General features: G+C 31.3%; 4 protein-coding genes and 2 pseudogenes across 7 annotated transcripts; 1 reads left to right on the forward strand and 5 right to left on the reverse strand.

The window, feature by feature from the left end:
- Window positions 1–11,142: 11,142 nt before the first annotated feature.
- LOC114195897 (uncharacterized) lies at window positions 11,143–14,486 on the reverse strand. 3 transcript variants are annotated; one of them, XM_028086344.2, is made up of 10 exons: window positions 14,311–14,486; window positions 13,788–13,952; window positions 13,495–13,699; window positions 13,317–13,407; window positions 13,097–13,242; window positions 12,685–12,928; window positions 12,480–12,584; window positions 12,194–12,376; window positions 11,881–12,085; window positions 11,143–11,773 (listed from the first exon to the last, which is right to left on the reverse strand). In XM_028086344.2, the coding sequence occupies exons 2-10, from the start codon at window positions 13,930–13,932 to the stop codon at window positions 11,277–11,279; spliced, it is 1,821 nt and encodes a 606-aa protein (XP_027942145.1). In that variant the 5' UTR covers window positions 13,933–13,952; window positions 14,311–14,486; the 3' UTR covers window positions 11,143–11,276. The 3 variants fall into 3 exon arrangements, with proteins under 3 accessions (XP_027942145.1, XP_027942154.1, XP_027942135.1); XM_028086353.2 differs by having other exon boundaries at window positions 13,788–13,937; window positions 14,311–14,436; XM_028086334.2 differs by lacking the exon at window positions 14,311–14,486 and having other exon boundaries at window positions 13,788–14,203.
- Window positions 14,487–30,084: 15,598 nt separating this feature from the next.
- LOC146888845 (uncharacterized) lies at window positions 30,085–31,500 on the forward strand. Its single transcript, XM_085666505.1, has 3 exons — window positions 30,085–30,258; window positions 30,321–30,578; window positions 30,768–31,500. The coding sequence occupies exons 1-3, from the start codon at window positions 30,089–30,091 to the stop codon at window positions 31,498–31,500; spliced, it is 1,161 nt and encodes a 386-aa protein (XP_085522631.1). The 5' UTR covers window positions 30,085–30,088.
- A 293-nt stretch (window positions 31,501–31,793) lies between these two features.
- On the reverse strand, window positions 31,794–50,075 carry LOC114190140 (receptor-like protein EIX2; annotated as a pseudogene).
- An 8,562-nt stretch (window positions 50,076–58,637) lies between these two features.
- LOC114193650 (uncharacterized) lies at window positions 58,638–76,536 on the reverse strand (annotated as a pseudogene). The gene is made up of 2 exons (XR_014993680.1): window positions 76,261–76,536; window positions 58,638–75,711 (listed from the first exon to the last, which is right to left on the reverse strand). The product of XR_014993680.1 is annotated as an uncharacterized LOC114193650 (transcript).
- Window positions 76,537–86,602: 10,066 nt separating this feature from the next.
- On the reverse strand, window positions 86,603–89,269 carry LOC114192014 (receptor-like protein EIX2). Its single transcript, XM_085666516.1, has 2 exons — window positions 88,195–89,269; window positions 86,603–88,122 (listed from the first exon to the last, which is right to left on the reverse strand). Exons 1-2 carry the CDS (start codon window positions 89,267–89,269, stop codon window positions 86,603–86,605), a joined length of 2,595 nt encoding a protein of 864 aa, XP_085522642.1.
- A 6,707-nt stretch (window positions 89,270–95,976) lies between these two features.
- Window positions 95,977–99,755, reverse strand: LOC114178376 (uncharacterized). Its single transcript, XM_028064242.2, has 11 exons — window positions 99,617–99,755; window positions 99,386–99,427; window positions 98,895–99,137; window positions 98,599–98,803; window positions 98,134–98,224; window positions 97,914–98,059; window positions 97,436–97,679; window positions 97,234–97,338; window positions 96,962–97,144; window positions 96,666–96,870; window positions 95,977–96,583 (listed from the first exon to the last, which is right to left on the reverse strand). Exons 3-11 carry the CDS (start codon window positions 99,112–99,114, stop codon window positions 96,087–96,089), a joined length of 1,896 nt encoding a protein of 631 aa, XP_027920043.2. The 5' UTR covers window positions 99,115–99,137; window positions 99,386–99,427; window positions 99,617–99,755; the 3' UTR covers window positions 95,977–96,086.
- Between the last annotated feature and the right edge of the window lie 44,424 nt (window positions 99,756–144,179).

Here is a 144,179-nt window from a genome sequence, read left to right on the forward strand (position 1 = left end):
AATTGCGGGATAATAGTTGAAATAATTCTTTATGTTTGTAATGGAAAGTTATTTCTTACAAAGAACAATATTATGGACAAGATTGATTTTTTTTAAGGAGAATAGACAACCTAGAAATCAATTAAATTCACCTTATTAGAAGCTTTGTATCTTGTTTATTGTGTTACACCTTTGAGGTTTTAATTAAACTTCGTTGTTGTTACCACCTTCCATCATCTAAAAAAACATGGAAGGTAATGATTATTGGTTATGTATCTTGATTTCTTTGTGGGATTTTGTTGCAAACCTATTAACGGAGATTTAGAATAAGGTTTCATAAATTTTGTAGGTGATTTGGATGGGAAACAAAGTCGTGTGCTAATGTTGGAAGAAGGTAGGTGGAGTTTTTTTCTTTTCTTGGAGAAACACATAAGGAGCATCAACACTTTCATCTATGAATTTGAATTTGTTTTTAAGAGAAAAACATGTTTATTATTTTTACTCTATGAACTTTATGTTGCTACCGATTATTATTGTGTCATGTCTTGTAATAATTAGCAGACTTTAAAACTTGAATGAAAAGCCTTAATTTAGTTTATAAAGTTGCATTGCTTGAATTTTACATATGAATGAATGAAAAGTGGATCAAAATGTTCTTGAACCGCTGGTCAACATCTTGTTCATCAAGAACTTATTTCATTGATATTGATCATTGTAAGCAAATCTAACATCAATCTCTAATATTCTAGACTTGGTCATCCTCTTGATAAAAGTTTTAATCATATTTGTAAATCTTTTCCTAACTTTTACACTGTAATAATATGGTGTGTGATGTATGCAACTTAGCAAAATAACACATGCTTTCTTTTCCACGTAGTGACTATCTTTCTTTATGTAAACTTCATTTGCACAAGGGCTCATTTAAGATCTTTCAAGTTAGAACCTTGTAGGAAATTTGGAAAAAATAGTGAAAAGGTGGATTGAAAAGTTGCTGAAATTTCAGGTTGGGCAGTATTTAAGAAACATTGATATCTCGAGCTATAGAACTCCAATTGAGGTGATTCTAAAACAAGATGAAAGTTCATGTTCTGAACTTTAATTCAGGGGAGTAGAATGAGAGATATGAATACGAGATAAATATGGATAGAAGTGAGTTTATGAATTCAGGTGAAGGAAGAAGAAAAGCTGAATATGAAAAAGTGGAAGGAAATAATCACTCTTTTCAATGGAGGCATCACACAAAGAATGGGAAATTCCTTTGATACATCCAAGGGTTCTTGAACCACTTAAGAACTTAGGAGAATCACTCTCACTAAGATAAAAGAGATAAACTCTAATATTTTTGAATAAAACTCAACTTATCTCATTGATAAAAATGGCTAAGCTTTTATAGAAGCTTTAGCCATCAAAATTACAAAAGATCCATTAATTCAATTACATCTCACTTAAGCTAATAATGATCCAACTTAACCTAACAATGATCTCATTACTTAATGGCAAATTGTAACTGAATTTGTGAAACCAAAAGTCATCCAAAAGCATTCAACTATGCATCCCCTTGGTATCCTAAAGACTTATGCCTAAGTTGCCAATTGGCCCTTTAATGGATTAACCAAAACATAATTTGGTCAACCAATTTTAAAAAAGATTGCGCCTTTATTTACAAACAAACTAATCACTTAAAAGCTAAAGTAAAGTGGCACGTTAGTCCTCCTCCATTTAAGTCATGATGTAATTCACATCATACCCTAATTCTTTAGAAGATTTGTCCCTATTAAGGCTTTATTTTCCTATTAGTTTTAATAAAAGTTTATCATGTCCTTCTAAATGACTTTATTTTTCCACAACCTAAAACTAATTCTCGCTCTCCAGAATCAAATACAACTTGAATAAATTTAATTTTGTTTCTTTCCAATAGTTGCAATATGTGGAACACCTATCTTGCCAACACCCCCTCACCTTCATATGTAACAACAAATAAGTCCATGTGTTGTGTTTCATTATCCTTAAGACTTTGATTTTTTTATCAGCAGATTGGATGCATAATAAAGGACTAGGAACAAGCTTCATTTTCAAACATGGAAGTTGGTGTTTTTAATTCACATGCCCATCCTTTTATTTCTCTAAAATGACATCACAAACAATAGCAGAAAAATCATTGACAAATAAATTTTTGTGCTCTTTTTCTCTAGTACTTTTTCTTTTTATTCATTTTCTCTTCTTGCTTTTTCTCTCATTTTTTCTTCACTCTCTATTTTTTTTATATTCTTTATTTTCTATTTTTTCCTTCAACCTATGTTGATCCTTACTTACTTGTCTTGGTATCATAAATGTCAACTTAATCTTATGTCCCTCATGCCTCAAATAAAGTGAGCATTCATCAAGATTGAGTGTTTTAAAATAAAGCCATGACCATCCTAAAAGAAGATGACAAGAGTCCATGAGAGCGATATCACATAATACTTCTTTCACACACTGCCCAATAGTGAATTTGATCCATGATAAAGCCTTTTTGTCACTTAAAAGACTTAGTCAAATCCAATTTCCCCTTAAAAATGCAAGATAGGGAGAAACTTGGGAATCAATCTGTGGACATGGCTAAAATCAAATGCAATGTTTGTACTTGAATTGTGGTAGAAAAATTTATTCAAAATCTACACTTAAAAATAGAAAACTCAAAATCATCAAATACAAGAAATGTTATGAACTATGCATGAATGCATGACATGTAATGAACAAAATGGTAGAGAATGATGAATTAGCTAATCCTAAATGCTCAAAAAAGGTTTAATGATCAAAACTAGGGTAATGCGATGGTTAAATTGGTTCAAATTCATCAAACTCGAAATCTACCCAAAATCAAGAACATGTTCACGAACAAAGTGCATGGTAGCCTCATATTGGAATCTTTTGATGATACAATTGAAAATGTAATGATGCAGAGTGATGATAAATGATCTCAATTGAATCTAGAAACTGGAATTACTCGATTTGGTGAACTACACACAAAGTTTCCAATTTCATGAACCCTAATTCCCAAATTTGAACAGAAACACGATTTTGATCAATTCGACCAATTCGTGCAATAAAAATGCAATTAAATGTGTAGATAGCTTTGTCATGATGCAGAGAATAAAACCCCCAAATCAATTTACATCAACAGTCAATAAAATCACATAACCACAAAATTATGCAACAACGAAAAACGGGAAGTGAAGTGCGATTTGAACTAGGTAATTTGTGGATGGAATCGTAAAATTGTTGATCCCAATAGTTTGTGGAGTATAAAGAGGAGCTAAAAAAACCACAAGTTGGATCAAAACACGAAAACAAAGCTAAATTCAAATGGAATAGTAACATGGATGTGTTATAAGTACGAAATTATGCAGAAGAATGCAAATTGATGAAATGGTGATGAAAATGATTGTGTGATTTCAAATAGCTTTGGAATCATCCTAGGAGTGTGCACGAATTTACGGAACTCAAAATGATTAAGAAACGAGTGAGAAATTAAATGGAATAGTAACTAGTGATGTGTTGAACGTAAAAAAGGTGCAGAATTGGGGTTTTGGTGATTTGTTGATGAAAACTCAAAATTAAACTTGCAAACAGTTAAAAGAACTTAAAAGTAATGTGTGTGAAGTGGTGGAATAAGAAGAAACTCGAAATTGTAGCAAAAGTGCAATGAAATGGAGAAATATGAGTGAAATGAGCTTGGCTACTACCATTAGTCTTGAATCCAATCCATTCATCTTGTTTTATCCAAAACAATGATGTATAGAGGTCTTTTTGACACACCAATTCATAAGCATGGTTCGAAAACCTAGATTTGGTAAGGTAGGGTGGAGTTCAAGCATAAAAAGTGCTAGCCAAGGTGGTGGTTTAGTGGAAAATGATGATGATCATTATGAAACCATAGACCAAATGAGCAGTACTGAAAATTTCATTCATTGAGGTTCAAATCCAAATTATAATACTAAAAATGAGTACAAGGAGTTTCCCCAACCTTCCTGTCACCAAGGCTTGAGCTATTCAAGCTTCTAAAAACAAAAATGGAGTGAAAATGGGTGTTTTTAGATGGAATTTCGGGTCTGCTGCATGAGGTGGTATGGTACTGTCCAAATCTGGTTTTCCATGATCCAAGGAATGTGCAGAAAACTTGTTGGAAGGCTGCTAAGTTATGTCCCTATGCCACCTCACCAAATCTACCCTAAAACCTACCCTACACTAAGCCACCTCTCACCAATTGAACCTAAACTCCAATGTGTAGCCCCCTCTCAATTTTTTGGCAATCCCAAGGCCCAAACCAGTCACATTTAGTGTCCTAAATTGATCCAAATGATTGGCTCTTGATTTAGGGTCCAAATAACAAAAGTCAACTTTAAGGTCAACCATACCACTTTTGCACTCTTTATGCTTTGCCAGCAACTTGACCTTGCTACTATTGGAACTTCTAGGCCTTCAAATCTTCAATTAAACCTTGCCTAAGGATAGAGAACCTGAAAATTGATAAAAAAAAACTCAAATGGAAGGATTAACTCTACCTAGACACTACTTGAACAACTAAGCTAAAATGACAAAAAATGTGAAAACTAATAACTTTGCTCAATTGGCCCTAAACCTCAAATTTTGGTGTTTAACCACTTCCAAAAAGTGTAATTAGGCATTTATAATGATTCTACAAGGTCAAATCACTCAATTTGAAAGAATTTCAAAAACTCAACTCTAAAGTCAACTATGTCATGGTTTAAAGGCTAAATGAGAAAAGGTTTAATTACTCGGATGATACCCACTTTGGTACATGTGTGTCAATCTGGTACCCGCTTTTAAAAAAGTGTCAATTGAATCCCAACTTTTGAAAAAATGCTTCAATTAGGTTCCTTTCAGACGGAGTTGACTAACACCGTTAGTCAACGTGCCACGTGTCAGTCTGTAGTTTTTTTATTTTTTTAAAATTTTTTTAAAAATTTTTTGAAATTTTTTTAATTTTTTTTAATTTGAAAAAAAATTAAAAATGCCATGTGTCAGGTCCTTGTGTGTGACATGTGGCATTGTCAGTGCCACGTGACATTATCAGTGCCACGTGACATTGCAATGCCACGTGTCAGTGTCACTGTCAGATGTCATTGTGTTGATTTCGATTTAGTCCTTATATATGTCTTTTTGTTTCAATTTGGTACCCACCTATGTATATTTAATTCAATTTTATCCCAATTTTTTTAATAAGTAAAATATTTTTGTATATTTTTACAAAATTAAGTACTAATATTTATATTATTTCTCTCAATTTTAGACCAAATTTATTATTTGTATAAAATGTTTTACTAATATTTTTTATTAAAAATGACTTTTTAACATATTAATTTATTAATTACTTTTTTATTAAGTACTCATGTTTTGTTAATTATTATTTTTTTAACCCAAAATAGAACAATATTGTCTCTTAATAATTTTAAACCAAAATTTCTATTTGTATGAATGTTATACTAATTTTTTATTAAAAATGACTTTACCACTAAATTTTAATATAAATATCAAATACTTAATTTTTGTAAAATTTTTATACTTAACTACTTTTAATTTTATAAAAAAATGGATTTTAATTATTAAAAAAAAATAGGTCAAGATTAAATCACATACACATAAGTAGGTACTAAATTGAAACAAAAAGACATATATGGGGACTAAATCGAAATCAACACAATGACATCTGATAATGACATTGACACGTGGCATTACAATGCCACGTGGCACTAACAATGCCACATGTCACACACAGAGACTTGACACGTGGCACTTTTTTTATCTTTTTTCAAAAAAATTTTAATTTTTTTTAAATTAAAAAAAAAATTTTAAAAATTTTAAAAAATTTTAAAAAATAAAAATAAAAAATAAAAAAACCATAGACTAACACATGGCACGTTGACTAACGACGTTAGTCAACTCCGTTTAAAAGTGACCTAATTGAAGTACTTTTTTAAAAGTTGGGATGCAATTGACACTTTTTTAAAAGCGGATACCAGATTGACACACTTATACCAAAGTGAGTACCATCCGAGTAATTAAACCATGAGAAAAAAATGACTCTTAACACTAGGTTTGACTAACCTAAGACCCTAAGACTCAAAAAATGATGCAACCAAACTCAAATGATGTTTAAAAACACTCTACAAACACTAATTCTATGAAAAAACGAAAATGATCCTAAGTGAGGAATCTAACCTAATGATGAGAAGCCTCGAGCCAAGGGACCTACAACAAGAGCCATGGCTAGGAGAATACAAGAGGAATGGGCCTTAAATGCGCATGTAAGGCCCAAGATGAACTTCACATGGGCCAAGGAAGATGTGAAGACCTAGCCTAGGACATTTTTCTTGTAAATACTAGATTAGGATTTTATTTTGGGCTTTGTATTTTGGGCCCAGTAGAATAGGATTTTCTTTGGGCCATGTATTGGGCCTTAGAGGAAATTGGGCTTTAGAAGTAATTTTGGACCAAAAAGGGGAATTGGGCCAAATGGGCCAAGAGTAGTGTGTCTACTCTAGAAAAGCCTAGAAGCTTCTCAAACTTGCTCTCCAAGGATGAGAGTTAGCTTCCCATGGCAAGACAAGTGTGACTTGCTTAAGTGGCAAGTCACACCTTCCACATGCTCCTTTTTGGCTCCAAAATTCAACTTTCTAGACTCCTTTTTCCCTCCACTTTTTGGAGACCCCTTGGTCTCATTTTAGCCTATAAATAGAAGGCTTAGGAGATGTATTTTTCAGCTTAAAATTGAGTAATAAATTGCTGCCCAAATTTGTGCACAAATCTCTTTTGAGCTCACCTTAGAGTAAACTCTTCTCTAGTTTACTCTAGTCTTCTTCCTTAGGAGTTGGCCTCACCTCTCTTAAGAATCCTTTCACCTACACCAAACCAAATACCTTAAGCTTCTTTCCTTCATGCTTCCGCATCCAACACCATCCATGGAGCCTCCATTCTTCATGCAAGCTTCAATGGAGACAAGAAGAAGCCATCACCTAATATGCTCAAATTAGTTATTCTAGTAGGGAAAAGTGAACACTTTGACTAATGAAAACTAACAAAAATCAAGATACATCAATACACGCTTGATTCAAATGAGAGTTTGTTGGTAATAGAGTTTTGCCACCAATCTTTGGCTCACAACATTGTTGTCGCTTCTATAATTGTATGCAACTAAACATGGGTGGTCTTTCACTAAACACCTTGTATTGTAAATTTTCGTCGCCATTCCAAACCCAGGACCAAAGCTCTGATACCAAATGATGTAAGGCCCATTTGTAGAAGGACTAACTTAGGATCTTTAAAGTTAGAACATTGTAGGAATTTTGAAAAATTAGTGAAAGGTGGATTGAAAATTGGCTAAAATTCCAAGTTGGACGGTATTTTAGAATGATATCTCGAGCTATAAAACTCTAAGTGAGGTGATTCTAAAATGAGGTGAAAGTTCACGTTCTGAACTTCAATTTTGGCTCGTGAATCACTTAATTTGGGCAAGTAGAACGAGAGTTCTAACCATGAGACAATTTTGGACGGAAGTGAGTTTTTGAATTTCGGGTGAAGGAAGAAAAAAAGTTGAATATGAAAGGTGGAAGGAAAGAATCACTTTTTTCAAGGGAGACAACACACAAAGGATGGAAAGTCCTTTGATAGCGCCAATGGGTTCTTGAATCACTCAAGAACTTAGGAGAACCACTCTCACTAAAATAAAAGAGATAAACCTTAATTTTCTGAATAAAACATAACTTGTCTCATTAATTGCAATTACATCCAACTTATTCTAATAATAAACCCATTTAAACTAATAACAATCTCACTTAAGGTAATGATGATCCCATTGCTTAATGACTGATTGTAATTGAATTTATGGGTGGCAACACAGGTCGGCCCAACCCGTTTAAGCCTACCCCACACGTGGCCCGCAAAATGTGAACCGAGCTGGCCCGCCCCGCATTTCCAATGAAGGCTGAAAATTCTAGCCTGTCTCGTAAAAGTGTGGGCCGCAAGCCCGGGGGCCAGCCCGCCTACTTTTTTTTAACAAAAGCTTTTTATGATAAAACTTTCAATGTTCAACAAAATGGGAAACTTTAACAAGTTCACAAAATTAAGCAAAGACTTTGGAAAGTTGGATGACAAATTGATAATTCAACATTTTCATCATATTCATATTCGTATGTTGACATACTAATAATGTCCATTTTTACCTCTTTGTGTGTTTATTGTCATGAATAAATCAACTCTTTCCTAGCTTTTATCTTGTTATATCCTCAAGTTTAGTGTGTTTTGTATTGTTTTGTGTTTTAGTTATTTTATGCTTGTTTTGCCTCTAATCTCTCTTCTAAGTGTGTTAAATAAGTTAATAGGAAGAATTTGTGGTGGAGGAAAACAAGCAAGAACTCAAGGGAGCATGATTGGACAAGAAAAGATTGATTTTGAAGCAAATACTCGCATCGAGCGCCACTAAAATCATGCCTAGTGCTTTAAATACAAAATGTTGTCAAACTGCGCAAGGTTGAGCGGTGGAAAATTGGGGTTGAGCGGTGGAAATTGGGTCGAGCGCCATTCAATTCGTAAAACTTGGCGTTGAGCGCTATTGAGACAAGGTTGAGCGGTGACGTCGTTGACATGCCAAAAAAATTGGTTTTAAATCTTGTTTCTTGCGAGGGTTTGGACCATTCCTCATTTTGCACGATAGAGAAACACTTTTGGGTGCTTGGAGAGTTTCTTGGAGGTTGCTAGGCATGTTGGGAAACTCTCCCACTCCTCCTTGGGTCTTCTCCTCCATTCATGGTGGGTTTTCCCCCTTTTGGGGTTAAAGAGGAATATGAGTTGTGAATTGGAGATGGAGATGCGAATGAGAGGCGCAATTGGAGCATGAAGCAGTTGCCAAGAACCTTGGGAGAGGGCTTGCATCCTCTCTTTGATTTCCATTTCTTCCCTATCTCTTCAATTTGTTAAACCTAAGTTCTCCACCATGGAGAGCTAAACCTATTTGTTGAGATTAAATGTAATGAACTGAATTCTTGTGTATTGTGTGATGTTAATCCATATGCTTTTCCATTTATGTTAGTATTTGATTTCCATACTTAATGCTTGCTTTGGTTTGGCCCACCATGCATGATTTGTGGTTCTTGAGGTGTTATATGTTAGGTCTAAGGATGGAGTATCACTGGGGATAACAAACAACAATGAGACCTGAGCCCAACCACATAAGGCATTGACACCACTCTTAACCCAAAACCTTAAGGCAATGAGTTTATGGATCTTTATCCTTATATAGTGTTCCACTTTCTCATTTCTAGCCAATGTGGGAGTTAGACTCACACTTGGATTCTTAACAATCTCCCCCTCAAGGGTGAGTCTCTTCAACCACATTGGTCCACTCCCCCTCCAGCGAAAGCATTCCCAACCATGAGTACCCCTTCTCGTATCGTCGTTCATCTTAACGGGACACGCTTACCTGGAACCCTTGCTAGGAAGACTTTTGATACATGGACCTGCACTCGTCTGAACCGGTTTTAACCATTGACTTTGATATCATTGTTGGGTATCAGAGTACTAGCACAAGTACTCACAACTAAAATAAAAGATGAAAATAAAGGAACAAAAAATAGATAATAGGCAACAAATATAATTTATTCAAGGAAAGGAAAAATTACATATCATTCTCTCTAACACTAAGGAGAAAACAATGACAAGTCCTCTCTTAGAAATAGGAAAAACTACAAGGAGAACCTTAAAGGAGAAACAAATATTCTCTCTTAATTCTTCTCTCACTTACTAAAGCAAATAAAAAGAAAGGAAAAACTTTGGGATGCATACTAAAGAAACAATAAGCTCCTTTTTATAACATGAAAAGTAAATCCCAAACTAAGTTCCCACCGATGTGGGACTTCTATTCTCACATTATAAAATGTCTTTTGAACCTAGATTTGAATTTGAATACCTAATGGAGCTTGTATCTAGGGATAAAACATGATTCATTAGTAATCTTAAGACTCCTGAACTGAATGCATGATTTCACTTGTTGAGGATTCAAGAAATTGGAACTTGATGAGTTATTATAGACTCAAAGTCGCTAGGAATAGGATTTGAGTATTCTTGTGAGTTGATTTTGACATGAAATTGGAATTGAGATGTTTGTGAATGCATGAGAATAAAGTGAATGAAATCTAGTCTTGACAATTGTATAATCTACGTTAAATTTCTGTTGCACACCAACTATTTGATAAAATACCAAAAAGAGTTTCTTTATGTTTTTGTGAGCTTTGTTGTCTATTTGAGTTGTGAATTGTGCGATTTGTCATGTGTTGCACAAGTCCTTGTGGAGAGAACGATATATTTATTACTTGCTACGTGCAACCGGTGCAATTGTCGTTTTTCACATAACACACAATGTATTATTCAAATTTAGCACATTCAAAAATACATCATACTTGTTGTTTCTACTCATACAAGAATTTGAAACGTTCATGCAAAAGTCTAGAAGGAAAGTAACTGATATACACAAGTGCAAATTTTTTTTATACGACCAGCGGATCGACCCACTCCGTGTTTTTTTGGTGGGCCTACGGACCGGCCTGCCACGCCAGACCCATATTGCCACCCTTAATTGAATTTGTGGCAACCAAAAGTCACTCAAAAACATTCAATTATGCATCCTCTTTGTCTACCAAAGGTTGATGCCTAAGTTTTCAATTAGACCCTTATTACAATTTGAAATAAAACTAAACTAAAGTCCATTAATTGATTAACTAAAACATAATTTGGTCAGCCAATTTTACAAAGGATTGAACCATTATTTTTAAACAAACTAATCACTTAAAAACTGAAGCAAAGTGGTGTGTTAATCCTCCTTCATTTGAGCCATGATGAAATTCACATAATTTCTTCTAATGCTTTTGATTTAATTCATGCTGATATATGGAGTCCTCTTTCTTATTCTTCCATTCATGGACATAAATACCTTTTATTAACTGATATATTGATCATGCTAGGCGTACATGGTTGTTTCTCATTAAAGGTAAGGAATGCACTCTCATGCTTGTTGTCTGGCTACATTTTATTATGCAGTTAGTGTGATACTTTTTGGGTAGTTTTTATATTTAGATAGTTTGGTGAGAGAAATGTAACCAATGTGCGAGGTTAGAACATAATACTGGGATCATTAGCACTGTCAGCTTAAGAGAAAAGAAAACCAAAAAAAATGTAGGTCCAGAACAGATACAACCTTTAAAACTGATGCAGATAAAAAGTATACATACAAATGAAGATGAAAACTACTCAGAGAAGAAGGCCTTAGTAGGTTCGGTAGTAAGGCCAAACCCAAATGGGAAGAGTGGATCATAGTGAGGATCTCCAACATTCATTGGAAGTTGATCAACAGATTTGAACCATGTTCTTGGAAGCTTTCCAGTGAAACCATAGTCACCATATAGAACATCAGCCACACCTTGGCCCTCACTACCTGGAAGCCATGCAGCAACAAGTGCATCTATCATTCCGACATATGGTTCAATCACCAAAGGACGACCAGAAATTACGATAACCACACATTTTGTCACTCCACACACGTTTCTAATGATCTCAGGACCAGGGTCTGGGATTTCCAACTTCATGTTGTCACCATGCGTTTCTGCATAAGGAGGCTCTCCTACTACAACAATGGCGTAGGAAAATTCATTGGATTTAACAAATTCTGCATCAGGGTTCTCCTTGTAGATCACTGTGGTTTCAGGATCAACAGTGTTTTTCACAGCATTCAGAATCGTAGTCCCTGGTCATACAAAGGTTCGCAAGAATAATAAGAAACAAAAGTTGCATTATATAATTGATAGTAAGGATATAACTAAAAAAGAACAAACAAAATACATATATCTTAACCTTCGAGAAGATTGTTCCCACTGACCCCTTGCCATTGTATAGTCCAGCCACCACACTGATATCCTAGATTATCTGCATGGATTCCAGCAACAAGTATTTTTGGTGCCTTTTTAGGAAGAGGCAATAAAGGCTTATCAACAGATTCACCATTTTTCAGAAGGACCATTGATTTTCTCACAGCTTCTCTGGCCAAATTTCTGTGCTCCTGTCCAGAATTTTGGTAAACATTGAACATTTACAACGTGATCCCTATATGTATTTGTGAACTTGGTGATGTAAAAGGAAGTGCTTGAGGAAAACAAAAATAGTTCACCTGGATTCCCAAATATTTGGTCATACTGTAATCTGCAAAAGGGTTCTCAAATATACCCATCATGAACTTAACCCACAGAATTCTTCTCACCGCATCATCAATTCGACTCATGGGAATGCGCTCACTTTTCACCAACATGGATAGACCATCTATGAATTCTGTGTAAAGCTTTGGAAACATGAACTGCAGAACCAAGCATAGTGTGCAACAATATTAAACGTGTTCTCATTGGTACCAAATAAACCAGTTAAAGTTATATCATGTACTTTTGTCCTAAATAAACTACCATGTCAATGCCAGCAGAAACTCCTGCTTCGATTGAATAATTGATGTTTGCACGATGTGGAGTTGTGATCCTATCAATACCCTCAAAATCTGAAATGACAAAGCCCTGATGTAATCCAAGAAAAGGCAAGGGGTTATATAAAAAATGTGCACATTCGATGATAAACAGGTTTCAAGTAATGTTAATTCAACAAAAATCGTTTTACCTTGAAATGGAGAGTATTCTTGAGGAAGGAAGTAATAAGATCATGGTGAGCATGCATTTTGACACCATTCCAACTGGAATAAGAGACCATTATGCTTGCCACACCTTTATTGATTGAGGTCAAGTAAGGTGGCATGTGAATTTTCATCAGTCCATCTCTATCTATAACAGTGTTGTGCTCATTAATCCCATCCACTGTTCCACCATCACCCACATAGTGCTTAGCACTACCTATGACTTTTTCTCTGTTTACAGCAATATATGAGTATTTCAGAAACTAAAACAATAACTCCAAAATCAGCACATTGCTTTCACCATGTGGAGCAAGAACATCAACTACTATAAGGTTCACAACTAACTGATACTGAAGCAATCATATAAAAATTAAGTTATTTTGTTCTTAAAATTCTTACTTTCCAGAGATAAAAGGAACACCCTTTGGTAAATTATCAGGGATATCTCCTTGCAATCCTGGTATGATTTCGGTCATAGCTTGAACTAGTTCAGGATCTTCACTGTAGCTCTCATAACATCGACCCCATCTTGGATCTCTACACACCTACACAGAGTATAAGTGTGTGCTAAAAGATCTCTACAGGTTGAGAGCATAAAAATTTTATTGTAGTTACTTACTGCTATACAAGGTGCATAAGCATATTGAATTCCTGTTGCTCTAACTTCAAGGGCAGTTGCAGCTCCAATTCTCTTAACTAGTTCAGAGTCCCTAACCAGCAAAATCAAAATATCCACAATGATCACTAGTAACAATAAATAAGAATAAAATAATTGTGCTTGGTATATATCAAAAAACCTGGTAGCTCCAAGACCAATATTGTGAGGAAAAATAGTTGCATTGTAAACAGTGTTGTGGCCGTGAACAGCATCAACACCATAAAACACTGGAATTCCAAGGCGGGTTGACAAAGCACCCTTCTGAAATTCATTCACCATGTCAACCCAGCTTTCAGCAGATGCCTGTGGAGCCGGCATACTCCCTCCCTCACTCATCACACTCCCTACTCAAAACACCAAAGAAATTGAGTGAATATAGCACAGAGAAAAATGGGAAACAAAGAAGAAAGAAAAGGTAAAGTAGTCAGTTACCAATAAAATGCTTGTTGACCAAATCAGCAGATGTATGCTTGCGCTCAACCTGCAACATTTGACCAATCTTCTCCTCAAGAGTCATCCTGCTAAGAAGATCCTCAACCCGAGCATCTATTGACTGGTTAGGGTCCTTGTACTTCATTGGATCTACACTCAACAACCCTGTCCAGTTAAGTAGTAGCCAAAGCACCACCAACAACAAGGAGATTTTAGCCATTGCATCCAGATCCATAGTAAGTACTAACAGAAATTCAGCAGGATATGTAAAACTCAGTCTCCATAAAAACTAAGTCCTCTTTTCACATAACTCAAATGTGCCATATTAACCCTTCAATGATCAAGAACACAGTCTCTAGCACAGAAAATATGTGGTGCTCACTGTTCATTAAAGCTAAATAAAGAACGACAGCAATTATTACACAGAGCATCAGAGTGAAAGGCTTATAGAACGAGCAACATGTAAAAGATAAAGTATTGTATAGCTAAGTTAACAGAGAAACATTCTTTAGCTGTGTCGTACCTCTTTGTGTTTACGGAGGATTCTCTCAGATGATGTTTGTCACTGCAGAAAACGAAGCATAATCCGTAACTGTGAATGGTGGCATATATTGTGAAAACAGGGAAAAGGGTGTCACCAGAAATTAATAATAAAAAATGTTTGGTTTGGTAGCATCATTGGATTGGATCTACTTTACATAATATTATAATGCGAGATGGTGAGATGTAGTCTGCGAGGGAGTTTCTAACTATTTTAAGCGTAATTATTCAAAAGGTATTTTAGAAATATATATTCAAAATGTGTACTTAAATATAGCAATTAAAATATTAATTTAATCTTTCAGCTTTAACACCAGGTAAAGTGACTTTAGACAAATATTTATACGATTAAATGTGTAGAAAAAACGGACTTTAAGTTGAAGTAATTTTAAATAATTTTTACATCAGGTAAAAATATACCTAGATATCTTATACTGCTTGTCTTTAGTGTAAAAATATTTAAACATAATTCAGAAAGTATTATTAACTTTAAACTAAATGTAAATAAAATCCAATTTATAAAAGAGAAAATCTTTGAACAGATAGCCCCACGTGACATGGGAATCTGAAAAGGACAAACATACAAGAATATGCACGTGAGCATGGTGTACACGCATGTAATAAAATTAACTCAAACAGTATTTATTGAAATAGACATTTAAGCTAATGCTGTAATTACGACATATTTATTATATGGGGTAGTGTTAATTTATATGTGAATTGAAATTTATCTTTTAAGAAGAATTACGACATATTTATATAGAAGAATGCAATCAAGAAATTTCCTTTTTTTATTTTTCTTAAAGTATTTGCAAAAATATTTTAGTGAAATATATGGTGACATGAATAACGACTTTTTTGTACAATCTAAAATTAAATTATCCATACAAATGCAATTTAAATTTATGTATACTCAAATATACATAAATATAAACTAAGGTTCTATTAAAATATAATAGTTTTTTTACATGTAATGATTACTTTTAAGACAAACATTCCAAAGTTCAAATGGGAAGATCACTCAAAACTCAGGGACATAGAACAAATATTCGAATGTAATAGAAATTCAATATATAATAAAACAAGTTAAAATAATTACTTTTTTTCAGTTGACCCTACTGATATTACTAACAAAAGTCATACAAAAGGGAAAAGAAAAATTTATAAGTAAACAAAAGCTGGAATGATGGATTAAAAATGTTTTCTACATCTTCAACTACGATAATGTGTGATCACGTTTTAAAATAAATGAAACATCGAGAAAATGTTTAAAAAAGAAGAGAGAAGATATTTTGAGAGAAATGACGAAAAGGATAAAAAAAAATAAGGGAGAGAGTGAGAGTGGGGGGTGGGGACAGGGGGTTTTACAACTTTTAAATTCCCAAGTTTACAATATTATTATAAAATTAATATAATAATTTGAATAGTTAAAATTACATTTAATGATAATGTGTAGACGAGAACTTAGGATGTGTTGATGAATCCATGTAATGCATAATAGATTGCGGTTTTTAAAAAGAAATAAAGTTTGTTGTGAAATTGTTTTAAAACTATTAGATTAAACTACTCTTTTGGTCTCTTTATTTGTCATGAAATTTTATTATGGTCTTCAAATTTTTCGTTGTCTCAATTTGGTCATCATTTTCTTAAAAATAATTCAATTTGATCCTCACCGTTAACTTTGACCAAATAATTTTAAAGTCAACGTCACGTGTCAATTTCTGATTTTTTTAATTTTTTTTAATTTTTTATTTTTGACATGTGTCACTTCATAATTGTGTCAAGTGTCAAAAGTGACCCAATTGGTGATGATTCACTAAAATTCAGTAGAGAGGGAGAACTACGTACATACCACTGTATAATAAATTAGCACAGATTGAATCTATTGCATTCACTATTTTTAATATACGATGAAGATAAAGTTTAAAATCTCCACCATCTCTTCTATTTTTAATGAATATAATATTAATTATAAAAAATTATGATATTGTTATTTCTATCATATATTTTATCTAAATATAATACTAATTATAATATCATCATTGTCTATAATTTGTTACATGACATTTTTTTTTAACTTGAGCATTACAATGTGGTTCAGATGTGTATTTTTATTGAACCGTTGCTCATATTATAAAAGACTATGGAGTTCTATTTTCATCACAATCCATAGTTTGGTTTATAAAATTTAAAGGTTTCACCTAATCAACAACTCATCTAAAGATACTTCAGTAGGTAAGAATATTTTAGTATTCATTGAAGACTTGAACCTAAAATCAGAAGGTTAAAAACATTAATATTTAGTTAATGTATGATGTCTTGGTAAAACATAATGCCATGTTTATAAGCATAAAATAAATAATCACTTAATATGTTTATGTAGTAATTCAAACTAAAGCTCAACTTAAGATGGTCAATAAAATAAAATATTTAAAATCAAACCAAAGAATTTAAAACACACACAAAAAAAGAAGAAGGTTAAACTAAAGAAAATAAAGATATTGTAAAAAAAAGATACGCTAAGTTGTTTCTATCACATCGAGTATTTTAATATACGACGAGTGGGTAATAATGAAGATAAAGTTTAAAATCTCCACTATCATCTCTTCTTTTCAATGAATATAATATTAATTATGACAAATAATATAATATATTCATTTATATTATGTATTTTATATATTAGACCGGAGAGCTAAGTTTATGCAATCCCTTCATTCACCATAAAATGTAAAAGAAAAATTCATATTGTCTATAATATTTTCCATTACATTTTTTATTATTTTGTTTTTTACTTGAGCATTAAAATGTGATTGAGACATGGAATTTTATTCAACCTTTGGAAATATTCTAAAAGTTAGAGTTCTCTTTCAATCACAATCCAGATTTTGGTTTATAAAATTTAAAGGTTTCACCTTATCAACAAGTCGTAAAGATATTTGAGTTTTAGGTAAGAATATTTTAGGATTAATTGAGGACTTGAACTTAAAGCCACAAGGTTATGAATTTTTAATATTTAGTTAATGTATGACGTCTTGGTAAAGCGTAATGGTATGTTTAGAAGCATAAAATAAATCACTACTTAATATGTTCATGTACTATTCAAACCAAAACTCAACTCAAGGAGGTTAATAAAATGAAAATTTGAACACCAAATCAAAGAACATACTTTTTAATGTAATCCATGTTTATTTGTATTTTGGCACCAAATGAGATTCATTTACATGAACAAGTTTGATTGGCATAAAATAATATTCATTTACATAAACAAATGGTTAGGATCATATTTGTACCAAATTTTCAGATTTTTTAATTAATGTTTTTAACTCATTTTGATAAGATATGGGGTTCCACCTCATGTGACAAATAGACTTTTAGGATGTTAAATCCAATAAGAAAAACTTCCAGAAAAATCGTCCAAACACTAAATAAAAGTCTGCATGAGAAAAACTTTTTAAAACTTGCTAATAATTAATATAGTAAGAGTTTAGTAAACCAGAAGAGTGGATATTGATAATAATTAAAATCTTTTTTATTTTTAACTGTTATGTTTTAAAAAAAATTATACATATTTTATTTTTCAAATGTTACATTTAAAAACTATTTTAATAATTAATTATATATTTTTTATTCATCTTAACTTAAATTTTTATAAAAATTAAGAAAATGCGAAAACATATACATATATATTAAAGAAAATAAAAGTTAAGTTTTTAAAAACATTTATAAAGTTAACATAGGACGTGGACTTTTCCAGAAATGAGAAAGATAAACAAAGGAGAAAAATCTAAATAGAGATCACATTAGAAATTATTTGAGCAGAATAAGTAAGATATGGTTGAACCATTGGAAATTTAATGAAGGGAATAGGCATGTTTATTTTTCCAAGAATCTTCTTTCACGCGTCACTTTTTTTCATCCTTTCTTCTAACAGAAATGATACAAAATCATGTTTTAACTTTTTTTGTTGTTAAATCAATCAATGGGCGACCGTGACGATCACATCTAAAAATGAAAAAGAAGACGACGACTTTAGATGGGTGAATGGCAGAAAAAACAACTAAATATTAGTGTGAAATCATTTTAGTGGTAACAAAGTTTTCCAAATCAATCCAAATAAATGTATCTAATTAAAATTGTAAAACGTGGGATCCATTTTAATCTTTCTTTTTAGAATTAAGTAATTCAATTCAGTTTGTAGTTTGACATTTTGGAATCCACCAAAATCCAATTAAAATTAATTATTGAAATATTATATATTACTTTTTACATATAAGAGTTGTATGTATAAGAGGAAGAAAAATTAATTTATCTAATTTGATTCTTCTCAATAAATTTGTGACAAGAGAGTAACTTAATATGAAGGTTATTACGACAAGAGTAATTGGTCATAAATAATAGGAATAAAATTTGTTATTAGTGAACATATCACTTATACATGATATATGATACTTTTAAGGATATTGTTTATTGTATTTTACCACTTTTAATTTTTATTTATTTTTTATTTCAAAGGTCTATGTATGTTACTACAACAAATGCTTTTAATTTTTGATATTTTAGGTTTTTTTACGTATTATAATTTGGATGCTAATGTGGGTGACAAATTTAAAATTGAAAATTGTAGTGGTACGCCCAATATTATTGGATTCTAATTAGTAAAAGATCAACTTAATAAGTATTTGTAGAGAGTTACCCACAAGAAGATGTGAATAACTGAAGAATAAAAGTTGGAGAGTAAATATGAGGCATTTTTGTATTTGAGGGTTTTTTTCTACTCGAATTTGTATAAATAGATCCGTTGAATTTTTTTTTTTGTAAAATAAGGACAAGTCGTCAGGGTGGAGGACGACATTACAGGTGGAGTCGTCCTCCACCCTACCGATTTCTTTTTTAAAAATTAAAAAATAAAGTCGTCATCTATAAGACCAGTTTCTATTAGTTTAAAAAGTGAAGTGTCCTAGTAAATGACGACTTCACTTTTATTTTTATTGTTTTTTATGTTGCAGTTATAATTTGTTTTTATAAGATCTGCACTTAGTCCTGATTACTTCTAAACTTCCACGGGAGGTGCTTCACATGAATCACCAAGTGCTCATCAATCCTTATCTCCATCTTTGGTTGAACCCCACTAAGAGACTCCCCATTATTATTTCCCTTGTTCTTGCATTTGATTGAAATCTCGTGCCACCTACCCTTTTCATGAAAGTTGGCTCTTGTGGAGAACTTTTTCTTCCCAAAAATATTCTCTTTCTTCGAAACCAAAATAAAAATAAAAGTGAAGTCGTCATGTACGAGGACAACTTCACTTTTTAAATTAATAGAAACCGGCTTCTCACATGACGATTTTTCTTTTTTTATAAAAAAAAAGAAACTGGTAGGGTGGAGAACGACTTCACATTTAATGTCGTCCTCCACCATGACGACTTGTCCCTATTTTACACTGACCCATTCTTACAAATTCGAGTTAAAAAAGACCCTCAAATACAAAAAAACCTAAATAGTATGATGTACTTTTATACCTCTCAGATTGAGTATGCTTTATTTTTTGGATTTGCATAGTTGTTCTTTCGTTTTCTATCATGAGGTTGTGATTAGTCCCTAATTTTTCAACTTTTTCTTATCTATTTGCATTGTTTTGGGTTGGTTAGAGTTTTTTTAATTCTTAGTTTTTCACTTAGATTTAGTTTGGCTTGAATATATATTTGGTCTCTATTTTTGTTATTTTTATTCGATTTGGTCCCCATTTCCTGTGTTCAATTAGGTCCTCATTTTCGTCAAATTTTAGTCAATTTAGTACTTTTCGCTAATAGTGTTTAAATAGTTAACGTTTTTGAATAGTAATTGCCACGTGTCAGCTCTTGGTTTTTTTAATTTTTTTTAATTTAAAAAAAATTAAATTTTTTTAATTTCAAAAAATTTGTCTACGTGTCAATGCTAGTGCCACGAGTCAGTTTGTGATTGTATTATTTTTTTTTGCTCAATTTAGTCTTGATATTCATTATTTTTGTTCAATTCAGTCCCTATATTCGTTATTTTTATTTGGTTTAGTCCCAAAATTTGTTAAAATGGAACAATTTAATTTTTAAAATTGACATTATTATTAGTTATTTTTGAAATTCAATTATATATTATAATATTTAATTATAAATTGAATAAAATTCTTAGATTTAATTGTTAAATAAAATATAATTATTTAAATATTATTAAAATATAATTATTAAAATTTTAAAAATATATATTAACATTTGTAAAATTGAAATTGAAATATAAAATATTTAATATTTTTATTGCATTTTAGATATTAAAATTTAAAATATTTTATATTTAAATGTTAATTTTACAAATATTAGTTTACTTTTCTAAAATATTTTTAAATATCAATTTTAAAAGTATTTTAAAATATAAATATTAGAAAAAAATTTAATAATTATATTCTTATAATATTTTAAATAATTATATTGTATTTAGCAATTAAATATAAGAATTTTATTCAATTTATAATTAAATTTAATAATTTATAATTGAATTTAAAAGATATAAATTCAAATGTCAATTTTTGAAAAAATATTAATATAATTTGTATAAAAGATATTAATTTTAGTGTCAATTGGAAAGGGACAAAATTGCTTTATTTTAACAAAAAATGGTACTAAATTGAACAAAAATAACGAATATAAGGATTAAATTGAACAAAAAATAATAACACTACCACAAACTGACACATGGAACTAGCATGGACACGTGACACAATTGTGACTTATACGTGGACAATTTTTTTGAAATTAAAAAAATTAAAAAAGAAATTAAAAAAGTTAAAAAAATTAAAAAAAATTAAAAACAAACATTTAAAAAAATTAAAAAACATAAAAAAAAACAAAAAAATCAAGAGCTGACACGTGACATGTACTGTTGAAAAACGTTAACTATTTAAACACCGTTAGTAAAAAGGACCAAATTAACCAAAATTTGACGAAAATAAGGACCTAATTGAATATAAAACGAAAATGGGAACCAAATTGAATAAAAACAATAAAAATAGAGACCAAATGTATATTTAAACCATTTAATTTAGGTCTTCTTAATTTGTGTTAATTAACTCTTTTTAAGTAATTTTTAGTGTAAGTTTTAATTAATTTTAGTTAATAGTAGTTTAGTCTAGTTATTAGTTTGTTTACCTTCATTAACCTAGAGTAGAATAATGTAGTCTAGTGTAGTGTAGGTCATAACATTTACTAATTTCAGCATCATACTTCTATAATCAATTTGAGTAGCTAGTTAATCTTAGTTTCTAATTTCTGTTTTGTTAGATCTGTAATTATGCATTAATAGGATAATTATAGTATTTTTACAGGTATAATTACTGATTTGGTAGCTCAACTTTTTTGTTAAGTTCAATTTGGTACCCATACTTTTAGTTTGTTCAATTTAGTACCCTAATTATTTAAAGAGATTCAATTTGGTCCTCTTCGTTAAGTTGGAGTTAACACTGTGTCCGTACAGGACACGTATCAAGTCATGAAATTTTTAATTTTTTAAAAAAAAAAAATTTCTTTTTTCAAAAAATTTTATTTTTTTTTCAAAAAATTTAAAAACTGCCACGTGTTAGTTTATCATCGTGCCACGTGGCAACTTACAATCATGACATGTGGCAGTGATAATAGTTATTTTCAATTTAGTACCCCAATTTAAATTTTTGGTTCAATTTAGTACCCCAATTTTTTAAAATGATCCAATTTCGTCATTTCCAATCTGAGATCAAATTAGTAACTAAGTTTAATTATAACTTATATATACATGTTAAAATAATTGTTTTGAATTTATACATCAAATCACTACACCTAAATATTCAAATTATTTTACTTTTTACAAGTATAAAAATTTTCATGTGTAAAAAATTACAAAGGTTAAAATGTAAAAAATAAAATAATTTAAGTATTTAGGTGAAATGATTTGATGTATATATTAAAAAAAGTTATTGTAACATGTATATATAAGTTGTAATTAAGCTTATTTACTAATTTGGTCTCAAATTGGAAAGGACGAAATTTGATTATTTTAAAAAATTTGGGTACTAAATTGAATCAAAAATTTAAATTGGGGTACTAAATTGAAAACAACTATTATCACTATTACGTGTCATGATTGTAAGCTACCACGTGACACGATGATAAACTGACACGTGACAGTTTTTAAATTTTTTGAAAAAAAATAATTTTTTTTGAATTTTTTTTTAAAATTAAAAAATAAAATAAAAATTTCATGACTTGACACGTGTCCTATACGGACACGATGTTAACTCCAACTTAACGGCGGAGATGACCAAATTGAATCTCTTTAGATAATTAGGATATTAAATTGAACAAACCAAAAATATAGGTACCAAATTGAACTTAACCAAAAAGTTTGGGTACCAAATCAGTAATTATACCTATTTTTACATCTAGTTAGCTTAAGTCCTTTAGTTTAGACTAAGGATACTTTGTATGCATTTGGATAGTTTTATTGGATAATAAATTTGGTTGAATAGGTAAATTGTAGGTGCAGACCTGGTTTGTAGTTTTTAGGAAATTTAGTCTAGTTAGTGACCTAGCTTAGTCTAGTTTGAGTAATTTTGAATAAATAGTATTTGTAACTTTTGTGGATTAGTGCAATAAATGGAATATAGGCAAGTGCTTTAAAGTTGATACAAGATTGATAATCTAAGAGAACAAAGTGAAACCAGTTAGCAAAGAGGTGACATCTGCACTAGTTTTGACAAAAATCTATGATAGTATTTTTTTCTAATATTCTTTTGATAATGTAATTTTTATGGTTGTTGTAAAGATTTAAAAGAATTTAAAATCTTGTAATATTCAAAAATTTTGACCAATATTATCCTTTGATATTTATTTATATACTTAAATAAAATAATTATTTAAAAATATCAAATAAAATATATAAAGATATATTGTACCAAATTATCTTTTACCATAAAAATATATCAATTATCACAGTCTTTTTGTAAAAAAATAGAAAAAAACGTATGATCATGTTCTTATATGTAATGCTTGTTTTGAATTTTGTGATTTTGATTATTTATTATTCATGGATTTATTTTTAAGATGTCATAAAGTTCTAATCAATTTATTTTCACATTTCTATTAACTTAACTTAAATGCAACTACACTAAAAATCCTCAAAATATCCAAAAAATATTTATTAATAAAAAGTTACTTTTAACGTATTTTTGTATCTTACTAACAATAAATCTAATTATAACAAATTTTAATTAAAATAACCTTTTAAAGCAAAAAAAACTAGTTACAAATCCAGAAGTCAAAAATTAAAGACTAAGTGAGGACATAAGGAGATAAATATGCACCCAATATATGATTTAATAACCCCAATTGAAAGCTGCCAGGAAATGAAAAGAAGATTTTTAAGGAGATTCTTTCAAGCAACACGAATATCTATCTTAAGAAGAGAGATTAAGAATATCGTACAGCTTGAGGAGGAAAATCCGACAAATTATTGGAACAGATTCATCAGTCTCTACTGGTAGTGTTCGAACCACCAAATCCCTCTGAACCACTACCAATATAATACTTTTATGAAGGGCTGCAACATTATGATAGATTGATGATTGATATAACAACTGGAGGATCATTGATGAATGAAACACCAAATGAGGCAAGAACTTTAATTGTTGCTATTGCTGATAACCTGTATCAATACAACTTTGCTAACAATAATGAAGGGCAGAATATGAACTCTGCGAAAACTACTTTCATTGATTTGAGAGAACAATTATCTGAGTTGACAATGATGTCGAGAAAGTATGACATGATATGAAGCAAGAGAATTTAGGATGAAGGGAAGAATATTTCTGAAGCGCAACAAAACAGTGGAATCTATAAATTAAGTGAATCAGTGGCACTAGGTTCTTTGAATCTTCAGCCAGTTGATATTTCTTCCACCAATAATGTTAAAGCAGAGACAGGTCAAATTGATCCAGTAAGCTCTCATGGAAGTACTTATTTATCAGCAAAATGGAACTTTGACAATGGAATTTGGAGATAGCAAACTGAAAATTTGCATTTTCGATGCAATGAAGCAGCCTGGGGAGGGAGATTCTATATTAAATAACCATTCTGTATTTGAATGTGATTTGATGAAATGTGAAAAGATGCTTTGGCTTATTTGCCTGTGAATAATGAGTTAACATAAGATGGAATGGAAGTAATGCTTGCTGAATTATTTGGGTTGTTCTTTCAAAAGAATAAACCAATACCACACAATTCAAGAGTTGATGCGTCAATTGAAGAGCTCTGTTTTGACAGTAATAAATCTTTGAGTTGTTACCATATTGAAGAGACAGTGAATGGAGAATCTGCAGAAAAATTCTTTGAACAGCCGCCTAAGTTGGAGCTGAAACCTCTTCCTGCACATTTGAAGTATGCTTTTCTGGATGAGTAAGGCGTAAGATGAAGTAAAATTACTTTTGAAGGCTAGAATGATATATTCTATTTGAGATAGTATGTGTCTTTAGGGCAAGTTGTGCCAAAAACGTCTGGAATAACCATTATGCGAAATAAAAATAATGAGATGGTACCAACTAGAGTGATAAATAAATGGAGAGTGCATTGATTATCGGAAATTTAACTAGGCCACCAGAAAATATCATTTTCGATTGCCTTTCACAGATCAAGTAGCGGAGAAATTAGCTGGAAAACCATTTTACTTTTTCCTTGATGGCTTCTTGGGATACATGCAAATCCATATTTCTTTTGAAGATTAACATAAGACCACGTTCACATGTCCATTTGGCACATTTGCGTATACTTGAATGCCTTTCAAATTATGTAATGCACGGACCACATTTCAAAGGTGCATGATTAGCATTTTTTCTGAACTAACAGAGGATTGGATGGAAGTATTCATGGACGATTTTGTTAGGTAAACCTAAATGGAAGAAAATTAAATGAGTTGTTTTATGGGTAGTTAATTTGTTTAGGAGTTTTGTGTGTTTTAGAGTGCAAGGTTCATGGGTTTACTGCATTGGTTAATAGGTAATAATTGTGTCTTGATTGCAGAGTTTAAGGCCGAGAGAAGAAAAGCCAAAATATAGTCTATAAATTGTAGTGTTTTGTTTACATAAAAACTACAAGGAAGTGAATAAGTTTATTCACATAAAAGTTTATTTGCTAACAAAGTGGTATCAAGATTCATTTAGCTTGAGTGTTTGAGTGGGAAAAAAAAGAGATAACTAGAGAAAGTTTAAGTGTTTGAGCGTTTGAGAAAAAATAAGAGTGAGATGACCGGTCTTACAAACAGTATATCCCTGTCTAAGTTGACAAAGGCGGTCAACAATGACAATTGGAGCCTCAAGATTAAAGCTCTTCTTGGCTCCCAAGAAAATTGGGAGGTTGTTGAAGATGGTTTTGAAGAACCAACCAACACCACGAATTGGTCAAATGCCCAGTTGAAAACATTGAAAGAAGCGCGTGTGAAGGACAAGGCAGCTTTATACATCCTGTACCAAGTTGTGGATGAGTCCGACTTTGAGAAGATTGCAAGTGTCAGATCTTCAAAAAAAAGTGTGGGACATTCTAAAAAAGGTGTATAAGGAAAATGATTGAGTGAAACAGGTGAGGCTTCAAACTCTCAGAAGATAGCTAGAGAGCATGTGAATGAAGGAGACAGAAGGAGTAGTCGAATACATTACTCGTATTGAACTCGTGACGAACCAACTCAGCAGAAAAAGTTGAAGAAGCTACGTTGATGATGATGGAACATATCTCGGGAGGCGAGCATAAACAATTGGAGAACTCAGCAAAACAGCCAAGTAGTGTGGTGAACTCAGCAAAACAACTGAGTAATGTAGGTCGGTTAGACAATTGAGTAGCTCAGAGAGGGACAAGAAAAGCTCGGATGGCCCAATGAGGGGCATGGAAAGCTCAGATAATCAGAGGAGTTGCCTTGACAACTTGCATAACTCAGTAGAGCATGTGGACAACTCAAAAGGAGATTGGTATTGTGATATAAAGTTTATAATAAGATAGTAAAGAACTTGGTTAAAAACAAGATTGTCGCTGAAAATGTGAAGAGCAAGTATGCTACAATGAGAGCAAGTCAACTACGAATATAATGAAGGACCCGAATATTAATGAAAGTAGTAAGCATGGTGCAAACTGCATGTGACAAAGTCGGGACGAAGGGTAGAAAAACTTATATAAAGAAGAATTTAAGTTTAAGGGAAAGTTTTGTTAGATAAACTTAAATGGATTAAAATTAAATGAGTTTTTATATGGATAGTTAATTTGTTTAGGAGTTTTCTGTGTTTTAGAGTGCAAGGGTCATGGGTTTATCGTATTGGTTAATAGGTAATAACTGTGTCTTGATCGCAGAGTTTAGAGTTTGGAGATGAAAAACCAAAATATAGTCATTTACATTAAAAATACAAGGAAATAAATAAGTTTATTCACATAAAGGTTTACTTGCTAACAGGTTTTTGGATCCTCATTTGAAAGTCGTCTGAATAACCTGGTGAATGTCCTACAGAGATGTGTAGAGAGTGATTTGTTTCTCAGCTTTGAAAAGTGCCCTTTCTTGGTTCGAGAAGGAATAGTGTCAAGACACATTATTTCAGATAGAGGTATTCAAGTGGATAAATCTAATGTGGATGTGATATCTTATTTTCCGTATCCTACATCTGTGAGAGGTGAGATCTTTTCCTGGTCATGTTGGTTTCTACTGCCGCTTTATTAAGGATTTCAGCAGTATTGCTCTACCATTATCCAATCTACTGAAAAAGGAAGCCAATTTTTAGTTTGATGATATAAAAAGGCATTCGCAGAACTGAAAAATAGACTCACAATGGCATCTATTATCCAACCTCCTGATTGGAATTCAGCTTTTCAACAAGTTTCCCCACATTATTGCTTAGATTAATTCAGCTCAGATTAATCATACCCCCACTGAAAAAGAGTTGTCGGCAGTTGTTTTTTCTCTTGATAAATTCAGGCCCTACTAAATTATGCAAAGACAGTGGAAAATTTCTTGAGAACAAATATTTTTCGCAGATTTGGTATTCCTAAGGCTGTTATTAGTGATTAGGGGAGCCATTTCTGTAACAATGTCATTGCTTCATTATTCCTCAAATATGGAGTGGTTCACAAAGTTTCTACAGCATATCATCCACAAAGTAATGGATAGGCAGAAGTTTTTAATAAGGAAGTTAAGAAATTCTTGCTGAAAGTTGTTCAACCTGAGAACAAGAATTGGAGTCAGTACCTTGATGAAGCACTATGGGCACAGTGACCAACATACAGTTTCGGCATGTCAACATTTAGAGTGGTTTTTGGAAAACCCTTTCATTTTCTTGTGGAAATTGCACATAGGGCTTACTGGGCTGTGAAACGTTGTAATCTGGATCTGGAAAAAGCAGGAAAAAAATAGGAAACTAGATTTGCAAGAGTTGGAATATATTAGGCTGGAAGCATATGAAAATTCCAAGATATATAAATAAAAAACGAAGAGGTTTCATGATCTGAAAATTTTGAGAAAATAATTAAGAGTTGGACAGAAAGTGTTATACTATAATTGGCTTAAATGGTCTTTTGGTCCTAGTTTAGGACGACTTTTTTCACTTTGGTCCTACTTTTGAAAATGTTTTCAATTTGGTCCTACTTTTCGTAATTTTGTTTCAATGAACTCCTTTTCGTTAACTCCGTCTAAATAGTTAACGGAACAGTGCCAGCGTGGTGATTATGTGTGACGTGGATACTGTTCAGTGACGTGTCCGTTTGCACTATGCTGACCATTTAATTGAAAATGTGGATTTGTTTAGGGTTAATCTCTGATTAAATTGGGTTTAGGTTTAGGGATTTCGTCGTGGCACTTTGAAATTGTGGATTTGGGGGGCAATTAGGGATTTCGTCCTCGCTCTTTGAACTTGTGGATTTGGGGCTCGCATTAGGGATTCTGGCATCCAATTTCGTCGCTCATCTTTGCTCAATCGCTGCGGAGGGAAAAAGTGATCTCATCGTGAAGGTATGTCGTGCTTTAGGTTATTACTGATTGTCGGAATTGATTGGGTTTAGTGTTAATGATTAGGGTTTTGTATAATCGGTGCTGCATTGTTTATTGTTTTCGTTGGTGACCCACCATTTTTAATTGCTTCTGTTGTCGCTATCTGTGGTGGGTGGGTTTCATGGTTACTTGTCGGTTTGTCGGTTTGTCGGTTATAGAAAGCGTATTTGTTCCCCTCATTTAAACATTGTTTACCATTTGCAGGTTTTTTTGTGGGTTTTTTTGTGTTTCCAATGTCTGATGAAAGGTTTGAGGTTGTGGTCCACCACCGTGGTGAATTTGCTAAAAATGAGTGGTGTAAGTATGTTGGTGGAGAAACTACTCATTGGTCATGCGATCCTGACCACTGGAGTTATTTCGAAATATTGGGGTCTCTTAAGGAAATGGGGTATCATAGCGTAAAGGGATTATGTTATTGTGTGGAGATGTTGTTGCACCCTTTGAATGATGACAGGGGTGCACTTAATATGCTTCATATCGCAAGACATTACGGTGAAGTGCATATGTTTGTTGTGCATGGAGTTGATGAGGCCCAGGTAGATGATAATATAGTGGAACCTGAAGGAGATGATGGGAGACCTGTAGAGAGTGGAGAAAACAGTCATGCTGTTAGTGAATTTGAGGTACTAGGAACTGAGATTGTAGTCTGGTCTGCTCCACCTGAAGATGTAACTTCTGCTCCAGTTGATGATGCTAGGAACGAAGACACTGAAATTGGATCAGATGAAGGTGAAGTGGTTGACAGTTTAAGGAGGTGTGGTGAAGAAGAAGTGAGAGTTAAGAATGTGGGCACATGTGAAGAAGAAGTTGGAGGTGAGAATGTGGGCACAGGTGAAGAAGAAGCTGGAGTTGAGAATCTGGGTACATATTAAGCAGAAGTTGGAGGTGAGAATCTGGGTACAGGTGAAGCAGAAGTTGGAGTTGAGAATGTGGGTACAGGTGAAGCAGAAGTTGGAGTTGAGAATTTGGGTACAGTTGAAGCAGAAGTTGGAGTTGATAAAGGGCTGGATAATGAAAGGGATTGTGATGATGAAAGGGTTGAGGTTGATAGTTGGATTGATTCTGATGCAGACTGTATAGGAGATAGTGATGGAGACGAATGGGGTTGTGGTAATGGAGGTACTGAAGGCGTAGTTGATGTAGAAATAGATGTTGATTATGGTCAAGGCGAAGTTGGTCCTAGTTCACAAAACCATGATAGTGAAGACAGTGCAAGTCAATCAGAAAATGATGGTAGGAGTAGAGATAGAGGACTGTCTGATAATAGTTGGGAGTCAGAAGAGTTATGTAGCATTGAAGGCAGTGGTAGTGAGACAGAACATGATGGGATGAGTGGTTATTTTGGTACATTTAAGAAGCCTAAGTCCATGGCTGATTACAAATGGGAGGTGGGGACAACCTTTGTGGACAAGGAACAATTTGTTGATGGGGTACGAACGTATGCTGTTCATGCTGGTAGGAACTTGAAGTTTGACAAAAATGACAAGGAAAGAGTGCGGGTGAGATGTTTAGGGGCGCAAGGAAAGTGCGACTGGTCCCTTTATTGTGGATTTCTGGTTATATGTTTCCATATTTTTTTGTGTTCATTGTTCTTCTATTTCTGTAATATGAAAACTAACTGACTAGTATATACACAGGGTTTGCTTCCTGCCATACAAGACCTACTGCCTGGCGCTGAGCAAAGGTTTTGTATGCGCCATTTGTACAGCAATTTCAGAAAGAAGTTTGGAAGCAAGCAACTAAAAAGCTTGATGTGGAAGGCTGCAACCTGCACGCACCCAAGAGCATGGGAAAGAGAAATGCATAACATTAAAGAAGTGAACGAGGAAGCCTTCAAATATCTAATAGCAATACCACCAAGGTTAGTTAGCAATATCACTGATTCTCCACATTAACAATGGATTAACAAATTTGTATTCGCAGATATTGGTCCAGGTCTAGGTTTACCATGCAAGCCAAATGTGACACGTCGGTAAACAACATGAGTGAAGCCTTCAACAGCGTAATTGTGGATGCAAGGTCCAAGCCAATCATCTCAATGCTGGAAGACATCCGTTTGTATATTATGAAAAGGTGGTCCAAGAATAGATCCAAGGTGCAGAAGTACGAGGGAGATATATGCCCTAAAATACGCGCCAGATTGTCCAAAGAATCTGAACAAACTAAGTATTGGATACCAAGGTACTTTCGAATGTGGTCCTACTTTAGGTTTAAAATTTTTCAATTTGGTCCTAGTTTAAGGTTAAGTTCTTTTCAATATGGTCCTAGTTTAGGTTTAAAATTTTTCACTTTGGTCCTAGTTTAGGGTTAAGTTCTTTTCAATATGGTCCTACTTTTGGTTTAAAATTTTTCACTTTGATCATCCTGCAATTGGTCAGGTCAGAAGCTGTTTGAAGTTAGGCATGTCTCATTAATTGGAGACAAGTTCACTGTCAACATAGAAAGCCAGGAGTGCAGCTGCAGGAAATGGCTCATTAGTGGGATCCCATGCTGCCATGCAATTGCTGCACTGAACTTCCTCAACTTGAAGGCAGAAGATTACATTCCACATTGGTTCAGACGTACAACATATGAAGAGATATACAACTCCATAGTTCTTCCTGCCAATGGCCAACTTTTCTGGGAAACATCTGCCTTCCCTGATGTTCTACCACCACTTAAAAGAAGGCTGCCAGGGAGACCAAAGAAGAAGAGAAGGCTGGAAGCTTGGGAACTTACAAAAGATAATACTCAAATGAGGCCAGGTGGTCATAGAAAGAGATGTTCAGTTTGTCGTGCACTTGGGCACAAGAGGAACAATTGTCCAGCACTTCCTGTCCATGGCTGTGCAGAACGTCCCACTGAAGCTGCAGCAACACAACCAACTCAACCCACACAAAGTGAACCACAACCAACTCAACCCACACAAAGTGAACCACCACCAAGTCAACCACCTGCAACACCCACTCCACCTGCAGCACCAACCCCACCAATTGCAGCACCAACCCCACCAGCACCAGGACCACCACCCAACACTGCAGTACAACAGCCAAGCCAACCATCTTATGGAATTAAAAAGATGAGGCCAAAAATGCAAATAAGAAGGCCACCACGTCCATCATGAGATTAATGAATGTATTTTGGGAGAGGGAATATTTTGTTATGTATTGTCAATGTGATAATTGGAAATGATGATGTACTTTAACAATTTCTGGATTTTGATCACTGATATTTTGATGGAATGCTTAAAAGCCTTAATTAGTAATGCATTATGATTTGCACTTTTCAGAATTTTATCAACTTTTCAGAATTGTTCGTTTAGGAGTTCATTGAAATTAAACTATTTTCAACAACTCAGAATATGTAATTAGAGATAAAGGAATATCATTCATTCATTGAAGTAATTATTCAACATAGTCAACGACAATTACAACCCATAAAACTAACTACAATCATTACAATAAGAACACCTATCACAGCTAATGACAGTTGCATCCGTTTTCTCCAAACAGTCAATGCATTTTCAATATAAGCAATCTTCTGCCTTTGCCTAGCGATAATGGCATCTCGCTCATCAGCACCCTCTTCGTAACACCACTTGAAAAAGTTGCATCCCAACACATCTTCACCACATCTCTGCAACACAAAAAAACCATGAAGATGAAAGTGAAAGACTGAAAGTGATAGAAACACCCAAACCCGAACAGTGGAAAACAAACCTTAAAGTTCGCACAGCCCCAAAATTGTTTACCCAAATTCTTTGTAGTTCTAGCTGTGCGCAATGTCTCCGCAATCGCAAATTGGGGGTGACCCTGAAACCCTAGAACCACCATGGCAGGAATTACAACTCCGATGAACCCAGTTGTTGCAAGAAGACGAAGATGCCCCACGAGACATTGGTTTTCAGCTGAAATGGAACCCTAAACTACAATGAACACATAAACCATAAAATTCAATTTAAAATCTGGGCAATGACAGTGCAAACGTCCAACTCACTGAACAGTATCCACGTCACACAACATCACCACGCTGGCACTGTTCCGTTAACGATTTTGACGGAGTTAACGAAAAGAAGTTGATTGAAAACAAATTACGAAAAGTAGGACCAAACTGAAAATATTTTCAAAGGTAGGACCAAAGTGAAAAAAGTGGTCCTAAACTAGGACCAAAAGACCATTTAAGCCTACTATAATTCAAAGATGAAACTACTAGCTAGGAAGTTGAGATCCAAATGGGAGGGACCATTCACAATTGTAAACGTGTTTCCCCATGGTTTAATAGAAATCAAGTGGCCAAACAGTGAGCAAACTTTTAAAGTAATTGGCCACCAACTAAAAATTATCCAAGAAACACAACCAATGGGGGAAGATGATGACAAGTTGATTTTACAGGATCTAGTAATTGAAGAATAATTGTGTTTTACCGTTGTCAAATTTCTATTTAGTATTTAATATACAACTATTAACTCTTGCTAAAATTGCATTTGCTAACCTTCTATTTTGATAATTTCTTAATTACTCTAGTCTACTAAGGTTACATTTTCATCTATTTTGGTTTAATTCTGTTTTGCGGGTTTGTCAACAAGCTCCGGTCACATATATTGTTGTTGCCTTTGTAGATACACTACGATTTTGCTTTCTAACCTTCTACTTTCTTCTTCATCATTATGTTCCGTAACAATAGTTGTGTACATAATTTTGTAATTACTGTTTTATCTAGTCTTGTGTTGTTTGTTCTGTTTTACTAAGATGTTTCTAGATGCATAGTTAGATTCTAAGTTTTTGTTTTTGCTTTAGTAAATACTTGCATATTTGGTTTTGATTGATGAATTTGGACATGCTTAGTGACTCTTTTTGGTTGATTTTAGTAGTGTTAGGTCTCTTTTAGTTTATAGGCTCATTCTAGCTATTAACTAGTATAATAGTTTAACTTCTTGGGTTATAAGCTGGACCAATTTTAGTCTATAGGTAGTATTTTGAATTTTTCATTGTTTTTATTAGTTACCTTAAATTTTACTCTCAGTTTTCTCTTTTAAATTTGTATGAATTCGTTTTGATAGATTACAACTTTTGTTCCATGCTTAGCTTATTTTGCTTTTCAGTTTTTGTTGTTTAAAAAAATTGCATTTCTAGCTTCTTATAATCAGATTTTGCTTTGTTTTTACCTTTCTTATACCATTTTGAATGTGTTTAGGTAGTTGCTTAGCATTTCCGTTTATTATTTTAGTTCAATTCTTAGTTTTAGCCTAGTCTTATAGTGGTATTTTAGGTTTTCAGTAGTGAAATTTTGATTTCCTTGTAGAATTGCATTTTTGAGTTGATTTCTAGCTTTCTTTTGTTGTTTAAAACTTGCTTGAATAGATTTTACATATGTTTTAATTGATTTTTACAGATTTGCATATTTCTCATCTTACTAGTTTTAGTTCTTGAATGGTAGGTGATAGATGGAGTGTCTAATTTGAGTGGATAGCTTTGTGGTCATATTTGTAAAGTTCCATACATTGATTTAGTGATTTTTATATGATGAATTGCAAAGAACAATTTTGACAAAAAAATGAACCATGAGAGCTTTGAACCTGAATTGTTTTTCTTGTGTATGCATTAATGAAAATGGCATTCTAGGCCTTGCATTATTTCTCTTCATAACTAATCATTGGATGTGCATTCTTGATGTGATATAGGCCATTTTGAATTGAGTCACTTGCCAAATATAGCCTACCTCGGACAATTTTTCCTTGCACCCGTTTTTGTAGCCTATTTTGATATTTTATTATGAAATTTTAGCTTATTGGCACTCTTGGACCTGTAAAACCATGTTTATACCCTATTCTAGAGATGTGAGGTGAATTAGGCTAAGTTATGGGACATTGTCGAGTTCAAGTGTGGGGGTACTATTGATAAAGAGGAATATGTGACTGAGTTGTTACTGATTAGCTTGTGAATTAGTGAAAATGGGTGAAAAAACTAGAACAAAATGAGAAAAATCTGGTGAAGAAGAAAAATAGGATAAAGATGGAAAAGTGAAAAAAAAATGACAAGAAAAGAAAGTGAAGATAAGAGGTGATGGCAATATAGAAAATAAGTGTGCTAGATTTTGTTCTACACTTGAACTCACATTATCCCACATATGTAAGATCCACTAAATTTAATTAATTAATTAATAAATGCGGGTAGTAGGAGCCTTTATGACATTTAATGTTGGTTGTGACGTGGAAAAGTACTAGTTCAAATGGTTGAGAGTACTTGATTGTTTGAAAAGACTTGGGTTCAAGTCCTATGTATACCATTTATGTGTTATTTATTATTATTTTAATAATGTGCTGGATCATGATGAGTGATAATATAATCCTATATTTATAGGAATTATCATGAAACATGAATTGGTGAAATGGTTGTGCATTAAATTGACATTTGCATGGTGATGGGTTTGAACCTTAGTAGAACCAAATTAAGTTTTCTTTTTGCTAAAATTAGTTTTGGCATGAATATGAAAGGGCAGATAAATCCTAGCTGACAATGGGCAGCCAAGAAGGGCTAGAAAAATAACCAATAATGAACTTGAATGACAATTAAGGTTCAACTTAATGCCCATTTTCGTTTTTCATTCCATCATTGCTAATTAAGGTACAATTTACTGAGAATTAAGGGTGAGAAAGTGGGTTTATGCTAAGGCTGCCATAAGTGCATTTTGAGAGAGTAAATCAAAGTGCAAAGAGAGAGAAGTGAAAGTTGAGAAGGAGTTCTGAGGGAGGAATCAAGCTAAGGCTTATTGGGATCAAGGACTCAAAAATTTATGCACTTTTGGAGCAAGGGAATCCAGGTTAGGGGAGCTGTTCATCGTGTTTCTTGATTTTAAATTCATAATTATGAATTGTATGACAAGCATGAATGTATTGTATGCGTGATTTTATGGATTGTGATAAGTTTATGGAAATTTTCTAGAAACCGCCTGGCGGGCCTTCAAAGCCGCCAGGCGACTCATATTAAAACAACCCAATTTCTGGGTTTTTGTTAAGAACCGCCAGGCGGTGAAGAGCTGCCGCCAGGTGATGCGTGCTGGTGTTCTTTTCATGAAAAAGTGTTGTTTTTCAGACTTTTCGCGCAACAGGAACCGCCGAGCGCTAGTTTTATACCGCCAGGCATCAAGTTCCTGATTTCTGGGCACTAGGCGCCACCATTTTTCTGGTTTGCGCAGTTTTCGTAAAATTGTATTTTTCAATTCATTAACCGTCCGATTTTGGTGAAATTTTGACAAGTGGTCCATAACAGGTAGTTCTTCACTTTGAACGATGAAGGTTTGATTTGGAGGTCAGTAGCTAGAGATATATGTTACTCATTATTATTGGTTTTGAAGAGTTTAAAAATGCATGAATAAGCTCTTGGTAATTTCAAGTAACTTTTAATGAAGCATGATTGGCTTATGTTGCAAGTCTCTATGAATTTGAATGTTCCTTTAGGTTAGTCACATGTTGAGAATTGGTTTATTGGTGAATGCATTTGTGTCAATATGAATTTGCATTGGTGCAAAGGATCATGTGCTTAAGTTGTCAAAGTGCTACTATTTATATTTGTTTGAGCACACATTCTTCATTAGTTGGAATTGAATGACAACATGGATTTCAAGGGTGGAATATATATATATATATATATATGAATATGTGGGGATTGATGCATATGATATATGGTGATACTTGTGTACACGTATGATGAAGCCATGTAAATTGAGATAGTGCATTGGAGTCATGTTGATTTTTGTAAGCCTATATTCTTGATTGTGGATATGCATAATTATAAGTAGGATTGATTTTACTTTGTTCCGGGTGCTTAAAACCCAATACTGCACAAGTACTGGTATAGCGCTAGGTGATGGTGTTTGACCGCCAGGCGATAGCTACAAAACTAGTGGGGTATTGAAGAGTTTGGCGACTGACGGTAAGGGTTGTCCCGCCAGGCGATACTTGCAGAAACAGTAGCATCAAAGATGCTTGGTGCCTGGCAGCACGTGTCCCCCGCTAGGTGGTTTGGAAGTGAGTTTCGCATGACGACTCTAGAGTAACGGCAGGCGATCATGCATAGGCATAAGTTTTGTTTGTTTTTTATGTGCATGATCTAAAAAGCTTTGGTGATACCTCGAAGGTTGGCTTTGGGGGTTCCTTGAGTTGTGGCTCAGAACGTATCCCTAGAGTTGTGGCTTGGGATAGGAGTTAAGCATGTGACATTTCTTGAGTTGTGGCTCAGAATGTCATCTCTTGAATTGTGGCTCAGGATGACGAATGAACACGAGGAACTCTTGAGTTGTGGCTCAGGTTGGTAAGTGTTGCTAGTGTGAGTGTGCACGTTGTGGTGTGTACGGAGGGTCCAAATAGATTACCTTCCTCAGTATTAAGCTAACGAGTTTGGTAGTCTTGGGACGTTATGAATGTTATTCGTATTGGGAACTCTACCTGGCATTGCAGAGTGTGGTCTGTAGCATGGTTTCCCGCACGTGCTCTACCAGTTGCGGGTGATAGGTGTGGTAGCAAGACACCTTGAGGTACTCATCAGAAGACTTAGAACACGGTTAACATGGTGGTGGCCATGTGGGATGAAATCAAAGGATGAAATTCCTTTGGTGTGATTGTAATGTATATATGTTGTATATATGATTATTTTGATTATTAGCTCACCCTATCTGCTTATGTTTGGCGATGATCGTGTACGCGGTACACGAGAGTAGATGATGTTGCAAGTGGATCTGCTGAGGCTTAGAGCCGGAGCGAGGCTAGTCTTGGAAAGAGAATTTTATCAAACTTTATTATGCTTTTGATTAAATTGTAATCCTTTACATTACTAAACTTTGATCTTATAATGGAGTTTTTTTATAATTTTGGATTTGAGGTATCTCATGCTGAAGTAATAAACTTGTAAATTTCCCGTGTTTTTGGGAAATGAGGTTTCATTTATTGACTCTAAATTATTATTTCTTTATTTTATTATTTAAACTCATAATATCCGGACAGGAAGTTACAACCTACATTCATCTCACTTTTCTAGGAATTGAGCCTTGGTTCCCTTTCCTATGTCGTACCTTCACCTTAGCTTCATTACAAGACTATGAAAAACTGCTATTGATCTTGGATTCACATATGTTTTGATTGTTATTGATTAGAAATTTTCCATGTCCATTGAGTGTGCATTTGATTGAGATGTTGAGAGTAAACACAAGTTGATACACTTAAGTGTAGAGTGCAAACACTAATCTAGGAGGTTGAAGTTGTTTTATGCCAATGAGTTTTAATTGTTCATTACTTAGTATCATTGCTTGGAGTTGTTTTTGATTGACCGGATGTTTTGTAGCTTGAATTAGAGCATTCTACTGTCATATGTAGTTTTTAGTTAGAAAAGTAGAATGAGTCAAGTGTGCAAAATTTTTATTGGGAGATTTGTTTCTATTTTTAGAAAGTGAGTTGATTTTCTTTTTATTTTTCCCTAAGTGTGCAATTGTTCAAGTGTGAGGGTGTGATAATTTTCTAAATTTTCCACTTTTTTTGTCCATTTGCATTCGTTTTGGGTTGATTAAAGTGTTTAATACATAGTTTTTAGCTTAAATTTAGTTTGGAGTGTCATATTCTTTGTTTTTCTTAATTTGTGTTAATTAGCTCTTTTTAAGTCATTTTTAGGGTAAATGTTAATTAGTTTTGGATCGTATTAGTTTAGTCTAGTTGTTAGTTGTTTAGCTTCATTAACCTATACTAGAATAGTGTAGTCTAGTATTGGTCATAACATTTACTAATTTCAGCATCCTAGTTCTAGAATCAATTTGAGTACCTAGTAAATCTTAGTTTCTATTTTTTATTTTGTTAGTTCTATAATTATGCATTATTAGGATAGTTATAGACTAAGGTTACTTTGTTTGCATTTGGAGAGTTTTATTGTGTCATAAATCTAGTTTAGAATAGGTAAATTGTTGGTGCTGGTTTGTAGTTTTTAGCAAGTTTAGTCTAGTTAGTGACCTAGCTTAGTCTAGTTTGAGTAATTTTGAATAAACAATGTCTCTAACCAGCAAAGAGGTGAGGTGAAATGGAATGTAGGCCAATGCTTGAAAGTTGATACAAGATTAATGATCAAGAGAACAAAGTGAAACCAACCAGCAAAGAGGTGAAATCTGCACTAGTTTTGTCAAAAATCTACATAGTTGACTTTATAGTTGACTTTTGCATTGACGCTCAAATGGATATGCCAGCAGTGGGGGAGGCTAATGGACATCAAAGTACATTTGTGCTGAGTTATAGCTGTCAAAACACACCAGTCTTCATTTATACTTGAATAGTTAACTAGCCTAGTTAGACATTAGTTAGTGTAATCTTATTTTCAAAGTTTTAGGAATTAGAATAGTTAACCATGTAGTTTTACTTGAGTTTTGTAGTAATTTAGATTGTTTTACTTTTAATTCTATGTTTGAATTGCATTCTGCTAGTTTAGGTAGTCATTAGATGCATTAGATTAGCTTTATAATATGTTTTAGGTGGTTTTGCTTTAATTATATATTACACCTAAATAGATTTTGTTAAAATAGATTCAGTGTGTAAGTTAGTACTCAAATTTGATTATAAGGATCTATAAAGTTTGAGTCATTTGATTGTTTGCATTGTAATAGTGATTCTATTTCCGAAAATCCCTTTAGTTTAATTCACTCTGACATTTTGGGTCTTTCCCCTATTCCTTTAATAGATGGTTTTTGTTATTTTATCTTGTTTGTTGATGATTACTCTCGATTTACATGGATATATTTTTTGAAGCGTCGATATGAGTTATCTCAAATTTATATTACATTTGCAAATATGCTAAAAACTCAATTTTCTGGTCATATTAAAATTCTTCAAACAAACAATGCAATGGAATATAAAGATCCCTTCTTACTCCAATTTCTAAGTCATCAAGGCATTGTTGTTTAACTTTTGTCCTCACACCTCTCAACAGAATGGTCAACGTAAACATCGTCGTATTCTTGATTCTGTTCGTGCTCTTTTGATCTATGCCTCTTGTCCAGAAAAATTATAAAGGGAAGTTGCTCTTAATGTTGTTTACAATATTAATAGACTTCCTACCTTGGTTCTCCAAAATATCTCTCCTTTTGAAAGACTGTTTGGTAAGCCTCCTAATCATTCACTTCTTCAACCTTATTGTTGTGCTTGTTTTGTTCTTTTTACACCCTTATTAGCATACAAAATTAGAACCTCATTCTCGTCTATGTTGTTTTCTTTGTAATGACATTGAACATAAAGGCTATCGGTGTTGGGATCCCATTTCCAACAAATTGCGCATATCTCGTCATGTCACATTTTGGTAAAATACCATATTCTCTTTTCTTTCAAAGTTTCATAACTCTGTCACCTCCGAGTCTATATTTTTCACTGATTCTTCCTTTGAGTTATTTCCAAGTTCTAATACGGGTATTTATGATGTATTTAATATTGATCCTCCCACACGCGCTCCTGTTGAACTTATCTCAACTATTGATTCTACACCATAAAATGTTTCTAAACCTCAATGTTCCACCCAGGTACGAGAAATTCCTCATTATCTTAATGATTATCATTGCTATTCTACTATTGCAACAATCCATGAGCCTTCCTCTTATCGTGAGACAAGTACAAGCCCCCTTTGGCAATAAGCTATGAATGAAGAAATTCATGCTTTAGTTGACCTTCCTCCTAACAAGAATCTGGTTGGTTGCAAGTGGGTTTATAAGATCAAAACCCGTTTTGATGGAACTATTGAGCGTTATAAATCTTACTTAGTAGCAAAAGGGTATACTCGAGAATATGGAATAGACTATGAAGTGACATTTGCCCAATAGCCCGAGTAACCTCTATTTGTAGTCTCTTAGCTATTGTTGTGGTTCGAAAATGGAAACTTTATCAAATGGATTTCCAGAATGCCTTCCTTCTTAGAGATCTAATGGAAGAAATCTGTATGCATCCTCCTCCTGGTTTTCATTCACCTCACAAGGTTTGTAAGCTTCGACAAGCCTTGTATGGTTTAAAACAAGCTTCACAAGCCTGGTATGGCAAATTTAGTTCCACTCTTATACAATTTGACTTTCTTTTTAGTCCACATGACTCTGCATTTATTTGAAGAACTGACAAAGGTGTTGTAGTTTTGTTGCTTTATGTTGATGATATGATAATAATTGGAGATGATGACTCCTGTAAGACCCGTGAAATTTAATTAATTAAATAAATAAATAATTAATAAATGTGAGTAGTGGGAGCCTTTATGGCATTAAATTCTAACTTATATAACGTGGAAAAGTACTAGCTCAACTGGTTGAGAGTACTTAATTATGTGAGAGAACTTGGGTTCAAGTCTTATGTATGCCAATTGCATGTTATTTATTTGTTTTTATTTTTAAATATATGTTGATCATTTGATGGGATAATATAATCATTTAATTATATTAATCAGCATGAAACATGAATTGGTTGTGCAATTACTTGACATTGGCATGGTTGTGGGTTCAAGCCTTGAAGAACCTAAATTAAACTTTATTTTTGCTAAATTGAGTTTTGACTTGACTATGAAAGGGTAAAGAAAACCTAGTTGAGTGGGCAGCCAAGGGAGGCTAGAAAAGCAGCCCATAAGTGATGATGAATGGTAATTACATTCCCTTTTAATGCTAATTTCGTTTTAGGGTAATTAACACACACTTGATGGAATTTTAGAGAGAGAAGGAGAGAGTTAGCGATTGATTTCGTTCTGCACAATTGAGAGAGTGAGTTCAGAGGGATTTAGTGTTGTGAGAGGGAGCCTAGGAGCTAATTGGAGGGAGAACTAAGAAGACTTTGGGTGAGCAAAGAAGAACCTTGGAATTCTCAAACTATTAGCAAGGAAACCAGGTTAGGGGAACTGGAAATCGTACTATTATTTTATATTGTATAATTGCATGAACTCTATGATGAATGGATGCATATAAATTGTCGAAAATGTATGAAATTCGCATTTCTGGGGATTTTTCCAAAAACCACCTGGTGGGTGGTGATTGGCCGCCAGGCGACTCATCTTTTCTGTGTTGATTTTGGGTTCTTGAAGAAGAATCGCCTGGTGGTAAACTCTCGACTGCCAGGCGACACGTGATTGTGACCCAATTCTGGGTTTTCTTGTTGAACTGCCTGGTGGTGATGAATACCTGTCAGGCGATGCTATCCTTTTGATTTGATTTTTGATGTTTTGTGTGGTCTGGGTTGATTCTAATCGGAGGGAAAGTTAACTATAATTATTAAAGGATGGTTTTGATGCCAAATTGTGGTTATAATCACGTATTGAGGTCGTAATCGAATGGAACAGTGGAGAGATGGTTAAGGTTGGAAAGTTTGGGGATTAATACTGTGAGACGAATTGGTGGTGTAATTTAGGGGAAAATTATAGAGAATGAGTGTGGGTCGTACATTGGTCTGCATGCGGGTGAATTTGTGTTAGAATTGGAAGAAATTGGACAGGGAGAAGGTTGAAATTGTGAGATTGGGAGTTCTCGTAGGGAGGAAGATTCTGGGAATCCAGAAATCATACGCACCGCCTGGCGGTGCAAAGTCCACCGCCTGGCAGTGCAAAGTCCACCGCCAGGCGCCATCACAAAGGCATTTTCCCTTTGCGTGGCTGCGGGAATTTTGATGGCTTTGTGATTTTGGGAAGGTCAGATTTTGGTAAATGCGAGATTAAAGATAGAATGAGAAGTAGGAATTAATCCATTATTTTGTGTGAGGGAGGGATTATTATGTTGCAGTAAGTGCAAGGAATCAAGGATGATGGTCAATGAAGTATAAATTGTAGTTAAGTGTGACTAGGCAAACAATGCAGAGAATGTACTGAAACATGCTAGTAAAATGAGAAGTAAGAACCCATATAAATATATATACATAATAGATGGGATGAATCCATGTAAATTTGATAAGCTTTGGAAGAGATTAGTAACTTGAGGTAAATCTGACAGATTAGGATTGGGGGTGTATCTGTAGTGATTCAATTTCATGGTAACTGGTGCTTATATCAAATGTAGCAGGCATATGAATGGCAATAATTGACCCCAATGATGACTAAGAACACAAATTGAATTGAGAAACTTTTTGTTTGGTAATTCTGGTGGTGTTAGCATGTTGTAGGCATTCTAGGTGTGAAAAAGGTATGGCAATTGAACTGGTGAAGTAAGAGGGTGAGGATGGAAGACATAGTCTAAACCAGTTGAGTATTGAGCAAACTACTAATATAGCACCATAGCTTGGATTCAGAGAACAACCTGTACGTGTGGCGCCTGGCGGTAGTAAGTGTCCCGTCAGGCGATAAATGTAGGGCAGCAAGGAACGAGGCACTTGGCGCCTGGCGGTACGCGTCCCCCGCCAGGCGGTCTGGAAGCAGCAGCGCCTGGCGGTAGGTGTCCCCCGCTTGGCGATTTTGTTGTTGCAACTTTGGGTTGTTAGTTCTGCATGCGTGATCTACAAGGCTTTTGGTGATGCTTTAAAGGTGGGTTTGCTGGTGTTCCTTGAGTTGAGCTCGGAACGTATCCCTTGAGTTGAGCTCAGGATAGGGGTTAAGCACGTGACATTTCTCGAGTTGAGCTCGGAATGACATCCCTCGAGTTGAGCTTGGGATGGCGGATGAACACAAGGAACCCTTGAGTTGAGCTTGGGTTGGCGAGTGGTGTCGGTGTGAGTGTGCTGGTTGTGGCCAGTACAGATGGGTCTAGATAGATTGCCCTCCTCGGTAGTTGACTGACGTTATGAACTATGTTCGTATTTGGGAACTCCACCTAGCGTTACGGTGTGTGATCCGTAGCAATGGTTTCCCGCACGTGCTCTATCGGTTGTGGCCGATAGGTATGGCAGCAAGTCACCTTGGGGTAATCACTAGAAGATGTAGAACACGATTCACATGGTGGTGGCCATGTGGTATGGAATTAAAGAAAGGAAACTTTCCCTGATGTGAATGTTGTGTTATATATATATATATATATATATATATATATATATATATATATATATATATATATATATATGAGTGTCTTATATATATGAATATATAATTATATGTTTAATTTGTTAAGCTCACCCTATCTGCTTGTGTTTGGCGATGATCGGTGTGCATGATACACATGAGCAGATGATGTTGATGAAGGTGGTCCTGGTGAGGCTTAGCTACGGAGCAGGGATGGCTTGGGAGTTTTATGTTTTTATTATTATTGATTTTGAAATAATTTGTAAACACTTACGAGATGCTTTTATATTATTTCCAGATGTTATAATTTATGGATTTTGGTTTATTATTGGAAGTAATAAAAGTTTTAAATTTCCCGCGCTTTTGGGAAATGAGGTTTTATTAAATGCAGCGTAATCATTATTTTTTTTTCTCTATTTTATTATTTAAATCTGTAATATCCGGCTGAGATGTTATAACTCTGGCATTTCCACATTACAAAGTTATCTTAATCAAAATTTTGAAATGAAAGATCTTGGTCTTCTTAGCTATTTTTTGGGTCTTGAAGTGTCTCACAATTTTGAAGGCTATTATCTCTCCCAAGCCAAGTATGCTTCTAACTTACTTTCTCGAGCAAAACTGAATCTACCCCTTTGAAAGTCAATTGTAAGCTTACTCTACTTGATGACACTCCTCTTGATGACCTCACTTTGTATCAATAAGTTGTTGGCAGTCTTATTTACCCCATTGTTACTCGACTTGACATTGCATATGTTGTCCATGTCGTCAGTCAATTTATCTCTACACCTCGGTCATCTCATTTTTCTGTAGTTCTTTGGATTCCTTGTTACATTAAGGGAACTATTTTCAAGGTTTACATTTCTCTGCTAATTCATCTTTGGTCTTATCTAGATACTCTGATGTTGATTGGGTAGGCAATCCAACAGATCGTCTCTCTACAATAGGTTATTGTTTCTTCTTGGGAACTTCTCTTATTTCCTAGCATAGCAATAAGTAGACTATTGTTGCCCGCTCTAGCATAGAATCTGAATATCGTGCTCTTGCTGATGCCACTCATGAATTACTCTGGTTACGATGGTTGTTAAGTGATATAGGTGTCACACATCCTTCTACTACTCTACCTTATTGTGACAATAAAAGTGTTATACACATTTCTCATAATGATGTTTTCCATTAGCTCACAAAGCACATTGAAATTGATTGTCACCGTGTTCGTCATCATGTTGTTAATGGCATTGTCCTATTGACTTCAGTCTCCTCTACTGATATCTTTACCAAAACTCATCCTCCAAAACGCTTCTAGGATCTCTTAAGCAAACTTAAGTTGACATCGGTTATACCAACTTGAGTTTGACGGTGGGTGTTAGCATAATGTTAGCGTAATATTATGGTAGAATAATAGATGAAATATTATAATAGAATAATAAGAGATATCCTTAGCTTAATTATAGGAGATCTAATAGCTTATTTTTAGCAATCATATCATTACCATATTGTTGTATTTTCTCCAAAATTAATTATTGGACTCTTGTATATAAGTGGTTCATATATCACTGAATAAAACACAATATATACAATACAATATTCGTTTTCTATGTTATGTATCTTTTGATAGATTAAAAAGGACACTGAAATGATTGTTAGGGTGTTTCAACCTCATGTGTAATAAAGGCATTCCATTTGGAAAAATTGTATGAATCAACCTCTAGTTTAAAAATTTCCACAAAAAAATTTCCTACATTTTAGAAACCAAAAACTAGTGCAAAAGCTATTTTTCCTACACTTAACCATGTACACAAGTTCCCCAATTCACATATTTTCCTAAATACAAACCAAAGACAACCAAATACAAAACTTACATTTGCATTTATGACTGAGAGAAGATCTAAAGGATTTTTTTTTACTTTTGTGATGAACCTAGCCTAATACATGCATTGACACATAAGAAACTTGGGATTCATGTGTTGGAGATGAATGATATGAAGGTGGAGATGGTGGATCAGTTTGAGGACACTCAAGAAGAGGGTAATAATTCCTTGGATCCTCAAATATCAATTAATGCCTTATCAGGTATAGTTAGCTTCAAAACCATGTGAATGACGAGCTACTATAACAAACAACCTTGCATATATATTCATTGACAATAAAAGTACCTATAATTTTCTAGATGAGGTGGTGGCTAAGAAATTGGGTTATGCTATCAAAAATATTCCCACCTTAAAGTGTGGTAGTAGCAAATGTGTTCATGCTATTTTATGTTCAAGCTAAGAAATTGGTTTTGAGAGGGGCAATGTGAGGAGCTAAAGACTACTAGGAAAAAAATATTTATAGAAAGTAATTGCTTCTGGTGTGCATTTATCCATGCTCCAATAGTGTGACAAGATAATACTTTCTTACTACAATCATTAATCACACATGTTGATAGTCAAATTATTTATGAATCTATTGATGAATTACTAGGGCAATTTGAGGCCATTTCCATGAACCTACCATATTACCACCCTAGAGAAAAAACCATGATCCTAAAATTTCATTGGTTGCAAGTGCCAATCTTATTAATAAGAGGCCCTAATGATATGGTGAGAAGCAAAAATATTTTATGACAAGTTGGTGCAAGACTATGTATGGTATAATACAGAAAAGTAGCAGCCTTTTTGTAAGTCTAGTTGTCCTAGTTGGCAAAAAAGATTGTTCTTAGAGACTTTGTGTTGACAATAAAGACCTTAATAAATAGACCATCAAGGAAGGTTCCCTATTCCTTTAGTGGGTGATTTGTTGGATGAGTTACACGATTGCTAGATGTTCTACAAAATTGATTTATGGTCAAGTTATAATTAAGTGCAAGTGGAAGGTAGCATATTCACAAATTAACAAATTTAGAAAGGGTAAAATCAATCCTAAGTCATATTCCCATGCATACGAAATTAATTTTTAACAAAATATTTTTTTATAAAAACTAACACAAATGGTTAAAAAAACACAATACAAATAATAAAACTGGTGTCAAACCCTTATGAGGTTGACTGATATCACATTTATATAATCTCTCATAAATGATCCCTCTAAAAGGAAAAAAAATCATAAAAAATTAATAATTTTATATTCTAAGTAATTGAGTTATAGTATAATCATGAATATATTCCAATCAAATATTATCCCACATTTAACTTACAATACAAAGTAAATGAGCTTTGTCAATCTTTCAATGAGGCTACAAAACGATGTTCTTAAAGAACCCTAATCTCATTACTTATCAAGAAAAAATAGATAACAACAAAGCTAAAAGATAATAATTGACGAATTCAGAAATTGAACAGAAAAACGATTGTGGACACAATAGTTGAACTAATGAACTTCATGGCATCATTCAAAAAGCAGACTTAATTAAAGCTGCAAGATCCTCCACTTGATCTCATATATCAAAGATCACCGACACTTCGAGCCTACTTCAATATGAAATACAATATTTAGCTTTAATTTTCAGAGAAAAAACATCTAAAATAGGTTCAAAATAAACACAAGCATATTGTAAGCATTAGATAAACTGAAAACAATTTCATAATTTCTTCCTTTGAAATTAAAGTGTCGATCTTCTTCCACGTGAAACTACAACACATGTGAAAATTTTGGTATTTTTGGAAAGAATACTAATATATTGACACCAGTTACACTTATTTGACACTATTTTTCTTAATGAAAAAGTAAAAGTAATAAAAATGTCAAATGAATGGTTTCAGAATAGTTTTTTCCTTTTGGAAGATGTATACAAAAGATTATTGTGTTCAAGAAAAATATGACAAATTTCCCTTGATTTAATTTCCAAGATTACACTAACTAATCCTTAAATATATGTCACAAATTCATATTGAAAGTTATTCTTTCAACTTTACTGATGCAGACACAATTCATATTTCTGTCACAATTTTTAATACTGATTGATTGATGATATTTTCTTCTTATATTTATTCAAAAAAATATTGAGTTTAGTATAATCTACAAATAAAACATAAATTAGCATAAACAATAGGAAAATAAATAACTAAAACTATAATGTTAGTTTTACTGACCTGAACTAACTGTGGTGCTTCTGTGCTAAGAATGTTATTGAAATTGAGCATGTAAGTAACATATAGTTGGTCATACACTCGATTGATCAATCGATAGTACTTATGTCTCCATTTCCTAAAAATGAGCAAAGAACCAAAAAGACCACAAAATCCAACTGCAAACCCAACTCCCATTCCAAGATACAGTGATTCTTTATCAAATTCACCACCTTCGTTGATTGTATGTTGTTGGATTGTATTGAAAGGATTTTTTTCCACGTTACACTTTGAAAGAGGAGCTCCACAAAGTGTTGGGTTTCCATTATAGCTTGATACACCGAAACTTTGAAGTTGAGTCCCTATTGGAATTTGTCCAGAAAAATTGTTGCATGATAGGTTCAAATAACTTAGAAAAGACAACGCAACCATGTTTTGTGGAATCTCACCAAAAAGCTTATTATTAGAGAGATCAAGAGATTCTAGATTTTTCATTCCTCCAATTGTCTTAGGTATAGTTCCAGTCAAATGATTATAAGATAAATTCAATGTTTGAACTTCAATCAGCCTAAATAATTCCGAAGGAATCTCTCCAGATATCTTGTTAGCTGAAAGGTCAACGGTTCTCCTGCTCAAGTCAAGTCTACTTTCATAAACCCGACCCTTTGCATATAAATAAATGTTGCCATCTAAATTAAAGAGAGGTACAGGATAATAATGTGTTATCATTTCTGTTGTGTTATACAGAATATGAGGCATTGATCCCGAAAGTTTATTATGGGCGAGATCCAAGTGAATCAAAGAAGAGAGAAGGAATATTTGAGATGGAATACTTCCCTGAAATTTATTAGATCTTAATATCACCACTTCTAAGTTTTTGGACATATTGTTTGGTATATTTCCAGAAAATTCATTTTTTTCAAGATTTATAACTAATAAATATGTCGACCATGAAAGATTCTCAAGAACTTCACCGAATAAATTATTATTCCACAAGCTGATAAAAAGCAAATGTTTCAAGTCCTTCCAACTATGTGGAATCGATCCTGTGAAAGAGTTATGAGATAAATCCACATATTCGACCTCTGGTGATAAATGTGGGAGTGTTCCTGTGAAATTATTATGGCTTAACCATATGTACTTAGAATTTAGCAAGACGTTGGATATGTCTCCACTAATTGAGTTGTTAGATAAATCGATCCCTTCATCAATACCAGCTATTAAGCCCCAAAACTTTTCTTCTTCTACAAATGAAATTTTTGAGCTTGACATGTATAAAGTTGAAAGTGACTTTTGAGTATATATCCATGGTGGAAATTGAGGACCTTGATTTGTATCATCCAAATAAAGCCTTTTCAGTTGAAACAGAGGAATCCATTCAGGATTGAAATGAAACCTTGTGTTGCTCAAGTGCAACACTTGTAAATTGTGGAGTCTGGAAAAATGCAAGTCAAATATTGTACCAGAAAAGGAATTATAACCAATTTTTAAGACAACCAAATATGTGAGATTTCCTAAAGTGAAAGGAACGGAACCAGAAAACATGTTGCCTGATAGATCAAGGTATTCCAAATTTTGGTAGTTGAACAAACTTGAAGGTATTTCACCGTATAAACTACTGTATGAAAGATCAAGATGAGAGAGATGACGGCTGAGATTAAACAACCAATGTGGCAATTCAGAGTTAAAATGGTTACCTGAAAGATCAAGAGTGACAAGTGAAGTAAGATTCACATGCTTTAAAGATGGGCTCATGGTGGTTAGTTGACAATGGCTCAAGTGTAGGTCTGATAATGAAGGAGGCATGGCTAAAAGCCAGTTGGCTTCTTCGTGAAGATCTATTCCATAAAGGTCAAGATATTTCACAGAATGAAGTTGAGAAAGCCATTGAAGATCAAAATTCCCATGTAAAGAAATTTGACTAAGTTCAAGATGAGAGATGCCAGTACTAAGATTAAACAACCAGCTTAATGATTTTGAGGTGAAATAGTTGGTTGAAAGATCAAGAGTTACAAGTGAAGTAAAATTCACATGTTTGAGAGACGAAGTGATGTATAGTTCATAAAAACTCAATCGTAACTCGAACAAAGAAGGGAGCATAGACAACAATTGAAGCCCATTGGTAGCATAACGAAGATTTGTATAACCAAGGTTGAGATATCTCATGAAGAAAGTTGAGAAAGCCAATCAAGATTATCCATGGAAATATCATTCTTGAAGGATAAGTCAAGCATGAATAAATCAAGGTAATGGAGGTTGGAGCCAAATATGACACCATTTTGAATTGGTGGAATGCGAATAACATTAAAGTAGTTATGGCTCAAATTCAAATGATATAGAAATTGAAGTTCCAACAAAGATAACTTGATTTCACCTCCTAGAAATTGTTGGGATAGATCAAGTTTTGTTACTCTGCTTGTGGTATTGTCACAGTGAACTCCTTTCCATTCGCAACAGTCTTGTTTAGTGGACCAAGTGACGAGGTTGTTGGATGGATCAAGAACACCCTCTTTAAACATTTGCAAGGTTTGTCGGTCCTTCTCATTGCAGCGAAGTTGGCTAAGATTGTTGCACACAATTTTTTGGAATGTAAAAGCAAAAGAACTGAAAATTGTGATATAAAGGTCATCCTGATTGAGAGAAGAAGGATTAATTGAGAAGAGATTGATGAATGATGACCGTTGTGACATTGCTCAATGAAGATGTATATTTATAGAGATGGTTAGCTTTTCATGAATCTTTGTGAAATTTCTTTTCAAACTTCTCACCTGAAATGCTGACTTTGGAACTAAAAAAATGAAAAAAAAAAAAAAAAAAGAAGCGCAGATATAATTTTGGGAAAGAAAACTTTAATCGCTTCTGCAAATTTTCTTTGACCTTATTGTTTTAATTTTACTAGTGAGAATGCTTTCTTACACAAGATTTTTCAATTGTTTCTACTAAAAATTATTTTAATTTACTTTTAAATCTTTCTTATTTTTTAAGATGTTTAAGTTTGAATTAAAATTTTAAAATATAGATCGTTTGATATTTAAATTAATTTAAGAATTTAATTTTTCTTCAATATATACAAATATTTTAATATTTCTAGTTAATTTATTTATTTAATTTATATTTAATAAATATAGATATTTTAATATGATTAATTCTTTAATTAATATAAATAATAATAATAATTAATTTAATTTCTTTTACAAAAGTATATTTTAAATAGTTTTTAAAAGTTATTTAATTTTAGTCTAAATTTAAATATATATATATAATTATTTAATTATCTAAACTTTAAAATGTTTAATTTTTCTTTAATAAATAAAAATATTATAATATTTGTAATTTATTTAACTAATTAAAATATAAAGATTTTAAAATTTTATATAATTGATTTTTTAGTTTAGTTCTAGAGTTCTTAGGACCTATTATAATACTAATATGCTTAGAGAGAATCATGGGGAGGACAGTAATTCCTTGCGCTTATATTTGAAATCATTATGAGTAACTTTGACCAGAATCTGATGGTACTCTGACCTCAGATATATCTTTGAAAACACCACCATTCTATGCAACGATCCATCAAATCATCTATCATTGACAATTGGTACTTGATCTTAATGGTCAACGTGTCAACTGTCTGTAGTCCGCACATAGCCTAACTACCATCACTTTTCGTCACCACCAACACTGGTGCTTCCCACGGTAACACACTTGGCCAGATAAACTACTTTTCTAACAACTCTTCCATTTATTTCTCCAGCTCTGTCAATATACAATATGGATCTATTGACACTGATCATGTTCCTAACACCAGATTGATTAAAAACTCCACTTCTCTTTTAGGAGGAAACCCCAACATTTCATCGAGGAAAAACGTCAACAAACTCCCTCACTACAAGTATCTTAACATCTTCATCACCCTCTTTAACATACAAATGAGTCAAGATGATAAAACACTAAGATTCTTCTTTGGCCTCTTTAACAACTTGATGCGAAGGCAACAACCTCTTCTCATGGCAATGAATAATAATGTTATTGAGAGATAGTTAATTCATCCCTAAGATTACATCTAACACTTGTAGATGTAGACATATATGGTTCTTTTGAAATTGCTTATAACTCATCAAATTCATCACCTGAAGAAGATGAAAATGATTTTATGACAATCTCCTCAACAGTTACAATTAGATTTTTTAGCAATATTTAAAACTCAAACAAAATTTAAACCCGTGTTTGGAAAATGAAATGGTAAACAATGATCAAATTATAACTAGTGGGAAAATGTCGAGACTAAAAAAGATGCATGCATCTAATGTTTTTAACTATAAAAATTTAGAAGCAAAAGTTTCCTACTATAAGCACGACTTTGAATGTTTGTTGAGAGCTCTAAAGCTCCTTTTTAAACATGTTTCAAAAAAGCCTGCTCTTGGATATGACTTGAAAAGTAAGAAGCAGATCAAGAAATATATGTAAAATTTGCTTGTCACCATTGTGGAAATTTTGGGCACTCCGCTACTAAGTGTTAATATAAAAGGCAACAAATTGAATGAGATAATAAAGGACCTAAAAAGGATATGGGTATCAAAAGAGTTGATAATTTTTATCGTGTTCTTACATAAACAATAACAGATTATCAGAAAACACAAATCATATCTTACTCCAATCACTGACTTCTCAGACTGGTTACTCCTTGATTTAAATGCGCCTTCTTCTAATGTCGGCGGACTGGACCCTTAGGGGTTACCAGCGAAAAGTACTCTGACGATCAAGTCAGCAAAGACTTCAAAGGTCAAATAACATATTAGTGAATTAATGAAAGTGTATTTTTAATTGTTGGGATCCACATGTATTTATATAGCTATTAACTATGTTTTTTACCCCCTTTGTGGGTTAGACCTAGGGATGGCAACGGGGCGGGGCGGGTACGGGTATCATGATCCCATCTCCATCCCCATAATAAAAATTCATCCCCATCCCCATCCCCAAACCCAACGGGTATACAACTTTTGACCCATCCCCATCCCCACCGGGTAACGGGTATTTTCTTATACCCATACCCATACCCATTTTTTTATTGTTCCATATATCAATTAAATATTTTTTATAAAAAAAATTTAAAAATCACACCAACGGAATCATGATACTATCAAAATATTCAATATTAAAATAACATACTCTTTTTGATTTTCATGATGTCAAATATTAAGAAAAATATTATAATAGTATAAATCTCAAATTAAAGTATCAAATAACAACTAAATAAAATTCAAATAATTATATAAAAGCTAAAAAATTACACATTACTAAAATTTTATAATAACCAAAATATTTATTAATTTTACAAATGATCAGTGGTTTCATTTGCATTCAATCCACCTACACATAGAAAAAAAATGAAAAATTAGATATGATATAATAATTGAAATTGAAAATTTTAATTACTAGAATATAATGTACCTTCTTCATCAGATTCATTTTCACTCATGAGAACATCTTTTCCTTTTAATTTTTTAACACCTACAAACACCAAATGTAGAATATTAGATGAGAATTCACAAAAAATACTAACAAAAAATATTAATAAATTTGAGTAACTTACCTAGATGGTTTGAGTTCCATATCCAACTTCTTGTACACATCAAAGCCTCTATAGTAATATGATGAAATCGACTACGGTGAGAAGTTAATATCTGACCACCAGTACTAAAAGCAGATTCAGAAGCTACAGTTGTTATTGGAATAGCTAAAACATCCCTTGCAATTGCTTGAAGGGTTGGAAACTTTAACCCATTTGTTTTCCACCATGATAGGATATCAAATTCTTGTGTAACCGGCAAATTATCTTCTTCCAAGTAATAATCCAACTCTGTTTTCATAACTGTAGTTCTAGATTTTTTCTTTTTTGCCATAAACTCTAAAAATTCATTCGCATCATTATCAACATCCTTTCCCAACTCCAATGATGTAGCTCTATAAGAAGAAGTTTCATTCTTTTTCGATTGATATTCCAAAACCAAATCATAGCACATTTGACGAATCCTACTAAGTTTCAGATCAAAATCATTACCATACAATTTATAAAAATAATATTCTAACATGTCCATCTTGTACCTTGGATCTAAAACTGAAGCAATTGCCAATATGTTATATAACAAAAAACAAAGAGAATGAGAAATATGTTATATATATATATATATATATATATATATATATATATATATATATATTATATTATATTATATTATATTATATATTATATTACTATGTATATATATATATTATATGTGTGGATATCTTATGTTTATATATATATAATTATTTATATATATTATATTATATTATATATTATATTATTATTACTATGTATATATATTATATGTGTGGATATCTTATGTTTATATATATATATATATATATATATATATTTATAGATATATATTTATTTTAAGTATATATTATATTATATTATATAATAATATAAATATAATAATATATATTATATTATTATGTATATATATTATATGTATATGCGTAGATATTTTATGCATATATATATATATATATATATATATATATATATATATATATTCTTTTAAATTTTTATAAATTTGTAATGTTATAAATTTGTTTATAAAAGATCTCACTAGTTAAATGATTAATTTGTTTTATACGTATATATTATATATATTATATTATATTATTATGTATATATATTATATGTATATTATATTATATTATATTATATTACATGTATATGTGTAAATATATATATATATATATATATATATATATATATAAAAAAAAGTATATTTTATTTATATGTATATATACTATATTATATTATATTATATTATATTATATTATATTTTATGTGTAAATATATTATTTATTTATATATATTTTTTAGATTATTTAATAAATTATAAATAGTTTAGTAATTTAAGCGAGGACGGGTATTTGGGCGGGTATATATATATCTCCATCCCCATCCCCATCCCCAGTTGAAAATTTCGGGTATTACCCATACCCATACCCATACCCAGTCAAAGCGGGGATTCCCCGTCAAAACGGGGACGGGTCCGGGTGATACCCACGGGCACGGGTTTATTTGCCATCTCTAGTTAGACCTTTATTTATTGCGTTGGGTCAGTGTTCAGGCTTTGACTGAGCCTGGGTCAGGCCTAGGTTTCGAGTTTATGATCTGACACTAGAAATCTTATTGTTATTTCCTAAATTTGAAGTTGACGGCTTTTACTTATGTGTTATTCTTGATTGAAACGACGTTAGTCGCTATGTATGTGTTATTATTTTGTGCGACTAACTAACTATCTATTCTTTTTTATGATAGGACTAGTCATAAACGATTCGATCAAATTTCAATCTGGACCACCTGTTACAATACAATTGCAACCGCCTGTTACAGTACATTTACAAATTTGTTTTATAGAAAGAGATTAGGATTGAGTTGGTTCCTAGACAGTGAATGCTTATGACAGATGAAAAGCATAAAGTCTATATTCTTCGATTTAAGATAATTTATGTAAAAGTGATGAATTAATATTTTTTTAGTTAATTGTGATTCATCTATAATTATCAATAAATAGGATTATTTTTATAACCATTTTCGTAAATATTTTTTTTAGCGTACCAATTATTTTTCAATTGTATCCTTATTAACATTCATTTTATTATTTACCATTTAGGACTTATAATTTTTTTTAATTCAATTTACCTATAATGAAAACTATAAAAATGAAATGCAGATGATAAAATTACAAAAATTATTTATTTTATAATTAATTTACATAAACATATATTTCATAATTTTAATAACATTTTTTATTTTAATAATTATGATAAGATATTTTCTTTTCTTTTTTGTTCTCATAGAGTGTGGACACATATGTTTCTACTAGTATTATATTAAAAGAAATATTGAATTGTTAAAAATAATTATAAAATCGCCAACTGATTTCGATTTATAACTATTACACAATTAAGTAAAGAGTTTTTAACAGATATGACGAGACATTTCTAGAAATGAAAATGATGTACAAACGAAAAAAAAAAATCTAAATAAAGATCACATTAGAAATGCTATTTGACTAGAATAACGTATGGTTAGGTTGAACCGTTGGAAATTTAATGAAGTGAATTAGACATGTTTATTTTGCCAAGAAATTTAATGAAGTGAATTAGACGTGTTTATTTTTCCAAGAAATTTAATGAAGTGAATTAGACGTGTTTATTTTTCCAAGCAGCTTCTTTCATATGGGTCACTTTTTTCATTCTTTCTTTCCATGTTTATTTACTTTCTTTTCTATATGTAGAATTCAATAAATATAGTATTTTGTTTATTTTGATAAAATAATTTCAAAGTTTCTTGCTTTGTCTCCTTTTACTTTTATTTCATAATAATATATATGAATTCCAATCAATATAAAATTAGATGAAAAGTAAGAATATAAAACAAAAACATTAACATTACTTTGAATTTTAAAAACAACAGATAAGTAATTTTTTAAAAAATATTTACAATAAAAAAAAAGAATTTTCTTAATTTACGAAAAGGCATAACTATAATTCTTTCGTAACTTACAAGTCTCAGTCAAATTTTACGACAGAAAATGGTATGGGATAATAATGTTTTAATTTTATGGTTGCGAAATCATTTAATGGCCAACCCAATTAATGGCACATCTAAATATGAAAAATACGATGACGACCAAGACTTTAAAATTTTTTACGTTTAAATATCAGAAGAAAAAACAACTAAATATTAGTGTGGAAACATCTTTTATAATTATTATTTTTGTGTCCACATTTCATAATACCTATTTTACCCTTAGTTATTTTAATAATAATAATAATAATAATAATAATAAAGGGGATTCTTCTTTTTGTGTCCACATTTCATAATACCTATTTTACCCTTAGTTATTTTAAAAATAATAATCTATAACTATATATAAATGGGATTCCCTCTTTTGTGTCCACATTTCATAATTCCAACTTTACCCTTTACAATTTAATTATTTATTAAATTTTTAAAAATTAACGGTTACTTTTACAAGTTTTTATAAAACTATTTACTTATCTTCTTCCTCTTTTTTCTCCTACTATTCATCAACAGTTATTTTTCTCATATTTTCTCCATACATCTCACTTTAATTTTTATAAATATATTTTTATTTTGTTCATTAACTTAATAACATTACAATATCATCAATTATTAATATAATTCAAAAAATGCGTACACACAGGCGCCTGTGTTACGCTAGTAATAATAAAGGGGATTTCTCTTTTTGTGTCCACATTTCATAATACCTATTTTACCCTTAGTTATTTTAAAAATTAATTATTTTATAAATAATTTACTTCTAATCATTTTTTTTACAAATCTCTTTTGTTTTAAATCATTATTTAAATTTTCTTTTTACATTTTTTTTAAATTTTATATTTAACAATTATTTTAAAATTTATATATTTGTTATTGATCTTAAATTTCTTGAAAATTAAAAAATGTGAATACACAGGCATTGTCGCGCCTGTGTGTTCGCTAGTTTTAATGATAACGAGTTTTCTAAATCAATACTTTAAAAGTCAGGTTGTGGATTGTGACTTACCGTCAATTTTGACCTAGTATACCTTCTCCAGTGCAGTGACTATTATAAATTTACGAGGACTGTTCAAAATTGGATTAAAAAATTATTAAAAATTTATCTAAATAATTAATAATTGATTAAAACTGGACATTTTTAATTTTGTTTTTTAAAATTGAATCCAAATTATTAGTTTAATTTGTGGTTTGATATTTTAAAATTGAATTACAATGTACTAAAATAAAATTAATTATTTGAATATTATTATTATTTATTATTTAATCCACATGAATTATGTTGCTTAAGGTTGTTAGCAGAAGTGATCTTGGTACATAGATTTGATGAAGAAAATACATAAGATTATGTGTGATTGATGAAAAATTGATAAGATTCATTAGTGATCAAGCTAGGAGTTTGTTAAATTTGGAATTGACTCGAATATTACAAAGCTTGAAGTTTGAATTATATTCGTAGACTATATGATATAGTATAGATGCCTTTTGTCTTGTGTTTTTCCTTTTTAATCTCTTAAAAATGTTTTTAATAGGTTAAAAGACTTGATGCATGTAGTTTTGGTATGAATATATTCAATCAGTTCAATTGTTATTCAATTGAAACATTTCACTTAAGTCAAGTGAAATCAACATATTGTACGGACAAATCAACATGTTAAATTCACTTATGACCACGCTATAATAAATAGTTTTTCAAAGAGTGGAGTAACACTTGAGATTTATGAGCACGAAAACTAGTGGAACAAAATTTGGAAAACTCTCTCTCTCTGATTACACAGTGTGCAGCTTGTGATTGAAGGATCTTTGATCTTCTTGGAACATTTTTGCTTGAGTTAGGAACTTGGAGACAAAGGTTTGGTTGGCTGGGGAAAGCCTTCATTCAGGTTTGATCTTTCTTAGGTTTCTGGGTGTTGCCTGGTGGTTTTCCAGATCTACAAGTGGGATCCTGTTGTGTTTGTTGAAACTCTTGTGGGATTCAAGAGTCTTGATGTTTATTTTGCATATTTTGAGAGTGTAATCTGGTGGATTGTGTAAACCTTTTGAAATAGTGAAAGTTATGTTGACAAAAAGAATATGATGGACATCTTCCTTCAATAAGGAGTTTTTATGATGATGATGACTTATGAAGAAGTATGGAAGACTTAATGATGATGCATGGAAAAATGTTGAAGACTTGAAAGAATGCTTTGATTCAAGAGATACATTGAAGACTTAGGGGTTTAGTTGTTTAGGTCTTGTAATCTATGTATGTTATTCACAATAGTTAAATTAGTATGTAAAGAGTCAAAAAGGAAAAACCCTAACCGTAGAGCACCAAGAGAATTTTATTTATTTGCAAAACCCATTGGAATAATCGATTATTCTTAGTGATAATTGATTATCTCAGTTAAAACTGATTTTTGAGAAAAGCCTATGTGATAATCGATTATCACTACTGATAATCGATTATCACTACTGATAATCGATTATCACTTACTGATAATAGATTATCTTGGCTGATAATAGATTATCACATCGAGAAAAATGTTTTTATAAAATTTTTTGTGGTAATCGATTATCACTTATGATAATCAATTATCTATGACAGTTGAGACTTAACTTTACATATTCTTAACCTAATTTCTAAATAGGCTTCTATAAATAAAGTGGTAGGCTTTCATTATCAAATACAAAAGTTAGAGAAGTCTGAGTACTTGAGAACTCTCTGTGGGAAGGCTTTGAAAAATCTAATGTGCGTTGAGTGATAACTTTCATCAAGTGGGATCTTAAGTGATTGATTGTTGCTACTGTTGCTAGGAGAAGTCGATCATCCTTTGTGTGATTCAAAGGAGGTGTTCATTCCTTGTGTGATTCAAGGAAGGTGTTTCTTCATCTCTTGTGTGATTCAAGGGAGGTGTTCATCCCTTGTGGATTTCAAGGGAGGTGTTTTCTAAACCCTAATCTTTCTTATCATTGATTGTAAGTTTGGTTTATTTTAGTGATTGAGTTAATCTCGTTTTTTAGAGATTAACAACTGTACGTAGGGTCGTTTGATCCGAACCAATATAAATACTTTGTGCAATTTTTTCTTTCATACTCTCTATATTTTATTGTGTTTATTAAAATAAAGGAAAAGATTTTAATTAAACTTTGATATTAAAAGAGAAAAATTTTAAAAGCACAATTTTTATTAAGAATCCAATTCACCCTCCTCTTGGTTTTTGTCCATTACGCTAATCATTTCACTGCTTAATTAACAACAAGTTAGGCTTGTGTTGCCTTGACAAACTAGATGTAGCTCAGTTTTGAGTGAACCATTATAAAAATCTATGTGCTTGTGTTTGCATCTTTCTTTCTTTTCTCGATTCTTAATATAAAGTTTTAAGAAATATGTTTTTAATAGTCTTTTAATGGTTTTTGAGTGATTTGACATAATCTGAAACTGTATCTCTATTTTTATTGTTAATTGGAATCAATCTTGATAAGTTTTAAATATTGTTCCTGAGTTAATCTTCAAATTCGTATTTTTGCATAATTTTCCAGTATTTTAATCGACTGTTTTGATATTTTGATATGTTGAAATATATTGTTTTGTTATCTCTTTAATGAAATCAATCTTTTAACTCTATTTTCAAGCAAGATGGAGCAGGCCGGGAAAATAGACATGTTTCTGAATTGTAGGGTGGGCCAACCCGACTTGCACTTTGCAGATCAAAACGCGAAATAAACCAAAAAGGATCAAGTTGGTTCGTTTTGTCATTCCTAATTTCGGGACATCGATATTTTAGTAGTAGTTTTTTTTTTTCATTTTGCATTTTGTTGTTATCTCAGACAATTTTAAAATATCAGTTTTTTAATTAATTATTTTAACTTTTGAATTTACTTTTTCCTTATTTATTTAAATTAAATATACACCTTTTCGCATATTTTTATTTAAATTTACACATTTTACTTGAATTAAAGAAATATCAAATACTTGTCCCCTGTCAAAGAGTTTATACTTTCAATACATTATTTGCTAAAAACTATGAACCAATTAGAATATTTTGAAGAAAATAATTTTAAAGCATTATGTAAAACTTAATAATTTTAAATTATAAATAATTGAATTATAGCATAATCATGAATACATTCCAAATAAATTTGTCTAACATTTAACCTACAGTTCGAAGTAAATAAGCTTTGTCAATCAACTATGCAATTAGGCTACTATGCAATTAGGCTACCCAACGATGTTCGCGAAGAACCCTAATCTGTTATCTAGACAAAAGCAGATAACAAAATAGCTAAAAGATAGTAATTGGCGAAAATGCAGAAATTGAACAGCAAAACGATTGTGGACACAATAGTTGGACTAAGACACTTCATGGCATCATTCAGAAATCAGAGCTAAGCTGGAAATGATCCTATATTAAAGATCACTGACACTCCGAACCTACTTCAATACGAGACACAATATTTAATTTCAATTTCAGACAAAGATTGTTTAAAATAAACACATGGATGGATAATGGTAACCATTACATAAATTGAAAACAATTTCATATGCTCTGCCTTTGAAATTCGAGTGTTAATCTTCATCCACGTGAAGCGTTTTTTACAAATCAAGCTCAGTTAAATTTCAAAATTATGTATCTAGTCCTTTTTAAAAAAATTACAAAGAGGCTAAGTCGTAGTTAGGATGAACGGTTTCTTACCAAGAGCTCAATACGTACCAGGAGAGGAGATTTCAATGAAAATGTTGACATCGTGACGCTCAATAACGACTTCAATGTAAATTAATTATGCTTAATCAAAGTCATGCAAATAACATACCACTTCAAGAAAAATATAGTAGAACTATAGTAGAGCTGAAGTCATGGACGGTTGAGATGACTTAGTCTAAAGTTGGAAAGTCATGAAATTGAGTGTGACGATTCAACGTAATTGTTGTTGAACAAAAATCATACTCCCCTATGACGACTTTAGCAGTGATTTTTAAACTAAAATCGTGCACATTGGTGCAACATTAAAGTTTTGTGAATAATCCTCCACTTGATATTCTATATCAAAGAGCACTGTCACTTTGAGCCTACTTCAATACGAGATACAATATTTAACTTCAATTTTCAGACAAACAATAAACACATGCATGGATAATTGTAACCATTAGATAAATCGAAAGCAATTTCATAAGTTCTTCCTTTGAAATTCAAGTATCAATCTTCATCCACGTAAAACTACAACACATGTGTCGCGTCGCAAAAAATTGATATTTTTGGGAAATGTATACAAAATATACTTACTAGATTGCAAGAAAAATATCACAGATTTGTAGTCTATCTTTTCAGCTCCGAAGACAACATCATAGTACTCTTGATTTAATTTCGTAGATTACACTAACTAATTCTTATATATATGCCACAAAATCATATTGAAAGTTATTCTTTCAACTTTATTGATGCAGACACATTTCATAGTTTCGTCACAATTTTTAATACTGATTTGATGATATTTTCTCCCGATGTTTATTCGCAAAAATATCAAATTAATTATGATCTACTAATAAAACCTAAATTAGCATAAATAACATGGAAATAAATAACTCAAATTATAATGTTAGTTTTACTTACCTGGACTGACCGTAGTGCTTCTCTGCCAAGAAAGTTATTGAATTTGAGCATGTAAATAACATAAAGTTGGTCATTAACTCTATTGAGCAATCGATAATATTTGTGTCTCCATTTTCTAAACATGACAAAGAACCAAAAACACCACAAAATCCAATTGCAAACCCAACTCCCATTCCAATATAGATTGATTCTTCATCAAATTCACCATCTTCCTAGGTTATATTTTCGATTGTATTCAGAGCATTTTTTCCATGCTACACTTTGTAAGAGTAGCTCCACAAAGTTTTGGGTTTCCATCATCGCTTGATACACCAAAACTTTGAAGTTGAGTTCCTATTGGAATTTGTCCAGAAAACTCTTTGCATGATAGGTTCAAATAACTCAAAAAAGACAAGGTAGCATGTTTTATTGTTCCAGTCAAATGATTATAAGATAAATTCAATGTTTGAACTTGAATTAACCTAAATAATTATGAAGGAATCTCTCTAGATATCGTATTAGCTGCAAGGTCAATAGTTCGCCTGTCCAAGTCAAGTTCCTTTCAACCTTTTGCATAGAAATCAACGTTGCCATCTCCCATTAAGAGAGGTGTGGAATAATTCTTTGTTGTCATTTCTGTGAGCTATACGCAATCTAAGGAATTGAACCAGAAAGTATATTATAGGCAAGATCCAAGTGAATCAAAGAAGAGAGAAGGAATAGTTAAGGTGGAATACTCCGTTCAAATTTATGAAATCATAATGTCACCACTTCTAAGTCTCTAGACATGTTGTTTGGTATAGTTCCAAAAAATTCATTTTTTTTCAAGGTTTATAACAATCAACTCTGTCCAACATTAGAGTTTAACAAGCACTTCACTGAATAAATTATTATTCCACAAGCTGATAAAGTACAAATGTTTCAAGTTCTTCCAACCATGTGGAATCAATCCTTTGAAAGAGTTATGAGATAAATTCACATAACCGACCTTTGGTAATAAATGTGGGAGTGTTCCTGTGAAATTATTATGGCCTAAAATTATGTGGTGAGCATTTAGCAAAACGTTTGACATGTCTCCACTAATTGAGTTGTTTGATAAATCAATTATTGTATCAATACCAGCTATTAAGCCTATAAACTTTTCTTCTTCAACAAATAAAATTTTTGAGCTCGACATGTATAAACTTGAAAGTGACTTTTTTTGTATATACCCGTGGTGGAAATTGAAGACCTTGATTTGTATCATCCAAATAAAGCCTTTTAAGTTTAAACAGAGGAATCCATTCAGGATTGAAATGAAATGTGAGTCTTATTTTGCTAAGTCTAACTCTTCTAAATTGTGGATTCTGGAAAAGTGGATGTCAGATATTGTACCAGAAAAGGAATTAGAGCTAAAACTTAGGGAAACCAAATATGTGAGACATGGCCATTCAAAGTTAAAATATATAAAGTCAGATATTAAACAACCAATGTGACAATTCAAAGTTAAAATTGTTGAAAGAGAGATCAAGACTGACAAGGGAAATAAGATTCATATTCTTTAAAGATGGAATTATGTTGGTTAGTTGACATCGTTGCAAGTATAGGTCTGATAATGAAGGAGACATGGCCAAAAGTTAGTTAGTTTCTTCGTGAAGATCAATGTAACTAAGGTCAAGATATTTCATAAAATAAAGTTGAGAAAGCAATTGAAGATTAAAATTCCTAGATAAATAAATTTCACCATGGTCAAGATGAGTACAAAGATGAAACAAGCAGCATAATGATTTTGAGGTGAAATAGTTGTCTGAAGGATCTAAACTTAGAAGTGAAGTAAAATTCTTATGTTTGAGAGACGAAGTGATGCTTAGTTCATAATAACTCAATATTAAGTCGGGCAGAGAAGGGAGCATAACCAACGACTAAAACCCATTAGTAGCATTACCAAGATTTGTAAAAGCAAGGTTGAGATATCTAAGCAAATAAAGTTGAGAAAGCCAATAAAAATTGTCGATGGAAATATCATAATTATAGTATAAGTCAAGGTAATGGAAGTTCACTACAACATTTAGTACATTTAGTAACTTTAGTAACACTTTCTTAGTTACATTTCTTAAAAATGTTAGTGATTGTATACTATAGTTACATTTTCTAAAAATTGTTACTATAAATAATAGGAACCATAATATTGTAACACTTTTAAAAATGTTACCATAAATCACTATGTTATTCACTAAAAAACATTGTTTTTATTAGTCATTATTTTATGGCAGTTAAATAAATTGCTAAAAATTAATTTGATTTCTGTTAATATTTTAAATCGTCACAACTTTTTCACTCTTATTCTTATCCTCTTCCGTAAGTTTACCTTCACTTCAGTGTAATTGTCGCTCACTCTTTCTCCTTCTTTTTCTGTCATCTTCAACATTGGTTCATCAAATCTGTGAACAAAACAAGTAGGTTTTTTCTAAAAAATACTCACTTGTAATCTGTCATTTATCAAATAGCAGAGTACATTATTATGTAGCCTAATAAAGCTAATGGTGCGAAAAAAACTGAACCCACTACACATACACGTGGGTGACAAACATATACGTGGGTGTCTAAGCTGCTAACAACTATTAGCTAGAATATAGCTATTCTTTCCTAAAGACTCGGTAGATCAATTAACCACTTATTGAAACAGAACTGCTGAATAAACAGAAACAATAAATATCTATCAACATTCCCTCCCTTAAACTAAATGCTCAACATCTAGTTTATTTCTGATGCTTCAACCATACCCAACATGCTTCTGAGTTTTAAAAATTGCTCCAATTTCAATAGTTTGGTCATAATATCTGCAACTTGAAGCTTTGAGTTGCATTGCTTTAGTTCAATGCTCCCACCTTTAACAAGATCTCTTAAGAAATGAAATCTTACATCTATGTGTTTACTTCTTCCATGGAAAACTGGATTTTTTGACAATTGGATTGCTGAGTTGTTGTCACATAAAACTAGCATATGATCATGATTACTAAAACCAAGAGTCTCCATAATTTTCTTGATCCAAATGCATTGGCATGCACAAGAGGCAGCAGCTATGTATTCAGCTTTCGTTGTAGATAGTGTTACTACTGGCTGCTTTTTAGATGACCACGACACTGCTCCATTTCCTAAGAAAAATACAAAGCCTGAGGTGCTCTTCCTATCATCAATATCTCCAGCAAAATCACTGTCTGTATATGCAATTATGTTGGTGCACTCCCCTTTCTTGTAGTATATGCCGAGCTCTATAGTTCCTTTTAAATATCTTAGTATTCGTTTGACTACAAACCAATGTGTCTTTGTAGGATTGACCATAAATCTGCTAATCAGGCTAACTCCATACATCAAATCTGGTCGTGTTGCAGTCAAGTACATTAAGCTCCCAACTACCTGTTTAAATCGTGTGGCATCCACTTTAGTTCCAGCATCATTTCTTGATAGTTTTGTTCCCGGCACAATTGGGTTTTTTACTGCATTGCAGTTTTCCATACCAAATCGAGTCAACACATCTTTTGCATATTTCCTTTGACACATAAAGATTCCATGTGTATTCTGCAAAATTTCTATTCCAAGAAAATATCTCATACGTCCTAAATCTGACATATCAAATTCTGACATCATAGTAGTTTTAAAATCATCACACATGCTTTTATCATTCCCAGTGAATATGAGATCATCAACATATAGACTCAATTAAAATTTTACCTCCCTTTGATTTTGTAAACAGTGTGTGCTCACAGAAACATCTTTCAAAGTCATTGTTAGAAAGTATGTCTCTATTTTGTTGTACCATGCTCTTGGTGCCTGTTTGAGCCCGTACAATGCCTTTCTTAATTTGTAAACCTTTTCTTCTGCATCTATCTTCACAAAACCAATAGGTTGTTGTACATATACCTCTTCCTTAAGTTCTCCATGAAGAAATGCGCTCTTTACATCTAGTTGATAAATATTCCAACCGTGTTGAGCAGATATGGAGACTAGAATGCGTATAGTATCCATCTTAGCAACTGGTGCGAATACCTCAGTATAGTCCACTCCATATTGCTGTGCATACCCTTTAGCAACTAGTCGTGCTTTGAATTTATCAATTTCTCCATTTTCCTTGAGCTTGGTTTTGTATATCCATTTGACTCTGATTGGTTTCACTCCTTTTGGCAAATCTGTTAGTTCCCAAGTTTTATTCTTTTCTATAGCTTCCATCTCCTTTTTCATTGCATCTCTCCATGTCTTGCTCTTGACAACTTCTTCATAAGTCACAGGGTCATCGTCTGTTACGATCATTGCATTGTCTTCATTATCTGATAAACCATCTCCCTTCTCATAGTCAACCATCCAAACCGGTTCTCTCCTATATCTTCTGGCCCTCCCTTAAACTGTAGTATCATCTGATGAAGGATCATCAGAATTAGTTTTAACATTTCCTGTACTCGGTGATTCTGCAGCAGATTGCTCAACAGTTTGATGTTCTAAATTGCCTGCATCATTCTGCTCAACTTCCTCAACGTCATGCTCATGTGTTACATTGATGCTCTTATTCAGATTCTCTTGTGGATTTATGTCTTCAGTTTTCTCCCAGTTCCAGCATTTTCTTTCTTCAAAAATAACATCTCTGCTAATAATGATTCGGTTCTTAACTGGATCAAATAGTTTGTATGCTTTTGATTTTTCACTGACTCCAGAAGAACGCACCTTTTACTTTTATCATCCGGCTTCACTCGCAATTGGTCTGGTGTATGGACATGAGCAATGCATCCAAACACCCTAAAATAATCCACATATGGCTTCACTCCACTCCATGCTTCTTCAAGAGTTTTATCTTGCACCGCTGTTGTAGGACTTCTGTTAAGAATATGGACACACCACTTGGTTGCTTCGGGCCAAAAGACTTTTGGAACACGTCTCCCAATCAAAATAGATCGAACCATATTCATGATGGTTCTATTTTTCCTCTCAGCAACTCCATTTTGCTGAGGAGTGTAAGCTGCCGTTAATTGCCTTCATATGCCTTGAGTCTTACAAAATTCTTCAAATGCGTTGGAGTTAAATTCGCCACCTCTATCTGTCCTGAGACAAATGATACTTCTTCCTGCCTCCTTTTCCACCAAGGATTTGAAGTTTTTGAAGTGAGAAAAGGTTTCTGCCTTGTCATGTAGAAAGTATACCCAAGTTTTACGTGATAAGTCATCAATAAAGCTTAAGAAATACTTCTTGTTGCTATTTGGTGGAGGTTGAATCGGTCCACACAAATTTGCATGGACGAGTTGAAGTCTCTCTGATGCTCTCCATTGACTCTACTTTGACATGGTATTTCGATGTTATTTTCCAGCCAAGCAGTGTGTGCACAAGTCTTGTGGAACTGAAATAGTAGGCAGCCCATTCACCATTTGCTTAGAGGCAAGTGTTTTTAAGCCATCACAGCTTAAATGTCCTAGGCGATTATGCCATAGTTGTGAATCCACTTCAGCTTGAAAACATGCTGCATCAGTTGAAGCTCGAGTGGCTGTTAGCACAAACATCCGACTACTGCTCATACTGACTTCCATGATTGTCCCTCTTTCAGGATGAATAACAATACACTTGTTATTTTGAATTGTGATAGTCAAGCCTTTTTCCTGAAGCTGTCCAATGCTCAAAAGATTATTTTTGAGTTCGGGAACATAATACACCTGAGATATCACATGCATGATACCATTTACCACCATTCGAACACTCCCTTTCCCCAAAACAGCAATGCGTGTGTCATTCCCTAGCTTCACTGTGTGATGAAAATTCTCATCCAAATGAGAGAACCAATTTTTGTTACCACTTATGTGGTTGCTACATCCAGAATCTAAGAACCACCTGTCTTTTTCTTCTTTGAGGTCTACAGAAGCCATTAACAAGAGTTCATCCTCTTGTTCCACCTTACCCTCAACTTCAGCATAATTTGCATTCTTCTCCCACATGGGACACTCATATTGGAAGTGCCCAAGCTTGTGACATTTATAATATTCAACTTCAGCTTTGTTGAATGATTGTCTTCCTCTACCTCTGCCTCGGAAGGATCCTCTACCTCATCCTCGTCCTCTTCCTCTTCCATATTTTTCATCTGTCACAGTTTGCAGAACCTGTTCTTCCTCTACAACCAACAACATCCTTTGTTCGTGAACCAGTAAACTACTTTGTAGTTCATCTATGGTCATATCTTCCATGTTGTTGGATTCTTCAATTGAACATAGTACATAGTTGAATTTTGTTGTCATGGATCGTAGAATCTTTGCTGTTATGACATTTTCCAACATATTTTCACCACAAGCCTTCATAATTTTAGCTATCTTCAAAGTTCGAGCGAAATATGAATTCACGGATTCTCCCTCCTTCATTTGAAGTAGTTCAAAGTCTTTGTGCAAAGCTTGCAATTGAGCACGTTTAACTCGAGTTGATCCCTGGAATTTCTGCTTCATTGAATCCCAAATGTTTTTGGACGTATCATCATTCAAGATAGTATCCAAAATTTCTCTATCAATAGCTTGATAGAGATAATTCTTTATTTTGAGATCCTTCAACTTTTGCTCCTCCATTAATTTGATTTCTTCGAATGATGCATTGGCTTTCTTGGAAACATCAGCAATGCCATTCTCCGCCAAATGCCAAAACTCCTTTGATCGAAGGAAGTTTTCCATTAGTTTCGCCCAATGATCGTAGTGCCCATCAAATTTGGGTATTGCTGGCTGTACATACTTGCTGGTATCTATCATGACTGTAGAATAATTCAAACTCTCAATAATCACGTTTGCACTCAAAAGGTGTTTCTCTCTCTCACACCCTCGTGTATACCCAACCCCTTTCAGTAGATGCTCACTCAAAAGTGTTTCTCTCTCTCACACCCTGGTGTATACCCCTCGGGATGCTCGCTCACGCTCACCCAATCTCAGAAAGTAGTTTCTTTTGGTTCAGGCCCCTGTCCTGTATAGGAGCTCTGATACCAACTTGTGAACAAAACAAGTAGGTTTTTTCTGAAAAATACTCACTTGTAATCTGTCATTTATCAAATAGCAAAGTACATTATTATATAGCCTAATAAAGCTAACGGTGCGAAAAAAACTAAACCCACTACACATACACGTGGGTGACAAACATATACATGGGTGTCTAAGCTGCTAACAACTATTAGCTAGAATATAGCTATTCTTTCCTAAAGACTCGGTAGATCAATTAACCACTTATTGAAACAAAACTGCTGAATAAACAGAAACAATAAATATCTATCAACAAAATCCTCCTCTCACTTCGGTAACCTCGACGCCGACGACCACCATCACCTCTCTTATGTTGTCGACAACACCAAGATTCTCACCATAGATGGCCACATCTAGCTCATTGCCCTTGTCACTGAACTCTCCTTGCTCGCCAATGTTTCGACTTGAATTTGGTGTTTGTTACCAGCAATTGAAAACGCTATGAAGTTCTTGCAGACGAAGATTGCATAAATTGGTCTAGCTTTTACCGTCGCAGTCTTCGGTGTTCTTGTTTTATTTCATGTCGCTTATTCAACTATCCAGTTTATTCTACAATTGATTCGTATGATTGTTTTATTATGTGTTTGAGACTTAGGGTTGGTGGATTAGATTTGACTTTTGTTCTGAATAAGGGTTTGATGTAGATTACAGAGATGAGTTTCCAATGCCTCCATTTAATGTAATTTGATTAACGTTGTAACCTAGGGTTTAATTTTAGGTAATGTATGTAATGCTTTTGGGAAAATTGCAGGTGATGATTGAGCTGTTTGTTAGACTGGTGCTTTCTTTTTGGGCTACCCACATTTTATTTGAGAAGTTTAAATCTATATACTCTCACTCTAAGGAGAATAGGTAATTGAAATTGATTCTAGGATGAATGTGAACTGATGAAACTGAATCTAAAAACCATTGTGTGGCTTATTCTTTTTTTTGCATGAATTTCTATTTTTGTCACCACTATAGTGTCAAAAGTATTTGAGTTTGAAACAAACATGTTATCTCACAAACATGTCACAATTTTGTTTCTTCATGTATGTGTTAACAAAATTATTTCAAATTTATGATGATAGACTTCTTCTTCATGTATGTGTTGACAAATTATGATTTTTTTTTTCCGATTAATTACGCGTAGGGCATCACCTTATGAGAATAAAAAAATTGAAAATGATAGAGTTTATTACTATCGCAACCTAAATCGCGACGAAATGACTAATTCACTTCTAAAAATATAACTATCTTTCTTAGAGTCACCACCATAATTTATTTTGAAAAACTATAAAAACCCACAAAATCATGTGGTAAGTGAGAACTGAATTTTGAGTCCGAAAATTGGTTACACTGTAGCACAGACAACACTCGCTCAAAGATGGTACCTTTAACTAGATATACAAAGATGATGTGATTTTCAAAATATTTAATTTTTTCCAAAAATAATAAGAAAATAATATAGAAAAGAAACAAAAATAATTTTTAGTTTTTAGGAAGTTTGACAAGGATGATTCCTCACTCTTACGTATCTCTATTAATAATAGGAGATCGGGGTTACATACTTCTTTCTCACAAAAGATTTGAGTGAAAATATTGTTTTTGTAATTTTGAAAATATTATAATTTTTAGAATTCTTTTAAAAAGAAAAAAAAAATGGTCGAACACTGGGACGACACAGACGATCACGTAAGTACTCCAACCTTTTATGTGAATGTCACAAACAACCATACAAACATCCGAAAACCAATCTTTAAAATGTTTTAATAAAAAGTTGAATACCAAACAATGCAAACGACCATAGATGTATCTAAAACATTTATTGAAGATGTTAGACAACGCCAACGATCATACAAATAATCCTAAAACTTATCTTTAAAATATTGTGTTAAAATAATTTGAAACTAGACGACACGGACAATCATAGATGTATCCAAAACATTTATTGGAAAATGTTTAGCAACGATTGTGCAAACACCCAAAAATTTATCTTTAAATGATGCAAACAAATGTCCGAGCCTTTAAAAATGTATAAGTATGAAATTAAAAAAGAAAAGTAAAAAGGGAAAAGAAATGTTAGATTTAGAATACCAGTAAATTTTTATAGACAAACTTTAAATCATATAAAATAAAATATTTAACAAAACCAAAATCTAGTAAATATGTGTCAGTAACATTTATTTCCCGCATATATCAAATTACTTAATTTAACAAAATCTCAAACACAAACCAATCATTCATAAGCCTTTCCTAAATCACTAAATGTAAACCCCTTACATATACATTCAATCAATGATTAAAAAAAACGCGGTCCCACATCCAATATTTCACTTGAATTAGAATCTACCGAACGTGAAACTATATTTTTAAGAACATGTAAAATCTATTAATCTCCATCAACTCAAATGCATTTAACAACCACATCGCTGCACCCAAATCTTTCTCCTATACCCCCAATAATACTATTTTTACCTGCCTGGTTTTTAAGAACATGTAAAATCTATTAATCTCCATCAACTCAAATGCATTTGACTACCACAAAGGTGCTTCTCGCTGCACCCAAATCTTTCGCCTATACCCCCAATAATACTATTTTTACCTGCCTGGGTGGTCGAAAGCATTGAAATCTGAATTTATTGCGGTTGTGTTTTTTTATCTTTGGAAAGCCTGCACCCCCAAAATATTTCGTCGTTCCGTTTTGTTGGTTTTGTTTTCTTCTCTCTGTTTCTTCCACAATATTTTCTGCTCTGTGAAGTGTGGTACGTGTGGTGGTCCCTTTCTTTGTTACAAGGTCTAGCAGTGGTCCCTGCTACGTGCTGCTCCAAGCTCCCATACGTGGTTGAAGTTGTTTCTCATCTTTCTCACCAACAACATGCTCTTTCATTACCTCTCAACTCTTTTTCATTACCTCTCAACTCTTCTCTTCAAGGTTAATATTCATTTCATTTTAATCATATTACATTGTTGTTATATTTTTGTTACGAGTGGACTGTTGGAATGTTATTTGTCTGTTTGTTTCAAGTGATATACCTAATATTTCAGTTTGTGACAATTGCGGATGTCGACATCTGTTTCAGAAAAATGTGAAAAGAATGTCAACATCCATTTCGTTAATTGTTTTTGTTATTTTTGTGAAACAGATGTCAAAATCTGTTTCGTTAAATTGTGAAACGGATGTCGACGTCTGTTTTTATAATTTTTGGTTCTTTTTTTGCCATTTCGGATGTCGTCATTCATTTCAAAAAAATGTGAAATAGGTGTCGACATTCGTTTCGTTATTTTTTTTGTTATTTTTTTGTATTACGGATGTCGACTTCCGTTTCAGAAAAATGTGAAACAGATGTTGACATCCGTTTCATTATTTTATTTTCTTTGTATTGCAGATATCGACATCCGTTTCAGAAAAATATGAAATGGATGTCATCATTCGTTTCATTAATTTTTCTAGTTTTTTTGTATTGCGGATGTCAACATCCGTTTCATGACATTTGTTTCCTTATTTCTTGTGATTTTTAACTCATAACATTAAACATGAAGGCGTTGATAATCCTTTGTGTCCTTTAGATAGTGGTTATAGTCTGTGGATAGTGCTCACCCTTATGAAGCATTGGGCATTTGGTGGGCAGCACAAAAAAAGTAACCATTTTTCAACCTATAGGAATAACAAGGATTTAAATATTGCCACTCGTATGACTAAATTGATCAATGGATCCTTTGTATGGATCCTAGCTTTTCAACCATTATACGAGAAGAGAAGAGAAGAATGCAGTGTTTGCTGCTTTGTATCACTAGATTCACTGCAACAAGTGAGTCGAAAAATAGGGTTTAGTTTTGATTCTCATTCAAAATTGCGGATTTGGATATCCCTTTCAGAAAATTGTGAAATGGATGTCGTCAACCGTTTCTTAATTTTTTTTTTCTTTTTTTTGTATTACAAATTTCACTCTCTTCTTCCTTTTGGATCAATTTTTTGTCCTCCTGCATTGCATCATTTTGATTGTGGTTGCCCTTATTTGGGTTTTATCATTTGGATAATACCTAGATGCATGATTGCATGTATCATGCAACTACTTCAGTATGTAGATTTATGAGTGTATTCCTTTCACTTTTTTTTAGTTGTAGTTGTGATGCATTACAGTTTCATGTTTAAAAAATAAAACATATTTAAATATTTTTTTCTTATAGGTCATAGAAGATCATCATTTTAGTTATTTGGGTTTTTTGGATTCTCAAGTAAATTATAGTCTCATTCATGTCAGACTTTTCTGATTTCGTTCATGATATATGCGAACAAGATTATACTTCTCACTTTACAACTAATGATATCTTCCCAACACGTGAAAATTTAATTGAGTTTGAGGGGTTGCTTTTAATCTTGGATTTGTAGTTATTATTCTAAGATCAGATAAATATAATGGACAACCAGAAAGAAAGACCCATGTATTATTAGGTTGTGAAAGAGGTGAAAAATATAGAAAATACAAATGTAATGCAGAACCGAGTTTATCTAGGATAAGAAAATGTGAGTGTCCCTTTATATTGAGAGGCAAACCCATCTCTCAAGGGAGAGATGGGTGTTGAACGTAAAATGTGGAAGACCATATGTCTGTCTCAAAATGCAATCACAAACAAGTTCCCTTTGAATAGATAATTGATCTTCTAGTTGTGTAGATGACACATTTGAGAAGGTTAACCTAGTCCACATTATATGAATTTCTTGCAGAGGAATCATACCAAGGTCATATCGTGCTAATTTACAGGCTCATGGAAGACCATATGTCTGTCTCAAAATGCAATCACAAACAAAGACTAGTATCAAATCTTGTTTTCCTAACTCTTTCTAACTTCGGAGCAAGGAGTCCTAAGACATATCTAGATACATATCCCACTAATCTTTTATAACTCAATGCCTTGTAAGAATCACTTATCAAATTAAGACTTCTTTCAAAAGATACCTTTATTTCGTTATGCTACAAGATAATCACGTTGTGAATTCCATCTCAACACGAGCATAGGTTTCCCATACTACTTCCAAGAACTTTCTTTAGGCTCTAGTGAGCAGACTGGACCATGATACAAATTTTACAGTGCATCACAACAATCATAAATGAAAAAAAAAATTGAATTTATCATATGCAAACATACATATATGATGTTGTATTTACTAAATGTAAAATTATGTTTGTTCAGGCCTTTACAAAGTATTTCTTATAAAGAATGATCCACGAGTCATTAAGATATTCTAAGAATAGAGGTCATGATTGATAAACAAGCTGAAGGCGCTGAAGGCGATTAACACAATCTGTAAACTTACATTCATCTTCACAATCCATTACATTTTCCCATGCTTGTAGAACAACATCACATGCGTCAATAGAATTAACTAACATTTTGCATTTTACTTAAACATTTTTCTGAATATGGAAACGACAAAAAAGATGATAACATTCAGGGAAGACAATGTCAATAACATTCATTAAAGTCAGATCTTTGTCAATAACAATGACATGTGGACCACTCTCAGACATCATAAAGAGACCTCTTAGCCTTTCAAGAGCCAAAGTGAAATTATTTTGTCTTTCACTTGATAGAAATGCGAACACAACTAAGAAAGTTAATCTTGTTGACATTATACCAACAATCTCAAGCAATGGCAACCGATATTTATTGGTTTTGTAAGTACAATCCATTAAGAAGCAATATTAAATACATTTAATAACTTCACCACATCGGAATGCATCCAGAAAAAGTTGCTAACCACCTTAGATGCATAGACACATCTACTAAAATGGATATACTTATCACGTGCTAACATCATCATCAACTGTTGTAAGTCGATCCAAAAACCTTTCACTAATCGTTTATACATGTATCTTGCATTGTATACTTGTTTCATATTGGTGACATTACACTCATCTTTTTCTTTAAGAGTGATAAGTATATTTGCAGATTTGACTTGACTTTTAGTCATATCCACAAACAACGACTGTTCACTTGACTTCAACCTATCCCAAATGGGTGACCAACTAAAGTATTTGACAAATCATGATTATGGAATGTATTACATTCAACACTCACCCCTCCCCTTTGAAGATAGGTTTGCCTCTCAATTTAAATGGACACTCACAATTTCCTATGTCAAATAAACTAGGTTCTACATCATATTTGTATTTTTTATATTTTTCACTCTTTCACAGCATAATAATACATAAATCTTTCTTTTGGGTTGTCTATTACATTTATCAAATCTTAGGATAATAAGAACAAAACCAAGATCGAAAGTCACCCCTCTAACTCACTTAATTAAATCTTCACGTGTGGGGAAAATCTCATCAGTTGTAAAAATTAGAGGTATAATCTGACACCAAACTAGAATTACAATACCCTACTTGAGAATCCAAAAAACTCAACTAACTCAATTGATAATCTTCCATAATTACAATACCCTACATTCGAAGTTCAAACTCCAAAACCGGATGTTGACATCTGCAGTTCAAACTCAAAAACCAGATGTCGACATCCGTAATGCATGAAACCAAGCAAAAAAATGGAAATCAAATGTTGACATCCGCAATTCAAACTCCAGAATCAAATTTCAACGTCCGTAGCGCATGAAACCAGGCAAAAAAAAAATCAGATGTTGACATCCGCAGTTCTAACTCTAGTATCGAATGTCGACATCCGTAGTGCATGAAACTAAAGGAAAAAAAAGAACCGAATGTCGACATCCACAGTTCAAACTCCAAAATCAGATGTCGACATTCATAGTGCATGAAACTAGGCAAAAAAAAAAGGAACTGGATGTCGACATTCGCAATTCAAACTTCAAGACCAGATGTCGACATTCGCAGTTCAAACTTCAAGACCAGATGTCGACATCCACAGTCTACAACCAGTACGCAAAAATTACGAATGTACACATCCGCTTTATATTAAATGTCAATGATTATTTCAGCAACAGAAAAACAATCAACCAACAACAACCATATTTATCAAACATTCAAAATAAAAATGAAATATAAATGCAATACTAACTTTTTTTGTGTCAAATAGAGAGATGGGAAGGGACTACGATGTTGGAAAAGAGAACAATTTCTAAAATGTTGGAGGAGGGACCTGAGAGGTTTCTCAGAGGAACCACACGTTGGAAGAGAGACCACTGGCAGAATAAAAGAATCATGTTCAGCATTCAGAGAATAAATTTGGAAAGCATAGAGCACAATAGAACGAAAAGAAAGGAAAAAATTTGGAAGTGCAAGGTATCGACGAAAAGAAGTTTGGGAGTGTATTCTTAAAGTAACGAAAGTTTGGAGGTGCACCGGTAACTCTTCTTAATTACAAAAAAACCGTTATAGGTGAGAATATAATGGTAATAGGGATAAGCCCCTTTTCGCTGCCACCGATCCAAAATAACATGCATAGAAATTATTTAAAAACAAGATTTGTACGGCTTATATGTATCCCGGCAACGAACCGAATCACACATCTTAACATATTTAATCATAATGAACCAAACATGATATCAAGAACAATTCAAAATCATGGCATTCTTCCGAAAACTCAATCAAGAAAAATGTATAGGCCGAAACCCTATTAGAAACCCAAAATCAAGAAACCCCGTTAAAGACCAAAGCACAAAGCACATTTAATTCACATTTCGTTATTAAAAAAAAAAATATGCAGAGGAATCTGCGAAACTAGTCAGTACCGATCTGTGAAGGTGAATGAGGCTCCAAGGCGAGGAAACAGCAACGGCCACCGCAAGTGGCGCTGTGGCAGAGATGCGAATCCCAAGCGTCGGGGAAGTGCTCTCTGTAGGGTTAGGGTTAGTGTGCGAGCGGTTTCGTGAGTGAGTGTGATGAGTCTCTTGGGAGGAGAGAGAAGATGGGTCACTCCGTGTCGTTCAGAGATTGTAGAGGATTTTGGGGATGAGAAAAAGAAGAAATCAGGGGTGGGTATAAATAAGCATTGGGTTTTTTTGAAAGGTGAAGGGTGGTAAGCAAATAGAAAAAAAAATGTGATGAAAGGAGATTAGGTTTTCGACTATTAACCTTTGAGTTTTCTTCCTTTATTACTATTTATTTTTTATTTTTTTATTTTTAAATCCTAATTAACATAATCAATTAAATTTTTTTAAGGTTTTGTTTTTCTTTTTTTACCTATTCTATTTCAACCATTTTTGTTTATCGATTATTATTTTTCCTATTTTTTAACTTTTGAAAATTTATTTTATTTATCCGAACAAAATCGAGTATTGACACCGACATACTATGGATCGAAACTAGAAGGTACGTCACGTTAGTGAAGAGTATGAAAGAAGAGTTTCTGAATTTTTGTAATATAGTCAAGAACATGTTATCTTTGTGAACGAGACATATTATTGTCCTCGTGTTCGTTACTTGAGAGTCTGATACATCATGATTTTGGAAAAATATATGATCACTTATAATTTGTTCATAAATTGTATGTTTTGTGGAACTTTACACATGCTAACATTTATATTATTGTTTTAGAACTTCAATATAAAAAAAAGGCCATGTTGGACATTAGAAGAGAGTAGTAAACTTATCTCTTTAAATTTACATCTATCTAAAACATACTTAAAAAGCAAAAATCACCGGAAGTAAGAAGCTTTTTTTGTGTTAGTGGTATAAAATCCACCAAAATGTCAAGAACACACTTGAAATTAGTAGAACTTGATATGGCTTATAACTTGGTCAGGCTAGCAGGGTGAGTTCAAAGAAGATTTTCAAGTTTGTTGGTCTAAAACAAGTGACGCAGTGGCAGTGTGTGAGCTCAAGAAAAAGTTCAACATTTATTTGCGCACCACAATCAACCATATTTCTTTCTTTATTTTTCTTTTTCTTCTAAGCTTTCATTCTCACTTTCTTTCAATAACACATTTTTTATTTTATTTTTTCCATTTTGCAGCCTTCACTATTTATCCTTCTTTTTCTTATTGTTGCAGCCCTTCTCAAGCAGTTTTCACTGTTCAAACATAACACTCCAACACTTAAGCTTCACTAACAGACCTGGAAGAGAAAACTGTAAGCAGTACCAAATTAACACATTGAAGTAAAACTTTGAATCTAACTAGTTATAGTAGTAATCTACACAAAATAAAGATTGATTTTTAAACTGTATAAACAAAACAAAAATCCCTAAACCAGAACTCAATCAAAATTAGAAATTGGTTAGAAAGAAGTAAAGTTGTTAGCCAAACACCTAATAATCTGAAAACAACAGAAGGCTATTGTCTAAACAAGTTTGAATCAATAAAAGAAAGCTAAGAAAAGATCCGCTAACTAAAAACAAGGAACTAAAAATTTCACTCTTATGCCTGAAATTTAAATCAGCAAAACTAGCAATTTAAGAAGACAAAAAAATGCACCAAACTTAAACAACAAAAAACGTGTACATGAACTATCTAATCTTAAAACAGAAAAGAGAAACTAACATCAACATTAACAAATCAAAACACTGGAAAAAAAAAAAGACTAAAGAGCCTATATGTGAACTTGAAAATTACTCCAAAAGAAAAATATTAACAAAACTAGAATTTGTCACAATCTGCTAAGGAACTATAACTAACCAAAGAGATTTAGAAAACTAAAAGCTGAAACTTCAACACAATTGAAATAGCAAACGAAACAGGCTAATTGAACTCAATGACCAACAGAAAATCGAAACAAAATTCTACTAACACCAAATTATTTTCTGACAACAGATTCTGTCCACTCACTACATGAACCTCTATCTTATGCACACTTCAATTGTTGCTTCCTCTAGAGCTGAATTGTTGATTATTGACAACTATGTTTTTGTCCATGAATACACCCCCACTTGCAGCGTCCAACCTGTTCCAATCCACTGCTGTTATGCCCTTATAAAAATAATGCAGGAGCAATAGTTCACTAATCTGGCGAATGGGATAAGTGGCACATAACTTGTTAAAACATTCCCAATATTCTGATAAGCTGTCTTCTTGGGACTGCCTGATGCCACTGATTTCCTTTTTTACTGAGGTTGTCCTGGATGCAGAAAATATTTCTCCAAAAACTTCCTTTTTCATTTCATTCAAGTCTGAAATAGGAGTGGTTTGTGAATACAACTAAACCTTTGTTGCATTGCACAAGGAAAAAGGAAAGATATGTTATTTTATTTTTAATAAAAATTAAAAATTAAAAAGTATTTTGTAAAATTAAAAAAAAATAAATTTTGATATATGACATATTAGAATTCAAACAATTTTTATCTCCTTTCCAAAATAAGTCCATCAAAATAAGTGTTGGGGTCGTAGGTATGATTTTTCTTTTTCCTGTTTTTTTTATTCAATTTTTGTTATCATTAAAAAAATTATGATTTCATTTTAAGAAAATGGTGAAAGTATTCCCTTTCTATTTCGTGAAACTTTTAAACAATATATCTCATAAGAAATTTCACCAAAAATATTTCCTTATTTTCAATATAATATATTGACATTGAATTTTTAGGATTTGATTCAGTAACTGAGACTAGGGATGGCAACGGGACGGGACGGGGACGGGTTTCACTATCCCATACCCATCCCCGTAAAAAAAATTCATCCTCATCCCCATACCCAAACTCAACGGGTATCAAATTTTTGTCTCATCCTCATCCCCACCGGATAACGGGTATAATCTCGTACCCATACCCGTACCCATTTTCTTACTACTTTAATATTAATTTTAATTAATTTTTATAAAATAATAAAAAATTACGGTAAAAGAAACATAATATTATCAAATATTCAATATCAGGAGTATGATTATTTATTCGATATCAAATATTTTAAAATAAATTATAATTGTTTACATTTTAGATTAGAATACCAAATAAAATTTAATGAGAACCAAAACATTTATTAAATTTGCAAACATTAATGAAACCTAGTTGATAAATTTTAAAAATATTTTTAAAAAAATATAAAAGGAAAAAATATTCAAATTAAAATATATGTTAAATGAATTATAATGAATCTATTTTTTATACACTAATAAAAGTTATAATATAGCACTTGATCAAAATGACGCAAAGAACAAATAATAAACATAATAATAAAATTTTAACATAGATCTTGTATCTTTTGAACCCCAATATATGTTGGATGGTGGTAAAAATATATTCATGACAATTACATTAAATTTTTGTATTGTAGTAAATAAAAATTATTTTTACAATTATAGTGAAAAAATTAAAGTATGATTGTAATGAGTTAGAAATAATTAGATAAAATTTATCAAAATAGTATTTTACATGATGAAAATAAACAAAAAATAAAAATATTAAAAAATTAACAAATGTGTGTCTTATAAACAATTTGGAGACTATTAAAAGGAATCGCGCAAAGGAAAACAAATATATAATAAAGGTATGATAAGATGAAAAATATCTTAGAGATCTAAGAAAACTTTTCAAATATCAACATATATACTCAGTGGTTGGTAAAAAAATGACGCAAGGAACAAATAATAAACATAATAATAAAATTTTATCATAGATTTTGTATCTTTTGAACTCCAATATATGTTGGATGGTGATAAAAAAATATTCATGGTAATTACATTAAATTTTTATATTGTAGTAAATAAAAATTATTTATACAATTATAGTGAAAAAATTAAAGTATGATTGTAATGAGTTAGAAAATAAAAAATAATTAGATAAAATTTATCGAAATAATATTCTACATGATGAAAATAAACAAAAATAAAAATATTAAAAAATTAACAAATGTGTATCTTATAAACAATTTGAAGACTATTGGAAGGAATCGCACAAAGAAAAACAAATGTATAATTAAGGGTATGATAAGATGAAAATTAAAGATCTAAGAAACTTTTTCAAATATCAACATATATACTCAATAGTTGAGAAATAACAAAAATTATTTTAGCGAAACAAAAGACTTCTTCAAATGAAACAAAAATTAATAATAATAAGTAAAAAAAATTATATTACCTAGTAAATGAAATGTTTATGCTGTTAAACACTTAAATTGAGAGAATTAAACATTCTCATGTGAAAGGAAAATATACAATAAATAAAAATATTAAAAAATAATAGAAATATTCAAATGTTAGACATAAATTTTTTTTAATTGACATACATAATTTAACATAATTACATAAATGTTATGATAAGATAAAAAATAGATTAGAGATGTAAATAATTTTCATGACAAACTAAATATTTAGAAGAAATAAAAAATAATATATATATATATATATATAGGGTTACTTAATTAATTGTGAATATTTTAATAATTTAAACGATGATGAAGATATGGCGGGGACGTCTATTATGGCGGGGATATATACATCTCCATCCTCATCCCCATACCCAATTGAAAAAATCGGGGATTCCCCATACCCATATCCATACCCAGTCAATGCGGAGATTCCCCGTCAAAACGGGGACGGGTTCGGACAATACCCACGGGGACGGGTTTATTTGCCATCTCTAACTGAGACCGTCATAATTCTAGAAAAATATGAGTGGATTGTTTCTGTGATTTGCTAACTGAGTTGATTTGAGAATTCTTGATTAGATCTTTTGTGAAAGAATTTGACCTTGTGAGTCTTGAACCTTAATGAAAAGGATGAACTGCGATGTGTCATTCCTATTTTTCTTGAGTGACTTGCTCATGTTTTGTTTATACTCAAATATTTAGCATGATTCTTTTATTTTGCATCTTAGGTGAATATGTTTGATTTGATATGATTGATACATTTCTTGTTTTTAGTTACTTAGCCAAATAAGCGCACCTTGATATTAATTAATTTATTGGTATCCCCTTTGAGCTTTTAAATATCTTTTTTCTTGTTTTAAGCCCATTGTATATCCTTACAAAGAAAAAAACTATGTTTTTCCATACACTAGGAAGAAGAATGAGCTAGTGGATTATTTTTGGATTTGTTGAGTAATAAAGTGTGTGGGTGAGCTCCCCGAAAATTAATAAAAATGGCACAAAGGAAGGAAAAAGTGATGAAATAGTTTTAAAAAAAAATATGTAGAAAAATTATTGCTTTCTCAAAAAGAGTAGAAAAAAAAATAGTTGTTCTTGAAATCATGCTCCTTTATTCTTTCTATATTTATTTCAAAAACCCAAGAATCCTTTTAAGTTTTCCTACCTTTACCTTGGCCTCATTCAATTTATGAAAGTCCTAGTGATCTTTGAATGCATATTTCCAAGAAGTTTGTGAATATTAGAGTCTTGTTAAATATCAAGAGTGTTTACTCACATGAATATTTTGAGTGAAAACACAAGCCACAACTCTTGAGCAAATTTTAGTGAGAAACATTTTAAACTTGAGTGATATCTTTCATATTTGATTTTCTTGTAAATTCAAAATATTAACTCATATGTGAAAAATAGATCTTTTCCATTTGTTTGTGCATGGTAAATTGACTTTCAAAAGATTGATTTGTTTCTAGTTATGTCCATTCCTTTGATTCAGTGTACATACGAAATAAACTAACGCAAAACATTTTGAAATTAATCAATTTTGTCCAGGAGTGCAAAAGGATAAGTGTGGGGGTATGATAAGTGCGTATTTTTGCCTTCATTAAATATTTACTTATGGATTTTTAATTGAATTTTGTTCTTAAAAGATTGATTTAATTGGGATTTCTTATAATTAGGTTTATTAAGTTTGAGATAAAAAAAATGTTAAAAATAGATTTTTAGTTGCATAAATAATCTTTGGATATTTAGAGGTTGTTAGTGCAATTGCAGCTAAGTTAATTTCATGGAGATATGAAAATAAATTGATTAAAGCTTTATGACACCTTAAAGATAAATTCAAGAATAGGTAATTATCAAAATCACAAAAATTCAAGCCAAACATTACATGAAGAAGGCAAGAAAAGCTTGAAAAAATGAAGAAATTTGGCTAAGTCAAGAAGAGGGAACATGTAACAAAAATTGAACCTTGCAGATTTCTCTATCTTTTTCCAGATAAAGGGTTTTCATAATTCATAAATATTCATGATAAAAGATAATTTGGAGAAAATATATATTTAGATTTTTATTCGAAAATTTAAATAATTATATCATAAAATATCAAAAAAGATAATAACTATCAAATCTTTTAAAATATGACAATATCTTCTTAAATCTTTTTAGACCTCTATTACAAACAAATATATCTTGAAGATATTAGATTATTTAGAAGATAAATGAAGAAGATTACAAATGGCTGATTTGGAAAATTTATGCAAATATTAGTTGGTCATAATTTATCATATATCTTTAAATAATTTATTTATTTAATTATATCATATATTGATATTATCAACCAACTAAATTTGTCAATTAGTTTTTAAATTGGTTATATCTCTCCAAATATTTTTAGATATTCATAACAACTATAAAGATAAATGATATTTGTGATTATTTTAAATATATTTGAGAGATTTCAGCAATAGAAAAGTTCAAGTCCTATATAAAGAGACCAAGGTGAAGCAAAAAAGACAAGCTCGAAACTTCAGAGTTTAGGAACCCTTAAGGGAGGCCTAATTTAGGGGGGCCTAATTTTTTCATCTCTCTTCATTCTCTTTTCTTCTATTATTTTATTTTGATTCCATGGAGTGTTAAGCTTCTTGGGTTGGTTCCAGTGTAATTTTATTATGGATTCTAAGGTTAGAATGAAATAATTTCTTTGTTCTTTTTATTATTGTTATGGTTTTCATTCATCTATGTCTTTTATCTTGAATCATGTAAAAAGTAATGATTTTTACATGCTAGGTAATTAGTGAAGTGTTTAAATCTATATACATGCTAATCACATGAGTTGAAGGGTTTTTAAATTTAATTGAAATTTTACATTGATTTTATTTAGAAAGAAACTTTCATGTAATTAAATGAGTTTTCATCAATAATTAAGACTTTACTTTGATTAAAAGTATTTATTCTAACTAAAATTAGTCAAAACTTTACTTTGATTAACTAAGTTTTTTATTTGGTGAGGAGATAAAAGAATAGACATGACTAGAAATAGTAAGATTTGATTGAGACTGTAGTTTGGTTGAATTTACTATGAATAATCTAAAAGTTCATACTTTTAATTGAGACTGTACTTTGGTTAAAAGTGAGAAAGTCAACAAAATTGAGCAATAATCTTTAGATAATTGATGATGAATTTATTTTGAAAAAGCAATGGAATCAATCTATTTTCTTTATCATTGTTACCTTTCACCAATTTTATTTCTCTGGTTACTTTTATTATTTGACTAATCCATTTTATATAGTTTTTATAAGAACTAATTTGTTAGAAACTAATTCCGTATTCGTTGGGGGACGACTTTGAATTACTTTACCCTTTCTATTTTGTTGACCACTTTCTAAATAATATTAAAGTTGTTATAGATAAGTAATATTAAGTTGATCGCGTCAAAGCCAGCGTTATCAGTTTCACTTGCTATTGGGACTGTATTAGACTACCCATTAATGTCTAGTCTCAAGTTCGAGTTATATATACCTCAGTGTGAGGGGGTGTGTTAGAGGTCCCACATCAACTAGAGATAATGTGTGATTATCGTATATAAGTGGGTGAAAACTTCACCTTACAAGTTGGTTTTGTATGCTTGAGTTATGCTTAAAGTTCACTTCTTAACACTATATAACTACTTTCATCGGATATGGAGCAAGAAGGTCCATATTAAGGAACAACACTTTAGCGATGCATCCATAAAGTTGTGTATTATTGGATCTCTAGTTTTATCCAAGGAAGTTGCAAGCTCAAATTTTTCTTGCTTATATTCAGATTCTTTCTTCTCCCAAGTAGTCTCGTCATTTTGTTTCTTATCTCTGCATTTTTCAAAATCCTCTCGAACCCGGTTAAGCTTCGCGTTGTGTTCATCTCGCTCTTGTTCATTTTCCTGTAGTGTTTTCTTCAAATTGGTGAAGGCGTTTTTGGATTCTTCCAAGACTTTCTTGGTTTCTTCTAGTTCTTGTTGCTTCTTGATAAATTCATTCATGTTCTCTGTTAGTGTCTTCATTTTCTCTTTTCAATGTGCTTTGATTGTCTTTACCAGTGCCTTCAGATTATCAAACATATTAGTTTCTGCATAAATGGAGCTTAGTCCCCCATAAGGAGATTAGTGGTTGTCCCTTTGATTAGATCATATGGGAGGTCGATTGCTCAGTCCTAGTTCTTTAGCAGTTGTCTTTTTTGAAGTGTTACCATCGTTACATCGATGGTGCTTAAACTTTGAGCTTTCGGTCTCGAAGTCAGTGGCATTTATAATTGATGCTTGAGGTTCAGCTTTTTCTTTTTCTTTCATATCTAGTTTCTTCATTTGGCTAGCTATCTCTCGGCGTGTCAAAGCCATGGTAATTTTTCAATAAAAGAACAACAAATTATACACATTAATTATTTAGTTTGGAAGAAATAAAACAAAAAAAGTACCGATGTAAGCTTTAAGCTCTAGGGGACGGTATTCAAACTTAAGGAGTTTGGTAGTATCAAAGATAGTATCACCCACGTAGTGCTTAGCAAAAGCTAGAACTTTTTCTCTGTCCAACAATGCAAAAGTATTTTAGAAACATAATACTACCTGAACAAACGAAGGCATAATTTAACATAAGAAATCAATATAACATGGCACGGGCTAACCTAAAAGCATATTGATTTAGGTACAAAGTCTTTCATCCTTTTCTTCAGGGAACAAATTCAATATTCTCTTTTCGTCAACTCGTATCTTAATCAATTAAATCAATAAGGAATAACTAGCTACCTTAAATACTTAACCAATTATTCTAATCACTCTCCGGCAAGTGTATGGGCGTTAAACAAAATAGTCAAATATTATTTTTTTTAGGTTTAAATACTAATTTAGTCTTTATTCTTGTTGACCTTTTTCAATGTAGTCTTTTTTTTTCTTGTTCAATCAAAATTCAGTTTTCGTCAACTTTTGTCAATTTAGTCATTTTGGTAACGTTGTCATTTAGATAGTTAACAACAATGTGAGCAAAGTGGCATAGTTCGTTTGACATGATCCGTTTTATCTTACGTGGAGAGGAGCTTCATTCTCTCAAATACTAATTTTATCCCTATTTTTGAAAGATTTGTTCAATTTAATTCTTATTTTTTTCTCGTTCAATTAAGTTTCAACTTTTGTCAATTTAATCCTTTTTTATCATAAATCAAAATAGAGGGAAAGAGTTCCATGAGACCATGATAGAACCTCCTCCACCTTAAATTATAAATAAATAGTATAATCCTAAATATATTGTCCAACATTCCAATTAGATTTGATTCATCAATTTATATTAAAAATAGTATCAAACCAAAATTTTCGAGAAATAATTGTTCAACATTTAACCAAACTAAGAGATAGAATTAACGAAAATTAAGAAATTGAACACCGAAACGCTTGTGGACACAACAATTGGACTGAGGCTCTTCATGGCATCATTTAGAAAGTATAGCTAAGTTGCAAATGATCCTCCACTTCATCTCATATATCAAAGATCACCAAAACTCTGAGCCTACTTCAATACGAGATACAATAATTAACATCACTTTTCAGGCAAAAATAATCTAAAATAGATTCAAAATAAGCACACACATGGATAATTGTAACCATTAGATAAACTGAAAAAAAATTTCATAAGTTATTCCTTTCGAATTCAGGGTTAATCTTCATCCATGTCAAACTACAACGCAATAAATTTGATACTTTAGGAAAATGTTTACAGAAGATACTTGTTAGATTGCAAGAAAAATATCACAAATTGCAAGAAAAATATCAAAGATACTTTAGGAAAACTCGATGTCATGTATCAAAGATCACCAACACTTCAAGCCTACTTCAATAAGAGATACAATATTTAACTTCAATTTTCAGACAAAAAACATCTAAAATAGGATTAAAATAAGAACTTGCATGATTATGTAACCATTAGATAAACTGAAAACAATTTCATATGCTCTTGCTTTAAAATTCAAGTGTCAATCTTAATCCACGTGAAACTACAACACATAAACTAAAACAATAATGTTAGTTTTACTAACCTGAACTGACTATAGTGCTTCTCTGTTACGCAAGTTATTGAATTTGAGCATGTAAGTAACATAAAGTTTGTCATACACTCCATTGAGCAATAGATCGTATTTGTGTCTCCATTTCCTAAAAATGACCAAAGAACCAAAAAGACCACAAAATCCAACTACAAACCCAATTCCCATCACAAGATAGAGTGATTCTTCATCAAATTCACCCTCTTCGTTGATTCCATGTTGAATTATATTCACAGGATTTTTTTCCATACTACACTTTGTAAGAGGAGCACCACAAAGTTCTGGATTCCCATTATAGCTTGATACACTGAAACTTTGAAGTTGAGTCCCTATTGGAATTTGTCCAGAAAAATTGTTGCATGATAAGTTCAAATAACTCAGAAAAGACAATGTAGCCATGTTTTCTGGAATTTCACCAAAAAGCTTATTATTAGAAAGATCAAGAGATTCCAGATTTTTCATTCCTCCAATTGTCTCAGGCATTGTTCCAGTCAAATGATTATAAGATAAATTCAATGTTTGAACTTGAATCAGCCTAAATAATTCCGAAGGAATCTCTCCAGATATCTTGTTAGCTGAGAGGTCAATAGTTCGCCTTCTAGAGTCAATTTTATACTCATAAACTTGACCTTTTGCATAGAAATCAATGTTGTCATCTTGAACAAAGATAAATGTAGAATAATTATCTGTTATCATTTGTGTAGTGTTATAGGCAATCTGAGGAATTGATCCTGAAAGTTTATTATGAGCAAGATCCAAGTGAATCAAACGAGAGAGAAGGAATAGTTGAGGTGGAATACTTCCCTCAAATTTATTAGATCTTAATATCACCAGTGCTAAGTATCTTGACATGTTGTTTGGTATAGTTCCAAAAAAATCATTTTTTTCTAGGTTTATAACTTCCAAATATGTTGACCATGAGAGTTTCTCAAGAACTTCACCAAATAAATTATTATTCCACAAGCTGATAAAATACAAATATTTCAAGTTCTTCCAACCTTGTGGAATTGATCCTATGAAAGAGTTATGAGATAAATCCACATATTCGACCTCTGGTGATAAATGTGGGAGTGTTCCAGTGAAATTATTATTGTTTAATAGTATGAAGTTAGAACTTAGCAACACGTTTGATATGTCTCCACTAATTGAGTTGTTGGATAAATTGAGATCTGTATCAACACCAGCTATTAAATCCCTGAACTTTTCTTCTTCTATAAATGAAACTTTTGAGCTTGACATGGATAAGCCTGAAAATGACTTTTGTGTATATATCCATGGAGGAAATTGAGGACCTTGATTTGTATCATCCAAATAAAGCCATTTAAGTTGAAACTGAGGAATCCATTCAGGATTGAAATGAAACTTAAAACTTGAGTAGCTCAAGTCCAACATTTGTAAATTGTGGAGCCTGAAAAAATGCATCTCAGATATTATACCAGAAAAGGAATTAGAGCTAAGGCTTAGGGAAACCAAATATGAGAGATTTCCCAAAGTGAAAGGAATGGAACCAGAAAACATGTTGCCTGATAGATCAAGGTATTCCAAATATGTGAGATTTACCAAAGTGAAAGGAATGGAACCAGAAAACATGTTGCCCGATATATCAAGGTATTCCAAATTTTGGTAGTTGAACAAACTTAAAGGTATTTCACCGTATAAACTATTGTATGAAAGATCAAGATGAGAGAGATGACGACTGAGATTAAGCAACCAATGTGGCAATTGAGAGTTAAAATGGTTGAAAGAAAGATCAAGAGTGACAAGTGAAGTAAGATTGACATGCTTTAAAGTTGGGCTTATGTTGGTTAGTTGACAATTGCTCAAGTGTAGGTCTGATAATGAAGGAGGCATAGCTAAAAGCCAGTTGGGTTCTTCGCGAAGATCTATTCCATTAAGGTCAAGATATTTCAAAGAATGAAGTTGAGAAATCCATTGAAGATCAAAATTCCCAAGTAAATAAATTCCACTAAGGTCAAGATGAGAGATGGCAATACTAAGATTAAACAAGCAGCGTAATGATTTTGAGGTGAAATAGTTACCTGAAAGATCAAGGGTTAAAAGTGAAGTAAAATTCACATGTTTGAGAGACGTTATGTTTAGTGCACAATAACTCAACCGTAACTCAGACAAAGAAGGGAGCATAATGAACAACCGAAACCAATTGGTAGCATAACGAAGATTTGTATAACCAAGGTTGAGATATCTCAACGATGAAAGTTGAGAAAGCCAATCAAGATTGTCCGTGGAAATATAATTATTGGATAAGTCAAGGTAATGGAGGTTAGAGCCAAATATGAGATCATTGTGAATTGGTGGAATGCTAATAACATTAAAGTAGTTATAGCTCAAATTCAAATGATATAGAAATTGAAGTTCCAACAAAGATAACTTGATTTCACCTCTTAGAAATTGTTGGGATAGGTCAAGTTGTGTTACTCTGCTTGTGGTATTGTGACATTGAACTCCTTTCCATTGACAACAGTCTTGTTGAGTGGACCATGTGAGTAGATTGTTGGATGGATCAATAACACCCTCTTTAAACATTTCCAACGTTTCTCGGTCCTTCTCATTGCACCGAACTTGGCTCAGATTGTTGCACACAATCTTTCGGAATGTGATTGCATACAAAAATAAAAGCAAAAGAACTGAAAATTGTAATATAAAGGTCATCCTAATCGGTAGAAGAGAAGATGGATTAATTGAGACGAGATTGATGAATGATGACTGTTGTCACTTTGCTCAAAAAAAATGTGTATTTATAAAGATATTTAGTTCGCTTTTCATGAATCACTTAAACAAGGAATGCAATAGACCTTTTAAATTGTGAAATTTCTTTGAAACTTCTCACTCGAAATGCCGGCTTTGGAACTTTAATTGAAAAAAACTGGAAACAAACGCAGATATAAAGGAAAAGAAAACTTTTAATCGCTTCGGCAAATTTTGGTTGACCTTATTGTTTTTAAAAGTAGATTAACTAGGAAGTACGTTAAATATGTTATTTTTTTTCATCAATTTGCTTTTATAAAATGTCTTTCTTTCTAAAATTGAAGTATATATATATATATATATATATATATATATATATATATATATATATAAATTGTCTTTACATTTAAAGTCATATCTCTTTAATGAAACATACATGAAAGTTATATTAATTTAGTGTGTATATTTCCTTTTGTTATATGAAAATCACATTTTATGTGACATTTATTGTCTAGTATATTTTATATCACTTTCATGCAGGTAAAGGATAAGTGTATAGTTTAATTTAAAAATGAATAATATTTTTAAAAAATAATTTTAAAAAAGAAAGTATAATTATTATATTTTTACATGTATTTATCCAATTTATACAATTTACTGATAAAACAAACGATTTCTCAACATATTTTTTCAAAAAAGTTATTTTGAATTTACTAGTGAGAATGATTTCTTACACAAGATTTTCCAATTGTTTCAAATTTATTTTATTTACTTTTAATATAAATTCCTATATATAAATACCAATTATTGTAAAATTGGACGAAAGGTAAGAATATAATTAATAAAAGCATTAATATTACTTTGAATTTTAAAAACAGCAGATAAGTAAATATTTTTTAAAAATGCTACAGTACCGAAACAAGAAAAAGTGTTTTCTTAATTTACGTAAACATGTAATTTGTTTTCTTAATCTGTTTACAAGTCTCAATCCAATTTTACCAGAAACGATACAAAATGGTATGGGATAATAAAGTTTTAATTTTTTTGTTGTTAAATCAATTAAAGGCCGACCGTGCCGATCATAGAGAAAAAGACGATGACGACTGAGACTTTCAAATTTTATATGTTTGAATCGCAGAAAAAACAGTTAAATATTAGTGGGAAAACATTTTTACGGTAACAAGTTGTCTGAATCAATACTCTTTAAAATCAGGTTGTGGATTGTGACGCAGTGTAGCTGCACCAGTAGTGATTCAAAGATACAATTTATGAGGAGGGTTCACAGCCGATTGGATTAAAAAATTATTAAGTATTGCTCCAAATGAATAATAATTGATCAGAAACCACAACTTTTTTTATTCATTTAAATTCTTTTAAATTGGATTGAAATAGTTTAATTTTATGGTTTGATATACTAAAATTGATTGAAATTTAACTGAATTCAAATTAATTATTTAAATATTATTATAATTCTTATTATTTAATTCACATGAGTTATGTTACTTAATGTATCTATGAGATAGTGGAGAAGAGTTTTCCTCGTGCTTTGAATCTTTTGAAATTTTAGATGTGTGAATAAAGGAAAAACAAAGACCAGAGTGAAAACATTTTAAGGGTAACAAGTTTTTCGAATCAATACTTTAAAGGTCTCTATTTTTAATACTTTAATAATGTTTGTGGATTAAGAAATTATAAGAAAATTGAAATTGAAGAATTTTAAGAAGGTATTTTAAATAATTAAAATAGTATAATTTAAAATTTACTCAAAATAAAGGAAAATTAAATTCTCCAAATTGTGGAATTGCTCATTGGTTAGGACATAAAAAGTTCACTTGTCCAAAAAGTCAAGTCGGGTCGAACAAAAGGACGAGACAAGTTGGTTAAAGTCGAAGGTTGAGTTGGTCTGTCCTAGGCCGAAGGTTGAGTCGAGCTGAACTGAGCCGAATGTTAAGTCAGGTTGGGTCGAATTATGTCGGGCTAGTCCGAAAGTCGAGCCAAGCCGGACTAGGGAGAGCCGAGGGTTGAGTTGGAAGGGGTCGAGTCAAGAGTCGTGTTGGGTCGAAGGTCGAGCCGACATAAGACAAGCCGAAGGTCAAGCCAAGCCATGTTAAAGGTCGAACCTAGTCAAATTAGGCTGAAGGTCGAGCTGGGCCAACATGAGACGAAGGTTGAGCTTAAGGTCGAGCCAAGCTAGCCCAAGCTGAAGGTCCAGCCAAGCTAGCCCAAACTGAAGGTCGAGCAAGACCGCCCAAGTAGAGCTGAAGGTTGAGTCGAGTCGGCTTGGGTCGAAGGTCGAGCCAGGTCGGCTAGGCCAAACGGAAGGTCGAGTTGGACTGTTAAGCCTAGTTGACCTTGGCCAGTGCAGGCTGAAGGTTGGCGACCCGAAGGTCGAGTCGGGCCAAAGGTCGAGTTGGGCCAACCTCTACCAAAGGTCGAATTTGGCCAGCCTTGGCCGAAGGTCGACTTGAACCAAAAGTCAAGATAAGTCGTACTGAATTTAAGGTCGAGTTGAATTAAGCTAAACTCAAAGGTATAATTGAGTTCACCTTAAGTTAGAAATTTAATTGCTTTATCCAAAGAAGAAACAAACTATTTATTTAAGAAATTAAAAGACTTCAATTACAAGTAATTCAATTATTAGGTATTTCAATGTCTTAAAATTGTTGAAATCCCTCGTCCAAACATAACCTAAAGGATAATTATGTTTTTTATTTCAAAAATATAACATGATTTTATAATTGATTTTTATTTTAAAATTCGATCCTTATCCTCGTATTTAAGAAATGCATCTTTTTAATGTAGTCTCTTTGTATAATGACGTTATGTGGCAAAGAGTCTTGCCTCGTGTATCCACATGTGTTCTCATAATACACAATACAAAAGAAAAGAGTAGAAGGAAGTAGGAGCATCCAAAATTAGAGTAATAACATTGCGAAAAGGCAAAAATTCTCTTTGGTAGGAACACACGACACAAAGTGCCTCCATCTTTTGCTTCCTTGTCTCTTCACCTTCAAAACACACACACATATACACCATTTTCCATAAATGCAGCAAAATTAGTTGTTTTCCTCGTATTCTTTTGTTGTTTTTGTGTGTTTAACTTTTCTTTGACTTGGCTGTCATTTACAAGTTACAACTTACTGTTGAACCTTTTTCTCATTGCACTTGATTGTGTTACTAATGCAACAAGAGCACCCTTTTCATTCTGGTGTGCATATGGTGATCCAAGATTCATCAGGCAGAAGCTCCCCCATCATAATGCATATTTTATGTCTTTTGTTCATATTTAATTCATCGTTTTACCTTGTTGTTCATATTTTATATGTTTTGTGTGTGTTTTTTGTTATTAGAATAACAAGTAAGCGTGATAGTAGGTCTATTATGCCAAATCACTACAAACTTTAGTTTTAGTTTTAGTTTTATTTTATTCGATACTATTTTAATTTTAAAGTAATTTTAGTGTTTAAATATTCATTTTAAAACTTATAAAATAATACTTTTTTCTTTAAATATCTACGGGTATCCAATAGGTACTTACGAATTGAGAAAAATATGTGGATTTTTTTATATGGGTATCCAGCGAGTAATGAGATGGGTAACATGTATGATTTTTTTTCATGTGGGTCAAATAATGGGTAGGCATTATTTGTGTCCGACCTGACCCGTTGTTAGGGATGCCAAAAAAATCTGTACCCGTGGGTATCCGCGAATAAAACCCGCAACGGGTAGGAAACGAATATTAAAAAGGGATACTCGCTACCTGCAGGTACAAGCATTTTTGATACCCACATGTTAACGGGGCAGGTACGGGTATCATAGTATCCGTACCCGTGGATATCCGTATCCGCTAAACTTTAATTAACAAAAGTACCCTCACACACACACACACACACACACACACACACACACACATATATATATATATATATATATATATATATATATATATATATTAGTAAAAAATATTCTAGCTTAATTTTTTCTAAGTTGCACATCTTGTCTTTTGTCTTCATTCTTCAAACTTTAAGTATTGATATGTTGTCTTCTTCTAAGTACACCCCTTGACATTATTCTCTTTCCTTTATTTGAAATTGGGCATATACATCAAATCCTATATAGACAATAACGTTTATGGTATGCTTGTTGTCAAATGATAGAATCAAAATAAGAATACTTGGCACGTGGCAATTGAGGTTTATTATTTGTTTATTTTGTTTATTTTTTAGGAATCAATTGGAGAAAGTGGACTTTTTGATCAAAACACTAATTAAAAAGATTTTTTATTGTGTTAAACGTCATTTTATATTTACTTTTATAATTATGTGGACTTGTATGAACTTGAATTTATTTGAACTTTATTTAAAATTTATGGAAGTGATGTATTTTATTTTATTTTATTTGAATTTATGATTAAATATTTATTTTTTAAATAATTTTGTAAATATCCGTGGGTACCCATGGATACCCGCGAATATGAAAAAAATAGGCGGGTACCCGCATAACGAATACCCGACAGATATTGGTACGGGTACGGGACGAATATTTATCCCGCGAGTAGGGTACAAGGGAGCTACTACCCGTACCCTACCCGCCCCGTTGACATCCCTACCCGTTGTCATCCCTGGCTTCGACCAAATTTTGGTTGAATTTGGTAGTGTCAATTTTGACCGAATTCGACCCAGTTGACCCTTGCTGGAATTCGAACGAACAAAACCCAACCTAAATTTGACCCCACCCTTAGACAAATGTTGAGACGGGTTTCTCTGGGTTGAAGGTCGAGCGGGTCAAGTTGAGTCGATAATTGAGACTGGTCGATCTAAGTCGAAGGTCGAGACGACTGGCTCGTGCTGAAGATCAAGACTATTGTGAGCCATGTCGAAGGTCGAGACTGATCGACCTAGGTTAATGTTCGGAACGAGTGAACTTGAGCCGGCCCGAGCTAAAAGTCGAATCTAACCAATTTGCTAAAGGTTGAGGCTGACTTATTCAAATTGAAAGTCAAGACAGACCTGCTGAACCGAAGGTATAATAATATATTTAAAAAAATTTAATATTTTTTCATGTTTTAAAGGAAAGTCTATGGATTGATCCTGACCCATAAGACTATTTTGATTTGTGGCCTTTTTCAATGGAGGACTTTCTGATCTTGTGGACTGTTTTGGCCCTAATCCTCGTGGGTGAAGGTTATCCTATGAGGTGGACCAAATTAGCTAGTAAAGAGTAATTGGAATCCAAACCATACTTAACTTTTAGGAAATAATGATTATATTTCAAAAACATACTTGAGTTATTAATCAGGAGTGGTTGAGTTCCAATTCCAGGTAATACTTGAATTTCTTTAGCCTAAAAGTTCATCATGCAGGGAAGACTAAACTATCAAAATTCATGCATTGGTTATAAGTTCTTTAATTATTTAAAGCTTCTTGTTTGGAAAACACCATATTTAAAAGAATAATGATATTTTGACTACTAAATTTTGACAACTTTCTTTTACAATCTTAGATGACATATTTTGAGTGATTTTTCATTTTTCCATTCAATATTTCAAAACTATTCAAAAGATGCCACATCATATTATAAGAGAAAATAATTAAAATTTAATAGTCAAAAAATCATTTTTCTATTTAAAAGAACGTATAAAAGAGTGTGCTTTCATTGTATATTATTCACGTTGTATAAAGTTAGACTCTATACAAGGAATGGTTGTATTTAGTATCCACTTAAAGTGTGAAATCATGTAAAAACAACTTTATTGTTATATAGCTTGGATAGCATGTGTGCTAGTGTAAGCCAAAAGTGGCGGTAAAAATACCTATAAGTATGTTTGTTCGGTGCAATCCATTGGAGTTTGCGTTGAAGAATTGGACATAGGTCAGGTTAGAGCTGAGACAGTATAAAACTTAAAGCATACAGTGCCTATTTCTATTAGTCACAGAGTGCTTTCTGAGCTATCTATTAAAGCAATTTAGAAAACCTTTTTGAACCCTTCCATAACACTTTTAGACGACCTTACTATTAAGCGTCTAATGAGAAGACTTGCAAAATATTTAAAGTAACAATTTTAGCTTTATTCAAACTTCTCCCTTTCTAAAGCTAGACTTTTCTTTCAAAAATGGTTAAGTGAGTTTGAAAGGATTCAGCGATAAAAAAAAAAAAAAAAACTTCTAATTTCATTTTCTGCTTAATTTCATTGAGTGAAAAAAATGATTAACCAATTTTTCTCAAATAAGACATTCTAAATCTAAGTTTGAAAGAGATTAAATTACTTTCCTACCCAATATCTTTCAATTGTTTCAAAATCACTCATGCATATGACTTGTGAGGTTAAACAAGATATAAGTCTATTAAAGCGGAGAAAAAAAAAAGATGAAGGTATCTTAAAACATAGAAAATTAGAAGAAATTAAAACTTAATTAACTCTAAAGACGAGATGATAAAAAAAATTATACTTCAATTATATATATATATATATATATATATATATATATATATAATATTATATTTAAAATGAAAAAAAAAATTGTCGACTGTAAAATATTGTATTATGCAGTAAATATGAAAGATTTTATACTAAAATGTTCATATTATGACTATATTTTTTGGTTTTAAATTAACAAATGTTGGTTTAAATAAGGTAAAATACGTACTCCTTAAATTATACAACAAACATATACCATCTCACTATCGTTCCTATCTTTTTAAAAATAACCTCACACACTCTTTATTGTTTTTATTTTTACATAAAAAATAAAAAAAATAGATACAGAAATGAAGATGAGAACTAGGCAGAGTAAAAACCCTTGGTAGGTTTGGTAGAAAGGCCAAACCCAAATGGGAAGAGAGGATCATAATGATGATCTCCAACATTCATGGGAAGTTGATCAACAGACTTGAACCATGTTCTTGGAAGTTTTCCAGTGAAACCATAGTCACCATATATAACATCAGCCACGCCTTGGCCTTCACTCCCAGGAAGCCATGCAGCAACAAGTGCATCTATCATTCCAACATATGCTTCAATCACCAAAGGACGACCAGAAATTACGATAACCACACATTTTGTCACTCCACACACGTTTCTTATGATCTCAGCACCAGGGTCTGGGATTGTCAAGTTCTTGTTGTCACCATGCATTTCAGCATAAGGATGCTCTCCTACTACAACTATGCCATAGGAAAATCCATTGGATTTAACAAACTCTGCATCAGGCTTCTCCTTGTACACCACTTTGGTTTCAGGATCAACTGTGTTTTTCACAGCTGTGAGAATTGTAGTCCCTGCTCATACAAAAGTTCACAATAATATTAAAAAAATTGAGTTATGATATAATCATGAAAAGAAAAGTATAATTTTTTTCACCTTTGAGAAGATTGTTTCCACTCACTCCTTGCCATTCTATGGTCCAGCCACCACACTGATACCCTAGATTATCTGCATGGCTTCCAGCCACAAGTATTTTGGGTGCCGTTTTAGGAAGAGGCAATAAAGGCTTATCAACAGATTCACCATTTTTCAGAAGTACCATTGATTTTCTCACCGCTTCTCTAGCCAAATTTCTATGCTCCTGTTTAGAATTTTGGTAAACAGTATGATCCCTGTTCTGAACTTAGTTTACTTAAATTTCAAACACTTAAAGGAAAACAAAAATAGCTAACCTGGATTCCTAAATATCTGACCAAACTGAAATCAGCAAAAGGGTTTTCAAAAATACCCATCATGAACTTAACCCACAAAATTCTTCTCACTGCATCGTCAATTCTACTCATAGGAATGAACTTCTTCTTCACCAGCATGGTTAGGTCATCGATGAATTCTACGTAAAACTTGGGATTCATGAACTGCAAAACCAAGAAAAGTTTATAGAAATATTAAATGTGTTCTTATTGGAACTTCATACATTAATTCGGAAACATTTGGCATAAATTACCATGTCAATGCCAGCAGAAACCCCTGCTTCAACTGAATAAGTGAAGTTTGAATGAGGTGGGGAGGTGATCCTATCAATACCCTCAAAGTCTGAAATAACAAAGCCCTGGTGTAGTCCAGGAAAAAGGTAAGTGTCATTTAAAAATTTTACCCATGAGATGATAAACAGGTTTGAATGTCATATTCAACACAAGTTATATTACCTTGAAATGTAGAGTATTCTTGAGGAAGCCAGTAATAAGTTCGTGGTTTGTATGCATTTTGACTCCATTCCAACTGGAGTAAGAAACCATAATGGTTGCCACACCCTTGCTGATTGAATTGAAGTAAGCTGGCATATGAATTTTCATCAATTCATCTCTGTCAATAACAGTGTTGTTCTCATCAATCCCATTGATTGTTCCACCATCACCCACGTAGTGCTTAGCAGAAGCTAGAATCTTTTCTCTGTCAAGCAATGCAAAACTATTTTAGAAACATAATACTAACTGAACCAAATACGGCATAATTTAACATAAGACATCAATATAGCATGGCAAGGCCTAACCTAAAGTTTAAAAGTGACTAAAAGAGTTACTCTTCTTGGGAAGGCCAAGAACATCAACTACTGTAAGGTTCACAAGTAACTGATACTGCAGCAATCATACAAAAATTAAGTTATTTTGTTTCTAAAATTCTTACTTTCCAGCGATAAAAGGGACACCCTTTGGCAAATTGTGAGGGATGTCCCCTTGCAAGCCTGGTATGATTTCAGTCATGGCTTGAACTAATTTAGGATCCTCACTGTAGCTTTCATAGCACCGACCCCATCTTGGATCTCTACATACCTTCAAACAGTATAAGGATGGTTTTAGAGATGTATGTAACTTAAGAGCATAAAAGACCAGTTGTAGTTACTTACTGCTATACAAGGTGCATAAGCATACTGAATTCCTGTTGCTCTAACTTCAAGGGCAGTTGCAGCTCCAATTCTCTTCACTAATTCAGGGTCCCTAACAAGAAAAATAAAAATATCCATTATGATCTTTATAAAATAAATGTATTGATTAGAGTAAGAATAAAATAACTTGTGCTATGGGAAATTTCTAAATGACTTGCATGCCCAAGTTTCCAATCTAATAAAAAATTATGAGAATAACAAAACAGAGGAAAGCTTTTCCTAGGAACAAACCAGATAAAGCAATTATGTTTAGTTTCTATACTAGGCTGTGCTAATCTGCTACAAACCTATATATATAGCTATTGGCTGAATTGTTTCCTCACCAAGGTTGAAATAACAGAATCAGTTATACTGTCTTTAGAATATAACATTTTCTTTAAAATAAAAGCCAAGGCAAATGGGGGTGCTGCTTTGATATCAATATACCTGGTTGCTCCAAGACCAATATTGTGAGGAAAAATAGTTGCTTTGTAAACAGTATTGTGACCATGAACAGCATCAATCCCATAAAACATTGGAATTCCAAGCCGGGTTGATAAAGCACCCTTCTGAAATTCATTCACCATGTTAATCCAGGTTTCAGCAGAAGCCTGTGGAGCTGGAATACTCCCTCCCTCACTCATTACACTCCCTACTCAGAAAAGAGAAATGATTTTCATCATTGGTCAATTGAATGAATATACCAGAGAGGAAAATTTCAGTTTGGTCTGGTGGTTAGTTACCAATAAAATACTTCTTAACCAAATCAGCAGATGCATACTTGCGTTCAATTTGCAACATTTGGCCAATTTTCTCCTCAAGAGTCATTCTGCTAACAAGATCATCAACCCGAGCATCAATTGAAAGTTTAGGGTCCTTGTACTTCACGTACTCTGCATCCAACAATCCTGTCCAGCCCCCTAATAGCCAAAACCCCATCAACAAAATGGAGATTTTCGCCATTTTCTTCTCACCCTTTGTAAGCACTGAAAAAACAAATGCAACAAGATACGTAAAACTCAATGTCTATAAATAAAAACTTGGTCCATTCTGCTCATAATTCAAATGCACCACGTTAACACTTCATTGTCCATAAATGCTACCAGAACCCCAGCATTGCACTACTCTGAGACTCAGTCAGAGGCTTACTGAACAAGCAATCAAACACATTTAAAACATCCTAGGCTCACAGAGAAACAATGAAAAGCTTAGTTAAACTGTATCATTTCCATACCTTGAATCTTTACGTGATAAGGAAAGCTTGCATCAGATGTCACTGCATAAAAATGAAGCAGCAACCATCACTGAAAATGGTAATATTTATAGTGAAAGCATGAAAAGTAGTACAGAATCCATATCATTGCTATTAGCTTGCTGATAAAGAAATCTTAGAACAAATGTCCCATAAAAGAGAAAACAGATAGAAAAGAAGGTGAATTTTCACAATCAGATAACTGGAAGAAACCTTTATCAAAGGCAGTAGTGTCAGCGAAAACATAACACAATGGGCCAACCAACCACAAAGTTATATATAGGGAATTAGTATCATTGCGTGTTTTATGTGAAAACTACATTTGTAGGAAAGATTACAAATTCAATAGTTGTGCAAAATATCTAACTACTATGATCTTATTTAGCAGTTTAGAAAAGAAGAACGCTTTCCTGTTACAGAATCTGTTAAAATTTACTATTACATAGGAAGGAAGGAGAACTCACTTGGTCAATTCGTTAATATAATAAGTTTCAGTATGTGTATATAAAGAAAATTACTTTTCGCCTAATACGTATCTGTTCTATCTACGACACTGAAACTTTCCATTATCAGAGTATACATTTCCGTATTTCAACATCTTCTCCGTCTCTTTTCTACTTTTTCAACCTTTTCAACTAATAATCACAGGGTATTACGTATAATTTCAAACTCACCATTAATATTTTTTATTTATTAAACAATATATATATATATATATATATATATATATATATATATATAACTTTAGTTTATGTTTCAAATGTTGTATTTTATGTGTATTGTTATATTTTAAAAGGTAAAACTTCCTTTTAAAGGGTTTATGTCTTTTTTATATCTTTAAAAGAGATAAAGAGTTGTGAGATTTTGAAGAAAGTTGAACCATGATATTGACCTTTATTTAAATTTTTTTAAAATTCAAATTCAATTTCCTCTTAGAGAACAAAGGGGAATTTCAAAAAATATGTAATTTATTAATAAATATAAAGGTAATTTATATTTTTTATCCCTTTAATTTAAAAAATAGTAATTTTAACCGCTCAAAAATATGATGTTCTTCGTCGACCCCTTTAATTTAAAATGTATCACTTCTAACTTTCGAATGATTTAGATAATGTTGTATAATTCTTAGACATAATTTCGCTATTGATTATGGGAGTTTTGTCCCTAGTTTTACTTTTTCGATTTTGAATCATACATCTCAAAAACAACAATTTTGATCTTTCTAATTTTAACTACTCAATTTTAATTTCAACATTTTAAAAATTGTTAATTTTAGTCATTTATTGAATTTACATCCAATTTTAACATATGACGTTATAAATCTAGAAATTATATATATTTTATTAATTATTTAATTTTCACAAGCTAAATTATTATACATGATATTAAATAAATTATAAAATGCATTAAAACGTTGAACTAAAAAAAAACATAACGCGAAATTAGAAATAAATTAGCTAATTTGATTGTTACATCATAATATAGAGTTTACATAGGCTTGTAGATCATTTCATTTAGAATGAGTTAATTATGATTTTTAGTATAAATAGGTTAAAATAGTTTTAGTCCTAACTAGAATCTAATTGAGAAAATAATTAGAATTTGCTTTAAAAACTAAGAAAAGTAAAAAAAAAAACAAACAAACAAACTAAGATGAGGAAATGTTATAAAGTACTTGTAATTTTAAAAATAATAAATAAATAATTAAAACTTTAGTTAATATCCTTAGAACTTTTAATATATATATATATATATATATATATATATATAATTCAAAAATATACCACCTAAAATTAATTATAAGCTCATTACATAATTAAAGATAATAATGTGGACTTTACCCAACGGCCACTTCGCAAGCTCGTCAAAACCTGACCCAAATAACCTAACACCTCTCATCCTAACTTAGTAACCTATTTGAATGTTTTGATGCTGGAAATATTAAAGTTATGATGTTCCAAATATTATAGACTATTTTGATTTATTATATTGGATTATTTTTAAGCTCCAGATTCCTTTTATTGAACTCTTTTGATTCTTCAAATTATGATGTCATCAACTTTTTTATCTTAAGTTAAGATGTCCAAATATGAGAGTTAACCCGCATGCCTACAAGTATGTGGAACAGACACATTTTCAAACCCATAACTTTTCTATGGGACAGACCAATCTGGCCCACAATGTGCGGGTCTAGTGTGGGTTGGGCCTAAACGGGTCGGATCAGTCCACATTGTCATCCTATACATAATTTATAATTGATCCAATATTTATAGATGTAATTATATTTATGCACATTTCATGATATTGTCTTGTTCTTTTTTAGTAAGGATTTTTTTTTTTCACAAATAAATTTACAGATATAATATATCTCGCATAAAAATGCCAATCTTGACAGAAATATAATACATACGAAATTAAAGAGATTATGTATTAAATCTAATTGTATTTTTAAATATAAAAAATTCAATTGAATTTTAATGTGAAAAAATAACTAAAATGGTACATTTTGATAACCTATAAACAGAGTTAACAACAACAACAACGAATATGAAAACGACAGAAAGGCTCTCATCACAGCAATATGGAAGAAAAGCAACGGCACAATAACACAAAGCAAGATAACGTACGACACATGCACTACGAAAAAGCAATGTTCACGAAGTTAAAATATGCAACTCACCCACATTGGTTATTACATAACTCATTTAATGTTTAATATCTAACTTCGGTATTAATTAAAAAGAAATTTCAAACCTAATTAATAATAATAATTATTGATCGTATTGATTCTTAAAAACATAAACAATGACCATTAAATAAAATAATTATAATTTTACCATTATATTAATTTATTTGGGAAAATAATTTTAACTTTACTTTAAGTACAGATATAAAGTAAGGCATACTAAATGTAAATATTTTGAAAGTAGAGGTTGAAGGCCGCAATATATCTAGTAAACTTTATACTGATTCAAAATTATCTGATATTGATAAAATGTGATTTATCGACATAAATAATTGGACATGTTAGTTTGACATAATTTAGGTACGTTTTTATTTCTATGTTCAACTTTGGTTTTCTGGATCAAATTTCCTACAGATCAGGTCAGGGACGAAACCGGAAAGAAAACTGAAAGGCCAAAATTAAAAATAAAGACACATCAAGTTCATTTCATGATTAAATATATAAATAATTAATATAACTTTTTTACAATTATATATTATAGAATACTATTTGCGTTATTGATCTATCAAAACATTAATATATATATATATATATATATATATATATATATATATCAAAACATTTCAAATAAAAATAAAAAAGGTTGTAAATTCAACTATATTAATATTTGCAGATAAAAAAAATGAAAACAAGAAATGAAGTAAATAAAAATACTCTAAGAAAAAAAAGGAAACAAAATAAAAGTAATGAATAATTATATATCTATTACTAATCTATACATAAAATTTATATTACTACAAATTCTCATGGGAATTTTCTTGCAAATTTGTTAAAAAAATTTGCAAGAGAAGGCTTTTTCCTGCTATTTTTTCTAAGAATTTTAATTGGCAGATAATTCCTTCATGAGTAATTATTTCCTATAAAATTATAAAATTCGCAAGTATTTCTCACAAAATTTGTTGCGAAAAGTGTTTTATACAAAATATTTTGTAAAAAAATTGGCAACAATTTCCTACAAATTTTTTTTCATAACAAAATTTATAAATATTTTCTATAGAAAAAAAAATTTCAAAACAAAATTAGTATGAAATATAAATTTTTTTAGTAATATATATATATATATATATATATATATATATATATATATATATATATATATATATATATATATATATATATATATATATATATATATATATATGTAAAGGAGGACCACAGCCCCCAACCAACAACGTGTCTCCGTCGTCTCTTCTTCAAGTTCAAATAAATCTGCATCCATCTTTTTATTTGAAGAATTAAACTTGATTCAAGATGAAATTAATTTTCTAATTACTAATTTATTGGTTAGTGTAAGGATTAAAAATTTGATTTTTAGGAATGACATTGATTTTAAGATGGTAACATTTGATTATTTTAATAATAAAAATTTTTAGTATAAATAAATTTTTAATAAATGAGTTTCATTATTTTAAGGTTTAATTAGTGATTTAGTTTTATAATTTATACATCAAATTACTCCATCTAACTACTCAAATTATTTTATTTTCTACACTTCACCTAAATACTCAAATATTTTACATTTACGTGAAGTGATGTAATGTATAAATTCTAAAAACATTTTTTAACATGTATATATAAATTGTAATTAAGTTTAATTACTAATTTGGTCTCAAAATGAAAAGGACAAAATTGAATTGTTTTAAAAAATAAAGATACTAAATTGAATCAAAATTTCAAATAGAGGAATTAATTTTTTTAAAAATTAAACATTTTTAAACAATTAGACGACCAAATTGAACCTTTTTAAAAAAATTGGAGGACTAAATTGAATCCAAAAATAATAAGCAGACCAAAATAAACCAACTCAACAAATTAGAGGACTAAATCACTAATTAAGCCTTTGATTTAGGTGAAGGTGATTTTTTGTTTTAAGGCATATAGAGTTGTTACATCAGGTAAGGAAAGCTAGTTTGTGTTATGATGATTTTGAATTTTATATTTGATTTGGGTAATGCATTTTGATGGTGTAAAAATATGTTATGGTATTCTATTGTATATATGTTTGGTTTATGTTAAATTGTGGTATTGTGCTATTATGTTGGTTTGTTGTTTGGTGGATGATTCAATTATAGAATTGTAACTTGAGTCGTTGGCCTAATTGGTACCATTTAGAAAGTTTTCTAACTCTGTTCAAGCTAAGAAAAGAGTGGAAAGTATCAATTTGAGCTAATTGAGCAAGCTAGACTTTTCCATTCAAAATTGTTTTTGTCATGGTGTTCAACGGTAGCAATGGGGTGTTGGGCACCAGTTAAATTTTCCAAAGTCAGAGAGCTTCTCGTGCCAGAGTGTTGGGCGGTAGCTTGCACCGCTAGGTACACTCATTACAAAGAGCTCCATAGGTATCTACATTGGGCATTAGCATGGTCTCGTTGGGCGTGAACTGCATTGTTGGGCGTCATTCTGCACTATGTGATGGAAAACCATCCAGCCACCAAAATCATGGCTAAGAAGATAGAAGAAGATGAAACATCTTAGAGGAAGGCACCACATTTGAAAAGTGAAATACAAGAATTTTCTTGCTTCTTCTTAGCTTGGTAAAAATGTAAATAAGTCTTTCTTTTAAGCCTTTTATTTTGGCTAAGCTCATATTTCCTTTAAGCCTTGTATTTTTTGCCATTTTAGTGTGACAACTTCAATTTAATCGATTAAAACAATAACATAATTGATTAAATCAGGCAGCGCCGCACAACTATGTTGTTTTGGCTTTGCAAGCTCATTCTTGAGTAACCATGTGAACTAAAGTGTTCTTTGGGCTTGCTTGGACCTTAAGTAACCCTTAGAACATTGGTTAGAGGCCAAGGCATCTTCAAAGGTGCATGCATCCTCACTCTTTTGAAGCTTTTGAAGCTTTTTTAGCTTTTTTAGCTTTTCAAATCTTTTATACTTTCTTTCACTTGGATTAACTCCTCCATTTTATGAATAATAGTGACTCAAGCTTTGTAAACCAACATGGAAATATTATAGAGAAACTCTGGCCATAATGCAACTCTTCTTTATTCTAAGTTCAGTAGGATAGATTGTCTACTTGACTTCTCTTAGACCTTTTCCTTGATGGTTGACCCAACCTCCTTCAAGAAACACACTCAAACCACTCTCCAAACTCCATTCGATTCATCATTCAATGCTTTCGCATCAAACTGCATCATCTTCATGAAGTCTTTTTCAACTTTATGAAGTGGGTTTTCAACATTTGTAATCAGAGCTTTTTGTTCTTCCATCATTTGGCATCATGAGCCATGGTTCATCAAGAGATAAGTAATCTTGATCCAAATGAGTGTTTTTTTATTGTTTTTCCTTACATGTCTATATGTGTTTGTGTTGAATGATATGTTCATTTCTTTTTGTCTTTAAATCTTAGTTCAAACTCATTTGTTCTTCTTGTACCATCACAATTTGTGCCATAGGTTTCTATGTGTTTTTTTTTTGTTTGAGTCATATTAATCAATTATGAATTGACTAAATTGTGCAGTATTTTGGTGTTTTGCATTTTTTTGTGAATTTTATGATCTTGATATTTTGTCTAATGTCATGTTGACTCCAAATTTTCATTACTTCTTAGTTTAACCGTTTTATTTTCGTTTTACATCATTAAATGTAAAATCTACAAAATATTTTGAGCCTTGTTGAGCTTGTGTGCTTTTGTGTTGCATCCTTTAGTTCATACTTGTTATTAGATCAATGACAAGTTCTTTATGTTGTGTTTGGATTTAAAGATTGATTTGGGAGACTGGATTTGAGAGGAAAATGAGGTGAATGTGGGCTTGTTTGGATTAAGAAAAATATGATATGATTTGAGTAGATTTGAGATTAAAGTTTGCGTATGATATGATGAGTATAATAAATTAACAAAATGTTTTAATTGATAAAATTAGATAATTACCATTTTATTTATGAGGATAAATGTGATATAAATTTATATAGTTAAAATTATGTTAAAATGAAATTGAAGTTGTAACTTAAATTTTAAAAAAAAAGTTAAAATTGGAGAAATGAAACTAAAATTATAAGGGATTTGTAGGAATAACTTTAACTTGTAATTTGTTTGTTAATTAAATTAAAATTATAAACTTGATTTTTTTAATTAATGATACGAAATTGTTTACTTTTAATATAACTATAATTTGTTTGTTATAGAGAAACTCTACCCATTATAGAGCTCCCCTTTGTTTTAACTTCATTAGGATATATAGATTGTCTAAACATTTTCCTTAATGGTTGCCCCAACCTCCTTCAAGAAACACACCAAACCATTCTCCAAACTCCATTCATTCATCATTTCATGGTTCTTCATCCCGGCGAATCATCTTCATGGAGTCTCTTTCAACTTTGTGAAGTGAGTTTCCAACATTTGGCACTAGAGCTTTTTGTTCTTCCATCACTATCCATTTTTGTTTGGTGTATTTCATGGTTTTCTAGTATTGCTGGTTATCATATTGGTGATATTGATTCAAAAGGTGAAACATTGGTATGAATTGTTGATAATGTATGGATTTCCATGGAGGAAATCCTATTTAATGTGTGTGATTCTATAGGTTGTGCATTAAGGTAAAGATTGATACATCATGTGAAACTATCCTGAACTCTACTAACCATTCATACTCTTACAGAGGAGGATGGTCAGGTGGTGAGAGTGATAGGAGGTCCTGTCATAAGGACGACTCCAGGGCTCTTATGATAGTACAAGGGAGTAACCTTGTGTGTGGTAGCTCAAGGGTGAGCATTATATATCACAACAAGTGCACAACTTTATGAGTCTTGCTTAGATGTAGTTATCCGGATATAAATTGAATTTAGTAGAGTTCGATTGTATGCAAAATAGTTTAAATCGAGATTATGATTATGATCATGAGAGATTCATATAATCTTTAATTGTAAATCGTGGGATCGTAACATGTAGATTTTACTTTTAATTATAAATATATATATATATATATATGTAAATAATTATTTTATTTTCTAATGATAGAAATTAATCATATTTTATCCTTTAAAATTTTAAATAATATGTATGAAAATAATTAATGAAATAAATTATGGGAATACAAAAATAATTAAAATAAAATAATAGAGGAAAAAAAAATCAAAAGAAATAATTTGTTATCCGTCTTCATAAATAACATTAATATAGTAACGTTATTATGTTTCTTTATACTATACTTAATAAATAATAATATTATAATTAATAAATATTAAAATTTATTATGATTTGGTCTATACACAATAGTGACTGCAAAATTAGAAAATTATAATTGTATTAAATTTTAATTGTAAAGTGTTGTGGTGTGTTACAACTATATTTTAATTGTATTAATTTTTTATTGAGAAATGAACTTTAATTATATTAATATTTAATTTAATTAGGTGAAGGGTGGTTGTGTGACGGACAACACATATAATAATGTAAATTTTTACTTATTCACCAAAGAATATAAATAAGTAATGCAAGAGAAAATTCAAAAAGAAAATGACTATATTTATATGATTTTGTTAGACTAACCTACCTATCCTATTGTATTACGATTATGCGTGTGAACCGACTCATAAATACTACACAAAATCGTATGATCTTACGATTTTATGATTTAAATCTCGATCTTGACTACCTTTGATTGTATGCATGAATGTATTTATTAGTTATGATTAAATATGTCATGTTTATTAAATAAGTGTGCGCTATATAAATATATATGTTATTCCTTTTTTCACCTAACTTATACCCTCTTTCGTATTACGATTATGCATTTGATCAGACTCATAAATACTATATAAGATCGTAGGATCTTACAATTTTACAATTTAAATCTTGATTTTGATTACCTTGATTGTATGCATGAATGTGTGTATTAATTATGATTAAATATGTCATGTTTATTAAATAAATGTGTGCTACATAAATAAATATATATGTTATTCCTTTTTTCACCAAGCTTGTACTCTTTTAGTCTCCTTGGTTGTTTTGTTTGTTGTTTGTCTTGGTTTTACAATTATCACCTTAATTGGTGTGAATAGATGAGGAAGTACAGTGAAAATATGATGTAGCGATCTAGTCATAGGATTAAAATTCCTCATCATGCTTGATATTTTGTAATAATCTTATATAATTTTGTAATACTCCTTATAGTTTTCTTTGATCTATATATGCATCTACCCTATTTCAGGACATCTCTTAGGGATAACTTATTTAGAGTATTATTAATGGAAAATCATTTTTTAACATACTTTTCTTTACTATTTGATGTTACAATTATGATTTGGACGAAGAGAAAGTAATTTAGAAGATAAAATGTTATAACCTAATAATTCAAATATTACTAATTATAATTATAAATAATTTTAAAATTTAATAAAAAAGTATATATATATATATATATATATATATATATAATTGATAAACTTTAATTAGTTATAAATTCATTTCATCTTTTAAATAAAATTAAAACGGCGTAAAGTGATACCTATAATTAAGATGCTCTTATAACCATATAACAACACTCTACAGATAAATTAAGCTAAGCTAAAATGTTTGTTAGAAACTTATTTATTTATTTCAACTAGTTAGTTAACGGACACTTTACAATCTTAGATAAACACAATCACATTCAACTATAACTCATTTTTTAGTACACAATATTATATCTATTTTTTATTGTAAATAATTTTTCTCCATCTGTAAAATCATTTTTGAATATGAAATACTTTCTTTGAATGTTTAATGCAATTATATATTAAGAGTTCAAATTCGAAACAATTAGTTAAGATGTTGCACGCTATTCATCTACATTTTTGAACTTCATGTCAATTTTCTCAAGTTTGACCAAAAAAGTTAGGTCTTGTAGTTAGCTCTCAAAGAGCTTGTATACCCAAGAAAAAATAAAATAAAAATAATTATTCTCTAGGATAGGCTTCTCTGTAAATATGTTCATGAAAAGACAACTAAAAGGAAAAAAAATCATATTTTTTATAAATTAAAATTAAATTATATATTAATTAAAATTAAATATTAGATAAACTATATATGAAGAGCTTTTACAAACTAGTCTATAATAAAATTAAGTTTAACTTATAAATATTCATTTAAACAGGTCAATAATACATAAACATCCGTAGTTCATTTAATAATTTGAAAATCTGAACTAACAAGTTGTAGGTTTTAGTAGTATTCTATTCAGTTAAAACTGATATTTTTAAATTTGTTTTAGTGTTTTTATATTTAATATTTAAATAAATATGTAAATTTGGCGCATAAGATAATGTCAATTTAAAAAAAAAACTATTAAAAACCTATTTAACCATAAAAAAAATATTTGAAACTACAGATTCCATTAAAAATAACTAATAAGATTTTAACAAAAATTAATCTGCAAAACTCTGGAAGAAAAAAAAAATTATCCAAATATTGATACCAGAAGATAATAACTATAAACATGAACTTCTGTTACGTAATTTGAATACATGGAAAGATTATGATGACATGTCAACCTTATGTCCTTAAAGAAACTTCCACGACTTTTCTTACATTTAGGTTTTTGTAAAACTCACGCTTTTGTTTTCCGTACTTTGAAAAAATTGTAAGACAAAAACAAAAGCAACAGTGGATGAGCACTTTCAACCTCAACCTATGTGTTGGACAAAGATTATCCAAATCCATAAGAAAGTTACAACTTACAATTACGTGGAAGATCAAATAAATGAAGGGGCAAAATATATTTTAATAATTTACCACAATATTTATTTTTATAAAAGAAATTTTTTATTAAAATATTAGAAGTTATAAATCAATTAGAGAGGTAAAGTCAATTTCTATCGGTGAATATAAATTTCATCTCACAAATTAGTTTTGTCAGGTTAAGTTAGATTTAGAGTTCAATTTTTAACATGAAAGTTTGGACGAGAACCTATATCTAGCAAACTTTGTTATGTTTATTTTCCCATATATTACTCTCCCTTATTGGACAATCCATTAATATTTAGTCTCGTGCAAAAAATCTATGTCTCAACATGAGAAAAGTATGTTGGAAGTATCACATCGACTAAAGATAAAACTAATTTATGGTATATAAATAAATGCAAACCTCACTTTACAAGTTGATTTTATAAGATTGAGTTTAATCGAAAGTTAAATTCTTAACAGAACATGAAACTAGGTTTATTTATTTGACGATAGTTTTACAAAATTATATGTACTTAGGGATGACAATTTGGGGCGGGCCATGCGGGCTGGTCCGCAAGCCTGCATAGAAAAATGTGGGGCAGGTTGGGAGGTTGAACCTGCTGGCCTGATATAGCCCGCCCCGCAGCCCGTGTGGGCTAAAGGTAGGGCAGGACGGGCTAGCCTGCTTACAAAATTATATGTTCTCATTTTTTTAGTTCTCACATCATTTATCACATTGTTTCTTTAAGTTCCTTTTATTTTTATTGTTATTATTATTATTATTATTATGTATAATCATTGTATATAAGATAATGATTTTAATTCTTGAATATGGAATATCTTTTTATGCATTTTTAGGTACATGTCTTGTAAGGTAACATGTTGCTATTGTACTTTAGCTATAATCTTCGTTGTTATTTTTCTTGTCTTTGATTAGATAAACTAATTGGAATTATTTTGATAGAAAATGGATATCAATTATTATGAAAAAAAAAATTATTTTGTTCAACAAAAAAAAAAAAAATTTCGCTCATCACAAATGCGGACCAGACCAGAGGTCCACGGGTCAATATGAAGGACAAGACAGGCCAAAAAAATGAATTTGAAATTAAACTGCGCCGGCCCGCACTTTACAAACCAAAACACAGGACGGGCCAAAACGGACCAGGCTGGCCCGCTTTGCCAACCCTTTATGTACTTCGATAAAACCAAAATTTTTAGTCAAATAATTAATTCAAACATATTCATAATATTGCATAATATAATAAAGAGACTCTTTTCAAATTTCAACATATTCATAAATTATAACCAGACAAATAAGTTATTTGAAAATATTAAAAGTGATTATCAATTTGTAGATGCAAAGGTGTTAGGAAAAGATTAAAGATCATGTTTACATGTCAATAGTGTGTAATGTAAGGGAAAGATTATCACGACATGTCAAGTGAGTGTAAATTAACTTCCATGACTTCCAACATTGAGTGTGAAGTTGAAATAAATTATATAAAAATAGTTGAATCACCAATCTCATTAATAGACATCCTAAGAAAATATTTCATATAGTATCTTCATTTGAGTGTAGCACTAGGATGCTTAGTGTGGGGTGAGTTGGCTTTATCGGCTAACGTAAATAATTATATTTATTATTGATTTTGATGTAAAAGGATTGTGAAATTTCTATCTCTGCAAATATTTATTAATTTTTTATATGAAAAATAAAAATATCAATGAAAAATACAATAGTATTAAGAATTTACTATAAAAAAGCATATATGATCTTTTCTTTAATGTGAAATAATAAAGAATGGTTTATAATTCTATAAATTTTAAAATAAAATATTCAATAAATCAAGAATATTTTAATAATTTAAAATAGAAAAATAACAATTGATATATACATATCTATTTTTATCTTGATATTCAATTTTAAAAATCAAATACTACTCATACTACTCATATTATTCAATCAATCTAAATATTCTCTTTTAATATCAAAATATCTTCTAGACAATAAATATAACCACATGATTATTTGTCATCCTCATGGTTGAAAGGACAAGGTCTTCACTTGAATGTTAAGTTCTCAAGAAAATTTGACTTATCTAAGTTGTGAACATTTAAAATCACTAAAACATTCACTAATTAAAGGATTCAAAAATATAAATAAATAATAGAAAAACTATAATACTTAAACATTAACTAATTTACAATCCCTATGTATAAAGGGCTTATGAAGATGACTAAAATAGCCTTTTAACAATGATTATGTAATTGTAAATGAGAAGAATTGATGATGTTTAAATTTTCGTCATATGTTAAAATAATGACAATTAGGAATGAGAATAGTCATTATATGTTCAAAAAAATTCAACAACGGTTAGAAATGATCGCCAGAAAAAAGTAAAATAAAAAGCAATTAAACAAGACAAACGAAGACAAATATGATTAGAACCATCAGTAAAAATAAACTTACAAAAACAGTTTGCACTAGAACCATCCATAAAAGTTGGATTTTTTTTTTGTGAACTCTAAATTTGTGCATAATCCACAAACTTGCACAATTTTTCGATTCATTTTGCAACTCTAAATAGTTCAATAAATATAAAGCAGAATACTAATGTTCTAAACAAAGTTTTATAAAAATATAAGAATTTTATGAAATAATATGTTCTAACTTTTCAACTACCCTAAAGTGTTATATATATTAACAAAATGGTTTGCCTATATTGTTAGGAGATAAGTTAATGCATTTAAATCCAATGGTTATTTTCTTAAAAAACTGCAACAAATGAATTGAAGTTGGGATAAATCCATGTGTAAGTAAAAATTGTTTTATAAACAAAGATGTTCTCTAATTTTGAAAATATCAAATGTTCTCCCATTCAAACAATTTACACAAGAACACATAATCTTTATTATGTTTTCTACACTATAACAGTATTACGTTGAGTGAAATGTATAAACTCTTCCACCTTCTCCTGTAATCTTCACTTATATGTGTTGAATTAATCTAACTCTGATCCATATCTATGTTTTGTAGATACATCATTGAAATAGTTTTTCGGTCAATGCATGCAAAGTTCACTTTTTCATCAATTTTATGAACCTATCTCAATCTAATAATATATGTCGAAGGTCGAACACCTCCCACCTCATTTTTTCTATTCCATCCCGAAATGAAGAAAATATAGCAACATTTGTTGAGGGTCCAACAAAAATATAACAAATAAAAAAAGTTTCCCTCCAATCAAACAATATTTATCAAGGGTCGGATGCCTTTGGAATGAATACCAATACGTTGAACAAAACAAATATTTCTAATACTAAATAAAATATAATTTAAATTTAATTTCTATCGGATTGATAAGTGTCAAGAATAGGTAAATTTTCCATTTGAAATTGACATTTATCATTTATGAAATGGTTTTATTTATTTATGTATAAAACAAACCTCTTTAAGCTTAAGATTCAAAAAGAGGTATTGAGAATTGGAGTTTTGGGAATTGTAATGATATTTTGTTGTTTTGTAGTGAATATAATAGAAAATATCAATTATGCAGCTGGACCACAGTCATTAGCGTTGAGCCATGGAAGTAGAAAAGACAGGACAACATATTTTGACTTTCTGACTGAGCACAACAAATTGGACCTAAGCCATATGAGGGAACCTTCTTTGCAAGGAAATCTAGAGCACCAACCTATGAGGCTGAGTAGCCAAGAAAACCATCCTAAGAAGAAAAGGTCAAGTGCTAAGCACCAGGACAAGAGGCTGGACTCAGAAGGAAACTCACCTGTGAAGAAACTCTTGTGGCTGAGTGCTAAAAGTTAGACTGAGCACTGCCCAAAAATTCCTATAAATAAAGATCAATTGTCTTTATTCTAAGCATTGAGTGGAGAGTTAGTAATGTAGCAGTAGGGTAGAAAAGGGTTTGTGAATCTCGAGGGAGATGTACTTATTTTAAATCATATGTGTAGATGTTGTTGGAATTGTATTGTAATATTTTATGAGTAGATGAACTCTTTTCTGTCCAAGTATGATGTAATTAATTTTAGTTCTTTATACTCCTATTTCTTGGGTATTTAACTACCCAAAAAATATATTCGTTTATTAGTTTGACAATTAAAACATATCTATACCTATATATAAATATATAAATGGAATATTGGTGTTCACATTTCTATTTTCAATTTTATTTTTAAAAAATAATAAAAAATAATTATTTTATCAATTTTACCTTTTAATAACTGGTTTATTAAGTATTTTATTCATTTAACTTTTCTCTTAAATTAATCAATTTTAAACTAAAATAAGTATCTTAAATAAAAAAAACTCTATGTACAAAATAAATAAAAAAATATTTAATAAAAAATTTTAAAAAATATTTATATTTACTTTTAAAATTAAAAAAAATTATAAAAATGATATTTATGTATTATTTATCACATCAACTCCAACCAATCTCTCTAGCCCCGTCAATACCACCAAATTTATTAAATTATTAATGAAAATGACTTTGAGATATATAATTATGATACTTGGAAACCTATTCTCTCAATTGAAATTTTAGAGATCAAAATCGAATTTTTTTTCCCCTTGAAATATTGTTGCCTTAATTGTAAGGTGAAAAATACATTTAAGTCCATATCTTATTAACCAGTTTTTTACTCACGTGTCATAAATTTTCTTGGATGTCTCTAATAGAAAATGCATGATTAATTAACTTAATGTGAAAAATGAGGTTAAAACAAAACTTTTACCACGATTTTTATGAAGAAAAATGTTGTTTTTGGTTCAAAGGTCATAAATGTATCATATTGTTCCCCAAAACTAACAACATATATTTATACAACACTTTAATGAATAAGTGTTTTATGAAATACACAAAGATAAGTGGAGAACTTATTTGATTATATTCTTTAGAAAAGTATATTAATTTAGTTTCTTTAAAAATGTATACTTTTAGAGAAGTTACTTTCTTTTTTTTCACTTTTCTCATAAATAAAGAGGGTTAATATAATGTTGTTTACTTTTTATTCTTTCTCATATATTTGGCCTTTAGAGATTCTCCGTAACCACGTATTTTCATTTTATTCCAATATAAAAACAAAAAAAAATTATAAAATTTATTTTTCTGCAAAAATTTCGAACTTTTTCCATTTTCTATTTAAATCATTTTTAAATACCCAAAAAAATATTAGATCTTAATATTTAGAAAACCCGTTGTAGTTTATCATTAAGTTATAATGTTGCTTAAAAATATTGTTTCAAGTCTTGCATTGCAAAATGTTATTATTGAAAATATGACATGATAATATTTTGGTAAAAATTGAAATTATTTTTTCTTTTAAATTTTAGATCAATTTAGTTTTTTTTTTTATATTTAAAAATACCTAAATTTAATTTTTTTAACCAAATTTTGTTCAATTTATTTAACGCGTTCGAAATCTCTAATAAATTTAACTAAAATAACTAAATTTACGTATTTTTAAAATCTGAAAACTAAATTAAACCAAAATTTAGAGGAGGGCCTAATTTTATTTTCAATAAAATTAAGGAATTAAAAACATATTTAATCTTTAAAAAATTAATTATGTTAAGGAGCGACGTTAACAAAGAAAATACTTCAAATATTAGTACGTGGGATTAAATAATACATGTAAAATTAATTTAAACGTTTATATATATATATATATTAATATTTGAGTGAATATTTATATAATTTTAAGCTCAAGTGACATTGTAAAACTCATAAATTAATATAAACAACTCATTTAAGTAATATTAACTGTTAATAAATTATTAATGCTATAGGATACACCCTTCCCACTTTAGTGTACACCTGACTTCAAAACAACAGTTTTTATTAGGAAATAAAAAAGAAAATAGTTTTTGTTTCATATACTGATTCCCAATTTATTTTCACTCAGTATTATGCTGATCAGCATTTACTTGTTACTTGAAATATAATAAAAGAAAAAGTGAGAAAAAAAAAATGTGGAGTAATATTATGTAGGGGTGGTGTGTAGATTTAAAGGTTTTAGAATGCAGTATAACTTTTTAAAGAATTAAACACTAAATCATATTAAACGAAAAAAATAAAACTCAGAAGGAGCTGAAACAGCTAAGAATTTTATTATGTGGCATAAGTCAATTAATGAATGAAAACACTTTATATGCTCTAAATTTCTTATACGTGTGTCCTCTTTACATCGAAAATATACATTTTTGGGATACGAAGCCAAACATGCCTACTAAATGCGTAAATAGTTAAAGTTATAAGATAGTTATGAACATTCATGTGAACTTAATTAGATAATGTTTAAGTAAAACCATTTGTTCAAATATATTCCATCAATAGAATATTTTGGAGATCATTTGTACGTAGAAAATTTTGTTTTTATTCAAAGAAGAAATTGTTTATTAGTGCATAAAATAGTGTATATATATATATATATATATATATATATATATATATATATATATATATATATATATATATATTACATAATTGCTAAATTGTTTGAAAACTTTTATAACACCTATCTACACGGAATTTAAATTGTAAAACAATATTCCTAGCTCGAGAAATAGATTTGGTCGATCCTCTTCTTTTTCTTATTAATAGAAGGGGAAGTTCTTTTATGAGAAAGAAAATCACAAGTTTTTTAATGGAGGAAACTCATTATTTGGGTATCGAGAAATTTTCTAATTCACCTGTGTCAATTATAAAATAATTATTTTAATAATTGCTAATTTTCTCTTTAAATTCCAATTTTAAATTCCATTTGGAGTTTAAAAACTATATACACTCCCATTTTATCATATAAAATTAATTTACGTCGTTTTTGGGGTATCAAGGAAAAACCTAAGACATAAAATGCATGTTATCAAAACTTACTAGTTTCACATCCAAATTTATGTATCAACGTTAGCCAATAATTTACATGATAATAACGATGTATATAGTGCAAAGTAACTAATTTTATTCGGATATTATTTCTAACACGAAAAATCTATAAATTAAAGTTTGTTATGAGAAAAAAAAAAGAAAAATATGCTTTCGTACACACAAATAGAAAGTAAGAGAAAAGAAACAGGTAGATAAAAGTAGAAAAAGGAAGAATAAGTTAAGTTGTACCATAAGCTATTCAATAACTGTGTACATCAAATTTTCATGTGGTGTAGGTTAAAAGTTACTTCAGTTTTTAACTCACTTCACGCCATAACGTTGCAATGATATGGTTCTTTGTCACGTGGCATACTAGCTTTTACCACGCGCTTAAAGAACAAGTTTTAATGTTGTTCCATACAGTATAATACCAAATCAACAAAAAAAATAATCATAGAATTCATAGAATTCAGTAAAATATTAATTTATCCATATCAAGCATGCATTCAACTTGCTGACATTTCCCATAAAATAAATCCAATATATTATACAAATACTTTTTAAGAAAACCAAATATTATATGATATATTCCAAGGAATCTGAATATCGCTCACAAACATAGAGCAAGAAGACAGCGAGATTCTTCTACCTATGTACCCCTATGTGATACTATAGAATGAATTCTGCATATATATATAACCAATGCTTCTAACTATGATGAGTTCCTTGTAACACTTTGGAAAACTGTTATTTGTCAATTAACATAGAGTAATGCAAGAAGAAATAACAATGTGCATGTATGTGTGATGTTAATTTTATATCCTGATCTACATGTTAAGGCATGCACATACATATACAAAAGATATGCAGAATAAGTATGTAAGATGTATGTATGAAGTGATTAACCTTTTGTGTGGCTACAGTTAATGGGGGAAAAGCAGGGGCAGTATTGAACGATGGAGGGAACTTCACTTGTCTTATTGTCTTGTTTCAGCAGCAGGGTTTGTGCCAATAATTCCCAAAAATGGATGTCAACCTTTATGATGTATATCATTCATCATGTCAAAGTTTCATTCATACAAAACATGAATGTGTCCTACAAAGTCACAACAAGACTCAGCTAGGGTTTCTTAGAATAGGTGTGTGAAAGCAGCAAAGACAAAGATGACGGCGCGTTGGGCGTGGGATGGGAGAAGTATCAATCAACTAATGTTTTAATTTATGTTTAAAATTAGCATCTAACTACATATTTTTTCTGTTTAAAACATGGAATATGGCGTGTGCTCATAGTTTCTGTAGATTGAGATCATAGCGTTGTTTGCGGCTCGTGGTTTCCAGAAACCGTATATACAATCAAGTGCTTTTCATGGGTTTTTTTCCTTGGATTTGATCAAAAGCAACAACAAAATTTTCAAACCAACTTTTAATGCAACTGATAAGACTCGGATCAATTTAACTAGATCACAGAGATTTAGCTGTATTAGGTAGGGTGAATACACAAGTTAAATATTGAAAACAGTTGATGCATCTTCTTTCAAAAGCACACCAGCCCAAATCAAAACAATAATGATAATATATGAAAAAGAAAGTGAATCTATGGAAATCTGCCTAATATTTTGGGTTGGTAGAACATAAAAAAGACATGGAAAGCAGGAAATACTTAGATCTGATAGATAGAGAAATGATTAGGAAGGAAAAAAAGGGATTACCTTTGTCTTTGTCTTGTTGTGGTTGATTTGCTTCTACAAGGAAAGGTAGGTGTGAGGAATGAAGCCTGGTCCGAGATCAGTCCCATCCCATGCATGAAGTGATCATAAACAAATCTATGAAGGTAAATCAACAAGCAAAAACAAGGGAAAATTGAAGGTATATGTGATGATCTTGGATCAAACCTCATTCCAAACACCCCCTTTCCATCACAGATGAAATCTCTCTCTCTCTCTCTCACACACACACACAATATAGGCAAAGGTAAAAATGAAACTGAGACAATGATTTCGGATCAAACTTCATTCCAGACACCCTCTTTTCCTTCTTCAATATAACGAGTCCGTTTCTGACAAGATCGTTAGCAAGCTCAACAGAGGGTAATAAAAAACAAAGGGATGGTGTGTGTGTGTGTATATATATATATACATATGATGATATTGAGAGAGATAGAAGTTAGGTTGGTTCTTGCAAGCATGTTGTATATAGAGGTATATATATATATATATATAGCTTTATGAGTGAGTGTGATGAATTCCTATAGCAGGCTCCATGTTGTGTGTAGCTATGAAGCTTTCTCAAGGTTCAAGAAGCAAAGAAAGGCCTGCAAGCACTCAAGTTCCCAATCAGTACAGCACTAAATAATAAATGGAAAAGAGGGGACAGAGAAGGGGAGTAGAAGGAAGAAGAGAGAGAGAGAGAGTTAAAATAAAGAAAAGAGGATGAGTAAATAATAAAGATGAAAGACAGGTCATTATAAGAATAGAATAATGAAAAGGGTGGTGGGATTTTGGAGGGATGGAGGTTGTCTTGTTCTGAGGCTTTATGAGAAAGAGGAATGAGTGAGAAGAGATTGCTTAGAGCTGAGACTTTTACAGGCTCTCACTCAGGAAAAGGAGGAAGCACTGAAAATAACGAGGAGGACCAAAGCAAAAGCATGGGCCTCCACAAGGGATTATCAAATTAAAGTAATTCAGGCTCCAAAGGAAAAAAGTGTGCAATAACTAACAACAATCCACATATCTACTTCTTCAAGGAAAAGTGTTCTCACCGCCACTCACACATTTCCTTGCTTTTAAGCACTTCTCTCACTGTTATTTTTTCTATTTTTTCATCTTACTCCTACACTCTCACCAACTCATCATCTCATTCTTTATTCATTTATCTGCGTTCATTTTGTAATTACCACACTCAACATGGCTCAATGTATAAACTAATATCCTGCAGGATCATGGACTCAATATTAAAAAATATTAACTCACAGATTAAATTATGCAGCACTTGATACATTTTAGTTTCTTTATTTTACAACTTAAAGTTCTTTTTTCTTATAACTTTTACCTATATGTACTAATAATAAAGGGTAACTCCTTTTGGTTTCCTCGTTCTTTCACTGCAGTTATTATAAGAAATAATCTTCAAATATATATCACCACTGATTACATTTCTTAATCATGTTTTTATATTTAGTCTAGATATGGAACCACATATACAATATAATGAAAAAAGAAGTGATTTCTGGTCATAATTAATCAAATTCAGTTGTCGTGAAAGATCAAATGTCTGATATATAAAAATGTCATTTCATGACGTAAAAATAGATAGATAAAATAATTGGAAACCAAAATAAAGATATTCATTTTGTAAAGTGTCTACTGTGGTGTTCTTGAATAGAGGATGACAAAAGAGAATAAAACTAAAGGGCTAAGGCAAGCATAACGTTACTACAGACCGAGAGGATAAACCTGCAAGAAATTGCATTGTGTTTTATAACATATTAGGATAAAACACAAAAGACACATCATTGTTCTTGTTCCAAATGTTGACATTTCAACTACAGATTTATTGGTTTAAATATGATTGTAGTATTTTCTAAATAATAAAACAAATTTATTTATTTTTATTTAAATGGCTTCAATATTACTTTTCGTTTTCTATTTTGTCAAATTTGTTCATTGTGGTTTTCTTTTTTGCGTGTTTAATAAAATCCATATTTTCGTCAAGTTTGGTGAATTTGATCCTTTTTGTAACGGTCTTTAAATCGTCAAGTTCTTTTTTATTTTTTTTAGTTAAAAGAAAAGTTACAAATATGTCAACTCAAAATTATGTCATGTGTCAAGTTAGTGTCAGTACCATGTGGCAGTATCAATGTCACGTGTCATGTTAGTGTCTTATATTCACTCAATTCCAATTTTTGTTAATTTTTTTCAATTCAGTCCCAGTTTTTTTTTCAAAATGGAAGAATTTTATCCCTCTCCTAATTAGAACTAAATTTAATTTTTATATAAATGTTTAGTATAAAAATTGGTTTCAATTTGGGGAGAAACAAAATTGTTCCATTTTAAAATAATTGGGACTCAATTGTACAAAATTAATGAAAAATTGGAATTGAATTAAACAAAATTAAACAAAATTAAGATTGAATTGAATATAAGATTGACACACAGTGGCGGATCTTGACCAACATTGTTGGAGGAGCCAAAATAATACATCCAAAATTTATACATTTAATTATTAGCATTAATACCGTAAAATGAATACATAAATTAGTATAACAATAAGCTACATCATTAGGGGGAAATCAAACCACACTTAAAATCTAAAAGAAAAAATCGATGATAATCAAACCACAATTAAAATCCAATTATAAAAAACACATAGTACAATCCATTTTCTTCTATATTCATAAAATAAAAAATTAATATACAATAGATTCATTAAATAAATTATTAAACTAATATTTCACTATCAAGTGAGACAAAAGATAATTACCTTCTTTTTTATTTCTTTGAGAATAGAAAAGAACAACTAAGATATGAGAGCAAAAATAATAGATATTTTTCTCTTGAGAAACAAAAAAAAATAGACATATAATGGAACCACAATAAAAATTTGATTATAAAAAACACACAGTACAATACTTTTTCTTCTATGTTCATAAAATAAAAAAATAATATAAAAGAGGTTCATTAAATAAATTATTAAACTAATATTTCACCATCAAGTGAGACGATTCTTCTTTTCTTCCTCGAGAATGGAAGAGAACAAAGGAGAAATAAGAGTAAAAATTAAATATTTTTTTCTTTTCAAATACAAAAGAAAACGAAAACACATAAGAATGAAAGATGATAATAATTTGTGAGAAACTCAAACTATAAACTATAATATAAAAAAATAATAAAAATATCTTGATAAATCTTTTTATTCTTTATTATATATGATTTTATATTTTATTATTTATTACTATTAATTATTATTTTTATAAAAGAAAAGAATATTTAATTTAATATTTATAATAAAAAAAATCAAAATATATAATATCTATATAAAAAAAGTTAAAATACCTATCATAAAAAAAATCAAAAATTTTGGGGGGGCCATGGCCCTCCCCTGCCACCATTATGCTCCGCCATTGATGACACATGACACTTATATACTGAATTGACACGTGACATTGATACTAACTTGACACATAGTACTGACACTGCCACGTGGCACAATGCTAAATTGACATGTGAACAATTTATTTTTAAATAAAAAAATAAAAAAAATCACGAACTGACATGTGACACACATTATTCACCTTCCGTTAACGATTTAAACTTCGTTACCAAATTGACCGAAATTGACGAAAATTAGAGCCTTATTGAACATTAAAAAAAAAGATGACCACATTAAACAAACTTAATGAAAATATGGATCAAGGTACTATTTAAGTCTATTCAAATTTGAAATTTCTTTGTAATTTTAAAAAAACTTATTTTTCTTTCTATTGTTCCATCGGCTTTTAAAAGTGTACCTCCTTGGCCTAAATTGACTTAATATCACTCACTATGTCGAAATAAGTAAATAGGCCCAATATCTTTGGATCCGAATGTATTTGAAACAACCCCTGAAATATAGCTGTTTCTTCCTAGACTTCTATCATTCCTCGTACCTCCTTACCCTTGTTTGATTCCCACTATCTTCTTCCTCCATGTGCACCCTTCTACTATTTCTTCTTCCTCTACCACAAACCCCATGCACCGTAGGGGCAATACTGACCCTATGCACCGCAAATGCAAACGCAAACCTCTTTCACGACTCATGTCCCCTCACTCTCACATGATCCTTGTAACATCCCGTCTGAATATTACAAATTTTTAAAAAATGAAATAGAAATAATAATTAAAAATCATTTATTATACTGACTTTTCTCAAAATGCGGGAAAATAAAAAATTTAGTTCATTGTAAACTAAATTCAAATCCATACTTATAAAAATCACATAAAATATCCATTCTGATAATGTAAAAGTTTACAACTGATTCAAAAACATAATAAAAAAACTGATAAATCTTCCTCCCAAACTAGCTCCGCTCCGACTCTAGGCCTCACCAGATCCACTTGCAACATCCTTTGCTTTCGTGTACCACGTACACGATCATCGTCAAACACAAACAGATAGGGTGAACTAACAGTTAAACAACATATACATACAAACACACCAAACGAATTACATCCTTTGATTCCATATCACATGGCCACCACCATGTTTAGCCAAAAATGGTTGCATTGCCAACAATTAATATAGTTATTTAGCTAGAATTGGTTATGTTCTAAACAATACTCAAACTTGTTGAAAGTGGATGTGTTCCAAGCAATACTCAGTCTTAACTAGGAGTAACTACTTTCTAAACAATGCACAATTTTAAGCAAGAGTAATTGTTTTTAAAAAAATTCATGGTCTTAACTAGGAGTGGTTGCATTCCAAACAATAATTGATCGTTTAGTCAAGAGTGATTTAAGTCTAAACAATACTTAGTTTTAAGCAAGAGTGTTTGAAAGCCAAATAGTAATCATCTTATATTTTACGAAGGTAATCAACCCAACGAAACTTGATCAAGTTTATCTAGAATTGGATGTAGTCTTGACTAATAGAAGAATCGGTATAAAAACATCAAACATAAATTTTTCTTTACTATTAACACTCTTACGTTATATGTTATTGAATTGTTATCTAACTTCAAAAAAGGAGGTTCTCTGAACTAGATTTACAAATACGTTTTTGATAGTAACATTGTTCACTTAAAACTTTGTCTAACTTTTTCATTGATCTTCCAAATATCGGGAAAAGGTTTTAATACTCAAATCAACTCCTTCATGTGAATTTTATTTTTTCATGTGAATTTTACTTATTTTTCACATTATATTATTTATAATTTTTATAATGTTATTGTGTACACTTTTAATGTAATTTATATATTTTATAATTGATGTAATTTTATTATAAAACCATATCATTTTATAAATTATATATATAATTTATAACTATATGTTTTGGTAAATCCAATAATTTCACATCGCTTATGAGTTTAGGTTAAGGAAAATTTAAATATCTCTTTCTCCTTCAACCCTTCAAGATGCTAAGGAAAAAATCGTGACGGAGTTCAAGGCTTCAAAGTGAACAATACTTTGGATGGGGTGGTTGACCTAACAATTTTATCTTATTGGACTTGAGATTGGAACATTGACGTCATATGTGGAGATGAAAACTCCCTTAGTCCTCGACTGGAGACTTGTTTTGGTGCACTCAATATAGTCTCACATCGATTAGAAATCGAGACCAATGAAAATTTAAATACTCTTTCCCCTTCAACTCTCTAAGGTATCTTTTTTAAGAAAAAAACTATGGTGAAAATCTAGGCTCCAAAATCGAACACTATCTCAAATATGGTGATTAACTTAACTATGTTATCTCATAATACTTGAAATCAAAACATTATATTTAACCTTTTATGTAATTTTTTTTATTACATAGTTTATAAACTATAGTTTTATGATTTATGATTTTATAAATTTTATAATTTATATTATTTATAATTTTCTAAATTTTAAAATAAATTATTCAGATTTATATATATATATTAAAGAAATTGAATTAAAGAAACATTTCCGTGTACGTAGAGTACTTTTAAGTTTATCAACCACCAATAAAGTTCCATATATGATATATGTATTTAATTCATTTTAAATTGTAATGATTAAAGCGACAGTTATAATTATTAAAAAAAATGTTATAATGACCATTATATATGTCATAGTCATTTTGTGATTCTTGTCTTTGTTTTGACTTTAATTTGAATGTACCAACTAGTTGAACTGTTCTTATCTTGCAAATTTAGTTGTCATAAAGTTACATTTCTTTAGCATTCTTAAATGTAATAAATGTTTTATTATTTCTTGTATGGATTGGAAAAACCACTTTTCTTGACCTAGCATTTTATTTTATTTATTTATTACTAAAAAGTTGAAAGATTTTGTGGAGGTGATGGATGTGGACTAGAACCATCAATTACGTATTACTGAATGAAGAATATGACTATTTGAATTCCTATTTTTTTCTGATTTTAACGTGTTAAACAATTTTCATAGTGTATACCTAACAAAACCACGTTGGAATAAGTAAGCAACTTTCTTCCAATTCATTGCATTTGGCAAGATTTTGATTAATATATATATCGTTTTACGGAAAAAAAAAATATTAAAGCCACATTATAATGCTATATGTTAGATATTAATTTTTGACTTGTTTTTCACATGTACATGAATTAGTAATGAGAGTTTAATAATTAGTAGAAATAATAAGCTGGATTTTCAACTATTTGAACTGATTAATAGAATAAAATTATGTAGTAATATATTCAAAAACTCAGGAAATGTCATAAAATTCATGATTTTGGATGTTAAAATCTCTCTACTGACTTATACTGTTTGATAATTTATTACATTGATTAAAAATATGTATAAATCAATATATCTTTAAAATTGAACAGGTTATATTAAAGAAAACAATAATTTGTGATTTATTACATAATTGAATTGTGATCACACTAGGTTTATGCTTATCGCCATGAATCAAGTCTTATCAATTATGTTTTGTTGAAAATATATCTGAATAGTTTACATTTTTTTTTTCATGTAACTCTTCTTTTTAAATGTTATTTTTTGTTAATTTGTTATAGATATTTTGATGCATGGGGTCATGATGTCTTAGTTTACTAAGTCTCAAGAATGACCACTAGAAAGGTTTTCCGCATAAAAGTGAAGATTCCCGAAGCAAGAAATGTTATTTACATAATTTTTTTTTTAAGAAAATTGTATAACAGGTTATTTAACTTTTTAAGGAAAAATTAATCATCACTACAATTTATTATAAGTATTTCGTATTAATAAGATGAAAATAAAAATATATTCCAAATACAATGAAATAGAAAAAAGACAAAAGAATATAATACATGTCACACAAGGAATGAGAACATTATTATAAAAACAAATGTAATTACTTTCACTCTAAAAGATAGTCCTAAAATAGATACTAACTTTTTATATTTTCAACAAAAAGGACATTTACACTATCTTTAGTTCTTAAATAAAAATTTATCTTTCATGTATTTTAAAAAAAATAATACTTATCTTTCTTATATTTTAATAAAATATAATACTTATGTCTCTTATTTTATTTAAAATTATTATTATCGACTAAAACATAAATAAAAGTTAAAAAAATTAAAATGCTAACTTTAAAATATAAAAAAGAAAGATTCTCTTACAAACTAAAGCTTAAATAGTTTAGCTATTGTATACTAAAATACCATAAAACAAAACAAAACAAAGTAATCTAGATCTGTCGGTGTGATAGTTATGTATTTATATTTTTCTTTTCGTTCACGTGTTAAACTCATGATCATGAAGAAACTTCTTGTTATGATTGAGGAAAGATATTAGGAGAACAATATAGGAACAAGTCTATTTTACCCACCAATATAAATGTATGATGATACCCTTACTATCTACACATTTTTATCTATTTTGTAGCTTCCCCGATAAATTACTCCAAAAATTCATGTTAGTCCAAAAAACAATAAACAACTGGCCATCTCTTGATTCAACTTTAAGAAAAAATTAAATCAAACCATATATGCTCTCACATCTATATTTGTCTAAACAAAGTTTTAGTTGATATTAGACCATATTTCACATTGTCTACCACCCATCCTTGGTTCACTTAAATATCCCAACACAATAAGAATAATACATATTACCTATGCACACAGTCCATCGATAATAACAAAAATTTGTTGATAATCAACATACCACTATTGTCATCTCTAGATCATCATTTTCCTTGTCTTTTTATTTGTCTTCGTCTTTCTTCTTCATCTTCCTCCACCTCTTTTTCTAATTCTGGCAACCATTGTTGTACATTCACGTCACCGCATCATCGATCGACGTTCCTCTACGTCACCTCCATCTCATCTTCCTCCTCCTCCTATTCTTCTCTTTTATTTTTCTTCTCTTCTCTTAATTTTCTCACCAACATCCCTTTAATATACAAAAAAACTCCATCAAAGTGGATGGAAAATTTGCCATCCAAATTTTCGATAGATTTACTAACGAAATAAGACTGTCGATAATTGTAATGATAAGTTACTGACAAAAATATCCTTCAATAATAAAAATTATAATTTACAGATGAACCGACTTTTGCCATCGATAATTGTAATGATAACTTGGCAAAAACATCCTTCGGTAATTCTAATTGTAATTTGCCGACGCATCTTTTTAACATATTTTACTAACATATATGTTACTAATGAAATTATCCGTCAGTAAATTAAATTGTGAAATTCGTCGAAAAATTCTTTCAATAAATTTGAGTTAACCAACAAATTCATTGTTGTTTGTAATAATCTGTTGATAATTAAGAAAATTCTTGTAGTGCAAAATTTGTTATTTAGAACATGTTTCCATGGACTAAAGTTGATGATAAACTTTATCATTAATTCATCATTTACCACCATATTAACTTAATTTTAGGTGGCCATAATTGTCCTTACCAAACAATGATGTGGATCCACCCAATCAATGGCAAATCTAATAGAGGCTGTGGGAGGCTCGACCCATTAACCCTGTCATTAGATTCACTAGTGCGAAAATCACTTTTCATAATGACTTTATATACTAATTACAATCCACTTGCTATAATAAGTGACATGGTGGTTGAAGATGGAAACCTAACCCTCCAATGGATGGGTTGGCCGCCATTCTTATTTTTCTTTTTTGGTTTTTGAAGAATTATGCATAAAATACAATTTGTGACGACCAATTTGGATTTGGTCTCGATAGACCAAAATTGGGATAGGCTAAAACGGGCTGACCTAGCCTGTTTTTGCAATTTATTAGAAAGTGAAGAAAAATTTGAATTTTGTTCTCAAACAAATAAAAAAATTAATAATTTTAACCATGGAGGTCATTCTATCTTTTCAAAGGAAGAAAGGATCTTTCTCTTTTTCATATTCCTACGGGCATCATCATTACTTGAAATTTACCTTTATTCTATTTGTCTAATAGTCTATTTGAGCTCATCCTCAAACATGAACCAAATTCAAACTTAACAATATAAACTTATGTTATTTGCACCCTTCCTTTAAACTTGTATATCATACATTAAATAATAAATAAAAGTACACTTTAATTTACAAGTACAACATAAATAGTTTATACTATTATGATAAATGTATTAACTTACTATTACATATACATATGATATGAATACTAGTATAAATAAAAATTAAGTTTAGGATATAGTTATATACTATAAATAGAATAAGGGAAGTGAATATCTATTTTAAAATTTGAGTTAAATGTAAAGTGTTTTTCTTTTCCAACAAAATTTTTCTCAACCCACCTTAGTCAAAAGCTAATCTCGTTTATAATATTTTAATTGTCGTTGACTCAAAAAGTTTTGTCCTTGTTAAGAATCGAATATGGAGTTTTTATTACGTGAATCGCCCCCACAATGAGTGATAGTCATTTGCAATTTAAAAAAATAGGTTTAATTACTAATTTAATCTCCTAATTGGTTGGTTTGGTTCATTTTGGTTCTCTTATTATTTTTTTGTTCAATTTGGTCCTTTAATTCTTTAAAAAGGTTCAATTTGGTCATTTTCACTAAGTTGACATTAACACAGTGTTTGTATATGTCATGTGTCATTTTAGTGAAATTTTAAATTTTAAATTTATTTTTTAATAAAAAAAATTAAACTGCCATGTGTCACATCATGGTCGTGTGTCAATTCGTGATTTTTTTTATTTTTTTTTTAAAAGAAAAAAAATTCATGTGGCAGGTAATGATTATGCCACGTGTCAGACTAACCGTGACTGTTTTCAATTTAGTCCCTCTATTTACAATTTTGATTCAATTTAGTCCCCCTATTTTTTTAAATGATTCAATTTTGTCCTCTCCAATTTGAGACTAAATTAGTAATTAAGCTTAATTACAACTTATATATATACATGTTAAAATATTTTTGTTTTCATTTATACATCAAATTACTCCACCTAACTATTTAAATCTTTTTTTTACATGTGTAAACAAATTCAAATGTAAAAAATTACAAGTGAAAAAATGTAAGAAATAAAATAACATGAGTATTTAAGGAGTGATTTCATATATAAATGATAAAAAATTATTTTAACATTAACATATAAGTTGTAATTAAGACTAATTATTAATTTGGTCAAGTTGGAGAGAACAAAATTGAATCATTTTAAAAGAATAGGGGACTAAATTGAATCAGAATTATAAATAGAGAGACTAAATTGAAAACAGTCACAGGTAGCTTGACACATGACACAATCATGACCTGCCACATGGTAGTTTTTTTTTTAAATTAAAAAAAAATAAAAAAAATAAATTTTTTTTTTCAAATTGACACACAACACAACCATGACGTGATACGTGACATTTTAATTTTTTAAAATTAAAAAAAATTACAAATTCTACAAAAATGACACGTGACATGTACAAGCATGATGTTAATGTAAACTTAATCAAAATGACCAAATTGAATCTTTTTAAAGAATTAGATAACCAAATTAAACCAAAAAAATAATAAGAGGACTAAAATGAACCAAACCAACAAATTAAGAAACTAAATCAGTAATTAAGCCAAAAAAATAACGTAACTTCTTTCAATTAAATGTTTAATTTTTTTATAATACTAAGTTTTTATATTTTAAAATTTTAATTATAAATTTTTATAATTTTTATATAAATTTTATTGAATGTTATTTTTATATAAATAAATGGTGATAGCCGCTTGATAAAAATAGAAAAGACAAGTGTTTTTTTTATTAAAAATATAAAAGATGTAAATACTTATTTAAAAATAGAAAAAGTATGAGTCTCGCCTTATTAAAAAAAAACATGATTTTATTTTAAGACTAAATAGCGTATATTACCATTTAACACAAACTAAAAGAAAAAAAAAACTTCAACAAGTTTTATACCAAACACAGCTATTTAGAAGGTTGTAAAGAGTACTCGTTCAAACAAACGTCCCGTATAACTATTAAAACTATTTTATTAAATGACAGTTTATTTTTTATTTTTTAAAAAGTATTTTATAAATTCATAAATATAAGTAATTATTCATTTAAATTTGGTTGAACTACGTTATTAATATCGGAAATTCAATCCATGAAGACATGCATGTTTGGATTATAGTTTACATATTCCAAACCACAGTTTAGAGAGTGCAAACTGAATTTCACAAACAAAAAATATGTTCAGTTGCCAAACACACTCCAAACTGAGAGTTGATTGGTTTTTACTATGATTTTGAGTCTGAGTAAAAATAAAAGTGAAAAGATAACACAGTTCATGATCAACATCTGTGTTATGTTCTAAGCAAAAGAAAACAATTTTATCTAAATTTTTATTTTGAAATTGTGAGTTAATTTTTATTTTTAATTTTAGAAAGATGTATAGAAATAAATTTATCTAAATTTAGTCTTGTTCAGACATTTTAAGTCTTAATGACTTTAAGCATCGAAATTAAAAATAATTTAAATATACGACTTCTTTTCAATCCTTTTATATGCTTTTCAAGAAAAATTATGATAAGAATTTCAGATTACAAAACATATAATACTTCAGGTATAATGATTAACTCTAATGATATTATATTTTTTTTTATTAGCAAAGAATAAAATTAAATTAGTAGAGTACTTGAAGGGTGCTCTAACCCTTATACAAAAAATCTGTATGATTTAATGCATTAGCTTAGCATCATAACATCACCAGCCACAACCTAATCAAAACACTTGGTCACAGTTTCTATAAGCATTATGATCCACAACCAAAAGGACCATAAGTGAGTATCTATATCAGATCACCTAATATAATATATACCAAACGCTAACAGAAACCAATTCTTCTTCTGCAGAAGTGTACAAATGGGATTATATTAATAAAATTAAAATTAAAACATTGATGTAGTATGTAAGAACAAAAATTCCCTTATCTCTTGATCAAAGAACTTGTTCTTTTATTCCAATAATTTTACATCACATAGTAACTGATCTAAAAATATTTTCTCAACTCATGCATATGATATAATTACATGTAGAAAACAAAAAGTGGCTAGTGTAGTTTTCATGGTAGGTGAGGTTTAAGGTGAGTGGTTCTCTCTTGGTTTTAAAATCTAATTGCTTATTAACTAATGAGATCTTGCACTCGATTTAAAGTAATGTGGATAATAATAAGAAATGACTACGTGAATAATCTTCTGCTGACCAATGTTAAAATTTTCCCACGAAACCCTAGTTAATGATTAATCTCGACATGACTCATACACTAAATATTCGACTCGTGGAGATTCTATTATTATACTATTATGGAAACCCTAAACATTTATCTTCTAAAAATGAAAAACATGCCATTAGACATCATCATTTGCGCACTACCAATTTAGAACTGAGTTTATATCAACACTGTGCATGATTGCTTCTACTGTGATTGTTTATCCTTGAAGAGTTTTTGAAATTGAATCACAAAGCTCTTCACCAACCAAGATAACAAAACCTGACTTATGATTCAAAAATCTAATTGACGTCTTCTTTTTTTCTTTATTAACTCTGATTACCTTTTTGTGACAATGAAGGGTTTTTCTTTCTTCACCAATCACAAATCAGACCCTTTAACAATACATTCTTTTCAATAAATATTTAATTTAATCTATATATATAATTCAAAATATGGATATAAATACGCTATTACACATATATTTCTTCTATTATAAGCTACTTATATGTAAATAATGAAAAGTAACTCCTATTTTATAAACTTGTTAGTTAAATTGGATAACATTCAACTTTCAAGAGTCTAGGTGGTAATTATTGCATATGACATCAATTGTCCTGAAGTGGAGGTCAAGTAAGTCGAGTCATAATCGAATTGTGATACTTGAGCTATTACACTCTTAAGTAAAAAGAGTTGTGCCCTGACTATTAGTTATAGCTTTTGGTTTAGTGGTAAGCGCTCGATCCTAACAAATTGGTATCAGAGTCAAGGTCACGAGTTTGATTCCTGGTGATGTTTGATTTTTGCCTTTTCGCAATGTTCTGTGGTTTTGCATCATGGATTGCAACATGATTCCGCCGAACAAAGGGTGTATGGTGTTTATGCGCGAGTATTAGCTAATATTGATGTGAGGTGTGTGGTGATTATACATGGGAATTGGTTAGCATTGATTCAGAGTACATGGACTAATGAAAATAACATGAGTGTTAGTGACTATATAATGAATTCTAAGTCTATGATGTTTTTTGTCCGAGTCAAATACACTTCAACGGTAATATAATAAAGTGATTCTCAGTATTTTTCCAACGGTAAATTATGTTTTTTTATAAAATGATCTCATATATTATAATCCCTGTGAGTTAAACAAAAACTCAAAACTTTCTTTCAGTTTTTAACATTATAAATATAAATTATTTGTTGGTGTAAGTTGCACACAATCACATAATTGCTCATGGAAAGGACAAGAATAGTGAAGAGGTGGGTTTTGTCCCATGATTGTGTGTACATTTCCTATGTCATAAAACAATGTTCTTGTCCTTTCTCGTCTTGGTAGTTTAATTTAGACACTTTCATCCACCTTCTGGAAAGTCACATCACTCAAATAATGCGTATCTCTTCCCAACACAGTCTAAAAAATTTCATATTGTTTTTGTGGATCATATGGTGGCAGAGGAAATTGCTTTAAATTCAGCTGTACTTGTATTGTATTTGTCTCAAAACTAAAAATATATATTAACTTTCATTTCTAATATTTTGAAAGGTATGAAATTTGTATGGATATATAATGGATATATTTATGTTCATGCATGTACTAATTAAATAACTTTTAAAGAAAAAGTAAAATTGAAAAAAAGACATAAAATATAAATAAAAAATTAATTTCAAAAAAGACAAGAACTAAAAATATTTTCCCTTTAGTTTTCTCTATACCAACTTCTTCAAGTTGCCCCACTGGATTTCCAATCAACCTTTTCCTTTTCATTATATTTTCTTTTTCTCTTCATTACATTGCCCTGTTTTTCATTTCCCTCTGACAAAAATGTATGCTTTCTATGCAAAAGGAAAAAAAAATGGAGGAAAAGAGCAGCAGGCAACATCTAAATGTGCTCAGGCTCTTGATTGTTCATGTCTCCCTTGTTGTTTTGGCTATCAAGATACAAAGTTATAGGACTTCTGTAACTGTAACCATGTCATCTAAAAGAATCAAGAAACATGTCGCATTTTGTCAGTTTTATATAAACTCCCTCATCACTGTCAAAATTGACCTAATTGTTTCAATTTACAATTAACCACTTCTCAACAATGATGATGATAGTTTATATTTTCAGCAAGACACCTAAATATACGCCTTCAGTTTATATTTAATCAATAGAAACCTAAATACATATCACTAATAACGTTAATATGAGCAAGACATGTTTTCCTTAGAAAACAAATATTATGCAAAAACTTTAAAAGGAGAGAATCACATTTGAGATATGGAGGTTATAAATAATAAATTTTAAGTTACATCTTATATCAATAGGATGTTAAAAGTGGGTAAACTCAGTTCAAACAAGTTGGTTCACCTCAGGTTGTGCTAACAATGACTCACTTTAACTCGATTCTCGTTTTGGTGAGTTAGAAATGTTGTAAGTTGGTTCAATAATTCACTATAATCAAGTTGGTGAGTTCGTTCATTTAAGAATGTTTTGTTCTTTTAATTTATTTTATATATTTGTCATAATACAATTAAATTAAATTGACTTGACTCATTTTCTTATAACAATACAATGTACTTAATTATTTCATCAAACATTATAATAAGATAATAATGAAAAATTAAAATATTAATCTATATAATTTATCAAACAAATAAATTAAACATTCAAACTATTCAAATTTATTGAACAACATTCTAGTCTTTAAAAGAATCAAATTGTCAATCTATTTAATTAAAATAGTAAATAATTATAATAAAAAACTTTAAAAAAATGGTGAAAAAATAATAATAAATTATTATTGATGGATTATAGATCATCTTACTTTCAACCTGACTCAAATTTATTTAACCTTCAATTTGATCCATATTAAAAAAAATCACTTTTTTCCTACCTAATCCAACTTGAATCCATTACAAGTCAAAGTGACTTACTAGTTTGAATCCATTTTAATATCTCTTTATCATTATTCAGGAATATAACTAATTTTCATTAAGGTATTTTCATGTAGTTGCTATGGTGAATACCTCTTAACAAGAATATCTCCTAAACAAATGAAAATTAAGGAAAGTAACAATTCCCTTTTTGCGTGAATGTTGGTATATAGAAGTAAGTGTCAATGTGGTGGGAAAATTACCCACCTAGGTCCTACCAACAATTTATGTCCTATCATGGAGACAATCACAAGCTTTTCTGTGTTATATAAAAAAGCTTCTGCATTGAATGAAGTGAAGAATCCAACGCAAGGCCAAAATAATTCAAGGATCTTTATTTGTATAAAATAGGTGTTACACAATTCCATGTAGTTGAATGGTGATAATAGTTTTCACATCACTTAGCCACATAAGGATGAAGCATTTGTCTAGGCTTTAGCAAGTCAAAACGCTTGTCACTTTTACTAAAATTTTGAACATATAAACATGGAAAATTATTGGTTTAAAAGATGAAAATGTTCACTGTATATGTATGTACCTGACTAAAAAGTTGAAGAATTTTCTTTTTCTCTTGACAGAGGTGGTGATAAATAAACAATGTTGTTCATTATTAAGATTTTGAGTAAGGATAACAACTCTTTCTATTGAAAGATAAAGACAACAATAGTATTGTAGTTAAAAAAGAATGTAGGAAAATGCATAAGGTTGGATTTCAACTGAAAATAGTAGTAGATTCTAAAGGCTTTGGAACTAAAAACATAATTTGAACATTTTGAATTACAAAGACATGCCAAAACTGAGAGTCAGAAGTTCATATGCATACTATACAATGCTTTTTTTATACTATTGTTAAATTGAAAACTTTCATTATTAAATCTTTTATTATTACAATAATCATATTTAAAATCAATTTCTATAATTAACTGCAGTGTAAACCTTTTACATGTGCACAAAAATTATTCGTTATAAAATCAAATACATAATCAAAAAAACATTGCAGACAGTAATGAAGTGTTTACTTCTAGTAATTTATATTGTTTACTCATGGAAGAGTGAGTGAGTTTTCTATTTATTTCATATGATATGCATGGATTTAAGAGTGGGAGCAAAGATGGATGAAGGGTGTTCACTGAATAGAGAAAATTCGATGAGAAAGAGACGTCATCTTATATGCAATTATACAAGTGTCCTGCTTTCTTCACTGTTCATGGCAAACAAACATACAGACATGCAGAGATTCTCAACCATTTCTTCTAAAAGTAGAATCAATTCTCATCTTTCAATAGTGAGACAGAATCCATTTTTACTGAACTGCTTATGTTTTTAGAGAGAGATGACTCTCTTCCATTTACACAAAATTTATTCTCCTACTTTCTTCAGAATAGATTCACGTGTTGTGTTGTAGGTGGTGCATTGGTGTGGTGGTGTGGCCTTGGTGGTGACGCTTTTGAGCGTTGAGTCGAAGAAACAATTCTTTTGAAGCATGGAGATGAAGTTATTGATGTGGTCCGACATGTCACCAATGACAGAACTGTAGACATCGATCGCTTGAAAGGGGAGTTGGAGAGTCCGTCAATGGTGACGTACAATGAGAGCTTGAAGAGGAGCTATAGGTAGGTGGTATTGGACAAATAAACACACAAACTAGCAATTATAACACAAAAGTAAATAATAAGAACACTATATAGTATTTCAAATTGATTAATTAGCTTTACAATTACGAGAATATAGTATTTCAAATTGATTAATTAGCTTTACAATTACGAGAGTACACTACAAGAAAATGCTTCTTTAATAATTATTTTAGTAACAAAAAATTGTTAGTTACTACAGTGACTAATTTTGATTTCAATTCATAAAGTAAAAAATTATTGGTTACTAAAATAGTTACTATTATGAATAAAAAATTATAATTGGTTACTAAATTGGTCTTTAACATTAGTTACTATGGTTTTGGCTACCAAAGGAGATTGGTTACTAAAAATTATCTACCTTGATATTAGCTACCAAAATAACTTAGTTTTTAAATTGATCTCTAATTAATTACTGACCAATGTAGTGACTAATTATAATTTTTTATTTATAATAGTGACTATTTTAGTAACTAGAAATTTTTATTTTTTAAATTGGTATCTAAATTGGTCATTATAATGACTAACAACTTTTGGTCACTAAACTTGGTTACTAATGAAGTATTTTCTTGTAGTGGTATTTATAAAAATACAGCAAGTAAATGGGTCAGATCCAATAAATCCTTCGGAGTTCACATATTTAGCAATCTCCCATTTGGAGGCTGATACATCAATTGCACTCTAAGGCCTAAACATCTAACTGTTCTAGATGAAGATTCTCTACAACCACAATGCTCAACACAAGTTTAATGGTAGTCATTTTAACTGCAAAAGAGAAAATCTCATCATAGTCAATACTTTTTTTTTGTTGAAATTGTTAGGAGAAAAAGGCTCTTGGATGAAAAACGTATTCACTTTTCGTTGTGTTTATTCATGCCATCAACAATACCATTTATAGACTTACAATTTTCATCCGTTGTACTTCCAACGGCTATAAACGACTAGTACATTAACTACCCAACAGCTAGTGCATTAACTATCCAACGGCTAGTACATTAACCACCCAACGACTAGTTTCTTACAATAACTAGTTACCCACAACGGCTAATACATTTAAGTTTATTAAAAACCCAACAAAACTCCCTCGTAAACTTAAATGTTTCTTTTATCCTCCATCCCGATTAATTTCTTGCAGTTATTGAACAACACAGTGGGTAGTGGCTTTGTAAACAAATATGCAACTTGATCTCGGCTTCCCACATGCACCAGCTCCACATTCCCTTCCTTTACTTGTTCTCGGATGAAATGAAAATGCACATCAATGTGCTTGCTCCTTTCATGGTTGACCGGATTCTTTACCAACTCAATGGCTGACTTGTTGTCCACTCGTATCATAGTACCTTCTTCTTGTTTCATCTCCAGTTTGCTTAGAAGATTTCTAAGCCATACTGCATGACATATACACCATGATGCTGCAACATACTCGGCTTCACACGTTGACAATGTTACTATGGATTGCTTCTTTGAAAGCCAAGTGAATGTTATGTGGCCCATGAAAAATACATACCTGAATGTGCTTTTCCGATCGTCTACATCTCTGCACCAATCACTATCTGAGTACCCTACTAGTTGGTAGTTGCCCGACTTAGTATAGTATAGTCCGAGTGATATCGTTCCCCGAATATACCTTAGTATTCGCTTCAGAACCTTACAATGACTATAGCTCGACTCCTCCATATATCGACTTACTATTCCAACACTTAATAGTAAGTCCGACCTTGTACTCGTTAGATAGCGAAGGCTTCCAACCAAGCTTCAGTACTTGTTGGCATCAACTCAGTCTCCTCCATCAAACTTCGAGAGTTTTGTACACAGTTCCATTGGGGTTGAAACCGTTGCAGTTTTTCATCTTGAACTTGTTCAAGATCTCCTCGGCATACCTTTCTTGGGACACAAAAATGCCTTTCTCACCTTGTTTGACTTCCAAGCCAAGGAAGTACTCCATCAATCCCATGTCTGTCATCTAAAACTCCTTTGTCATTATATCCTTGAATTCTTGAATCATCTCAGCATTGTTCCCCATGAATATAAGGTCATCTACATAAAGAGCAACACACATTACATCACCTTTACTTTTCTTTATGTACAGAGCATGTTCATATGGACATTGCTCATATCCTTTCTTCTTGAAGTACTTGTCAATGCGATAATTCCATGCTCGAGGAGCTTGCTTCAACCCATAAAGCGCTTTCTTCAATCTTAATACTTTCTTCTCTTCTCCTCTTCTCATGTATCCTAATGGTTGTTCAACATAAACTTCTTCCTCCAAGATTCCATTCATAAACGCTGATTTCACGTCCATCTGATATATCAACCATTTGTGTTGAGCTGCCACTAAAATTAGCAGTCGAACTATCTCTATTTTAGTGACTGGCGCAAACACCTCAGCATAGTCAATTCCCTCCTTTTGTTTATAGCCCTTAGCAACAAGTCAAGCTTTGTAACGCTCTATTTCACCTTGAGCATTCATTTTCTTCTTGTATACCCATTTCACACCAATGGCTCGAGCGCTTGTTGGGAGATTGGACAACTCCCACGTGTTATTGCGCTCAATTGCATCGATCTCCTCATTCATTGCAAGTCTCCAATTCTTATCTTGCACCGCCTCCTCAAAGGTTATGTTCTCAGAACCTGCCAAAAGACAAACATGTACCTGTTCATTAGACTCATATAATTCTTGCATGGTTCGTATTCTAGGTCGTCGGGGTTCATCTTCATCGTCAGTGGTTTCAAAAATTTTTGTAGTCGGTGGTATAGCAATTGACGAGCTAGTATCTCCACTCATCTCTTCAATTGAGTTGTTCCAACTCCACTCATTGGCTTCATCTACTCGGACATCACGACTTACTATCACTTTTTGGTTTATTGGGTCTAACAATTTGTAGGCTTTTGTCATCTCATCATACCCAATAAACACATACTTCTTGCACCTTTCCTCGAGTTTCGTTCTTTGCTGACTTGGTACATGGGCATATGTAGGGATGGCAAAAATACTCATGCCCACGGATATCCGCGGATAAAATCTGCGACGGATAGTTACTACCCGCGGGTTTTAAAAATATACGCGGATATTTTTTAAGCGGATACCCGGCAGGTAAACGGGCGGGTAACGTGCAGATTTTTTTTTTGCGGGTCGGGTTGCGGGTAGACACTATCCGTGCCCGACCCGACCCGTTGCCATCCTTAGGCATATGCTACACTGCCAAACACCTTGAGATGAGACACACTCGGCTTTTGTCCACTCCATACTTCTTGTGGTGTCTTTTCATTCAACATTGCATGTCGACACCTATTTTGTATATAAATGGCACATTGTACGGCTTCTGCCCAAAACTCCTTTGGCATATTCTTACTCTTCAACATGGACCGAACCATACGAAGAATAGTTCGATTTTTCCTCTCAGCTACACCATTCTGTTGTGGTGAGTATGAGGCTGTCAAAAATCTTCTTATGTCGTGCTCCTCACAATACTCCATGAACTCTGTTGATGTGAACTCGCCTCCCCTATCAGACCAAACAGCCTTAATGTGTTTGTTTGTCTCTTTCTCCACCATCACTCTAAACTTCTTGAACATCTCAAACACCTCAGACTTTTCCTTCAAGAAGTATACCCATGTCTTTCGTGAAAAATCATCTACAAAAGAAATAAAGTATCTCTTACCACTGAAAGATTCAGGGGTAATTGGTCCACACACATCGGTATGAATTAGGTCGAGTTGTTCCTTTGCTTAGTACCTGGAATTTCTCGAAAACGAAGTCCCTGATTGTTTGCCAAGTATAAATTCTTCACACAATTTACTTTTGAACTCCATGCATGGCAGTCCATGCACCATGCTTTTTTTCACCAGTTCCATCAGCCCATCAAAATGTAAGTGACTAAACCAGAAGTGCCACATCATTGTCTCATCATGGACATCAAGTTTCAAACACTTCTCTTGTATGATCTTTAATTCCAACTTATACATCCGATTTTTCTTCATCTCTACGCGAGCAATCAAACGTCTCAGTTTGTCCTTCTAGTTTAGTACTCGAACTTTCATTAAAACCGAGTAACCCTTTTCCATCAACTGTCCTATGCTCAAAATGTTACTTTTAAGATCAGATACATAGTACTGTCTCGAATTTCCCCAACTCGACCATCCTTCTACAAGTACCAGATTGTTCCTCGACCTTTTTCCGCAACCTTTGAATCATCTCCAAAAGACACATCTTCAATTTCTACTTTAGCTAAGTCTTTGAAGAAGTGCTCATCTCTGCACATGTGGTTGCTTACACCTATGTCAAGGTACCACACCGAGTTGGTTGAACTGCTTCGTTGTCCTGTCGAGTCGTTCAATTGCATATCCTCGTCTATTGACATCATCAATAATCCCCATTTCTCTTCAACATCTTCTATTAGAAAATTGGTTGTCACTTCCTTCTTACTTTCAGATCGACATTCTTTTTCAAAATGCCCAATTTTACCACAATTGTAGCACTCAACGTTTGAATTGCTCTACCGACCTCCTCTCCACGAACTGTGTCCTCTTCCGCGCCAATTTTGGTTGCTAGTATGTTCTCTCTCTACTTCATGTCCCCCTCGACCTTGGCCACTGCGACTGTTTCCTCTACCTCCTCAGCCTCTTCCTCTGCTTTGAGTGTTCTAAGTATAAAACACCTTTTTCTCCTGAAAATTTGTCTTTGCTTGGAGTGCTTGGCCAAAGTAGTCTTCTTTCACCTTTCTTCTTTATTCATACCCTTCCAAGGACCCAACAAGCTCCTCCACTCTGAGTTTTGAGAGGTATTTGGATTCCTCTATGACACACATAATGTTGTCAAAGTCAATTGTCAATGACCTCAAAATTTTCTCCACAACTTGATTTGCACCCAACGACTAGTTTCTTACAATAGTTAGTTACCCACAACGGCTAATACATTTAAGTTTATTAAAAACCCAATAGAAATCCTTTCACCATTAACCTTGCCTTGTATTGTATCTCTTGCTGCCATCATGTTCTTCCTTGACCCTAAGCACCTACTTGTTCTACAACGCCCTTTTTCCTGCTGGTAGATCAGTCAAACACAAAGTTTTATTATTTTCTAGTGACTTCATCTCCTCTTACATGCCTATCTCCCACTAAGTTGAATCGCTCATTTGCAATGTTTCATGATAACACAAAGGCTCTCCATTATCATTTAATAACAAGTAATTTACTGAAGGAGAGAACATGTGAGGAGGCCAAATAACTTTGTTGGATCTCCTCACTTCAACTACTGGGTTGACAGTAGTGGTCTCCCTAACTATCTTGTGTCTTGGACTCCATTTTTTTCCTACATGATTATCTTTTGTAATAATGTCCTCTAACATTGCTTTTTCCTTCTTTGCTGGCTTTTTCTCAATTTCAATATTTTTCCATGTACATTGCATTTTCATTAAATGTAACCTCTTTGCTTTTAATAACATTTTTATTTTTATCATCCTAAAAGCGATATCCCATATCATCTGCTCCAAAGCCAATGAAAATGCATTTTCTTGCTTTTGGTTCAAGCTTGACCCTGTTAGTATCTCTTACACGAACATAAGAAACACAACCAAATACTTTCACTTTCATATGAGAAAGACTTACATCCTTGTCTTGCCATTCCTCCTTAGGAATCTTGAATCCCATGGGAACTAAGGGTTATTTATTAATGAGGTATGTTGTTGTGCTTATTGTTTTTGCCCAGAATGTCTTTGGTAACCATGCATGAACTCTCATACTTTTTGCCCTCTCATTCAAGGTCTTGTTTATTCTTTCACCAACACCATTATGCTTAGATGTCTTGGGAATAGTTTTAATCATTCTAATTCTACTCTCAGCAAAACAATCAACAAATTCAGAATTACTATATTCATCATCATTACCAGACTTTAAACATTTAGTTTGTAATCTTGTCTCTTTATCAACATCATCTTTTCACTTCTTAATGGTGATAAATACTTATAATTTTTTCTTCAAAAAATAAACTCATACATTTCTAGTGGAATCAAAAGTGAAGGTGGCATAGTATTATTATTCTCTTAATGATGAGATTGATATTGGTCATACACATTTGAATTAACAAGCTCCAACTTTTCAACCTTGGGCATCCTCGCTATCTTGACAAAAGTAACTCTTTTCTACTTCCCAAACACATATGGTTCATAGAAACTAACTTCTACCTCTTTCAGTTCTAGAATTTTCCCCTTTGAGACTAATACCTTCATACGCTTGAAACTAACTTCTACCTCTTTCAGTTCTAGAATCTTCCCCTTTGAGACTGATACCTTCATACGATTCTACCTTATGTGACCAAGTCTTTGGTGCCACAGAGTCAAAGGGTGACCAACATCATCACTAATTGAATTTACTTCTTTTACATGTAATTTTAGCATGTAATCCAGTCGCGAGCAACAACTAGATTACCCTTCACCACCTTCCACTAGCCATCTCCGAAAATGACTCATATCCCTGAACATCCAACATGTCCATAGAGATTAACATTCTCTTGAGTCCTAGAACATATATGACATCCTCCAATGTCCATACTATACAAGTAGAAGTCTTTGGTACCACAGAGTCAAAGGGTGACCAACATCATCACTAATTGAATTTACTTCTTTTACAGGTAATTTTATCATGTAATCCAGTCGCGAGCAACAACTAGATTACCCTTCACCACCTTCCACTGGCCATCTCTGAAAATGAATCATATCCCTGAACATCCAACATGTCCATAGAGATTAACATTCTCTTGAGTCCTAGAACATATTTGACATCCTCCAATGTCCATACTATACAAGTAGAAGTTCTAAGATTTATATCTCTCATGCCTGGAATGTCTAAAGTTTCATCATCTGCTAGACGAACTTTCCTAAAATTTCCAGTTTTGAAAATTTTCATCAAGTCCTTGCAAGGAGAATAATAGAAAGATGCACCAGAATCCATGATCCAAAATTCAAACTTGCTCCCAACACAAAAAATCAACACATCATCAATGTCTTCTTGTGTTGTACACATTGTGTTGTACACATTGTGTTTTCATGTCTCTTTTCTTTAATAGCAACATGATTAGTACACTGGCTTCTAAAGTGGTCGTTATGTTTTAATCCAACAGGTAATATCCTTGTGAGGTTTGGACTTTCCTCGCTTCTTAAAATTTGATCTACTATGTCCAGAACCTTATCCTCTTTTAGGCCTTCTGCCTCTACTTTCAGGGCTTAATAAAGAACATGTTTATTCTTCGACGTTCCTTCTACGAACATCCTTATTAAGGATTAAATCCCTAATTCCTTCAAAGGTTAATTTTGTAGTCCCAGATATACTAGTTATTGTCGTAATAGTTCTTGACCAACTATCAGGCAACGAAGATAGCAACAATAGGACTTGTACTCTATCCTCAAATTTAATATCCATTGAAACTAATCTTAATAGTAAGGAATTAAATTCGTTCACATGATCTATAACAGTAGTACCTTCTTGCATCTTCGTATTAACTAGTTGACAAATTAAAAATACCTTGTTTGATGCAAATGTTTTTTCGTACATGTTTGATAATATCAAACCATATGTCGTGTTCTCATTGACAATATTGTAAGCAACATTTTTCGCCAATGTTAATTTGACAACGCCCAAAGCCTGTCGACCTAGCAACTCCCAATCTGTTTGAGACATAGTTTATGGTTTATCCTCGAACAAAGGCTAGTGCAGTTTCTTCTAATACAGATAATCTTCAGTATGCTTTTCTAGAATCCAAAATTACTTTAGTCAAAATTGTCAATCTTCATTTTCCCATCTTCTACCATTGCTCTCTATTGCGTGAAACCCTAAACTTTTGATACAAGTTGTTGGGGTTCATAAATACACACTCACACGAACAATTACAAGATAACTAAATAATAAGAACATAAAAGATTTACTTGGTTCAATAAAATATTATTTATGTCCACAGTTCTAATAGATGATATTTCAAATTAATTAGGTTTAAAATTACATGAATATTTATAAAAATAAAGTAAGTAAATAAGTCAAATCCAATAAACCATTCAAACACAACATACTTAATATTGGATCTCGAGTAAAAGGCATGATGATGATGATGATAATAATAATAATAATAATAATAATAATAATAATAATAATAATAATAATAATAATAATAATATATAAATTAAATATTAATTAAAATATTAAAAATAATTACAATAAAAAAATAATATCATTGATTATATTAATAGTAAAGTTGTAATTTTATAATTAAATACTTCAAAATAATTTTACCAATTAAAATATTTTTTATTTAAACTAATCGCTCGTATTTTATTTTAATTTAATTTCAACTAATCACATTTTATTTTAAATTAATTTCAACATTTAAAATTAATAATATTAATATAAATAAATGTATATCATAATAATAATAATAATAAATTTTATCGTAGGAGTAATTTGGTCATCCTAAAATTTCATTACTAAAAGAAATTATCATTCACCTTAAATAATTCACAAATGTTTCTTTCATTTCTTCACACTTTTCACTATTTTTCGTTTAATTCAAATAACCTTTTTTTTCTTCTCGAATTCATTTTTACTTCTTCAAAATCATCTTCC

Source organism: Vigna unguiculata, chromosome 1 (genome assembly GCF_037176805.1).
Source record: "Vigna unguiculata cultivar grain cowpea cultivar isolate G323 ecotype 2 chromosome 1, ASM3717680v1, whole genome shotgun sequence".
Lineage (NCBI taxonomy): Eukaryota > Viridiplantae > Streptophyta > Magnoliopsida > Fabales > Fabaceae > Vigna > Vigna unguiculata.

Bases quoted from the DNA above. Each gene is read 5' to 3' on its own strand.
- LOC114195897 (XM_028086334.2), bottom strand. From the start codon at position 14,022: ATGGATCTGGATGCAATGGCTAAAATCTCCTTGTTGTTGGTGGTGCTT. The intron at 12,585-12,684 runs GTAAAACGATTT...GGATTACATCAG, and splicing joins AGAATACTCTCCATTTCAAG to GGCTTTGTCATTTCAGATTT. The intron at 11,774-11,880 runs GTTAAGATATAT...TTGTATGACCAG, and splicing joins TGGGAACAATCTTCTCGAAG to GGACTACGATTCTGAATGCT.
- LOC146888845 (XM_085666505.1), top strand. From the start codon at position 30,089: ATGCGCCATTTGTACAGCAATTTCAGAAAGAAGTTTGGAAGCAAGCAA. The intron at 30,259-30,320 runs GTTAGTTAGCAA...TTGTATTCGCAG, and splicing joins CTAATAGCAATACCACCAAG to ATATTGGTCCAGGTCTAGGT. The intron at 30,579-30,767 runs GTACTTTCGAAT...ATCATCCTGCAA, and splicing joins ACTAAGTATTGGATACCAAG to TTGGTCAGGTCAGAAGCTGT.
- LOC114192014 (XM_085666516.1), bottom strand. From the start codon at position 89,269: ATGACCTTTATATTACAATTTTCAGTTCTTTTGCTTTTATTTTTGTAT. The intron at 88,123-88,194 runs GCAACATGTTTT...TTGATCTATCAG, and splicing joins GGAATACCTTGATATATCGG to GCAACATGTTTTCTGGTTCC.
- LOC114178376 (XM_028064242.2), bottom strand. From the start codon at position 99,114: ATGGCGAAAATCTCCATTTTGTTGATGGGGTTTTGGCTATTAGGGGGC. The intron at 98,804-98,894 runs GTAACTAACCAC...TTTTCTGAGTAG, and splicing joins GGTTAAGAAGTATTTTATTG to GGAGTGTAATGAGTGAGGGA. The intron at 96,871-96,961 runs GTTAGCTATTTT...AATTCTAAACAG, and splicing joins TCAGATATTTAGGAATCCAG to GAGCATAGAAATTTGGCTAG.